The sequence below is a fragment of the Boleophthalmus pectinirostris genome, unplaced genomic scaffold, assembly GCF_026225935.1.
Source record: "Boleophthalmus pectinirostris isolate CB_2022bp ecotype Guang Dong unplaced genomic scaffold, ASM2622593v1 HiC_scaffold_13, whole genome shotgun sequence".
In the NCBI taxonomy this organism is placed as follows: Eukaryota; Metazoa; Chordata; class Actinopteri; order Gobiiformes; family Gobiidae; genus Boleophthalmus; species Boleophthalmus pectinirostris.
Genome location: NW_026571036.1, coordinates 26,326,642 through 26,470,820, shown reverse-complemented (window position 1 = coordinate 26,470,820; position 144,179 = coordinate 26,326,642). Strand labels below are relative to the sequence as shown.

At 39.7% G+C, this 144,179-nt stretch overlaps 2 protein-coding genes across 2 annotated transcripts; one reads left to right on the top strand and one right to left on the bottom strand.

The window, feature by feature from the left end:
• Nucleotides 1-2,608: 2,608 nt before the first annotated feature.
• On the top strand, nt 2,609-4,105 carry LOC129407648 (uncharacterized). Its single transcript, XM_055149288.1, has 2 exons — nt 2,609-3,598; nt 3,696-4,105. The coding sequence occupies exons 1-2, from the start codon at nt 2,635-2,637 to the stop codon at nt 4,103-4,105; spliced, it is 1,374 nt and encodes a 457-aa protein (XP_055005263.1). The 5' UTR covers nt 2,609-2,634.
• Nucleotides 4,106-38,498: 34,393 nt separating this feature from the next.
• Nucleotides 38,499-123,075, bottom strand: opn8a (opsin 8, group member a). The gene is made up of 5 exons (XM_055149287.1): nt 123,003-123,075; nt 91,726-92,019; nt 76,101-76,426; nt 38,731-38,931; nt 38,499-38,675 (listed from the first exon to the last, which is right to left on the bottom strand). Exons 1-5 carry the CDS (start codon nt 123,073-123,075, stop codon nt 38,499-38,501), a joined length of 1,071 nt encoding a protein of 356 aa, XP_055005262.1.
• Nucleotides 123,076-144,179: the final 21,104 nt, after the last annotated feature.

Here is a 144,179-nt window from a genome sequence, read left to right as displayed (position 1 = left end):
ACCATGTATGAAACATGGAACAAAAATGATTTCCCAAATTTCACAGACCTGCAAATCATGTAAATAAATGGATGTATTTCATCTTATCTTGTGTTAATCGATCTTTGAACTGTTGATGAAGGTACATGATTTAAAGAAAAATAAAAAATGTATTTAAAACGATAAAAATTTGCTTGGAAGGACTGACATATTTTATAGAAATAGTTACCTATTATTAAAGTATTCGTTACCATGACCTTTCTTAATAAAAAATCTCATGACTCAAAAAGTAAGAGGTTTTTCAACCTAATCTTGTACCATATGATAGAAAACTATATGAAGCAAATATTCAAACCAGTTTGTTAAGGATATGTAAGTGAGAACCGCTAGTTATCACTGTTTGTATTTATTGCCCAAAAAGTGCTGCATATTTCATTCCCTACGTTACCGACATGAATTTTTACATTTTTTGTCAACAACTTGAAAGAATATCACAGGTTTAACTTGACCCTGTTGGAGTGTAACTCTTTCCTACATTCTGATACTTTACTTATTTCAATAGTCCCTCTAGTTTCTGAATAAGAGACATTTGAATGTCAAAAATCTGCCCGTTTCCCTCCGTTACCACTTGACCGGACCCACATGTAATCAGAGGCTGTGATAGGTGGGGCCACTACAACCCATACATACTAATATATGTATGGGTTGTTCCAAGTAGGCGTCCAAGGGGGAAAGAGTTAAAAAGGTAAACAAATGGTTAATTCATTTGTTATTACAGAGTTAAAATGACAGTTTGATAAATAAATATATTCAGATTGAATTCATTACAAGACTACAATAAGTTAATGTTTAAAAGGCTATATAATAGCTTTATTTGTTATTCAAAACCAGAAAAGGATTATTTTCCTTCAGTTGTAGCACCAGATGTTTTCACCCATAGATGGCGCTGGTTCTCTGTATTCCAAAGGAGGATGATGTTCTTTGAAAACCTCAGCTGAAGAAGTTATAAACAGTTATAAACAAGTTTGCTTGTCAGATAGAACATCACGAGTTGTTAGAGAAATATGAATGATTTGACACTGGCAACATTTTTTCAGTAAAGCCATTTTAAACTGAAGTTATCGCTCGGACATTTTTTTTTCATTGTAGGTGTAGCCGAATCCACAACACAGAGAACAACAGACTGTTAACGTCACATATGAACAGTTCTTCAGATAACTATAGCCTAAACAACAGAACAGAACAAGTTTAACAAACTCTCCATCTCACTCCAAATCACTAAATCCATTCAATTCTTCATCCTCAGTGCCACTTCTGAGCAACTCCACGACCTCCGGAGGTAAACAGAGCGCCGCTTCCTCTTCTGTGTAGCTGTCGTCAGACTAAGCATCAGTTCCAGTTAGAATTATTTCGGTCTTTCTGAATCCCGACAGGATGGTTTCGGTGTCACTGAAGTCCAGGCTTTGTCCATCAATCCAGTGACTTCAGGAAAGTTGCATGAAACTGTTGAAGTTGTGTTCTCCATCCCCGCTTTCCGCCAGTCCCTCACAAGTTTCTTTCTGCTGCTCGATTACCGTTTTCGACTGAATATTTCACTACTTACAGCAGGACAGAGGCTCTTTCTGCAGGAGACATGCGCAGTAGAGTGAAGTGGCAGTGGTACAGGAGGAACAGATACGGACACACAAGACTAGAGCCTGTCGCGGCTTCAGTGTGAAAATTTTAATATAAGTCACACCTGAGTATAAGTCGCAGGAAACGCCCAAACTAAGGCTACGTTCACACTGCAGCCTGAAGTGACACAAATCTGATTTTTTTGGCCCCTGTGTGACCTGTATCTGATCTTTTATTGACAGTCTGAACGACACAGATACGAGTTTTTCAAATGTGACCCAGAACACTTGGATATGTGCTCCTAAAACCGATACATATCCGATTTTTTGACACGCGACTTCAGTCTGAACGGCCAGGTCGCATTCAGCTGACCTACATGCTATCAACAAGCCACAAATGTACACAAACATTCTTCTCTTCATACAAAAATATTTAATGAACTCCGTGTCACTGAAGCGAAGCACATCGCAATCCCACCACTCTTGGCTACATCTCCACATCCACACGTTCCTTTCAACAGACAAGTTGTACATGTTCTGGCTCCGGTACGAGAGGAACTTTAAAATGTATTAAAAACATTTTTTTAATAGAAATAAAGTGGAATAATCACATACGAAAATATGTTTCCAAATACTATACATAAAAAGATCCAGATCTTCGCAGGTGAACTCTCTTTGTGTGGCGTCGGTCATATTGTAAGGTTGGTTGTCCGCACAGAGAAAGCAGGTGGAGACGAAAGACGCTTCAAACACCACAAAAATACATATTTAACCTTTAAAAACACTTTCAAATACATCTGTGATATACTGGAATTCATATGTAACTATGGCAACTATGGAATCACCTTACCTGACCTGATCACATGACAGCACCTGGCAACACCTGGCGTCACCTGGCAACACGTTCCATCCACATTCTATTTCTATTTTATGACATCATAAAGCTTCACTTGTTGATTTATATAAGTATAGCACAAGTTCCAGTGTAAAATCACTTCTATTCAACCTTCGACCGAGACACAGAGACTCACCACAGACAAACATGCCCAAAGACTGGTGCGATTACACGAGTGAGGACGACGAACTCTTGTACAGCCAGGAGTTCAACCTGATGGAGGCGTTGGGATTAACACCTACCAACCCACATCAGGCCTCTGGGCCACCAGAACAGGTGGTCCACACCTTTCAAAATCCTCAAGAGTTTCTAACTCTTGAGGAGTTAGAACGGGAGCAGCTTGGACCTCAACACCACCAGAGGTCCAAGGAGGACGAGGAGAAGGGCATGGCTTTAGTCATGTCTCGACTCCAGGCTGCCTCAGCTGTTCAGGCCAGAGCCAGAGAAGATCTGTTCATCCAACCAGATGAACTGAACAACCAGCCTCAGTCCCGAGATATTGAGGGACTGGAGAAACAGGTCGCTGACCTGACAGCGCTGTTGCAGCAACACGTAGACGATTCCTGCAGAAAATCAGCAGAGTGGGAAACAGAAAAGCAGAGACTCCAGCAGGACTCTGCTGATCTGAATTCCAAACTCCAGGAAAAGTCTTTGGAAAATACTGCTCTGAGAGAACGCAACTCTCACCTGGAGCGTACTCTGGCCCAACTTGAAACAGACAGGTCATCTCTGGAGCTCAGACACCAAAAGGAGGCTGAGCTGAAGGCCCAGAGGCTCCAGGAACTAGAGAACATGCAGACACAGGTCCAAAACATTGTGCAGACCCGTGAGAAGCTGCAGGACTGCCTGAGGAGGTCTCAGGAAGAGCACTCCATCCTCAAAAAAAGGTACGGGGCTCTGAAGAAGGAACTGGTGCAGGAGGTAGAACAGGAGAAAAACATCAGTGCTGAGCTCCAGAAAGAAAATGCCACCATTCTGAAGTCCTGCCAAGTGCTAAGCATAGAGCGCTCCCTGCTGGAGGAGAAGTGCAGTGGACTAGAGGAGCTACTCGAGACCTTCGAGAAAGAGTGCTCCCTGCTAGAGACAAAGACCACTGCCCCTCCAACAGCAGGTCGAGCAGGACAAACTGAACAAAGACGACCTGCTAAATGAAAAGGTCGCCCTGTTGAGGACTTGCGATGAGCTAAAATTACAGCTCTCGGTGCAAGTCGAGGCATGTGATGCGGTGCAGGAAAAACTGAGGAGGTGTGAGGAAAAGAACTTCCTGCTCACTGCAAATCACTGTGCTCTAGAGCAGGAAGTTAAAGAGGAAAAACATGGCAGAGCACAGTTAGAAAATGAGAAGGTTGCCATGTTGAGCACCAGTAAAGACTTCCAGGCAGAGCGCTCCCTGCTGGTGGACAGGTGTGGCGCACTGGACCACGCCCTGACTACAACTCAGGAAGAGCTCTCCCTGCTGACTGTAAAGAACAGGGCTCTACACCAGCAGATAGAGCAGGAACATCAGCTGAAGACTGCTTTAGAAGAAGAGAAATCAGCTCTCGTAAACACCTGTGAGAAGCTGAACACAGAGCTCTCCCTACTGCTCCAAAGATTCAACGTCTCGGAGGAAAAGTAGAGGAGCACAGAAAGACAGTGCTCCCTGCTGGAGGAGGTGAGCACGGCGCTGGAGCAGGAGCTGGAGATGGAACGGAAGAAGAAAAAGAGGAGGTGGTACAGGAGGCTCCTGGGCATGTAGAGCCTCTCTCACCCCCTCACTGTTCTGCACTTGAACAATAAAGCATAACAAAAAAAAAACTTCATGTTGTATTTGTCTTTCTAAACTGTAGTAATAGTAATAGTAATAGTAATAATATTAGTAAACAGACCGATGTCGTTTGCAGGATATATTTTCAAACACATTCCCTTTTCCACATTTTGATTTAAGAATTTTTACATATGCATTGATAAATACATGTATGTGGCTTGTAATCCTTTAGTCCAGGGGTCTCAAACTCAAATTACCTGGGGGCCACATTAGATAAAGTCTGAGTGAGGCTGGGCCGCATTGAGTATTCGATAAATCGCGGTTACATGAAAAAAAAAACGCTGTATGTGCACGTGTACTCATATTAACAGATCCACTTAGACTCGTTGCTTCACAACTGCTGTAAATTGAGTTTTGGGATGTAAGCTGCATTAATAATCTGTTGTTGTGAATCTGTATGGGCACCGATTGCAGCTTCATCTGTCAGTGCGGCCCGCAGTAGGTGGGATTGTGCGTACATCTACCGTGGGTCGCACTGACATTATTCTTTGGAATTAAGTGGAGGGCCGCAAAAAAATTCTTTCGAGGGCCGCAGTTGGCCCCCGGGCCGCGAGTCTGAGACCCCTGGTCTAGAACAACCAAATACACAACAAAACCTGCCCACGTTTCTCCGATGCTACTGAAAGGTTGTATGGAGGATTATTTTTTTTGTTTCAAATTGTCAATGATAGATTATAGAGATGCAGTAGCCTTGTAATTATGATGACCAAAAAAAAGAGAATAAAAATTCATCAACTCTGGACGTGGTGGGGCTAAAAATTTGCCAATAGATAACGACACTGCCTCGTTATCTGTGAGCTGACAGGCTGTCAATCAAACTCCCTACGTTTGTAGCGTAACTGACTTGCCTTGCGCCGCCGGTACGTGGTTTACGTACGACTGTCACACAGTCCACAGACACAAGACGCACAGACGCTGTTTACTCCACCAACGCAACAGTTCTTAGCGGCTTTTTTGACCTATATCTTCCTCGCAGTTAGCACAAAGTTTGTTGCAATGGCGACAAGAATCCAGGAGCAGTTAGCTGCAAAAGAAAGTCTGTTTTTGAGGTCGCTGAAAGAAGAAGACAAGGGGAAAAGCAGCGAAGCCAAACTAAGGTGATTCTTGTAGATTCATTCCAGCGATGGCGCGACTGAAGCAGACGCAGAGTCTAAAGACTGACGCACTGGTCGCCAAATTACTCCTGGACAGGTCACTTCTGCTTATTATGAAAACGTACTTTATTTCCAAGAGTTAGACAAACATTTTTCAGGACATGAATGTGATATCCTATGTCTGAAAACGTAATTTTCAAGGCAAAGAAAGAGTCCGCTTGCTGCTGCGCGTTGTATTAGTAGCTTCATTCGCACGGAATCTCCGCGCAACCTCCTCTCCCCGCTCCTCACTTCTCCGTGCATGGAATCTCCGCACACCGCTCCTCTCTCCTCTCCCCGTTCCGTTCTTCTCCCTGCTCCTCACTTCTCGTCCGTGCACGAAATGTCCGCGCACCCCCTCCCCCCGCTCCTCACTTCTCCGTCTTGCCTAACCAACACTGTACTTAGTTGTTTACAAGTCATGTGCACCGGCTGTAAACAAACCTGTTTCTGGCGTAAGGAGGAGGCGGGAGGAGGCGTTTCTACGTAGGGAGCTGTAGGGGAGGGGGGTGGTTTCACGCATGCGCAACATTTGAAAAAGGACAAACAGTCGCTGGATTTCTCATTCCTTGGAAAATCCTCTATACAACCTTGAAGTCAATGACATAGTGTGCCCTGTGTCATGGCGGTGTAGGTACTGTCGCTATAGTGGTCACGTGACGGTGCAAAGCCTCTATTCTGACAAGTTTAAGTGCTCCACCGTGTTTTTAAACTCCACACACCCTCACTAGAATCATTTGGATGATTTCAACCCTGGAACTGCCAATCTCTACTGAACTAAAGTTAAACGGTTTGGAGATGCAGACAGAGTCATAAATAAAGGGTTACTCAAGCATGTGTGAATGAACCAAAACACAATTCACACAAGGTTTGTTTTTGATGAGGTAACGACATTATAACATGGTTTACAGCACACAAGAGTCAGTGTTGAGTAATAAGGGGCTTTTAAGAACATTCTAGGAAACGCAGTCACGACAAACTCCATTGTTCCCTGTGAATTCCTAATCATTTATGCTTGATTAACTTTCAATACAAGGCGGATTCAGATACGTATTTTGATCGGGTGACTACCAGACTTCCTGTTTACTGAGGTTTGTATTTGACCAACAGGTTCAGGTGATATCACAGAGAAGGTTTCATCTAATTACCTGAACAGCGCTCCAGACTAGGGTTGACAAAAGTATCCAAATCAGATACTAGTTGATACCAAACCTAAATTATTTGAGCAGATACTCATACAAAAAAATGCATTCATGGGACAGAAAAGTCTTTACCATTCCTGAACAGTTTTAGAATGATTTTGAGCTGTATCAGAATAAATACAAGAGCAGATAGACACCTATGGACCACTATGGAACCTACTGGACCACTGAGGATTGCTCACATTTAAGAACACATGGGAATAGAAAAGAAAATACGATGATTTAATCTTGAAAATTACATTCTGCTGTCTAAGTAAAAAGTGTTTTTATCATCAGAATCGGTATTGAGCAGCACTGCTCCAGATTGCTCCACTGGTCAGAAAGCCAGATTCCTTGTGGATTCTTCCCTCAGATCTGCACCTCCCTCGATCCTTCTCAAGCTCTGAGGACAGTGTAACAGCACCAGTGATTTTAATCTCTTACACTCACCCTAGTGATGGGTGATGAAGGCCAGTAATTTCTGCTTTAATCTGATACCAAGCAATACTATAAATGCTACAAAATTGATCTGTTTTGTGTTCAAATGCATTGAAACTCTAATCTTGTACAGCAAGATGAATTCTCGCCATATTTGTGTGTTTACCAACTCACCAGAATCCATCTAGAGATTCTCCTGCAGTACAGTTCAGCGAGCACAAAGCAGCACCGAGGTTTGTGTGGAAGTGAACCAAAACAAAGATGGCGACACCAACAGATGTGCCTCAGCCTATTTTAGCATCAACACAGACAGTTTAGTTTGTATTAAACGTACGAATGTAACAATAACAGAAATACTGTGATAGCGTATCGTCAAAAGTAAGTAAGTCTTTATTTATATAGCACTTTTCACAGACATTTTCTGTCCCCAAAGACACTTCACAGATCATTATTCAGCATTATTCATTCACTCTACACCCTGATGATGGTAAACTACTATTGTAGCCACAGCTGCCCTGGGGCAGACTGACAGAAGCGCGGCTGCCATGCCAATCAGCGCCATCAGTCCCTCTGACCACCAACATCACTCACACACACACCACTTTCATACTAGGCAATGTGGGTGAAGTGTCTTGCCTAAGGACACACAATGATTGAATTGATTGTGTTTAACTGATCTTGACTATCAACTGTTCATGGAGACCTGGAGCAGGTTTTGGGTTGATGGGGGAAACCGGAGCGCCCGGAGGAAATCCATCCAAACAAGGGGAGAAACATGCACACTCCACACAGAAAGGCCCAGGCGACCCGGGGATCAAACCCAGAACCTTCTTGCTGTGAGGCATGAGTGCTAGCCACTCAGCCACTGTGCCGCAAAAGTCTAACAATAATATCATGGGCCATCACAATATATAGAATCTCAAGTCTCATTGTTATGTTGCAGTAATAGCTAAAAACAACAGAGGGAACTACATAGACCATGATCCTTTGCTATTTCAGTGCAGACACATAGACTGTATCAAAAAGTGAACTAAGTGAGTGTGACGTCGCCCATAGCGTTTGGCTCCACTCAAATGAAACTCACGATGCTGATGGTTACAGGGGTGAATTTGGGGACAAGCTCTATGTTAGGAATATTATTTTTATGACGGACAGAATAGAAGAAAAACACCAGGATCATGTAGAGTGGGTTAATACAAACATTTTTTGACCAAAGTGAAGAGAATCATAGCAGCAGTTACAGAACGAGAGAGAGACGACAATATTGCAATGGAAATCACTGGGAACCAGAGTCAGAAGGAGCCGGAAGAGCCGCATGTACACTTCCTGTTTGGAACACAGCGGCTAGAGTGTTAGATATGTCCATTTCTATATACAGTATATGTGCAGACATGAAGAAATAACTGTTATTACGCACTTTTATTATTTCTTATTTATTTATTTGTAGGTGGACAGCACATATTAATGGACATTTGGCTTATATTGGCAGATTATATTGGCAACTCCGACTCCCATTTTATCGGTATTATATCGGCCACAAATAAATCCGGTTGGGCCCTAATATAAACCCTGCTTTATATTAGCAACAATATTAGTTATATATCCATCTATATTCAATCAACCACACCACAAAAGCTCATTAAAAGTACAGTTGTTTCATGCTTTGATTTCAATTAAAGACCATGCTGTGTTTCTTTATAGTGACCTGTCTATTTTCAATCCACAGCAGAGACCTCTCCTCTTTTTTCCCGTCAGCCTCCTGTGACTCACATCCACACAGCAGGACGTGTTCCATTGATGAAACATGTTTGTGATGTGTTGGACATGGACGGGCCCGGTCTCAAGGGACAGAGGTATCTTCTGTCCTCACCAAGGTATTCCCCAGCCTCTTACATAACAGACTCGTCCTACACTCAGGGGCAGGTATGTCTCTTTTTTTTTTCATAAATGTTTGTCAGATATGTCATGTTTTGTTCTCGCTGAAGCGTAATGACCCGCCCAGAAGTAAACAAAAGCGCGGTATTTTCTCCAGGCGTAACTCTCTCGTATTTATGATGCAATGGAAAGATGATTTGAAATTCTTTATTTTGACCAAGCTAAAGGATTCATATTACGCTGTTTTCTGGTCCATGTTATAACGTTGTTTCAGATCTGGAGTTGTGTTTTGTTTCATTCACACATGTTTAACACTAGCGCTGAGTATCATTAAGAAGTTGTCGATACGATACATACCTCGATACATAGACCACGATATGATACATTTTCAATACGGTGCACTTGTTGAGGAAAATAACCCTTTTCCTCGCGTGTTCGTTAGTTTCTACTTAGGCAAAAAATTACACTTGAAACAGAAATAAAGTCAAGATCATTTACTTATTCCAAAGTCATACTTGTACAAGGAGTCTGTGCTGACATTCCCATGCAGAGACTGAATATTTACTCCTATACAATGATTTTTATACACAAACTATAGTGGGAGGCGACAATGGTTTAGACTTAGTGCCTCTTTGTTGGTGCTCAGGTGATCGAGGCCTCTTGGCACGTTGCACAATCTTATCTGATTGTGACAAGGATCCCCTGGATTCATCTCACTCCCCTTACAGGAGCGTCTTGCTGCTCTGATCAGGCTGATGAGTCATGAGTCAGCATATCCCTCAATAAATCCTTGCCTTATTTAGTTCATTGATTAGACATATAGATAGAAATAGGTTCAGGTCATGTAAAAGATATTTTATCTCTGCATCCCTCATCTGTAATCTAGTCCCTGTTTTCTGGGTCATTGTATAGTGAATTATAATAGAACACTAATAAAATATAGCAGTATATCAATACTATATTTAAAACTGTACAGCAGCACATCAGTTCCATCATAGCAGTAGTTATACACCACCTAAGCCTAGTTATTTATCCTAACACACTTTCGATTCAGTACAATTCAATACAATATATTTCAAATCGATTCTATACAGTTCAGTAAAAAACAAAGGCTAAATCAAGACTGTGATACTAAGTCCATTTTACTCAAAACAATGAAAATGTCAACTCAATTGTAGCTCTTACACAAAATAATTGAGTAAAATCTGCCTAAAAATACTCTTGACGATATATTGATACAGCAGCCCATGATATCGATACTGTATCTTTAAATTAAACAATACGATATATTGATTTTTCAATATAGGGGTGGGCGATATCTCGATACTTTAAATATACTGAGATATTTTTTAAACTCGATATGGATTCTGACTAATCGTATATATCAATATAATGTTTATATTCAATTCTGATTTCACCGCTTCACTTGTTTGCCTTCTCTGTCGTCTCCTCCACCTCTCTGAATTTGCCGTGTCTCATTCACTCCTCACTACCGCCGTGAATGCTGAAAGTTGGTGCCAGTGAAAAGCTTCTATCACCACGAACCTTTTCCACCATTTACAGACGAGACCATCAGCAGCACATCCTCTGTCACAGAGAGAACACTCATATTCCACCAAGTCATGTCCTTTAGTCTGAAATACTGAAGCTGAGCTGAGCTGAACTGCATTAGAGGCACAAGGAGAACAGAACATTTTAAGCTTTGGAGATGTAGACAGACAAACACAACTCCAGGTCTGTTTTTGAGGAGGTAACAACATTAGAACATGGCTTAAAACAAGGATCTTCAATGTTTTTCAGGCCAGGGACTCCCAGACTGATGGAGCAGAGACCCCTGACTGTATATATGTCATACAGTTGTGTTTTGTATTAAATTGGGCCTAGTGTTGTGTATAAACAGCTGCTCTGTTATTGTACATTCAGTACTGGGGGGTATTCCTTCGAAGTGGTTTAACAAGTCCAGACTTATCCTAAAATCCTGAGCTGAATCTAACTCCATCTCGGTTTAAGCCTCAACTTGTTCCATGACAGAAATAAGTCTGAGTCTGACCAATGATAATTCAGGCCTGAAGTTTAAGTTGTGCTCTGTGCTCGCGGTGACTCTGAGAAGACCAGAGCAATACAGCAACGACATCACGAAAAATGGGCTCAAAATGTGACTTTTTTTTAATGATCTGGTTAAACGAGAGAGGAACTACAGTGCACGGACGAGAGTTTGATATGGGGCATGGAATATTTTTGGTCATTCTGATCTGAGGAGCGAGAGGAAAGACACAAGTCCCCTCTCCTCTCCTGTTCTTTCCCTTCTCTCCTGTTCACTCCTCTTCTCCTGATCTCCTCCTCCTCTCCTGTTCTTTCCCTTCTCTCCTGTTCACTCCTCTTCTCCTGATCTCCTCCTCCTCTCCTGTTCTCCTTCTCCTCTCTTCTTCTTCTCCTGTTCTCCTCCTCTTCTCCTGATCTCCTCTTCTTCTCCTGATCTCCTCTTCTTCTCCTGTTCTCCTCCTCTCCTGTTCTCCTCCTCCTCTCCTGTTCTCCTCCTCCTCTCCTGATCTCCTCCTCCTCTCCTGTTCTTTCCCTTCTCTCCTGTTCACTCCTCTTCTCCTGATCTCCTCCTCTCCTGTTCTCCTCCTCTCCTGTTTTCCTCCTCCTCTCCTCTTCTTCTCCTGTTCTCCTCCTCTTCTCCTGATCTCCTCATCCTCTCCTGTTCTCCTCACTCCTCTCCTGTTCTCCTCCTCTCCTGTTCTCACCTCCTCTCCTGTTCTCCTCCTCTTCTCCTGTTCTCCTTATCCTCTCCTGTTCTCCTCATCCTCTCCTGTTCTCACCTCCTCTCCTGTTCTCCTCTTCTTCTCCTGTTCACTCTGTGGATAGAGAGAAGACTGGCTGCGGAGTGCGGAGCCTGGTTAACGCGCCCGGGGAATGAAGTTGCCTCACCTCCTCCCAATGCGCGGTAGTACGTGTGCGTAAGAGTGAAGCTGTAACGGAACTCTTCACATGTAGCCTAGAAGAAACGATAAAATCTGGGTCGATGTGTTTGCAGTTTGACAGAGAGCGAGAGATGAAGAGAGAGAGACAAGACGTGATGAAAGAGCGAACAGACAGAACCCACTGAAAAACACTTCAATCAACCAAAGACTTTGTGACCCTCCTGCTTAAAGCTTAAAAACCTTTAAAAACTAAAAATCATATGGTGTTATTGCAGTTATAATTATTTATATAAGAGCTTTCTCGAGTTCGTCCCTCCATGCTCTTCCACATCCAATATCCTTCTTTTTTTCTATAATTTTCCATGGTTAGCCTTTGACACCTCAGGCTGTAGGGTAAGTGGCGAACGCTGGCACCTTTACACCATAACAATTTATATAAGAGTGTTTTATTCATAAATCAGAAGCACTGTTTTACTGCACGCTTGATCCTTTCTGCTTCATTCAGTCGTGTTGTATCCAGATAAACACGTCTCTGTCCACTGGTGTTTTTCTGACTCTCGCAATGCATTATTGTCTAGATCAGGGCTGCTCACACTTTTTCAGCATGTGAGCTACTTACAAAATGACCAAGTCATAATGATCTACCTAATACAAAGTCAAGCAAACTGCACTGAAACACTCTGTGCCCCTTTTTTGGACCCTCACCCACAGTTTGAGAACCCCTTCTTTAAGAGAACTTCCTCTGGCACTTTACACAAAACTGTGAAAAAAGTGAAGGAAGATTTTTAAACCTGTTTTTTAAAGTTCCAAACTGGAGTTTCATTCTTTTCTGGTTTTGCAGTGATATTTACCAGCCTCTGCACGTTTACCAAACCAAACGCACATCATGACAAACACAGATGCATTTGTGCACTTTTGTTAGACAAACTTCAGCCAAATGTGGCAGTAGGTCTGTTCTGTAGATCCGCTCTATGCTGTAGACCTGCTTTGTGCCAACAATGTAACACAAATTTAGACTGGTTTTTGCTTCACGTTTGGTCTTGCTCTTCTAATCAGCCGCACTGTGGGAGGGGCTTGTGTTCGCTGTACGCAGGAAGGAGCGAGAGCGTGAAAAGGCGAGGGGCGGCGTGCTGACGTGAGGCAGATGGACAGGTAGGATGTTTAGGAAGTTGAACCTGCCCTGTGATGCACGCTGGTACACGAGGGCACACGCTGTCGCAGACGAGCCGTGCATAGGGAGCGTGTGTGTTTGTGATGCGCCGTAGAGTCTCCGCGGGTTTCAAATGAGCACACAGGCTGCACTGAGACGCCCCACACTCTCCTGCACCCCGCTACAAGTTTATTACCAACAGCAGCGGCCGTAATGAAATATGATCACACTTGTTGAGTGTCAGACCTTGAGTGAGAGACAAGACCAAACGCGATCGAGTCTGAGATGAGACACGGCGATCTACCCACACGACCTTGGTAATCGACTGGTAGATCGCGATCGACGTATTGAACACCCCTGGTCTAGACTGATTTGTCTAGTGACCGTCGCTGGATACTACTCAAGGTGTACTGTTGGAAATTTTGAGTGCACTGCTTTTTTACTCACTGGACTTTTGTATAGTGATAAAAATGACATAGTCCCTCAGTCAGAGTTAACATTCAGTACTTAAACAAGAGCAGTCAACAAAATACACAAGACACAAACAGTTGAATTAATTCTGCCACTTGCAAGGGGGAGAGGAGGGAGGACTCCACCCATCTGATCGTGTTCCTGCTTACAGCCCCTCTCTCCAACTCTCCCTTGGTGTCAGCTTTTTATTCATTTATCAAACCCACAGTTACACAGTCACATGATATGCATAATCGTATAGGTCAAAAGGGTATGCCCTGTCTAACATTTGTACAGTGTTACCTTTATCTGATCTCGTGGTAGACAGTTGCACTCTTCTCCACAAGATCCTGTATGTTTAACCACAACTGTCCCCTCAGACACCATAGCCCCCTCCACTCTCACTGAATCACACTTCCACATTTACAGTTCCTGTTTTATAGCATAAGCTCTTAATAATAACACTATTGAGCATAACATTTGTTTCAGCTTTGATAACATTAATAGCATATATATGTACATTTTATTTTCACAGTGAACACAGTGGTCACTGTCTTACATTTGATTGATCTACAAGGGAATTGATTTGGACACAGTAGCTCCCACATCACAAGGCAGTGTGTCCCAAAACATTGACATAATTTCACAGGCCAATAATTATATTAATTAATGCAATTGTTCAGCAATTCTTGTTGAAATAACCTAAAAATTTCACAGAATGTATAGAAACAGATCAAGATTATATATTTAATGTTTATTTTTGTTCTGTTTTCAAGTTGAGTCGTTCACTTCCAAAGAGAAGTCATTTTGCATCTTGGCTTCTGCTCACACACACTTACCCAAGACTGTGCAGCTTCAATGCAACATTTGGAAAAAACTTCACCAGATTTGGACTTGGTACTAAAAATGTAAAGAAGAAGGCTGTTCATTAGGGACGGGCATGATTAGTCGATTAATTGATAATTGATCATTAAGAATTTAATCGAATACGTTCATTTTCATTGACAAACCAAATGTAGGCTGCTGTGTGTAGCGTGACCAAACAGGGGACTGTACATGTGTCTCTGCACTCAGAAGGAGCGAAGCACAAACAGTCAGTCAGTCTGCAACATGCCGAAGCGCAAATGCGTATTTAACGATGACTTGTACAAGAAATTCCACACTTTCTGTTCCGGTCGGGACAAGTGGGAGGCCATGTGCACAGTGTATAAAGCAGCACATATGTTTCGTTGTCCAGTGTAAAAAAGTTCACCAGGACACCAAAAACATGAAAAAGTTTTGCCAGGTGAGAGTCGCTCAATGTTGATGACGAGTCCCAACCTCCCACCCCCCGTACGGTGTCCTGGTTTTGACAAACGCAAATATGGTCACACTAACCTGTATTCCATTGAGTCGTGCCCTTTAGTCTGACAGAAGTTGAACGGCGTCAGCGACACAAGAGCTGTTTTTTTTTCCTTTGCTTAGTTTATGCAAATTAGCCATGCAGTTTAAGTTTCGTTTCTGTGAGAGTTGAGCAAAGTTTATCATCTCAAACGGGCTGATGTGGCTCTAGAGTGGTTACAGTTTATATGTCGTAAGGTTGAATTTATTTATGCAGATTAGTAGTGCAGATATAATAATGATGATACATTTTAATATAAAAAACTTGAATGATTAATCGATAATCGATCGTTAATTCTCCCGACAATCGATTAAGAAAATTTAATCGAATGCCCCATCCTTACTGTTCATGCACGACTAAAGGATCTCGTACGATAAACCATCATTCAGGGAATCTAGGCAGGTTAAGACATTGCAAACTTGTTTTCCTTTTGGACTTCTTGGGACTTTGCAAGAGTTTTTCACGAACTTGCTTGAAGTTGATGATGGTCTACCAGATGCAAAATGACTTAACCTGAAAAACAGAACCAAAATAAAACATTAAATAAAAACATCTTGGTGTGTTTCTATACATTCTGTGAAAATTTGAGATTATTTCCACAAGAACTGCCCAAATTATTGGCCTGTGAAATTAGTTTGCATTTTTTGGGACACCCTGTATATACAGTAAGACAAAAAAAAGAGCAAAAATATAAATGGGAATTAAAATAAGTAGCAAAAATAACTGCTGTCAAATAAGGCAAAATGATCCCTAAACCTCAAAGTGTTTTGCCACCTGACGTCGTATTATTTCTAGTTGCTAATGTAAACAGCCTTGAACTCCAATGGAAACCTGCATTAACTGCCCAAATATCAGGATTAAAGTTTAAAGAAAACTGTCAGCTTTCAAAAATGTCAGATTAATAACCCTCTCTTCTCGTTTAAGTCAGTGAAAAGTCATGTAAAAACAATTTGATGGAACCAATATGGAGCAGACCGCCCCGATATCCACGCGTAATCTGCACTCACTCCCTCGCATGATGTTAGTTTGCCAAAAAAAAACAAAAAAAACTTCTGAGCTTTCACATCAGATGGTACAGAGAATGAGAAAAACCTGTCCTCAACAAGCAGGTTAAGACAATGCAGCTTGTTGTGTAGTTCCTCTTCAAAACCTGAAAGGGTGTAGGCCGCATTCCTTCCGTTTAAATTATGAAATCAATCAATTACACAAAGCTTTATTTAGTCCAACACACAGGGTTCAAACCAGGAGACAATGAGGCTCACGACAATGAAGTTCCCACAGATCTCGTCTCATTAACGTCATCCGCGTTTTGTTTTCTACCATCTTCGCTCCAGCGGGTCAAACTCATCTCCGCCGCTGCTAACCGGAGATGCTGTTGCGTTATGATATTCACGCATTATCGACTAATTAGTTTTGACCTTCTTTTTAATGGGGAGCCTCGAGGCATCATGTACCTGCCATGGTGGAGGAGATCAGCAGTATATGTGCTAAAAATTATAATTGGCCTCTATATAGGGTTGGAAAAACATCGTGGTTTGAGGCGAATCCTTCTCTGTGTACGACCTCTCCTCCGTGACGCTCTTATTGACGAGCTTTTCTCACAGGAGGAGTGACTGTGAAATTTGAGTTACCTAACGCCTACGGAGAACAAAAGAGCGTGAAATTCCATAGGGGAAATTATAGGTTGGGTTTTTGTTGTGCAATTTGATGAGTTTATAATTTCAGATGGAGGGCAAGGGTCAATATTTGTCCACTGGTGAACTGTGATTCATCCAAACACGAAATCCACCTTCATGTATCTGTGTTGCGCATGTTCTGGTTCAGTCCTGATTTGAGGTTAGTTAATAGTAGGGCTGGGTATCGTTAAGTAGTTGCCGATACAATACATATCCCGATACAGTGCACTTTTGATTCGATACGATATATTTCAAATCGATTCCATACGGTTCAGTAAAAAATAAAGGCTAAATCTTGACTGTGATACTAAAAGTCTTTGTTAAACCACTTCTTGTGTAAAGTTCATATGAAACACAAACATTTTATTCATCAAAACAGTGAAAATGTCAAATGTGTCATATAAATAAGTTTTCTTCCTCTAAGCAAGCAACAAAACTGTAGCTGTAACAAAATAATTTAGTAAAATATACCAAAAAATACTCTTGGTGATGTATCGCTACAGCAGTCCACGATATCGATACTGTATCATCACTTTAAACGATACGATATATCGATATTTTGATATTTTTGCTCACCCCTAGTTAATAGGCTCACACACTGTTTTTGAACCTTTTTATTTTTTGACCTCAGTTTTTAAGATAATATAATGGGTTTACTGCCATAATTTAAGTTAAAATAAAGTGAAAAAACTTGTGTTTAAAGGTCATTCTACCTCCAGAGTTTGGGTCAGCCAGTGAGGTATGTTTTTTTTTTTGTAATTGTTCATGTCTGTATTTTGTATCTTTTACATTATACTATTCTGGCAGTTGGTTAAATCCCAATTATATAATGTTAAAAAACTAAACGTTTCAAAAACGGCTCAGTGTGTGAGTCAGACAGCCTCAAGAGCAGCCAACCACTCTGTTGCCATGGGATATGACTCAACACTGCACCTATTCTCTGGGAGCCCCATGTAAAATGATACAATCTGAATGACAACAGCAGCACTGACGACTTCAGTGAGTGTGACTGAGGAACCCTTTGCCGAGTATCACCAGTACGAGTACGTCTGAGGTGAATGGAAGCTGTAAAGTGCTTTGTTATGTGAGTATGTAACATGCTTGTTTCAAGTTGGTTTTGCCATTGAAACTAACTGAACTTCAAAGTGAAAGCAGAGCACACCAAGTGGTTCTGAAATGGGCACATGAGAAGTGAGGGGCCTGTGTAACACCACACTGTGTGAAAAATCTATAGTGCAGCTCGTTCCCTAATTGTTCAATCAATAAGAGAATGTAAATGGATGAATGGATGTGACACGAGGTAATGTGCGTCAAACAAAAAGGTGAAGAAACAAGTTTGACAGAGGACATGAAAAGGCTTTAATGGGAGACTGACAGCTCGTCACAGAGCCAGAGGTGCCATGTCCATTTGTGAGTCGTTAGCCCCGGTGACTCAGAGCAGCGCAGGACTATGGACCAGACAGGAACTGTCCAAACATCAGCACTGTAAAGGTGCACTATGGTACTTTTGTGGATGAGGGGCTGCCACACGTTTGTCTCCATGGAGATGTTATTGACTTTGCTAGAATGTTCCACCATACAACATTAAACATATTTAACTCAATGGAAACAAGAATATTTTAAAGGTGCACTATGTAATTTTTCTGTTGGAGCTTGGTCATCTGCTTGTCTTCATTGAGATATTATTGTTTTACGTAATATGTTCCACAGTATGACCCTGAATGCATCTCCATGGAAACACTAGCCACTTTTCTTCCGCTGAAGTTGAAGTAATGGAAGATAGGTCCTCTAGTTGTGAGTTAACCATCCAATTTGGTTCTTCTGACCAAGATTCTGAGTAAATATCTGATGATTCGGTGGAACTGCCAGCTCCTGACAGGTGGACATGAGAGAGACAAAGAGAATGTGATATTGCAGATAACGTTTGGCTGCAGTCAAATGAAGCTCATGATGCCAGTGGTCACAGGAGTGAATTTGGAGTCAAATTCAGTATTAGGAATAGGAATTTATTTATGGACAAAATATCAAAATTAAATCACCAGGATCATGTAGAACGGGTTAATATGAACATTTTAAGACCAAAATGACGAGGCTCACAGCAGCAGATACACAGAGAAATGGGTGACTATGTTTCTTTGTAAACTCAATTGGATTACAGTTAAGAAATTATATTACAAAACATAAGGACTGGGATTACATCAGAAGAGACAGACAGAGTCAATGGAGCCAGAAGCGCCTCCTTGAACACTTCCTACTTGGAACGTGGCAGCTGAAAGTTTGCTATGGCCTTTTATATATACAGTCTATGGAGATGGAGACATCTGATCATCAAATGTTCCCTATGTGGAGAATACAACAACTGCACTTCAGGAAGAAGCCTTAGATTTGGAGGAGCTGATCTTCATCCCAGCCCCTTCACCCTCAGCTGTAAACCACCCAGTGCACGTTGCAGGTCCTGGTTTGATGAAGCCAACAGGACAACATCATCAGCAGACAAAAAATGGACGGACAACTGTCTCCAATAAAAAAAAAACATCTTTAAATCTTTACTGTTGTTTCACAAATGGGCCCTTCACGGAGGACCCCCTGAGGACTGAAACTGCCTTGCTCATAATTCACTCAGACAGATATTCAAACAGGAAAATGGACAGTAATAAATCCATTTGGAACAAGTGCTGCATGAATCAGCTTTTGTAACAGATTTAAGCCAAATAAGGGGCTCACATGAACTCGGGTGAGGTGAGCACAGCTGGAGCTTAAAAAGACTGACTCCAAAACCTGACAAGAACACTCATTCATACAAAACCATGAGAGAAGTGTGTGTTTCCTTTGGACTAAGCAGTCAGTTCAAACTCTGACATGTGCACTGTGTAACTTTTTTGATGGAAGGTCCCCGACTGCTTGACTCAATGGAGAAGTTATTGCTTTAAGAGGAATGGAACGACTTTAAACTTATCTGGTGAGAGGTGATGGAGAGGTGACGTTAACCTGGGTCGCTCCAGACTGATCTGTGTCACTCTGAATTCTTCATATTATCAATCTGCTCTCTGAAAGTGATCAGAAAATGGAGAAATTCATGCCGATTGTTTGAGTCTCAATGGTCGAAACATCACAGCAGCAGAACAAGCCAAAAAATCAAACTTTACTTAAATCCGGTTGAGGGAAAAGCACATGGGTCTGGTCAAGTGGTAACGGAGGGAAACAGGGGCAGATTTTTGACATTCAAATGTCTCTTATTCAGAAACTAGAGGGACTATTGAAATAAGTAAAGTATCAGAATGTAGGAAAGAGTTACACTCCAACAGGGTCAAGTTAAACCTGTGATATTCTTTCAAGTTGTTGACAAAAAATTTAAAAACTCATGTCGCTAACGGAGGGAATGAAATATGCAGCACTTTTTGGGCAATAAATACAAACAGTGATAACTAGTGGTTCTCACTTACATATCCTTAACAAACTGGTTTGAATATTTGCTTCATATAGTTTTCTACCATATGGTACAAGATTAGGTTGAAAAACCTCTTACTTTTTGAGTCATGAGATTTTTTATTAAGAAAGGTCATGGTAACGGATTTGTCAGCTTTTTTCTTCCGAATACTTTAATATTACTTCAAAATGAAAGGAAACTATTTCTATAAAATATGTCAGTCCTTCCAAGCAAATTTTTATCATTTGAAATAATAAAAAAAAAAAAATCATGTGCCTTCATCAACAGTTCAAAGATGGAATAACACAAGATATGATGAAATACATCCATTTATTTACATGATTTGCAGATCTTTGAAATTTGGGAAATAATTTTTGTTCCATGTTTCATACATGGTCTGTTTAAAACATATGGAACTTTAGAACCAAAAATGGTGCAGAAAAAAGGTCAACAGTTTCATAAACTAGAGTACATATGTATCTGTTCAATACATTTTTATATCAGATGCATTAACTTGAATTTTTGTCCTTGCTGTATATTTCTGCTTGACCAGGTCCACAGACATCTCCCCTGTTTACAAATGCACAAAGCTCTTATATTCCGTGCATTTTTTTTCTAGTAGTAGTCGTAGTACCGTATTTTCTGGGCTATTAAGGCGCTCTGGATTATAAGATGCACTGTCATTAAATGGTCTATTTTCGAACTTTTTTCACAAATAAACTGCACCAGACTTTAAAGAAAACACAACAGTTGGATGGGTGAGTGGTTTTGTTTGTTTGTGGCGTTCACGGTGACTCTGGGCTTTGTTCAGTTGTGACTCAGCGTGTAGGGAGGTGCTGTCTGGGACCAACGGATTGTCGGCGTGTTCTCAGTGACTCAGTTGTTCAGTTGTGACTCAGAAAGGTACATTGGACTCACTTTTTCGGTTCGTTCCTCCGTTCCTCCTCGTCGGCGTGGAGTGATGAGTGTGTCTGTGGGTGTGTTTCGCTGTGCAGTCGCTGTCTGCTCCGTGTGTGTTTGCATGTTCTGCGGGTGGTGTGGCTTTATAGTTTTTCTGAAGTCGTGATGGGACACCCGAGTGGATTTGTGTATGGGGCGCTCTGGATTGCGGGGCGCGTGGTCGTTTTTTGATGCGGTTAGAGGCTTAAGACCGCGTCTAATCACCCGGAAAATACGGTAGTTTATTCGGCCATTTTGCAGCACTACAAAACAAAACATAACATAAACTACAACCCCTTGGATCATGACCGAAAGGGTTTAGGCTGAAGTTAAAAGAACTTATACTTCAGGTTCATCTGCTGGCGCCATGTTTGTTTTGGTTCATTTGGGCACCTCACCTTCTGCTTCAGCACAAACTTCAGTGCTGCGACGTGATTGGTCCACCACCTGTCAGGCCCTACAGGCTCTATTCACGCTTACGTCACGAACCAGGAAGACATTTGGAAACATACAATGACAACTTCTGGCGGGAACTTCTTGTAAAAATGAGAAAATGTCCCATTTTTCTTCATCTCTATTAGAGCCCGACCGATATGGATTTTGCTGTGGCCGATATGAAACCGATATAATGGGAGTTGGCGCTGCCGATAGCCGATATAATCGCCGATATATTTAGTGATGTAAAAATTCACTGTAAATGTTGAATTGTTTAAAAAACTTAGGTTTGGCTCTGGTGGATTTTAAATTGGGTTTATTTAGGCAACATTTATTGTTATTCTGCCTCTTTACATCATATTTACAGACAGTAGGTTGGCTTAATGGCATTTTTGCATCACATTCTAGACACTAGTGATGGGTATTCCAGTTCTTTTTAGAGAACCGGCTCTTTTGGCTCGGCTCACTAAAAGCTGCTCGTTCTTTTGGCTCCCAAGTGGCTCTTCAGATTGTTTTGTTGCAAGCAGGACTGAATCAGGACTGAACCAGGTCTAAACCAGGACTGAAAAAGGACTAAACCGGGACTTATTTATTTTATGCTAAACTACAGTCAAATATGCTCGTTTTTTTTGTTGTTTTTTTAATCCTACGTACACGCAAATTTCTCAAAGTTTCGTTTTTAGCCGCTGCCGCTGTCAAACCACGAGTCTGCATGCGGCGTGAAGAGAAAAAAAGTGAGAGAAAGAGAAAACACGGCTCCCAATAAGGATCAGGCTCCCGTCGTTCCCTTCAAAGAGCCGGTTCTAAGAGTCATTTCGTTCGCGACGGACCCATAACTAGTAAAGAAAGTAGCGCTATTAGCCTTTAGCCGTAAATATACGTGCGCGCCGCGGTAATTAATTATATGCGCAAATGTCATAATTCACACGTCTGTTCACAGCTCATTTACATATCAATGCTGGTCCAGTAACAAATATACGGCCAATATAGTCACTTTAGAACAGACCAATAGAAAACAGTCTGTTTATGTGCGGGAGCTACAGCAGCTAACCCATAACAAATGACAAAAACTAGCTTCAGAGTCGACATATTTCCAACACTCACCGCTCATACAGGCTCCTCCTCACATCACAAATCTGCACTAATAAATGTCCTTTTAATCCAAACCGATTGTCCGTAAAAAGAATATAATCTCAGTGTTTGGATCTGTATCTGCAGGTGTAAACAAACACACGTGAGTGACGCGACTCTGTGGTGTGTTCAGGGACAGTACGGACACACACAGACAAAGGACACACACAGACAAATGACTCCGTAGATAAATACTGATGTGGAGCCACATATTAGGACATTTATCTGTCTGTAAATTGGATTAAATGAACAGAATGTAGAGAGTCTAAGCTTTATAACGAGGTATAACATGCCCATGTGAAATATCGGCCCCTATCAGCAAGCATATCGGCCGATAGCCGATATGCCTAAAGTTGCCCATATCAGCCGATAATATCGGCCAACCGATATATCTGTCGGGCTCTAATCTCTATGTCACTGTAGCATTCTGTTATTTATGGGAAATGAACACTTCCAACCATCCCTCAGTTTTCATCATTTCCCCACTGACGCACAACTCCGAGTGCACTGGGTACATGTGATTAGAAGAGATGAGGGGCCAAATTCCAGATGGTTCCACAGCACATACTTCAGTGGGTTTGATCACAGTTGGTCAGCGATGCATACAAACAAAAACAGCACTTTATGAAAGTATACAGTTCACATGAAAATGAAAAGAAATGCATAAAAAACAACAGTGAATGTTCAGTGTCGATAACTACACCAGATTGTTCTTGGTTTATGACGCCAAGATGGATTCTAGTGAATTATCGCTAGAATCGGTCTTGGTGTGCATGGTTAAGGCGACCTCACTCACAGTAAAAAAAAAAAAATAAACAAAAATTCAACAATATAAAAACCTGGACTTGAATACATCCAGCATAGAAGTTTAATACAATATTGTGAAACATTTCAGGCACAGCAATATGTTTCCAAGGAGACAAGCACAAATTTAGGTTATATTGATCTCATTTACAACATTTTCGCCTTGCTTGCTTTTTTCTATCTGCAAATCCAAGCAAAATTCCACCAAACTACATTTAACTCCTCAAATCTTAGACTGCGTTCAGACTGCAGCCTGAAGTGACCCAAATCTGATTTTTTGGCCTCTATGTTCCTGTATCTGATCTTTTAATGACAGTCTGAACGACACAGATCTGATTTTTTCAAATGTGACCCAGGACACTTGGATATGTGCTCCTGAAACCGATACATATCCGATCTTTTGACATGCGACTTCAGTCTGAACGGTCAAAGTGCATTCATCCACCTACACGTTATCAACAAGCCACAAACGTCACTATTCTGCGCTGAAGTCGGCGAAAATTGTTAATGAACTCCATGTCACTGAAGTGAAGCACATCACCACTCACCACTCTTGGCTACGTCTCCACATCCACACGTTCCTTTCAACAGACATCGCTGCCGCTGTCCCACAAAACACCACGGCCAAAAACCTCGTCCTTCTCCTTCTCAATCCCCTCCTTAAAACAAGTTGTTCATGTTCTGGCTCCAGTACGAGAGGAACTTTAAAATCTCCAGGTGCTCAATGCTCCATGTTTGGACAACTTCCGTAAACACAGAGCACGCTCACTGCGGTTGACGTCGTCGTGTCTCCAGTGCACATGCGGGACACTTTTGTGCCGTTTAACATTCACACTGGAGTCACATACAAGTCGCATTTAATTGGAAATATGAACGACCTCGCAAAAACATTGGATGTCACAAAAAAATCGGAATTGATCGTTATGCCCTGCAGTCTGAATGTAGCCTAATAGAAATTGTGAATTCCACTTCAGTGAGTAAGTGTCTGTTTGATCAGTGGACTCTCCCGGGTCACACTCTTCCTTCCTTCTCTCTTCCTTCCCCCATTTATTGATAAAATACACAAAGAGCCTGACCTTTGACCCCAGTTAAAGTAATGGTGAGTGATTACAGCTCACTGCCTTAAACGTGATATGTCAAAGTAAACACATGTTTGGAGATGATTACATAGACCCGTTAGGAGCATTCATCTCAAAGCATTGTCTCATATTGACAGAACAGGTCCATTATCTTTTGACAGGTGAGTAATGTCTGCAGCCTATTAGATTTTTTCACTGTCTTAAAAACATGAAAACCAGAAGAAGTTAATTTTAAAGGTCCTATATAACGCAAAATGTACTTTTGTGAACTTTAAGCCATGTTAGAATGCTGTCACCTCCTAAAAAACACACATGGATTTGTGTTTTGTTTCATTCATGTTCGAGTAAACCTTTAATATTTGTCTGTTTACAGCTCAAAATGCTCTGTTGCACCTTGTGATGTCATGTAGTTATATAATAGCTAACTTTTATCTATAGTTTGGTAGAGATTGGCATTTTCAAGCCTGGGATAATCCAATATGTGTATGGAGTTTAAATACAAAATGGAGCACTTCCTGTATTCCCACATGACATCACAAGGTGGAACAGAGTGTTTTCCGTTTGAGAGAAGAACTCAGCCTAAATCTGCAGGGTTTGTGTGTTAAACGTGAATGAAACAAAACACAACTTCAGGTCTGTTTGTGATGAGGAAACTACATTGAATAGTTTGCAGTGCTCCATAGGTATTCCCTTGGCCAGTCTGGCGCCACCTAGTGCCTCAGCACAATTTAATTTTTCTCCATCAGCTAGGTCAGGAATCAGAATACACTAGATGGTTCAGAAAACCCCGGAAGTGCAAGTTCGGGCACCAGCCAATCAGCGAAGAGCCATATATTCAGCATTGTCAACGATTCCTGAGATCGAGGATTTAAAGCTGGAACAAAGAGAATGTTTGGTGAATTTCATCAAGGGGAAAGACGTTATTGTCTTCCTTCCTATGGGATTTGGGAAAAGCTTAATATATCAGTTAGCCCTGTTAACGGTGCATTACATACGTCACGACCAAATAGCAGCGATTGGTTAAATGATAAAAGGTACCCCCCTACCGTCAAGCAAACAAATTCTAATACTGTGAGGTCAGACAGTTTCTACGAAGTGAAACCGGCTGATGAATCAGGCAAGTATTCCCCATGTTCCGCAAATGTTGAGAGAAATGGTTTCATATATATAATAAAAACAACAACAACAACAACAACAGTTAAATACAAGTTGGCTTTACAATGGATGATTTAACCATTATAAAACACAATCATTTTGGTCATCATTTCACTTTTATTGAAGTAAATCATATATACACGAGTAAAGACCCAGTGGATCTGCTGTACAAAGTTAAAGGTTACAGTGCAGTTTCATCCCGAGTCTGGGTTATTGATTTTATGTCACAGGCTGAAAAAAATAGACATATTAGCACTTCAACATCCATATAAACACATGTAATTACAATGCAGCTTGTATAGTTATTGGGGTAGAATAGATTGTGATAGATTTCGCCTAAAACTAAATGATATAGTGTAGTGGTCATCAGAAGATTTGGACTTGGGGCTGAATGCATCTCTGCCAACACACTGCACCTATCTTTATGTATAAATGACGCTGATGGGAGGAGCCCTGGGGCAGGTCACGGATCTATAATAAGTACTGGCCCCTGTGTTCGCGAGTGAGATCGATTAGTGTCCGCTCCATAGATACTGTAGTTCCCAGGAGCTCTGGCCCAGAAAGAATTCTCCAATGGGGCTCAATGCATTTTTTGTGAAATCAAACTGCCCGTGTTGGGTTCAAGGGCAAACAGATACTTACTTACATTGATATCAGCTTTTCAAAGGGATTAATTTAATGTTGATTCCACCCATATATCAGTATCTGTAAATTCTCATCTCATATTGGACTGATTTATCTAAGGCTGGGGTCCCCAAGCTTTTTCCTACGGTGAGCTCCTTTACAAACCAAAAGTGGCAGAGAGCTACTCATTTTTGCAGCCGCACGAAACTGAGATAAGATAAGAAAGAGGGCAAGCCTTTGAGTATAATTATATGCTTATGAAACCTAAACCATTGATTAGTGCACAAAGTTGGGCTTGAAAATGATACATATACAATGTTAATCAGCATGTAATTAAACACATTTTTGTTATTCAGCACGATGGTATAATTCCGAAATCTCTTGGCGAGCTACTTGGAGGGAGGTGGAGAGCAAATGGTAGCTCCTGATCTAAGGATTTGTCTGAGCAACAAAGTTAAAACATGGTTATATCTTTACACAAAGCATCAAAATAAAAACATCACATTTTTATGATCACAAATCACTTTACAAGGTGAAAAGACAATTTAATAAACTAACCTCACTTCATTTTGTGGGCCTTCTAATAGACCTTAAATACTGGTTATTTAGTGATCGGCCACAACAACAAAAATATGACAGGTAAAGACATAAATTAAAGATATTTATGTTAAAGGTACCAGATATTATATTTTCGAATCTGTTCAAATGTAGTTTACTCGTCACAAACAGACCTGGAGTTGTTTTGTTTCATTCACATTTAACACACAAACCCTGCAGATTAAGGCTACGTTCAGACTGCAGGGCTTAATGCTCAATTCCGATTTTTTTGTGAAATCCGATGTTTTTGCGAGGTCGTTCACATTTCCAATTAAATGTGACTTGTATGTGACTCCAGTGTGAACGGCCTGAAAGTGTCCCGCATGTGCACTGGAGACACGATGACGTCAACCGCAGTGAGCGTGCTCTGTGTTTACGGAAGTTGTCCAAACATGGACGCAGCATCGAGCACCTGGAGATTTTAAAGTTCCTCTCGTACCGGAGCCAGAACATGAACAACTTACTTGTTTTAAGGAGGAGATTGAGAAGGAGAAGGACGAGGTTTTTGGTCGTGGTGTTTTGTGGGGCAGCGGCAGCGACGTCCATTGAAAGGAATGTGTGGATGTGGAGACGTAGAGTGGTGAGTGGTGATGTGCTTCACTTCAGTGACACGAAGTCCATTAACAATTTTCGCCTACTTCAGCGCAGAATAGTGACGTTTGTGGCTTGTTGATAATGTGTAGGTGGATGAATGCACTTTGGCCGTTCACACTGAAGTTGCATGTCAAAAGATCAGATATGTATCAGTTTCAGGACCACATGTCCTGGGTCGCATTTGAAAAAATCTGATCTGTGTCGTTCAGACTGTCATTAAAAGATCAGATACAGGAACATAGGGGGCCAAAAAATCACTTCAGGCTGCAGTCTGAACGCAGCCTTAGACTCTTCTCTCTAAAATGGAAAACACTCTGTTCCACCTTGTGATGTCATGTGGTAATACAGAAAGTGCTCCTCTGTGTTTTTAAACTCCATACACCTTCAGTAGAATCATTTGGATCATTTCAGACCTGGAATTGCTCATCTCTACTGAACTAAAAAATAAAAAGTAGTTAATTTCAAACATACCACTTCATGACATCACAAGGTTGAACAGAACATTTTGGAGATGTAGACAGACTAATAGTAAAGAGTTACTCAAACATGTGAATGAAACAGCACAATTCCAGGTCTGTTTTTGAGAAGGAAACTACTCACAAGAGTCAGTTTATTGTCTTATGGGAGCTTTAAGTGTTGTGATTAAAGGGCAGTTGGTGCAGATTATCAGCCACGCTCGCCTCTTTTTGCCCCAGGGCAGCTCAAGCAGATTTAGATTACCACCCCCTGAGCGTGATGAAAGAGTGAATGAGTAACGGAGCACAGTAAAATGCTTTGAGATAATGGGTGATGTATCTGTGTACTAGTACAGTATTGGTAATGAACAAGAGTGACCGAGACGTCCCTGTTTACCAGGGACAGTCCCAGTTTTGAGCCCTGTGTCCCCTGTCCCAGCAGATTTATACAAAACCACTGATTTGTCCCAGTTTCATACAAGAAATGTCCCAAGTGTCCCTGTTTTGGACCAATTTGATCTAAACCAGGACTACATCAAGTCTAAACCAGGACTAAACTAAGACTAAACCAAGGCTAAGATCATCTCTAAACCAGGACTAAACTAAACTTAAACCAGGACTAAACTAAGATTAAACCAGGACTAAACTAATCTTAAACTAGGACTAGATCAGGTCTAAACCATGACTAAACTAAGATTAAACCAGGACTACATCAGGTCTAAACCAGGACTAGAATAAGACTAAACCAGGACTAGATCAGGTCTAAACCAGGACTAAACTAAGATTAAACCAGGACTATATCTCCTCAAAACCAGGACTAATTCCTGACGTACTGTGAGATATTTTTGATGGTTTCACTCAGCCCCAGCTCAAACTGTGCGACCAAATCAGAGGGTTTAAAAGTTCACAGCTAATGGAACGACTTCACAGAGTGAAACCCTCTCGAGAGGCGACTGAATTTCAAACAGGTTTGATATTCTTGCGACATACAACTGGCGACTGGGAGCTGGTCATGAGGTATTAATCGCTTCTCGTTTCCCCCTGTTTACTACACGAAGCACGACACAAAATGAAGCCAAAACTCGTCCCGATCCCAAAAACTGTTGCACAAGTGAAAAATCGTCTTAAAAAATTCAAACAAATTGCACAATGTATGCCCATCTTAAAACAGGACTATCACAGTTTTTAACTAATCTGATCCTGCCAACAGTAAAGAGAAGCATAAATTGTCATTTCCATCCATCCATTTTCTTGCGCTTATCTGGGGCCAGGTCGCGGGGGCAAATTGTCATTTGTTTTGCCAAAATACAGAAATCCATGTTTGTGAATGTCCAAAAAGCAAAAAAAAAAAAAATTTTTTTAATGCAGCTCCAAAATTCCGTCATGACTGACACGAAAAAAAATTTATACCAACCAACTCGAGTGTGTTCAGGTTTAGAATTTAAAAAAAATCTGCTCACCCTATAATGGACAAAATTTTCATATACTTGTATTTATCGAATATTGAGAAAATTTGAAACTGAAAAATGACATTCCCAGTTTCTCCTCAGTGCATCATGTGGCTTTTTAAACACACAGTGACATCAAATGGAACAAAAATGAAGCTACAAATGTGACTATATCATCACACAATCATTTAAAATAGTACAACAAATTCTTCCCATAGAAATAGATAGCACACTGTTGGCCTCAGAGCATAATTAACATAGTGTAAAGTCATTTCTCAAGGTTATAGCTGTGGTTATTTGCATATTTGCCAAGTAAAAGTCTTCCTGATTGGCCGAGGAATGAGCCAATGACATTTACAGATGCAGCAAAGTCTGGAGAGAAGATCAGGACAGGAAACTATGATTTAAAGGGATAGTTTTTTTTTTTTTTTTTTTTTTACATGAATCTGTATGGCATCCCCGTGAGCAGTGTCGTGCATCAACACTGACTAACCCCGACAGCGTCCGGTGAGCCGAGATACTGGCCGTTTTCAGTGCTGAGGAAAGTAGTCCGGCAAGTTGGCTGGGGACTGTATAATAAAGCGTTTTTCTTCTCAAAACAATCTGTGTTCAAAAGAGTGATACATTTGCATCACAAAACCATTGTCCTCCAAAGAGTCAGATGTCATAATCGCTTGGCACTATTTTCTCTCCGTTCATATCACTGCGCGCTGCCGCCAGGTGACAGCCGTGCACAGATCCATCACTTTCTGCAGTTGTTCGACAGTGTTTACGTGCTCAGACCACCGCGACGTGAGAGAGCTAACGTGAGAGCTAGAGTCATAATTATATAAGCTTGTATAAGATACATAAGAATATATCTAAAAAATGGTGCAAACTCTTGATTACCCAGGCTGTAACAACAAAAATCAGTTTGAATCTCCACGCACATGTCACCGTTTTCCTGTCACGGACTTTGCGCTGAGGAAACTTTGGCTTCTTGCGTTAGGCTTCAATGTGGAAACCAAAGAGAAAAAAGCTTTGTGTGTGTAGTGTGCAATTCAGTGACGAAAATTATTCCTTCATGCCCAGAACAGAGGAAGAAATCTGCACCCCAGGTAAGAACAAAGAAGTGCCGCTATATTTAAAAGCAGACAGAATCAGAATCAGCTGTAACGCTGTGTGCAGTAAATCACTCAGTGTCATATCACCAGTGAAGCTTCTACAAAATGTAACTTCATAAGTCGACTGTTATTACTATTGTAAATGTCACGTACACTATTGGCAACAGCTACATGGACGTGTGGATAATTCCATGTTTCTATTAGTCGTCCATACTTCAGTCACAGTGTAGGCTCTATGTTCGCTGTATACGAGTTTGCAAATGACGTGATGGTGATTGTCGCTCACTCGGTCTCTCACGGCTCCAGCTGTAGCTCCAGCTTCAACTTGTACCACTTCTCTGTCTCTCTTCTCTCTCTCTGCCCGTTCTAACTCCATCTGGCATCAGTATATTCGGGTTCATAAAGATCTCCTCTTGGCTTTGTGGTAAAGGCAATGTCTTTATAGTCGGTGTCATTGTCAGACATGTTGTCACTAACATTCCGAGCAGTAAACAAAGTGAACCAGGCGCGGCTGTCACCTGGCGACAGCGCACAGTGATACGAACGGAGAGAAAATAGGATGATGAGGTCTGACTTTTTGGAGGACGATGGTTTTGTGATGCAAATGTATCACTCTTTTTTTGAACACATTGTTTTGAGAACAAAAATGCTTTATTTTAATGTCACCAGCCAACTTGCCGGACTACTTTCGTCAGCACAGAAAACGGCCAGTATCTGGGCTCAACGGACGCTTGTCGGGGGTAAGTCAGTGTTGATGCACGACACTGCTCACAGGGATGTCATACAGATTCATGTCAAAAAACCCAAACTATCCCTTTAAGCCCTTTTCACACAGGAAAAGTACAACCTGAGGACGTCTGATAATTTGCAAATTACCGCCCCGCCTGTGTTTTCCAGCACATTCGCACAGGAAAAGCAAAGTCCGTAAATGAGTCTTTTTTTTACTGACATTACGACCAGATATGTCATAGTGCAATATAGGGCCATTTTATAATTTGCCCCTTAAAAGCTGTCAGAACTGTCAAATGTCAAATCAAAATTTCTACCGCAGCCTCCATTACTCAATCCGGAAAGAGATAAAAAAAAAAGTGCCCAATTACAAGAGAGGGAAGAGATTGAAAAGAGAAAGAACGACGTGCAATTACAACAACAAACACTGAGATGCAGATTCGCACGGTACTATTAATATCACTGGATGTCTGTGTTTGGCCAAATATAGTAGGTCATTTGCAGCGGAATCTCTTTTCACACGGGATTAGTTTGACCTGTGGACCTTTAGTGATTTGTTATAATTGTGGAAGAGCCTGAGATCTTAATCCTGTGTGAATGCGCCATGTTTGTAATTTGTAAAGTAAAAATTCCACCACAAATGACCTACTGTATTTCACCAAACACAAACGTCTGGTGATAACACTAGTCCTGTGTGAATCTGCACTTCAGTGTTTGTTGTTGTAATTGATCTTTTTCACAACAGTGGGAAGTGCCGTGATGTAGGGTTTTCTTTGGCAAAATATCTGTATAAATGTGTGTCGTATTCTCCAGCAGCTTCATAAATCTGCCCCATCACCAAATCTTCAACCAACAATGTCCATGAAGAATTTATCCACAACTATCAAGGGAAGAAAGACGAAAGCTTAAAGGAGAACAACGACAATGCATTAGTGACGCACTGAACAAAACTAACATTATGGTTATAAATAAAATAGGAGGAACTTGTGAAGTCAGACTGATTTGTGCAGTTTAAATGCTACAGATGTTGACAGATTACATTTCTAACATTTAAACTGCACAAATCTCTCTGTCTATGCAAGTACCTACATCATGAAATAGATTTTTAGTTTTAATTGCAGAATCAGTCTGAGTGAACAAGTTACTTCTGTTTTATTCATGAGTGTTAGTTTAGTTCAGCGTGTTACTAATGCGTCGTCGTTGTTCTAATTTAAGTTTTCGTCTTTTTTCTCTTGATAGTTGTGGATAAATTCTTCATGCTAGAACGTTTATCCTTTGTGGAGCTTGTTTGTTGACGATTTGGTGATGGGGCAGATTTATGAAGCTGCTGGAGAATATGACACACATTTACACAAATATTTTGCCATAAAAAAACTGGAAGGTATGTTTACCCTACATCACGGCACTTCGGCTGTTGTGAAAAAGGTTTGTTGAACGCCTTTTCTATCTCTTCCTTTTCTTTCCGCGTTCTTTTCTCTTTCCATCTCAGTGTCACTAAAATATCGGACTTTGCTTAGTAAGTAACGCAGAGGTGGGGTGCTAATTTGCAAAGGCACCCAGGTTGTACTCCGGTGCGAATAGGGCCTTAGGCAATTATGCTATGAAGCCAGTAAAACATTGGCTACAGTCGTTGGCATAGACTGTAGGTAGCCCTCGAATCTTCATGTCCCAAACAGGAAGTGAGCATGGGAGTTCTTCTGGCTCCATCGACTCAGTTTGTATTGGAAAAAATGTTACTCCTCTCTTTGTAATTGCTGCTGTGAACCTCGTTAAAATGTTCGTATTGAAGGTGCATGGTGTAACTTTTCTGGTGGAGGGTCCTTCAGATACTTTTCTGCATGAAGATGTTTTTCATTTATTTTTCAGTTTTAAAATCACCTGTAATTGAATAAATGTAAAGTAGAGCTGTTTAATGTCACACTGTGACACTAGTTACAACTACTTCATTCATTCGACATCGTCCTACACCAACCAAGAACTGAAAAGCTACACGGAGTTAAAAGCATATAGATACTTTGTAGCGGGATGCATGAGATCTTTGTTGATCTTAATTTTAACTAGAAAAGCAGTCAGAGAGCGCAGACCTCCGCCAAGGACTACCCCCATTTTTTATATAGATCAGATCCGGATCAGCCTTTGGAATATGAAAGAGGATCCCATTGTCCATCCCTGAGTCAAATTTCATGGGGTTTGGTCAATAATTAACCGAGATATTGAGAAACAAAATTTTTGGCCCCATTTACCACAATGTTAACTAAAATTTCAAAGTGATCCAGAATCCAGGATTTCTTCCGGATCACCCTCAAAATGAAATCAGTTCTTCTTTTCACACATTTCCAACAAATCCTGAAAATTTCATCAAAATTGGTCCATAACTTTTTGAGTTATGTTGCTAACAGACAAACAAACAGACAAACAAACAAACAAACAAACAAAACAACAAACAAACAGACAAACAACACAACAAACAACAAACAAACAACAGACAAACAAACAAACAGACAAACAGACAAACAAACAAACAAACAACAAACAGACAAACAAACAGACAAACGCCGGCAAAAACATAACCTCCTTGGCGGAGGTAATAATTTTATTGGTTTTAAATATGGATGTTTTATCTATAAAGTTTTGCATGGACTTGCCCCTCCTCTGTTACAGGATTTTATTAAAGTAAAGACTGTCAGTGGGATGAGAACTAGGGCCACAGCCCGGGGGAACTGTGAGGTCCACACAGACACTCCACATTCGGACAATGTGTGTCTCAGTCAGAGGCCCAAAATTTTGGAACAGTCTGTCTCTATCAACAAGAGAAACTCCAACACTTGCCACTTTCAAGTCCTACTTGAAACAGTGGCTAAAGGAAAAACAGACTTGTGGACACTTTTAGTGTACATCTGTTACTGGTTTTTGTTTTTTCTGTTAAATTTGTGGTGTCACCTGCCGAGGGACTACAGATGGAAATGAGCATTCCTGCTATAATCTGGCATATTTACACTGCAATGTTGTAGATCTTAATTAATATGCACTGTCCCTATTAAATAAATAAATAAGCCATCACAGATATCTGTTCCTAATAACAGCCAGGGGAAGTAGAATGGGGCTCAAAATCAGAGCTGGAGCTGCCCACATGAGGCCGGGGGGGTGGATTCTGTGCAGGTACACCGGTGAGAAAATACTTTTGGTATATATCATTTCATTTACTGTAAATCCCTTCTTCGTTTATGTCCTTCACCAGAAATGAAATGTTGACAGCACAGACGACTGAACTCAGTGGGCTCCATCCCTCCCTTTTATGTCCGCTATCCACCTCTGTCTCGATCTTTATCAGCCGGGATCCGATAGAAAGATACTGTGGTCTCCTTCTTTAGCAGATTGACTCCGGACAGAACATCCAGCAGAAACGCAGGTCAAACCATTGTTATTCAATTCAAATTTTATCACACACCAATACTACACGTTTGTCCAGATGGATAGTTTGAGTCCAATATGGCGGCATCAACGCCAGGTCACGTGGTTTTGTGATGTAGATGCAAAACCTTAATAGCGCAAATAGTCCCTGCGCACACTCTGACAATGAGAGCGCCACTGCCAACTACTGTAGTGGATGTGCAATTACACTTTATTCTAGTACACCAAAACAAAAAAAAGGCACACCCCATAAGCAGGTGAACCCCAACCAAAAAAGTTACACAGTGCACCTTCAACCCGCTCTACATGATCCTGGTGTTTTTATTTCGCTATGTTGTCCGTAAATCATTCCTGTTCCTAAACTAGAACTCAACTCCAAGTTTGCTCGTGTAACTGCTACACTCGGTGAGCTTCATTTGACTGGAGCTGAACGCTGTGGTGTTGTCCGCTTCTTCGTACGGTCTACGGGAGCGAGTCAAAAGTCAGGGATCAGTATCAGTGTGGAAAATCCCTGTTGTTGTCGTGGTGATGTTCTCTCTTGTGTCCAGTGACCTTCATCGTGTGAAGAGGAGGCTTTCAGATCACAGAGAGAGAAAGAAAGAAAGAGAGAGAGGAGAGAGGAGAGCTGTGCATGATTCTGGACCAGGTGAGATGCTGGTGGCTCGCTCCAGGCTTTATCTGACTGGACTCTTCAATAGACTCTGTACGGGAACATAAGGGCACTCTGCATATATAGATAATTTACTCACAAACTAGACATATAATATTAGACAAGAAATCATCTCTATGAAAAATATTGATACTTTGCAGGTGATATCGTCAACGTCGCTTGGGGGTGTGAAGGAACTGAAAGCACTGAAGCTCTGTTACTCAAGTTAGGCATAAGTAAAGGTGCATTGTGTAACTTTTCTGGTGCAGGGTCCGTCAAATGTTTTTCTTCATGGAGATGTTATTGCTTTGTCTGGAATATTTCACAGTAAGGTATTAAAATTTTCTATCTTCACAGGGACCAAACCAGACAAAGTTACAGGTTAGATCTGTGGAGAGGCGACCTCATTCACAGTTAGAATGTCTAGGTATTTTTGAGCTATAAAACCCCCTGTAACTGAATAAATGTCAGATCAGTGACATCTCCAGAGAGAAAAGCATCTGACGGACCCTCCACCAGAAATGTTACATAGTACACCTTTAATCTGAGCTTTATTTTAACACAATCGCACCAGAGAGAGCTGACTTGTGCACACCTCCCCCAGCTCTTTGGGGAACCCCAAGGTGTTCCCAGGCCAGCCCAGAGACATAGGCTGCGTTCAGACTGCAGCCTGAAGTGACCCAGATCAGATTTTTTGGCCCCTATGTTCCTGTATCTGATCTTTTAATGACAGTCTGAACCACACAGATCAGATTTTTTCAAATGTGACCCAGGACACTTGGATATGTGCTCCTAAAACTGATACATATCTGATCTTTTGACATGCGACTTCAGTCTGAACGGCCAAAGCGCATTCATCCACCTACACGTTATCAACAAGCCACAAACGTCACTATTCTGCGCTGAAGTAGGCGAAAATTGTTAATGAACTCCGTGTCACTGAAGTGAAGCACATCACCACTCACCACTCTTTGCTACGTCTCCACATCCACACGTTCCTTTCAATGGACATTGCTGCCGCTGTCCCACAAAACGCCACGACCAAAAACCTCGTCCTTCTCCTTCTCAGTCTCCTCCTTAAAACAAATAAGTTGTTCATGTTCTGGTTCCGGTACGAGAGGAACTTTAAAATCTCCAGGTGCTCAATGCTCGTGTCCATGTTTGGACAACTTCTGTAAACACAGAGCACGCTCGCTGCGGTTGACGTCATCGTGTCTCCAGTGCACATGCAGGACACTTTCAGGCTGTTTACTGTTCACACTGGAGTCACACACAAGTCACATTTAATTAGAAATGTGAACGACCTCGCAAAAACATCGGATTTCACAAAAAAATCAGAATTGAGCGTTAAGCCCTGCTGTCTGAACGTAGCCTTAGTGCCTCCAGTGTGTCCTGGGTCTTACCTGGAGCCTGATCCCTGTGGGACGTGCCTGGAACACCTGCCCAGGGAGACGTCTGGTTTGGGGACCACAGGATCATCTCTGCTGTTCACAGATGATGTTCTCCTGATGTCTCCATTGAACCAGGACCTTCAACATGCACTGGGGCGGTTTGCAGCCGAAAGTGAAGTGGCTGGGATGATCAGTTCCTCCAAATCCGAGGCCGTGGTTCTCAACCAGAAAAACGTGGCTTGCCCTCTTCATGTGGTTGGGGAATCTCTGCCTCAAGCGGAAGAGTTCTAGTATCTCGAGCCTCCTGAAAATGTGTTGTGTAAATGCATTTTGTATTTTTTGTAGTTTTCATCTTAAAACTTTTTGGGCTGTTACCCTGGTAACTACTGAACATTCCACCAACAGAGATACACATAGAAAACCCCCAGCGTGATGTCACCGCAAAGTATCAATAAACATAACATGTACATTGTTGAGGAATTGGTTGTTTTTTAACCGCCGGTGTCAGTGAGCTTCATTTGACTGAAGCAGAATGCTGAGTGACGTCACACTCTCTCTGTCCACTTCTTCACACAGTCTATATTTCAACACATAATAATACTGCATAATAGAGTCATTACACTTTATGGCTTGTAGTCGTTGAAAACATGTTTGTGTACACCAGGTTTACATCATTTATCAGCTTAACGTCAGGAAATAACCTTTTTCCAACATTATCATGGGTGCGCTACCTACTTGTCTCCATGGAGATGTGACTTACTTTGCCTGGAATGTTCCGTGATATAACTTTAAACACATCCATCTAGCATTTGGGTCTGGTCAAGTGGTAACGGAGGGAAACAGGGGCAGATTTTTGACATTCAAATGTCTCTTATTCAGAAACTAGAGGGACTATTGAAATAAGTAAAGTATCAGAATGTAGGAAAGAGTTACACTCCAACAGGGTCAAGTTAAACCTGTGATATTCTTTCAAGTTGTTGACAAAAAAAAACAAAAAAAAACTCATGTCGATAATGAAGGGAATGAAATATGCAGCACTTTTTGGGCAATAAATCCAAACAGTGATAACTCTTGGTTCTCACTTACATATCCTTAACAAACTGGTTTGAATATTTGCTTCATATAGTTTTCTACCATATGGTACAAGATTAGGTTGAAAAACCTCTTACTTTTTGAGTCATGAGATTTTTTATTAAGAAAGGTCAATGGTAACGGAGGGAAAAGTAACGGAGGGAAAATTGTACAAACAAGTAAAAGGTGCAGGATTTTGCATCATTTGTCAACTTTTTTCTTCTGAATACTTTAATATTACTTCAAAGTGAAAGGAAACTATTTCTATAAAATATGTCAGTCCTTCCAAGCTAATTTTTATCATTTGAAATAATTTTTTTTGAAAAATCATGTACCTTCATCAACAGTTCAAAGATGGAATAACACAAGATATGATGAAATACATCCATTTATTTACATGATTTGCAGGTCTTTGAAATTTGGGAAATAATTTTTGTTCCATGTTTCATACATGGTCTGTTTAAAACGTATGTAACTTTAGAACCAAAAATGGTACAGAAAAAAGGTCAACAGTTTCATAAACTAGAGTACATATGTATCTGTTCAATACATTTTTATATCAGACGCATTAACTTGAATTTTTGGCCTTGTGTTTACTTCTGCTTGACCGGGCCCATTTATTTATTATTTATTACATTTTCTATCACTTAGATAATACAATTTGTGCATGTGTTTATGTGTGTGTGCTTTTGTGAGTGCATGAGTGCTTTTTAAATTTTTTTTTTTCTTTTTTGTCTATTTTTTCTTATAATGTGAAAATTAAAAGAAATAAAGTAAATAAATAATTAAAAATAGTTCCTTCTGTGACTGTAATGTAGCGCAGTGCTGTAACCTCCCTATAGTGGAACATTCAAGACAAAGCAACAACATTTCTATGGACACAAGCAAGCGACGGACCCTCCACGGGAAATGTTCCGCAGTGCCCCTTTAACACGGCGACGCGCGAGCTTCATTTTACGCTATTGTCACGATCTCTTTCCCGGTTTGGACCTTGGAGCAGCCCGTCAAGCCCACCATGGTCTCATCGGTGCCGTTCCCGTTACAATCTGTGATGATTTTACTTTCCCTCATCCTTCCATTCCTGTTTTTCCTCTCCGAATAGCCACCGCCGTCCTCCTCCTCCTCCTCTTCCTCCCCCACAGCAGAAGCAGAAGCAGCAGCCCTGGTTCTGCTTCCTGGCGCCGACCGGCTCTCTTCTGGTGGAGCGCTGGAAGATGAAGTAGATGAAGGGGTTGTAGGCAGTGGAGCTCTTGGCGAAAAGGCAGGGCAGCAGGGTGACGAAGGGGCTGAGGAGGTGCTGGGAGCGAGCGTGGTGCATGCTCCAGTAGCTCACGGCGACGTAGGGGGTCCACGCGATCAAGAAGCCCAAAGAGATCATCACAGCCATCTTAAGACAAGGATGAAAGGGACAGAGAAGAAAGGAAGACAGAAAGGAAGGAGGGGGGTTAGAAAAAATGTGTGTGTAGCCTTGAGGTCCTGTATATGCTCTTATATAATAGAACCTGCTAATGTGTGATTACTGTCATTAAGGTCACAACAGGGCTACAATAAAAGGGCCCATATCACGCTATCCTCTGATCTCTGTTCTAATTCTCACCTACCCCGTCATGATTTTCTGAAAAAAAGTTTTAATAAGTACACATTTTGCAACAGTGAAATAGAAACTGTTAAACATTTGTTTTTTTATTGTTGTCATATTAGAATGTTTTGGGATTTCAAATGTGGATGTGGAATATGATACAGATTTACCTCATGTCTCCTATCAGGATGTAAAATATGGAGTCATTTTGCAAGACAACAAAAAAGAGATTTTCTCTAATTGATTCATAAATGCAAATTCTCAAATATTAAACCCTTGTTCAAAATCTTAATGATTTTTTGGAATTTAAGAGCTTTGTGCCAAATCCAAACAAGCTGTTATAATGAACAATGTTATGCTGTCAGATGTATAAGATCTCTTACATTGTATTTGTATTGTTTTAATAAATTGTATTATTGTAAAAAAAAAAAAAAAAAAAAAACTGAGTCAAAAAATGTGCACTTTTGACATTGTTGAACAATGTATTTTAATTAATTAATTAATTAATCATTGCATTTATATAGCGCCTTTCAAAATATCCATTGTTCATTGACTCAACACTCAGTGGTGGTAAATTACTACTGTAGCCACAGATGCCCTGGGGCAGACTGACAGAAGCGAGGCTGCCAATCTTTCATACTAGGCAATGAAGTGTCTTGCCTAAAGACACAATGATGGTTTTTGCCACTGGCGCCCCCCTGTGGCACCTGGAATTCCCAGTGGTCTCCCATCCAAGTACTGAGGTACCAGCACTGATTTATAATGAAGAGAAAAAGAAAAAAGAAAAAGCTGTTTCTTTGTCACAAACAGACCTGGAGTTGTGTTTTGTTTCACTCACACATGTTTAACACACAAACCTGCACATTTAGACTGAGTTCTTCTCTCAAACTGAAAACTTCTGTCCACTTTGTGATGTCATGTGGAAATACAGGAAGTGATCCACTGTGTTTTTAAACTCCACCCACCTTCACTAGAATCATTTCATCCCTGAAATTGCCAGTCGATAATAAAAACTGAATAAGGCATTCCCCCTGTGTCCTGGCTCAAGACTGACTACTGGCTGCTCTGATTGGTCCAAACGCTCCACGCCGTGCATGTTACAGACATCACCCGTACTGAGGAAGTAAATGAGGAAGAGAAAATTATTTTTGGGCCCATGTGCCAATGAGCACAGGACATTGAAAACAACACGACGACATCTTAGGGTCACCTTCAAGATTTTTATGATAGTTCTGTCATCTCTACTGAGCAAAACGTTTACAGAAGATGTTAACTTAAAAACAGAGAACTGGAACAGAGCATTTAGAGCTTTGGAGATGTAGACAGACTAATAATAAAGAATTACTCAAACATGAGTCCATGTCTGTTTTTGATTTGTTCATTTTGTTTAATAGGACCTTTGAAGAATATTTAGGATTTCACAGTGGTTTGGTTATGGTTTCATTATTTGTTAAATTGTATAATTCAGAAAGAATGAATAGAAAAAAAAAAAAAAAAGACTTGGTAAAAAAAAAACAAAAAAAAAAAAAACATCACTTTTTTTTTTTTTATTCATTAGGAAGTTAAGATATTCTCCCTTTCCTATACAGCTGTTGTTATTGCAGTATTGTCACAGTATAATCACAGTTGTCACAGTTCTTCTGAAAATACTTTCTCACTTACACACTACACGAGTCCATAAGCTCCCATAATGTCCCAGAGCATTACTTTACATTCTTGGACATGAATGGATGTATTGTGTTGGTAACATGTCTGGAGTCTTTTATAACAGCGCCGGAGTCATAACAGTGGGTTACCATGGCGATACACCTTGGTCCCAGCAGGTCATTGTTCTGCTTTAATGCCTTACTGCGTCCGGCGCGGAGGTTCAGGTGGAGCGTCGTGTCGGCTTTTGTTTATCTCATGACCTCACCCCCCCCCAGCGCTTTATCTGTGTTCTGTTTTATTTAGTGAATGTTTCAGTTCAGAGGCTTCGTAAACAACAAGTCGTTTCTATTACAGAACGACTCAAGGATGTACTTAAAGGTCTAAATGTACTCTCTGATAATACTCCCTACAACTATACAAATCACCCTTATGTAACAGATAATACTCCCTACAGCTGTACAACAACTCACCCTTATGTAACAGATAATACTCCCTACAACTGTACAACAACTCACCCTTATGTAACAGATAATACTCCCTACAACTGTACAACAACTCACCCTTATGTAACAGATAATACTCCCTACAACTGTACAACAACTCACCCTTATGTAACAGATAATACTCCTACAACTGTACAACTCACCTTTATGTAACAGATAATACTCCCTACAACACACTCACCTTATGTAACAGATAATACTCCCAGCTGTACAACAACTCACCTTTATGTAACAGATAATACTCCTACAACTGTACAACAACTCACCCTTATGTAACAGATAATACTCCCTACAACTGTACAACAACTCACCCTTATGTAACAGATAATACTCCCTACAACTGTACAACTCACCTTTATGTAACAGATAATACTCCCTACAACTGTACAACAACTCACCCTTATGTAACAGATAATACTCCCTACAACTGTACAACTCACCTTTATGTAACAGATAATACTCCCTAAAACTGTAAAACAGCTCACTCTCATGTAACAGATAATACTCCCTACAACTGTACAACAACTCACCCTTATGGAACAGATAATACTCCCTACAACTGTAAAACAACTCACCCTCATGCAACAGATAATACTCCCTACAACTGTACAACAACTCACCTTTATGTAATAGATAATACTCCCTACAACTGTACAACAACTCACCCTTATGTAACTGTGTGGCTCAATAAGGTTTGTCTAAGTCTAAATAAAAAATAAAAAAAGTGTTTTAATTGCACAGATAAACCTGTGTCCTTACTGTGAGCGTGCTTGCATCTCCACAAACCTGACTCTTATTTGGCCTGTAGGGCCTTCTCCTGCTTGTTTAAAAAGAAATGTTTCTTTGACTATAATATTCCAGAGTATATTTATCTCCTTGAAGAATGTTCCCAAGTATGGTTTTAACTTTCTGTTTCCATGGAGCCGTGAGCCAGGTTACATACTGTAGCTTTAAAAGAGACATATTAAGCAAAATCTACTTTACAATTGGGTTAAAGTTGTCCCCCCCCAATTGTATTTATGCTGTGTAAATTAACATATTTATTTATTGGCTTTATTACACATAAAGCAGTGCTGTAAACAGACTGAAAGATGTATTCTGTAACTTTTCTGGTGAAGGCTCCATTAAATGCTTTTCTCCATGGTGATGTTATTGCTTTGTCTGGAATGTTTCACAGTATGGCATTAAACCTTTCTATCTCCTTGGGAACCAAACCAGAGCAAGTTACAGGTCAGATCTGTGGAGAGGCGACCCCACTCACAGTCAGAATGTCTGTTTTTCTGTTTTTTGTAGTTGTTGTTGTTGTTGTTTTTTGACCTGTAAAACCACCTGTAATTGAATAAATGTAAAGTAAAGCGGTTTAATGTCACACTTTGGAATATTCCAGGCAGAGCTATGACATCTCTGTAGAAACAAAAAAGTGGCCCCCAACCAAAAAGTTACACAATATACCTTTAAGCCAATTATTTACCAAATCTTTAAAACTGTAAAACAGAATATAAGACATTTCACAAGCACGGAACACTTTGCTTCTCTAACTCACACAGAAAAACCCTGTAAAAAGTTTGTTGAATCTTGTAAAGAAAATGTTTGTTTTAGTTACAGTTTTTTTTTTGACGGGTGTTGGCGGGCGTTGGAGGGCGTTGGAGGGCGTTCTAATGTTCTGAACAGCAATTGGACAATAACAAACTGTTTACTTCATCTGAGGACGCATACAAGTCAGAGTTAAAAGTGCACCGTGGAACTTTTTTGGTAAAGAGTTATTTGATATGATCTCGCGGGGCAAATATAATTATATTGCGGGCCAAATTTGACCCCTGGGCCTGAGTCTGACAGGTCTGATCTAACAACTTACAGGGTTCCCGCTCTTTTTCACTGACAAAATTTCAAAACTTTTCCACTACTTTTTCATGAGCTAAAGTGAATTTTCCACGACTTTACGACACCTCCATGTGTAGAACTGATCAGACTTTTAGGGCTAAATATGAAATGTGAACTCTTTTCACTCACCTTATGGTTTGGGATTATAGTTTTGGAACATTCAAAATCCTGCATTTACAGTGGTCCCTCGTTTAGTGCAGGGGTTACCTTTTAAAAAATAACCTGTGATAGGTGAAATCAGTGAAGTAGTCAACTTTATATTTTATAATCACCACACACTTTATACACTTTTCTCAGACGTATTGCTGCTGTCGTCCTTTTGTCATTTTCCTCCGTCTTTATGTAACGAACCAATGATTCATTAATTCCGTAAGGGAGCCTACAGTGCAGAGACCCACACGGATCCATTTTTAGGGACTCGCACCCGCGCAGGACAGTACAGCACCGCACCCGCCCGCACCTGCCCGCACCCGCCTGTTCACCCGAGATAATATCAAACTGTGGCACTGCATACGCCATGGACTAAACCAGTGCTTCTCAATTATTTTCTGTCATGCCCCCCTAAGAAGAATAAAACATCTCGCGCCCCCCCCCCCGCGTGACTATAAATAGTATCATTTGTCTATAAAACTGTTATAAGTACACCTCTGCATAACACTGTATCCTTATTAACGTATAAGAGAATAAAAGTACTGAAGTAGCAGTCACAAGCGGGATGATTGTCGGCAATATTCGGCACGTTTTCGCTGAAAAAATCTCAAGCGGCTTTATCAGAGTGATTGGGGTGTAATGTATTTAAGTGACGCCTTAATTTATTGGGCTTCATGCTGTCGGCTGCCAACATTTTTAGACGCAGTAAGCACACCGGTCTTTCCTCGTCTCCCACCGTAGTCACAGTGAAGCCAAGCGCTACATACGCTTCGTCATATTTCCTCGTCTTAGCTTTCGGGAGATTTTCGTTTGTCTCTTTATCTCCGTTTCTCTCCGTCTGTCTTCTCATCCCTGTTAAATATTTTTTCATGGTGTCACTTGAGGGTCTGCTACACTTCGTGTCTACACTTCATACTCAAACTCTGTGCTGTGTGCAAAGCGCGCATGCTCAGTGCAAACAAAACTCCTACACCACCGAGCGAATGCTCCCTGCGCACACTCTGCCAATGAGAGCGCCACTGCCCCCTAATGTAGTGGAAGTGCAATTGCACTTTATTCTAGGACAGTAAAAAAAAATCAAAATAAAAAATAAAAAAAGCATGTTCCCCGAGGTCAAACGCGCCCCCTTGACGGAGCCTCGCGCGCCCCCCAGGGGGGCCCGCCCCACTATTTGAGAAGCACTGGACTAAACCAAGACTAAATCAGGACTAACCTAGGACTGAAGAGGAGGACTAAACCAGGACTGAACTAGGACTAAAACAGGAGTAAACCAGCAGTAAACCAGGACTAAACCAGAACTGAAACAGGACTCAATGTCGGGACATACTCTAAGGTGACCGCAGGAGAAAGGACCAGCTCAACTCTGCACCTCCCGAAATGGGCTCCTCCTATGGATACTCTGCATATCCCACAAAAGAGCAACAGATCAAAAAAAAAACAAAACAAAACGTACCAGGTGGACTATGTAACGCTGCTGAATCCTGGGCATATCAAAGGTGCAGTAAATACATTTTCTTGTGGAGGTTGTCTCGAGATGGGGTCAATCCTGGGCCCCCTGTTGTTCAATCTCTACATGCTGCCATTACGCCAGTTAATAAGCAGCAATAACGTGTCCTACCACAATTATGCAGACGACACTCAGATCTATGTCTCTCTGGCAGCAGGAGACTATGGACCAGTGGACTCACTTGGTCACTGCATCCAACAGATCAGTGTGTGGATGCAAAACAACTTTCTCCAGCTAAACTCTGACAAGACTGAAGTCATAGTGTTTGGTCCACAGAAACAAAGGGACAGTGTCAGCAGTCACCTCCAGTCTCTCTCTCTAAAACCTTCTAATCAGGCAAGAAATCTAGGGGTAATAATGGACTCAGACTTGAACTTTAACAGCCACATCAAATCAATAACATCTGCAGCCTTTTACCATCTAAAAAAACATAGCAAAAATCAAAGGTTTACTGTCTAAATCTGACTTGGAGAAACTTATCCATGCGTTTGTCTCCAGTAGGTTAGATACTGTAATGTTCTGCTCACTGGTCTCTCCAAATGAGCTGTGAGACGCTGCAGAACATCCAGAACGCTGCAGCTCGGGTCCTTACTCGAACTAGGAAGTACGAGCACATGTGTCCTGGTCTCAGGTCTCTGCTCTGGCTCCTGTGCCTCAGAGACTTTAAAGCAGCTCTGCTTGTACAAGTCTCTCCATGGCCGAGCACCAAAGTCCATCTGTGACATGTTAGTGTCATATGAACCATCTCACACTCTGAGGAGTCAGGGACCGGCCTCCTGCTGGTGCCCAGAGTCACGACTAAACAAGGGGAGTCAGAGTTTCAGGTTCATGCAGCTAAAACCTGGAACAGTCTGAACATGTGAGACAGACTCTTCTGTGACGCTGTTTAAATCCAGGCTCAAACATTTCTGTTTAACTGTGCAAATAACTGAAAGGTTTTCATTCCGCACTCTTCTCTCCAATTTATGTCTCTCTTTTTTCATTTTAATCTTCATGATTATTTACGTTTTGATTTGTTTTTATTAATGATTTTAATGTATTTCTTATTCTGTAAAGCACTTTGAATTACTTTGTGTACGAATTGTGCTAGACAAATAAACTTGCCTTGCCTTGCCTATATTACTTTACATGAAATGTTCCACAATATGGCATTTAACATACAGTATCTCTCTACTCCATGATCACAGGTGTGTTTGTTGCTAAAAACCTTGAAAAAAACTTGCATTCTTACTTGACTCTCCACAGACCTGATGCGTAATTTTGGTAGTTTGGTAGTTTTAAATACTTACCCATGAATAGACATGTTTAATGCCATGCTGTGGGACATTCCAGACAACGCTATCTACATGGAAACAAGCAAGTGGTGTCAGAAAAGTGACATAGTTCATCTTTAATGAAATAAAATTGGAGAATAAAGTAGAGAGCAGTGGGCGCGTGCCGGTGAAGAGGTTGAAAATAAGCGATTAAATATGAATTAATCATGCACAAATCACTCCAAATACAACTAAATGAGAAGAGGAAACAACTAAAACAAGATTAAAAGTTCTAAAAAGTCAATTTTGTGTAATAGGTCTGCCTTAAACTCACCACAATTCACAATGACTAAAGGAATTTCCATCAGATGAAGTAAAAAAAAATAAAAAATTAAATCAGCACTCAGATCTCACTACAGTGTCACCATGTCCACATTAACAATCACTCTTTGACAAATTCATCAGGTAATTTCCCTCAGGGTTGCCAGATTGAACTGTCATTATTCAGCAAAAATGATCTACAGTCTCTATTTCAATATCAAAAAACTGCAAATGAATTGAGGATTAGATTTGACTCATCCAGTATTGATGATTTCTATTCAGACTGTGATGGTTTGACTGATTCTTGATGAAATTATTTTATTCAACTTTTTACAGAGTGGGAGGGCTTCCGACTTTTTAAAATACATGATCTGGGTTTTCATGTTATATAACTCAAAATATCTACAGTATGTGTCTTTCATCGAATTGTTGTGGCTCCCTGTGACTTTGGAAAATAAATAATGAGTATTTAATCACAGTGAATCCGTGTAAATTCGTGTATCATTCGTGCTTTCGTTTTTCAGTATAAAACCAAAAATAAGAAAACGAAAAAACAACAGTTTTCTTCGTTATTTGTCTCCAAAACCAAAATTTTAAATGGATAATGATTCGTTTTTTCAGTTTTTGATTTTGTGTTTAAATGAAGAATGGAAAAAACGGATAACGACCCTTTCCCGTTTACGTGACGTCCGTGACTGTGATGCTGGACTTTTGCACCGCATACGGACTGAACCAGGACTGATCCAGGTCCGGGACCAGACCGGGACCAGAGTGGGACTGAGACCGGGACCAGACCGGGACCAGACCGGGACCAGACCGGGACCTGACCGGAACTAAGACCAGCGGTCCGAGCGGTTCCATGTCATCGTCTGCGCGCTGGTTCCGTGCGGGGAAAGCGAGAATGTGCTGTGGACTACAGGTCCGGACGGGCTGCTCCGGTCCTCCACGCTCAAGATCCAGTTGACACTTTCACATCACCGAAAACGAACCGAACTAAGAGCTTTTGGTTCAAATGGACCAGGTCCGGGACCAGACCGGGACCAGAGCGCTACTGAGACTGGGACCAGACCGGGACCAGAGCGGGCCTGAGACCGAGACAAGACCGAGACAAGACCAGGACCAGACCGGGACCAGACCGGAGGCTCAGAGCCCACGGCAGGGCCAGAGCTCGAAGCTGAGGCTCGGAGTCCAAGCTCTGAGTCCGCCCTAGTCCCGCTCTGGTCCCAGTCTGTCCCAGTCTCAGTCCAGCTCTGGTCCCGGTCTGGTCTCGAACCTGGATCAGTCCTGGTTCAGTCAAAAGTCGGTGCAAAAGTCCGGCATCACAGTCACGGAAGTCACGTAAACAGGAAACAGTCATTATCCGTTTTTTCCATTCTTCATTTAAACACAAAATTGAAAATAATTGTTTTCTTCACTATTTGTCTCCAAAACCAAAATGAAAAAAACAATAAAAATTAATTTTTTTCAGTTTTTCGATTTTGGTGATATATCGATACAGCAGCCCACGATATTGATACGTATCATCACATTAAACGATATGATATATCGATATTTCAATATTTTTGCACACCCCTATCGTACACACAGACCGTATATATGAACATACATATATTCTCTAGTATTTTATTGATTTCATAAATGCAACACGGTATAGTCTTTTATACAGAGCACACAGGTTAAAAAAAAAAAAAGATCTGCAGTGTTCTCCTCATTTTAGAGTCAAAAGGGTTTTGTGGCTCCATGTGTTTTCTTTTCTGTTGCTTAACACAGCTCTACTTACATTTACATTTATTCAATTACAAGCCGTTTTATAGCTCAAAAATACACAGACATTCTGACTATGAGCGCCTCTCCACAGGCCTGACCTGTATCTTGGTCTGGTTTTCCATGGAGACAGAAAGGTTTACCGCATTTTCCGCACTATTAGGCGCTCTGGATTATAAGACGCACTGTCACTGAATGGTCTATTTTCGAACTTTTTTCACAAATAAACCACACTGTACTTTAAATGTAACACAACAGTGTGATGGGTGAGTGGTTTTGTTTGTTTGTGGCGTTCACGGTGACTCTGGGCTTTGTTCAGTTGTGGCGTGTAGAGGAGGTGCTGTCTGGGACCAACGGATTGTCGGCGTGTTCGCAGTGACTCAGTTGTTCAGTTGTGTCTAGAAGTGGCACATTGCACTCGCTTTTTCGGTTCGTTCCTCCGTTCCATTCCTCGTCAGCGTGGAGTGATGAGTGTGTCTGTGGGTGTTTTTCACTGTGCGGTCGCTGTCTGCTCTGTGTGTGTTTGTGTGTTCTGTGGGTGGTGCGGCTTTGTAGTTTACTGAAGTCGTGCTGGGACACCTGAGTGGATTCGTGTAGAGGGTGCTCTGGATTACAGGGCGTGCAGTTGTTTTTTGATAGGGTTAGAGCCAAGTGCGGCCCTTGGAAGGAATATTTTGCAGCCCTCCACTTTATATTAATAATAATAATGTCAGTGCGGCCCGCGGTAGATGTACGCACAATCCCACCCCCCTACCGTGAGCGTAGCCAGGTTTCAACCAGCAAGGAGTAGGCAAAAGAAGAAGAGTAGAGATATTAGTTTAAACCTACGTTCTGAATACATTTTCATGGTCTGAACTGTTATTAAAGATTAAGAAAGAGTGTTGCGTGTTGTTCTCTCTCTCTCTTTCCTTCCGTGCAACCGCTATTTATTGAATACTCAATGTGGCCCAGCCTCACTCAGACTTTATCTAATGTGGCCCCCAGGTAATTTGAGGTTGAGACCCCTGGGTTAGAGGCTTAAGAGTGCGCCCTATAGTGTGAAAAATACGGTAATGCTTACTGTGAAACATTCCACATAAAGCAATAACAGAAAAGCATTTGACAGACCCTAAAACAGAAAAGTTACACAATGCACCTTTAAATAATAACATATGATATAACTTTTCCAATTATTGTCCTATATATTTAATGCATATGTATATGTTTTAAATAGATTATCTTAAAAAAAACAAACAAAAAAACAGTTAATCAACATGCAATTAAAGGCGCTATAAGTAACTTTTCTTGTGGAGATGGGATTGCTTTGTCTGTATGTTCCACTCAGTTGCATCTAACTCATCTGTCTCCATGGAAACAAGCAAATGAAAGTGGAGACCAGGCTCTCAGTGCATGTATGTATTGTAATTCAAGGTATTTTTAGCAACTACATTCTTATGCAGTTTCACAAATGGAAGATAGATATGTTCACGCTGCATTCACGTGGTCCTCGGGTTAAAAAATGCAAATAAAAAGTTACTTATAATGCTAAGAACTAAAAAACAAAAAAAAAAAAAAAACAAATAGCCGATGCCATGGCTGCCTCCACCCTCTGGAACTCTCTCCCTCTTCACATCAGAAACTCAGACTCACTAAACACCTTCGAAAAACTGCTCAAAACACATCGTTTCCTCAGAGCCCACACACATGACCGCTCCTCTTTACTGTTTTGTGCGTCCTGTCCTTGTTTTAGTGTGTGATTTATTGTGAGTCAGCTGCTGTGTGTTGTAAATACATGATAAATCATCTATAAATGGGACACTGTTCTCCTGTGAATACTCCACTGTCACTTCACTCTACTGCACATGTCTCCTGCAGAAAGAGCCTCTGTCCTGTCTGTATCATGTCAGTCCATTACTTCTGTACCACTGAAAATTCAAAATTTAAGTGACTTCAGTAACAACTGAAACCAACCATCCTGTCGGGATTCAGGAACTGAATTGGGACTGGTGCTGAGTCTGACGACAGCGACACAGAAGAGGAAGCGGCGCTCTGTTTACCTCCGGAGGTCGAGGCCCAAGTTATTCAGAAGTGACACTGAAGAATTGAATGAATGATTTTAGTGATTTGGAGATGAGAGAGTTTGTTAAACTTGTTCTGTTCTGTTGTTTATGTTATAGTTTATCTGAAGAACTGTTCATATGTGACGTTAACAGTCTGTTGTTCTCTCTTCTATTGTTATTACTAGAACTTGACTTTACACAGGAAATGTTGGTTCCTGGTCTCAGATTTTATCAAATACATTTCCCCCAAAAAATGCGACTTATAGTCCGATGTGACTTATATATGTTTTTTCTTCTTCTACTGCACTTAGTCTGGCTGATGTGCCCCTGCTGTATTCTCACATGACTCCACATAATCACTATATCAAATCTATATCAATATATGAAAGCTTTAGGGCTCAATACTGGTGCACAGTTTCTTCGAAACAGTGGGGACTTATAGTTATAGTTTTGCTGTTTTTATGTAATTCTAAGATTTGAGCTGTAGAATAAAAAACTTGTGGTTCATTCAGCTTTTTAGATGTAGAAGCTCATGCCTTTTAATGGTCCTGTCTATTTAAACATGTGTTTACTGAGATTTTCCTGCTTTGTATCACTGCGGTAAAGTAGTTTCTATATAATAATTGATTCCAATATTTCTCTGTAGTGATATGTTGTTCTTTTAATGTGAAATGTCGGTATCTGGTTTCTGATTTTATAAAATAAATTATCCCCAAATAGTCTTATAGTCCGGTACAATGTTTTCTTCTTCTTTATTACACAGTTTTGGCTGGGGTGACCTATACTCCGGAGCGACTTATAGTCCAAAAAACACAGTAGTGTTGTCATGATACTAAAATTTCTTGATTTTCAATACTCATTACTAGGGGTGTTTCGATCACATTTTTTTGCCCCCGAGTCCGAGTCATTTGATTTTGAGTATCTGCCGATACCGAGTTACAATCCAATACTTCTGTAAAACATTATAAAATGAACTAAGAGCAAAGAATAAGATCCAGGATGTGTGTGGGATCAGATTGTGTTGATTTCATGTGTAGTATTTGAGCTGAACTTAGTGTGACAAATCAAATGTCCAAAACTTTAATTTGATTAACTTTTCTAACCATGAACCATCATTGTTGAAAATCTTGACTTTTCTCAGTCTGGTCTTGGAATGTGTAACTTTGTAAACTTAATGAACTGAACAAAACAGGAACCAGACCAGAATCAGATCAGACCTGAGACTCGACTCTGCACAATCTACACTTTGTATATTTGATATTATATGGAAGCACGTGCTTTATATTTAAAATATTTAGGCTCATCTGTAATATCCAAATAATATAAAATCTTACCAAATAAAAATGAGATGACAGAAGCCCCACAGCCTCTCTCCCCTGACCACCCCCACCCCCCACATCACCACATCCACAAACCCACAGCAGAACGCACTGCAACATCAGTCCCACCACTCAATAGACATTTCACTGTTCCCACCCTCACCTCCAAAAGCGCCAACTCCACTGCACAACCGCGCTGTTTGTTTCGCTTGCAACAAACAGCACCGTGCGATGACGCCATCGGCTGCACAGGTGTGAATACAGGCCACAGAACCACAGGTAACAGTGCCCGAGTACAGCACGGCCCAAAAGTCCCAGTGTGAGTGTGTCTCTAGTACAACAGGCGCTGGGACAGACAGTCACGCTGACTGGACGTCCCTGAGCAAATCCCGCGCCTCAGAAAAACTGTTGTGTGCCGTGTGTGCTGTGTGTTATATAGGTATATTATTTATCCGATACCTGATCAGCACATAACGTCCAAGTCTGGATCGAGTCCGCAGTCACATGACGGCACTGATTTCTGATCACGTGATTGGATTGGGACCCTACTCATTACCAATTCTGACACCACAATGAAAGTTTAAAAACACTTTTTAGACAATAGAATGTGATTTTCAACATTAAATTGTAGTATTTTCTTTTCTTTTCTATTCCCATGTGTCTTATATGTGTGTAATCCGTCAGTGGTGCAGTAGGTTCCATAGTGTCCATGTGTGTATACTCGTCTGTGTGCTCTTATACTTGTTCTGATCCAGCTCAACATCATTCTAAACACATTCAAAAGGTTCATTTCTGTCTGTCAATATCTCCTTAAGAGTATCTAGTTTGGATATTAGTTTAGTATCGATTAGTATCCTGTTTGTGAAACTGCTGATGTCCCTTACAGCCTGTATATTACATTTAAAAACATGCTGTCAGCTGCCATAAAGCTTCTAGCGTGAATGAGCCACAGGAGCCGCACCACTGTAGACTTATTTACCCTGTAATTTATTCCAGATACCTGTGGTGGTTTAGGAAAGAAAAGCAATGAAAAGAAATGCCACTTGACACTATTACAATGAATTCAAATTTCCGGTTCAGAACTTATTGAAGCTGAATAATAATTTTGCACTTTCAGACTCTGCTAAGGCTTTCGAACACAGGGCCCACAGTAAAAACACTTCTATTCTTACTATACTGTCTTGATTTACATTACGTACAGTATATTATATTTACTTTACTTACTAAGGCATGGATTTTTTGGAAGAGTCCTGGAAATTGACTCATTTTGCATTTTTTAGTAACTTTATGAAGTTTCTAAGTAATGTTTATGCAAGTTTAAGTTTGTGTTTACAGAATAAAATGACAAATTATTCAAATACGGCTTATTTATTTGGTTCACTATGTTATAGTAAAGGTCAATTTCCAAATGTCTTGAGCAACTTCTAAATATTAACAGGACAGTTTGGAATTTTGGACACAGGACCTCATTTCCTGGTGAGCCAGAGTGTTGGAGACGTGTGGAGATACTTTTTGAAATATTCCATCCAGTCCTTGTATTTGCAGAGGTCGCTGGTGCTAGACTGGTGCATGTCAATGGTCATAGTTACAATACTCCTGCCGCTAAAAACAGTCTCACCCACTCCAGAAAACACCCCAAACAAATCTATTATTACACCAGACTGTCCATGTGAATGTCTGTGTCGATAGAATAATGTTTGAAATAAAACTAACCTTGTATCCCATGAATCGTCACATGTTGAGGGACTATTTTCTCATATATCAGTCCGCCGCTGCCAAGCTTTCTATCAGGAAGTACAATTCACTGCTGCTGCTCAGACATAAATCTTTCAAATGCAAGGTTCATTCACATTCACATGGACAGTCTGGTATAATAATAGATTTGTTTTGGGTGTTTTGTGGAGTGGGTAAGACTGTTTTTAGTGGCAGGAGAAATATGACCATTGACATGCACTAGTCTAGCACCAGAGACCTCTGCAAATACAAGGACTGGATGGAATATTTCAAAAAGTGTCTCCACACGTCTCCAACACTCTGATTCACTAGGAAATGAGGTCCTATGTCCAAAATTCCAAACTGTCCATTTAATTAATTTGCATACAATTTTCACCCAAATATTTTGACCAGATATGGAACGAATAATAACAATCTAAACAAAACAAAACAAAAAATCTTGGAACATCCTAGAGCCCATGTTACTCTATTTTCTGATCTATGTTATAATGTTGTTTCCTCATCATACAAAAAGACCTGGAGTTGTGTTTTGTTTCATTCACACATGTTTAAAACACAAACCCTGCACATTTAGGCTGAGTTCTTCTCTCAAACAGAAAACACTCCACCTTGTGATGTCATGTGGTGACAGAGAAAGTGTTCAAGTGTGTTTTTAAACTCCTAACACGTTCACTAGAATTGCCGTATTTTCTGGGCTATTAGGCGCTCTGGATTATAAGACGCACTGTCATTAAATGGTCTATTTTTGAACTTTTTTCACAAATAAACCGCACCGGACTTTAAATGAAACACAACAGTGTGATGGGTGAGTGGTTTTGTTTGTTTGTGGCGTTCACGGTGACTCTGGGCTTTGTTCAGTTGTGGCGTGTAGGGAGGGTGCTGTCTGGGACCAACGGATTGTCGGCGTGTTCGCAGTGACTCAGTTGTTCAGTTGTGTCTAGAAGTGGCACATTGCGCTCGCTTTTTCGGTTCGTTCCTCCATTCCGTTCCTCGTCAGCGTGGAGTGATGAGTGTGTCTGTGGGTGTTTTTGGCTGTGCGGTCGCTGTGTGTTTGTGTGTTCTGCGGGTGGTGCGGCTTTGTAGTTTACTGAAGTCGTGCTGGGACACCCGAGTGGATTCGTGTATAGGGCGCTCTGGATTGTGGGGCGTGCGTTCGTTTTTTGATGGGGTTGGAGGCTTATGAGCCAGTCTAATAGCCCGAAAAATACGTTTTTGGGTAATTTCATCCTGGGAATCTCCAATCTCTACTAAGGTAAAGGTAAAACGTGTCTGTTAACATGACATCACAAGGTGGAGCTGAGCATTTTGAGGTTTGGAGATGTAGACAGACTAATAATAAAGGAAAACTCAAACACGTGTGAATGAAACAAAACACAACTCCAGGAGGGAGCAACATTAGAACATGACTTAAAGCTCACAAGAGTCAATTTCATGTAATCTAGGACCTTTTAACTCTGACTCCGTCCATGCCCTCCACAAACAAACACACAGTGCTGCCCATGATGCCGTGGGGCTTTGGCTGCGTCTCAGTTGAAGCTGTTGAATTCACACAGACTCAGATGTGATAATCGCCAGAGGCTTGACCAGCCCCTGACCTCGCCGCTCGGTCAAACCCGCACTCTCGATCACACTTTAAACATGACGCTGTCCTTGTGAATACAGAGACACGCCTATGAAATACACGTGTTAATGGATTATTTATAGCAATCAGCTACATCTACAGGCAAATCAATCAAAAAAAAAAATTACCTGTTTGCTATGGCAACTGTGTCGAGAAGTGGGTAAACCAAAAAGGGTAATGCTCTTTTCATGATTATGGAGCTTTGAAGACATTAAAGCTACTGTTTGTACGTAGTCTGGCTGATGTGCTCCTGCTGTATTCTCACATGACTCCTGATAATCACTACATCAACTCTATATCAACATATGAAAGCTTTGGGGCTCAGTACTTATCATGTACACAGTTTCTTCGAAACGGTGGGGACAGTGGGGTTTTGCTGTTTTTATTTAATTATGTAAGATTTGAGCTGTAGAAGGTAAAATAAACTTGTGGCTCATTCTGCTTTTTAGATGTAGAAGCCCATGCCTTTTAATGGTCCTGTCTATTTAAAAATGTCTTTACTGAGATTATCCTGCTTTGTATCAGTGGGGTAAAGTAGTTTCAATATAATCGTTTATCTCAATAGTTCTCTGTAGCGATATATCGTACTTCAAAATTTGTTATGGTAAAATGGTAAGAGGTAAAAGGTATAGCTATGCACACATCACTAGTGCAAGGCTACTGCAGTGAACACAAAGTGAGATAAAGCTGCACACTTACTCCTAAACTGCTTTTAATGAATGACAACATGACCTGACCTGAGGAACATCCACTGATCCAGTGTTGTCATTCATGAAAAGCAGTTGGAGAATAAGTGTGCAGCTTTGTCTTTCTAAAATGGTAAGTGGACAGATTTTTATTTAGTGCTTTCCCACCTTCAAGGGAAGCGCTTAACATCAAGAAATCACTCACCCATTCTCACACACACACACACACACACACACACACACACACACACACACACACACACACACACACACACACACACACACTAGTGTACGCAGACACTAGGGGTGAGGTGTGTTAAGTGTCTTGTCCAAGGACAGCTGTGGGAGCTGGAATCACACCTGCCAACTCTCTTACCAACTGTGCCACTGTCCCCCGTGACAGACCTAGTGTTGGGAAGTACTGTAGTTTTGTGAGTGTAAGGCGCACTTAAAATCTTTGAATTTTCTCAAAATCGACAGTGCACCTATAATCCACTGCACCTTTTGTATTAATTCTGGTTGTGTTTACTGACCTCAAACCGAGGTTTGCGCTACACGGCTCTCAAAAATCTGTCAAAATGTTTTAGTACGACTTTGGTAAACTATGAAGATACACCGTTTGATGGACTGTCGTGTCATTTAGTCAGACAGAAGCTCACCACACCAGCAGCAAAATGAGTGAGCTGTTTTTTTCAGCGCTTATAGTTTATGCAAATGAGCCATGTGGTTTTAAATTTCGTTTCTGTCAAACAAAAACAAATGCGGCAAAGCTGCATTAAACACATATTACTCAATGTAAGGATCAAAGGATCAGTCTCAAGTGTCGCCCGTTTGTTTCGCTTAATGCACCATATGTATGAAAATAGACGAGAGAATTCAACATTATTGATATTGTGCCTTATAATCTGGTGCACCTTATAGTCTGAAAAATATGATAACTGAATAGAGTTACTGAAAATATGTCCCAATCCAATTCAGTTAATTTCTATAGCACATTTTATAAGCAAAGACAGTTTCCACACAGAAAAATAATAATAATAATAATAATAATAATCTGTGTATTCAGACTACTAATTTTGAGTACATGTATTACAGTACAGTTACTTTTTCATTGAATGATATTCAGAACAGAGTTACTTAATTCAAAGGAATACTGTACTTGGTGGTACTTGATCACACAAACTGCAGAGTGTTCAAGAGAAACACAGAAAACACTGCTCTTGAGGTATTTCCTTCACCTATTAGAGATAAATAATGCATAACAAATGGTCCTAAAGCTGTATTTAATCCTATGTTGTGTGTGTCTATGTGGTGCTTGTTCACTTATAGTTTCAGTTGTTTCAGGATGTTGCAGCTTCCTCAGATTTGAACAATAAAAAACAGCCTTTAAGGATAGCCTTTTTGGTTATGTTTTTTTTTTTTTTACCTTGCACTGTACCGAAAATGTACCAAACCGTAGGGTCTGAACCGAGGTACATACCGAACCATGACTTTTGTGTACCATGCCACCCCTACTAAATACTAAGGCTGGGTATCATTAAGAAGTTGCTGATACCATACATACCTCGATACATGGGCCATGATATGATACATATCCTGATACAGTGAACTTTTAATATGATACGATTCAATACGCTATATTTCAAATTGATATGGTACAATTCTATAAAAAAATCAAGGCTAAATCATGGCTGTGATATTAAAAGTCTTTGTTAAGCCACTTTTTGTGTAAAGTTAATATAAAATACATCCATTTTAATCATCAAAACAGTGAAAGTGTCAAATGTGTTGCATAAACAAGGTTCCTTCCTCTGAACAAGCAACAAAACTGTAGCGCTGTAACAAAATAACTTAGTAAATATACCAAAAAATACTCTTGGCGATATATCGATACAGCAGCCCATGATATCGATACTGTATCAGCACATTAAGCAATACGATATATCGATATTTTGATATTTTTGTACACCCCTACTAAATACGCTACTTTTCTGTCATAATCAAAATATTTAAGATTTCAAAGAGCTTAGTAACAGTTATTTCATCATGCGGGTGGCGCTGAAACAGAGCAAAGGATCATGGTCTTTGTAGTTTTCTCAGTTTTTTGGAGGTTCTTGCACCATCACAATGTATTTCAGCAAAGAAACTTGTAATTCGATATATTGTGATGGCCCACGAAATTACTGAGAGACTTTTGACGATACAATATCACGATATTTTGGTTCTACATCCTTAGTTAGAGTCTCTTCTGGATTTGAACAGAGTGTAGAAAGGCCATGAGCAGGTCAGGCAAGGTTTCCTCCATCACCCCATGACGTCTAATCCTGCCGCTAGGAAACACTCACAAAGATACTGGTTTAAGATCTGAAGATAAGCCCCCGGTGGTGCTTTGGTCGCCCGGGGTTACTTTGAAGTTTAAGTACAGGTCAGATTTTAAAGGAACGGTGCGACCCAAGGGAAATAAAGACAACACAAACTCACTCCTGTGTTAGTCTGAGTAATTGTCCTCTGAAATAATCAATGACTTGATAATGTTTTAATCGTTAACGAAAACCAAAATCAATCCTGGGTGAAGAGTTAAAACCAAATCGATGGCTGTATTAAAAAGATTAGTAGAAGGGTTATAGGAATATAAGGACACAGGGCTCACAAAATTAAACCAAATCTCATACTTTGAATAACTTTATCCATTCAAGGAGATGAATTTGATATATAGTGCATCTGTTTGGCAATATGTTCATAAAGGTGCACTATGTAACTTTCCTGATGCTTGTCAAGCAGGGGGCAGCACCAGGACACGTGACAGATCAGATCTATAAGAATGCATGACTGAAAGGATTTTTTAGCAATAAAAACACGAGTAATTGAATAAATGTAAGATGGATTAGTTTAAAGGGTTATTCCACATCAATTCACCCCCAAAAATTGCAATTTGAATGTTCACATTGTCCAGTTGCAATTGTATGAGTAAGTCATAGCCAAGAAAGCCAAAATCTCAAATTTTAGCATGATTGGAGCAACAGTTGCTGAGATATTGCAATTTCATTTTTCCACTTTTTTGCGTTGTCGCCGGATTTCAAATTGCATTTACTCAGCAACTACTGGCCTGATATCAAAAACCAAGGTATCAAATTATTTTGGAAACAGTTGGGCCGATCAAACTAAAATCTGAAATTTTGGCTTTTCTGGCTATGATTTCCGTATATACCAAAATCAAAATTTGACAAAGTAGGTTTTAACTCATTGGGTGAAATGAGGTGGACTGACCCTAAAGCAAAAACAGCTCTGTGAAGATGAGCAGGTGACAGACCTCTCACCAGAAAGTTATATAATACACCTTTAAAGGTCCTACACTATATTACACAAAAGAAACTCTTATGAGCTTTAAGTCATGTTCATCTTCATTAACAATCAGACAGAGACACTGGACAAATATCTTGGAGTCACACTTAAGGCCAATTTACGGTCCAGCATCAAATCGTCTGCGTCGACGCCTACCCCCTACACAGAGTCTCTGCGTCGACCGACGTGCACCTCCGAAATTTTCTAACTGCACATCAAAACGACGCAGACGATAAGAGCTGTGATTGGTCCTCCCTGCCACTGCTCTACAGACATTTCCTGTTCGCTTTTCTTTCAGTAAATATTGAGAAATAATGTGTTTCATGCAGCTTTGCACATATGTGTTTACGTTTTACAGAAACGAAACTTAAAACCACATGGCTAACTTACATAAACAAAGCAGTCATAAAACAGCTCGCTCCTGGTACACGGTCAGCTTCTCTCTGACTTAAAAAGGACACGACTCAGTGGAATATGAGTGTTCTCTCTGTGACAGAGTCACATTGGACTAATGGTGAGTCTGTTCTGTGCTTTTGTCGCGTTAGAGATGGTTCATGTTAAACTTTTCAGAGATTATACGTCTACGGGTCATACACACAGACTGTGTATATGAATGGACAGATATCGTCGCCCCCTAGCGTTTTGGCAGTGAATTACTTCGCGGTGCACAGACCTCGACGCGGATCCATAAATCAAAAACAACGGCGACAAGGCGACGGCGGCAGTGCGCATTGAGTCGACGCAGAACTATACTTCACCCTTTACATTTGAACAGCATATTACCAACATTTACAAAAGAAGCCATCGATTGTCAATAATCAGAAAACTCAAAGGATTCTATGTTTCTCCGCTTCTGTTATTACTGTTGTACAATTCCATCATTCAGCCCATTATCCTGCTTTTTCAATATGTTCACTGTTAAAAAAATGCTCTCCTCACAAAGGCAACACACACACAGCTGCTAAAATCATAGGACTCCCCACACCCAACCTGTAGATCTTAACAACAGGACCACTGGACGCACTGCACTCTCCACAGAACAGGACTCCACTCACCCACTACAGGAACCCCTCACCCCTCTGCGCTCACGACGGAGGTACAGGGCTCTTAGGTGCACTTTTCTGAACACCAAGCCCCCCGCTGAGTGAGCTGTAATGTCTACTGTAATGTGTGTGTTGAGTTGTGTTGTTGCTGTATGTGCCAAACGAGCTCTGTGTGCGTGGAAATTAATTTCACCTTGGGGAAAATAAAAGTCAAAAGTTTAAAGCAGGGGTCTCCAACCTTTTTCCTCCAGTGAGCTACCTTTACAAATCAAATATGTCAGAGAGCTACTCATTTTAGCGGCTGCAAGAAATTAAGACGATTATAAGAAAGACTGCCTTTGGGTATAATTAAAAGCCTATAAAACACAAACCACTGTCTATTTATTAGTCCACAAAGTTGGGAATCATTTAAAATTTTTTTTTGTTATTACAGTAGAATTGTGTAATCCCTTGGCAAGGCATTTAATTAAGCATTTTTTTTGTTATTCAGCACAACAGAATATAATTAGAATGTAATCCAATAAAAACACTTGGCAAAGCTGTCTTGAAAAGCAGGGAGTGAGAGAGACTGTTACTGGTAGCTCCTGAGTTACAGGTTGAAGACTCCTGGTCTAAAGTCTAATGTAAGTCTAAAGTTATAATGTAGTTTCCACATCTAAAACAGAGCTGGACTTGTGTTTTGTTTCATTCACAGGCAAGGCAAGGCAAGTTTATTTGTCTAGCACAATTCGTACACAAAGTAATTCAAAGTGCTTTACAGAATAAGAAATACATTAAAATCATAATAAAAACAAATCAAAACATAAATAATCATGAAGATTAAAATGAAAAAAGAGAGACATAAATTGGAGAGAAGAGTGCGGAATGAAAACCTTTCAGTTATTTGCACAGTCAAAACAGAAATGTTTTGAGCCTGGATTTAAACAGCGTCACAGAAGAGTCTGTCTCACATGTTCAGACTGTTCCAGGTTTTAGCTGCATGAACCTGAAACGCTGACTCCCCTTGTTTAGTCGTGACTCTGGGCACCAGCAGGAGGCCGGTCCCTGAGCTCCTCAGAGTGTGAGATGGTTCATATGACACTAACATGTCACAGATGGACTTTGGTGCTCGGCCATGGAGAGACTTGTACAAGCAGAGCTGCTTTAAAGTCTCTGAGGCACAGGAGCCAGTGCAGAGACCTGAGACCAGGACTTATGTGCTCGTACTTCCGAGTTCGAGGAAGGACCTGAGCTGCAGCGTTCTGATGTTCTGGATGTTCTGATGTTCTGCAGCGTCTCACAGCTCGTTTGGAGAGACCAGTGAGCAGAACATTACAGTATCTAACCTACTGGAGACAAAAACGCATGGATAAGTTTCTCCAAGTCTGATTTAGACAGTAAACCTTTGATTTTTGCTATGTTTTTTAGATGGTAAAAGGCTGCAGATGTTATTGATTTGATGTGGCTGTCAAAGTTCAAGTCTGAGTCCATTATTACCCCGAGATTTCTTGCCTGATTGGAAGGTTTTAGAGAGAGAGACTGGAGGTGACTGCTGACACTGTCCCTTTGTTTCATTCATAAATTGTAATCCTTTATTATTAGTTTTTCTACATTGCCAAAGCTCAATATTATCTGTTCCACCTTGTGATGTCATGTGGTAATACAGGAAAAGCTCCACTGAGTTTTTAAACTCCATACACCTTCACTAGAATCATTTGGATCATTTCAGCCCTGGAATTTCCAATCTTTACTGAACTAAAGATAAAACGTAATTCCTCATCACTCATATGGAACAGAGCAGGTTGAGCTTTGATGTAAGATTACTCAACATGTGCAGATGAAACAAAGCACAACTTCAGGTGTGTTTTTGATGAGGTAAAAACATTAAACATATGTAACCGGGTGATTAGTAGGGACCCATATGTTCCTACTGTCAAGCATCCGCCTGTGCGTCGCCGTGCGTGGAGCTCACAGCATCACTGATCACCAGTGTTGGGAAGGTGACTTTTAAAATGTATTCCCCTACAGATTACAGATTACATACCCCAAAATGTAGTTTGTAACGTAGACCATTAAATTACTTAAGGTGAGTAACGTAATCTGAATAGTTTGGATTACTTGATTTGCTGTAGAGAAACAAAGACGAGGAAATCGTAACATAAGAAGCCCAGACTTTACTAAACCGTATTAAAAATATTATTGATAGAAGAGAAGGAGACACGATCCGCGCAGCATGATTTAGTCCTGTTTTAGTCCTGTTTTTAGTCCTGGTTTAGACCTGGTTTAGACCTGGTTTAGACCTTGTAGTTCTGGTTTAGACCTGGTTTAGACCTAGTTTAGCCCAAAATGTGAAAACAGGAAAATACCACCATGTAATCCATTTATTTCAGCAAAGTAACTGTAATCCAATTACCACTCACTGAAACAGTAACTGTAACTGAATACAGTTACTCGTGTAATCTGTTACTCCCCAACACTGCTTATCACTGATTAGAAAAGAGTGCAGACGCTGGAGACAGTGTGGGTTTTCGGGGACTAGTGGCAGCGTCTGTAAGTAGCGGGAGCTGTTTCTCTCAGTGTTTTAAGAAGCTGTCTTTAAAGGTGTTATCTGGAGCAGGCGGTGGTGACAGCGCGACAGACCCCATGTAGGGAACCCCCCTTCTAGAATCCAGGTAAAGGCTCTTGGTGGTGTGGATTTTACACATATAGTAACTTGTGTATTTTTGTGTGGCAGATTACGCCGCTGCTGTTACTCCCATTCTCAAATTCTCTCTTTTTAAAGTTGTGTTGTAAATGTTTAGAATGAACTTTTAAATATCACTGTTCATTAAATAAAGAATTGTATTTTACATATATACATTACATATATCTCTTAGTTGTTGACCCTGGAAGCCTACCCACTCTGCTACAAATAGATTAGAAAAAAGCGTAATATGGACCCTTTAAGGCAGGGGTGTCAAACATACGGCCCGGGGCCCGGATCCGACCCTCCAAGACCTTTAATCTGGCCCTCGGCTGATTTTCTACTAAAATATTTTAATTATATTGTATAACCTGAAGACAGAATTTGCAATTTTTCGCACACCATTCACAGTCAAAGCCTCTGATGTGCCGCAGACATGCAACTAGAAATAACAGATCTACAGTTACTACCTTTGTGAGCAGGTTTTCTCAGTAATGAACATTAATAAAACAAAGCTAAACACACAAACACTTGAATGACATTGTGAAGACAGCAGCTGCTTAGAACATGTTGCCTGGTATTGATGCATTTTTGCAAGATAAAAGATGCCAAGTTTCAGGAGCAAACAGAAAACATGACTAAATTCTATGAAATGCATGCAAGTTAATGTTAAAACATTGTCTTGAAATTGCATTTGTCTTAAAGTTTCAGGTTGTTCATAATATTATAATATTTTGGTAATAGATTTGTTTTTCTCTGCACAAATATTTGAACTTATTGTTATTTTTGGGGTTTATATGCTGTGAGTTTTCTGATTCGGCCCCTTTGAGATCAAAGTCGGTTGGATACGGCCGCCGGACCAAAATGAGTTTGACACCCCTGCTTTAAGGTAAGGCTTAGCTGATTGGTAATCGAAAAAGCTACAGTATAAGATCACAGATAACCTCGTCAACTCAGACCATTCATCTTTTTATTTCTCTTGTGAAATGCTCCATCATGTCTGGTATCAAAAGAGGGCAGTGGATATGAATAAAATATACTGTAGATCATTTAAATTTTAAATCACAAAATGACTAACCAGTACCACATAATATAATCCACCAGCCTGTATCACAGCCTCAGCCCTTTTCTTCTGACAGTATAGATTTCCCTGTTGGATCATATATACGAGCTAATCCCCAAGGTTTCCAATAACATGGAGTAATTATGTATGACTGACACTGGGATCCCAGCGGCCCTCACTGTCCATACTGTGGAAATCATGTACAGTATATACACATACTATATCGAATCTATGATTTGGTACCTCCTCTTCCTCTCCACGTCAGGTCAACAATATGGAATTCAGCGTTTCCCATAGGTTTTGATCAACTTGAAAGTGAATACAAGTTATTTTTATTACAATTATTTAATCAAATTTAGTTTGAGGAGTATAAATTTCACTTGCTGCCTACATTTAATGTTAATGTTTTTTTGTATAAGTGCATAATATAAAGAGAAACAAACTCTGATTTTGTTATGCCAATATAGTACAGGTTGCTTTTAGAACATTGGGGGGCCACCACAGTCCCTTGTATTAAAGAAAGACACTGGAATTAGTGATGGCAAATAGTGGTTTTCAGAATCTAGAAGGTGATATGATGACTAAAGGTCTATTCATACAAGAACATCAGAACTTTGTTCTTGTGGTGATAAGAACAAGAACAAAGTTTGTTTGGGCTCTGATATTTCATACTTCATAAGATGTTTTGCAGCCTAACTCTCTCTCTGCCCCCAACCCCTCACTCTGCCCCGCCCCTCGCTCTGCCACATCCCCTCACTCTGCCACACCCCCTCGCTCTGCCCCCAACCCCTTGCTCTGCCCCGCCCCTCTCACTCTGCCCCCAACCCCTCGCTCTGCCACCCCCTCACTCTGCCCCCCCCAACCCCTCGCTCTGCCTACACCCCCTCGCTCTGCCCCCAACCCCTTGCTCTGCCACACCCCCCTCGCTCTGCCACACCCCCTCGCTCTGCCCCACCCCTTCGCTCTGCCACACCCCCTCGCTCTGCCCCCACCCCCTCTCTCTGCCCCGCCATCTGTGACTCAAAACCATCCATTTTTTTGCACCAGCAACGAAGCAGATAAGCCACGCCCACATAAATAACCAATCAGCTGTCAGACAGCGCTGATGAAGTAAGGGCCTATTTACAGGAGAACGCTTAAAATGACAAAATATTGTGTTGAAGTGCCTTTTGTTTAGATGGTGACGGCGTTTTTGGGGCTTAAAAACGCAAAAATCTGAAACCACCCTCCAGAGCGGAAAAGTTGAATACACTCCGGAGTACCGTTTCCGTCTACACTGCCCAGGACGCAAAACTCTGGTCAGATCTGCTCACATCGCGTACGCGTTTACGTCACATACATACAGGACATTACACAGAAACCTGGCACGCATACCCAGTCGAATTCCACACACTTTTGAGTCACCGTATGCACTCAGATTTCCTCCCGAAAACGCTCGTCTAAACGCAGAATAAAAAGTGAAGTCGCAACGCTACTTTTGTATCTTCTGTTCAGACCGTCACCATATAAACATAGCCTAAGTTCTGCTCAGCTGAGGTAAAAAAAAAAAAGGTAACTAAGGTAGCTAATTAACTTTAAAACAAACAAACAAAAAAACTGCAACTTAATGACATCACAAGGTAGAACAGAACATTTTGAGCTTTGGAGATGTAGAGGAACTAATAAACAACTAAGATTATGCTGGATGCGAATGCACCATAATGTCAGTACGAGGCTGTGTGTAGTCATGATGTAACAGTGAATTCACAAATGTCAAATCTGATCTTTTTTATTAGCAACTAGACCCATGAAAGCAACATTACAACAAAAAAAAACATCTGTATTAAATATTACGGTCCTGTAAAATGTTGTGATGTCGTTTCAAACCCAGGAACACAAATCGCCTTGAGGATCTATCTGAGCAAAATCTTTATTGACGAAACTGGAAACCGTAATGACATCTCCCTTCTGTGCACACGTTTTTTTCTTAAGCGCTGTCATGTAATCCTTTATAGCCACATAAGACGCATTTTACAGATCTGGCGTGGCTCATATTCCCGGGTGAACTACAATTCATGATTTTGACAAGAAGTCTTCATGAAAACCTTAGAAAAAGCTGTCACACAGATTCGTAGAAATGTATTCCCCACATCTCCGAGAATGTCACTCTGCTATTACTGTATATTTACCCCGTGCAAAATACATACAAGCCATGTCCGTGTATCAAAGAGCGAGTATAAAAGAAGATTTTTCAGTCGAGCTGCTGTGACATGTAGACCGTTTGCTTTATACTGCGTCTCATTTGAACTACAGCTGCATAAAAACAAGTCTGTAATCTTTCTGATGTCATCTCAGCTTTGACTAATAAGAGCTTGGATTTGCATTCTTGGCTCATTTTGGCAGTAAATGTCCATGTTTAATTCATGTTTCAGGATTTCAAAATGACATCTCCACAGGTTTCGTTTTGCTCGCGGTTTAAGGGTGGTTAAAATATCTAGTCATAGGGTTCAGTTTCCTCTTCTACTGTATTGTGAGGATTATTCCCATTCAACAGACTAGAATATTTTGCACTGTTGTAATCAATCAGTCTTTATCATCCTGGAACTCATGGATACACAAATACCACATTTTCTGCACTATAGGATGCTCTGGATTATAAGACGCATTGAATGGTCTATTTTTGAGCTTTTTTCACAAATAAACTGCACTGGACTATAAGGTGCATTAAAGGAAAGACAACAGTTGGATTGGTCAGTGGGACTTTGTTTGGGTTACACCCTTATCATCAGAAGGCCCCCTAGTCAGAAAGCCCACTAGTCAGAAGGCCCTGTAGTGAGAAGGCCCACTAGTCAGAAAATCATTCCCTCTTCTATTGGTTTGTCAGCAACATATCTCTTGAACAATTGAATGTATATTTGATGAAAGCAACAGGGAATAATCCCTGGATATCAGGGAAGAATTAGTAAACTTGGATGTATCCCAATTAAAAATGGATGCAACGTCAACATTTTTTGAAATATTGACAGGAAAACGCATAACAGCATTAGCTAAGGACAGCATTACTTAATTTATTGGTTTACAAACCCACCAATGCTATAAATTAATAATTAAAAGAAAAAGATTTAAAATAAAATTGAAATGAAGGCTGTAGAGCTCGAATTACTGAACATTTTGCAAGTTGTTGCCTGAAACTCAACAATTATTAACCCTGTTACACTTAAGACTTAAGCCATTTCCACCCAAATCATTATTTCCTCAAACATTTTTGCTGTATTTTAAGGGTTTAATATATTTATTACTTTTAATATTTACTTTTAAAAATATTTAAAACTTGAAATACAATTTCATTTGTAACACTACCTGAACATGGATTTTCTGACTAGAGGGTCTTCTGATGATAAGGCTAACCCCCTTTGTTTGTTGCGTTCACGGTGACTCTGGGCTTTGTTCAGTTGTGGCGTGTAGGGAGGGTGTGTCTGGGACCAACGGATTGTCGGCGTGTTCGCAGTGACTCAGTTGTTCAGTTGTGTCTAGAAGTGGCACATTGCACTCGCTTTTTCGGTTCGTTCCTCCGTTCCGTTCCTCGTCGGCGTGGAGTGATGAGTGTGTCTGTGGGTGTTTTTTGCAGTGCGGTCGCTGTCTGCTCTGTGTGTGTTTGTGTGTTCTGTGGGTGGTGCGGCTTTGAAGTTTACTGAAGTCGTGCTGGGACACCCGAGTGGATTCGTGTATAGGATGCTCTGGATTGTGGGGTGCAGTTCGTTTTTTGATGGGGTTAGAGGCTTATGAGTGTACCCTATAGTGCAGAAAATACAGTACTAGGACTGGGATGAGACAGAATTCTCACAAGACTAGACATAAAATAAGGTCCATGAGATTGGGACAAGGTCAGATTTTGATATAAATTATAACAAATAAATTGAAGTTCAGTTCACAGTTTTGGTATTTACATTTTCTTATATATTTTATGAAGTATATTTGCCGTCATTTTTGGAGTGATTTTTGGAACTACGGCTTCTCAGAATGTGAACTCACCAGTGTTCAGCCCTTTTTTGTCCAATCCAAAGACAAACACATGAGGGAAAAAATGTCACGAGATCATTTTCCTCACGTGTGTGCAATCTTGTGGCAACTTGATCTTGCGAGATCTTGTGGTATGAGATCCTGTCCCTTCCCTACCGAATACTAATCGATTCTAAAACTAGATTGTCATTAGAAAATGAAGTGATGTTGCTGTGACATGTCCGGTCATCTGATTTAAACAGGTTTGGAGGCAGGACGACAATGTTGGGACAGAGGACAACAAACATTGTTGATGGAAACATGGAAACATGTCCCCGGGACTATAAACCGGGACAAGGGGCTTTTTTACTCTCACACACCTGTGGGACACTGTTCTGAGGAAGTTGGACTGCAGGTGGCGCTGTCGTCCTGCTTCCACATGTACCTCAGACATCACAGCAATATGACATAACTACTCTGAGGAAGAGCGCGAGGAGCAGAACAAACTGTCAGGTCTGAAAACAAACTCTTGGTCTGAAAAAAGAACCTAATAACATAAATTATGTTATTATTTAGTTTCCACAATTTTGGGAATGTTTTTTTCTTAGAGTTGTGTTATCAAAAGAGACATGTACCACAGAGAGCGCTTTTAGAGTCTAATAATACCTAACCCAGATGTGGTTTTGATGAGGTACCATTATAACATGGCTGAAAGCTCAGAGCATAATTTTAGCATCATATAACTGGCATCCTAGTGTTTCACTTCAATAATAATGATGCATTAGTGTTATATAATAGTTTTCCAGATGCTCAAAGTCTACAGAGTAAGAAATATTCATGTGAATAGAATAGAAATCTGCTAATCTGCATATTTAGCTGTAGTTGAGCATAAAATAAATATTCTTAAAGTCTCGAATGAGTCCAGTCGGACATAAAATGTGTTGTGTGCATTTTATCCATCAGAATATGAACTGAAAAGTTACAACATCAAGAATTGCAATCACGAAATGAAAATTTGCGATTACGCTTTGTTCAGCACTAATACAAATTCACAAACGCAACTTTTCTGTCAAAATGACATCATCACTTCACAGGCTTTATTTATTAAGCAGAAGAAACATCACTTGAGATATACACATATTTCTTAGCCACGCTGGCGCCACCTAGTGCCTCCACTCAATGTCATTTCTCTCCAGTGACTAGTTCAGGAATCGGAATACACTAGACTGTTTGCAAGAACCCTGGAAGTTGTAGACCGCGCACCGGCCAATCAGTGAAGAGCTGTGAAGCCATGACTGGGTCCCTTTTATAGAACAGCACAACAGTAAACAAAGCATCGAGATGGATGTAGACGAAGACAGACATTCTGTGTTAACAGTGATTCCCGAGATCGAGAATTTAAAGCTGGAACAAAGAGAATGTTTGGAGATTTTTATCAAGGGAAAAGACGTTATTGTCCTTCTTCCTACAGGATTTGGTGCATTAAATACGTCACGACCAAACAGCAACAACTGGTTAAATTAAAAGAGTACCCACCTTCCGTCGAGCGAACGACTCCTAATGCTGCGAGGTCCGTCTGATAAAACAGGCTATGGATTTCTATCCTATGCACACGAATATTTCTGAAAGCTTTCTTACTGCATAGACTTTGTCCATCTGGAAAAGTGCTGTATAACACTAATGCATTCATGTAAAAGTGAAACACTAAGTCGCTTTACAATTTCACTCTTTATACATTCCTTAGCCAGTGGTGGAAAAATACTTTTACTACTGGAAGAAATCAGGCTGCCAATCTGCACCATCAGCCCCTCCGACTACCACTTTCATACAAAGCACTGTAGGTGAAGAGTCTTGCCCAAGAACACTACAACAGTTTTTTTTTTTTCCACTGGCGCCCCACTGTGGCTCCTGATTTTCCAAGAACTCTCCCATCCAAGTAGTGAACATGTCGGGCCCTGCTCAGCTTCTGAGATCTGATAAGATCAGACGAGATCAGCCTCCAGTGTGACTAATTACAATATCAAATTTTGTAATTACGTTTTAGTTTGTTGATTCTAAAATACATTTTTATTAAACTCGATACTTTGGGATAAGTAATGCTGCCAGGCCAAATCGCAGGAAACATCTGCAGAGAGGTGTTTTCGTTCACAGTATTATAAGGCATGTTTTTCAAAGTGTGGTTGAATAAATATAATTGAATGCATTAAAGCAAGCAGGTGGTGGAACTTCTAAGAAAAAGAAGTTATGAAAAGTTGCTTCTTTAAACACTCAGAAAGAGGTCGAGAAGAATCCGTGTATCATTCGTTCATTCGTTTTTCAGTATAAAATTAAAAACAAGAAAACGAAAAAACAACAGTTTTCTTCATTATTTGTCTCCAAAACCAAAATGAAAAAAACGGATAACGATTGTTTTTTTCAGTTTTCAATTTTGTGGTTAAATGAAGAATGGAAAAAACGAATAACGGCCGTTTCCCGTTTACGTGACTTCCGTGACTGCGATGCCGGACTTTTGCACCGCGTACGGACTGAACCAGGACTGATCGAGGTCCGGGACCAGACCGGGCCCAGACCGGGACAAGAGCCGAACTGAGACTGAGACCAGCGGTCCAAGCGGTTCCATGTCATCGTCTGTGCGCTGGTTCCATGCGGGGAAAGCGAGTATGTTAGTGGACTACAGGTCCGGACGGGCTGCTCTGGTCCCGCCCTGGTCCCGGTCTCAGTCCCGCCCTGGTCCCGGTCTGGTCCCGGACCTGGATCAATGCTGGTTCAGTCCGTACGCGGTGCAAAAGTTCGGCATCGCAGTCACGGAAGTCACGTGAACTGGAAACAGTCGTTATCCTTTTTTTCCATTCTTCATTTAAATACAAAATCGAAAACTGAAAAAACTGAAACGTTATCCATTTTTTCATTTTGGTTTTGGAGACAAATAGTGAAGAAAACAATTATTTTTTTGTTTTCTTATTTTTGGTTTTATATTGAAAGAAGAATGAACGAATGATACACGATTGAGAAGTACGGTAATAACTTGAAGAACATTCTGTCCACAGCGTCTCACTTTATTGTATCAAATAAGTGTCGGCATGTACATTTTGAAAGCCTGCTCCAATCAAACATCAAATCCCACCGTGCTACAGAACGCCCTTGTTACCAGCAAACGATGTACATGAAAGTGGACAAAATGCCTTTCTAAACTGCAATTTCCATTCACTCCATATTTTATTCTGATTGAGCAATCCAATGTACACAATATATACAATCTGTGTTTTCAGACGCACATCAGTGTAATGAAAAAAAAACACACACAACAGTCGAGATGTACTTCCTCGAATAACAAGAAATATGTTTGCACAAATTACTATTAATTTTACTGGTGCATTGTGAAACTTTCTGGTGGAGAGTCCATCAAATACTTTTCTTCGTGGAAATGTTATTACTTTGTCTGGAATGTTCCACAGTATGACAAATGCTCTACTTTATATTTACGCAATTACAGGTGGTTTTACGGCTCAAAAATACCTGGAAAAACAGACATTCTGACTGTGACTGTGTGCAGATCTGACCTGTAACTTAGTCTGGTTTGGTCTCCATGAAGATAGAAAGGTTTAATGCCATACTGTGGAACATTCCAGACAAAGCAATAACATTTTCACGGAGAAAAGCAGTTTCCACATAAAAAAAAAAAATAAAATAAAATAAAAAGTTGTGTTTTGTTTCATTCACATGTTTAACACACAAACTTTGCATATTTAGGCTGAGTTCTTCTCCCAAACAGAAAATACTGTTCCACTTTTTGATGTCATGTGCTAATACAGGAAGTGCTCCACTGTGTTTTTAAACTCTACACACACTTTCATTCGAATCATTTGGATAATTTCAGCTCTGAAATGTCAAATCTCTACAGAACTAAAGACAAAATGTTCCTGTTAACACAAAGTGGAGCAGAGCATTTTGAGGTTTGGAGATGTAGACAGACTTATAAACCAGGATTACCATATTTTTCGGGCTATTAGATGCTCTCTTAAGCCTCTAACCCCATCAAAAAATGGCCACGCGCCCCACAATCCAGAGCACCCTTTACACGAATCCACTCGGGTGTCCCAGCACGACTTCAGTAAACTACAAAGCCACACCACCCACAGCGCACGCAAACACACACGGAGCAGACAACGATGCTACAGTATAAAAGATGCACCAATATTTCTTAAAAATGTTGGGTAGTGAGGAGTATTGTATGACGTTAGTGGTGACTTTTGGGGACTTTTGGCATTTGTTTCATTTTCGATGGCATCTACAAGTGGAAAAAAGTGATCCATGGTTTGGGATCACTTTGATCTAATTCCACATAACAAGGTAACACCTCTTTTCTTATTTACAGCTGTTATTTATGTTGATCTTTACATATTATTTTAAATCATCATGATTATTGTTGTTGTTGGTACGGTGTCGCTCTGCACACAACTATTGTCTTACACTAACAATACTTCATCGATGCTGAGACAAATACGTGCCAATGGTTAAATTTGTCCACTAGAGGTCAGTGTTTCTCCAAGGCCTCAGACACGTCGAACCATTTGAGACAATTTTGTGACTGAGGTGTCCATTCGCCCATCACTAACACTCATCACTCCACGCCGACGAGGAACGGAACGGAGGAACGAACCGAAAAAGCGAGTGCAATGTGCCACTTCTAGACACAACTGAACAACTGAGTCACTGCGAACACGCCGACAATCCGTTGGTCCCAGACAAGCACCCTCCCTACACGCCACAACTGAACAAAGCCCAGAGTCACCGTGAACGAACAAACAAACAAAACCACTCACCCATCCAACTGTTGGGTTTCATTTAAAGTCCTGTGCGGTTTATTTGTGAAAAAAGTTCAAAAATAGACCATTTAATGACAGTGCGACTTATAATCCAGAGCGCCTAATAGCCCAGAAAATACGGTATTCAAACATGTGAATGAAACAAAACACAACTCCAGCTACTGTATGTTTTTGAGGAGGTAACAACATTATAACATAGATAAAAGCTCACAAGAGTCAGTTTTGTGTAATATATGACCTTCAATAGAAACCATCTGCTCACAAGTTTGCAATAAACAAGTTAAAGAACTGTATATCTGACCTTTTTTTTACATAACTTACATTGTGTTGTTTTCATGCCTCTCTTTGTGCAAACCTGAGGGAGTATTTGTTATTGAGGCTGCTGAAAATTCCTTTTTACTGTCATAGAGATGTGTTTTCAGGTCGTTAATTTTAAGTCAGTGTGAGGTTAAAGGTCCTATATTACACAAAATGGACTCTTGTGAGCTTTGAGCCATGTCATAATGTTGTAACCTCCTCAAAAATAGACCTGGAGTTGTGTTTGTTTCATTCACACGTCTTTCTGTTCCACCTTGTGATGTCACGAGCTGTACTGCCCTGCAAAGGCAAAAGAGCTGAACTTACCAAAGGGAGAAAAATGAGTTCAAAGTTTCAGTTTTGTCCAGATAAAAGTATAATAGGCAGGACTCCCAAAATTTGACGCCTAATTGCTATAATGAATAAATATTTGTATGTGAAAAATGTTAAGCTCAAAATTGACCTTTGACCTTATTTGTCAGTTCCTGTTCTCTGCCTTTGTATCATGAGCCAAAACAAAGGAGTTGTGCAAAGACAAAAGGCAGAAACCGGCATGATCATTATTATTTGTTTGATTTTGCCCAGGCTTTCATCTTATATATATATATATATATATATATATATATATATATATATATATATATATATATATATATATATATAAACACACACATCACCAAGCTCCAGTCATCATGTGTTTGTTTGAAATGATGTAGAAGAGTTTTGGATTTCCTGTTTAGTGCTGATCAGGATCTTGCGGCGACACTTCCACAGTGAAACAGTTTGACACGAGTGACTTTGCAGTTTAATGTGTACAGTATGAAGAAATACTTTCATATTAAAGATCATTGAAGTAGAATTGAACACAAAGGTATATTTATTGAATGTGTTAAGACTAGGGTTGTCCCGATCCGATCACGTGATCGGAAATCGGCGTCGATCATGTGACTGCGGACTCCATCCGGACTCAGACGTTATGTTCCGATCAGGTATTGGATAAATAATATACGTATATAACACACAGGACACACAGCACACAAGAGTTTTTCTGAGACACGGGATTTGCTCAGGGACGTCCAGTCAGCACAACTGTTGTACTTATGCTGGGACTTTTGGGCCATGCTGTACTCGGGCGCTGTTACCTGTGGTTCTGTGGCCCGATGGCGTCATTGCACGGTGCTATTTGTTGCAAACAAAACAAACAGTGCTGTTGTGTAGCAGAGCTGGTGCTCTTGACCGTGAGGGTCCGTCCAGCGGCATGAAGTGTCTATTGAGCAGTGGGACCGATGTGGCGGTGCGCTCCACTGTGGGTTTGTGGATGTGGTGGTGGTGTGGTGGTGTGGGGGGGTGGGGGTGGCCGGGGGAGAGAGGCTGTGGGGCTTCTGTCATNTGTGTGTGGTTCCTTGGTTCCTTGTTGTAAAAGTGCTTTGAGTGCCTTTGTTGTGTGCCTGTGTGTGTGTGTGTGTGTGTGTGTGGTTCCTTGTTGTAAAGTGCTTTGAGTGCCTTGTGTGTGTTGTGTTGATGTGTGTGTGTGTGTGTGTGTGTGTGCCTGTGTGTGTGTGTGTGTGTGTGTGTGTGTGTGTGTGTGTGTGTGTGTGTGTGTGTGTGTGTGTGTGTGTGTGTGTGTGTGTGTGTGTGTGTGGTTCCTTGTTGTAAAGTGCTTTGAGTGCCTTGAAGGTGGAAAAAAGAAAAATGTGACCTTGGCCAAAGCAAAAAGAAAGAGGTGAGAGGTTGAATCTGAAAATAAAATATATTTATGAACTAAATCACAAACAAAACATACACAGTTTCTGCCTTTTGTATTTGCACAACTCATTATATTTGGCTCATGAAACAAAGACAGAGAACAGGAACTGACAAATAAAAGGGTCAAAGGTCAATTTTGAGCTCAATATTTTTCACTATATTTATTCACATGATAAAGGAGCTCTTAAATACAAATAAAATGACTTGAATTCATTTTGGACCAAACAATGTTTGCGTTTTGCTTTTGTAAAGCACAGTAAAGTAAAGCACTTCCTGTATTGCTAGGGTGACCTTATTTCCATTTGTGAAAACCCGGACACCTTGCGGGGGGCTCACCTTTTTGCAGATTTTTTTTTTTTTTACAGCGTATGAGAGCGTATTGTGTATTACAGGCGGGTAGTAATTACATACGGATAAGTCAGGAGTAAACCAGGTCTAAACCAGGACTAATCTTGGACTTAAGAGAGAGAACGCCGAGCAGTTTGGCCGCAAATCGAGATCGGGAAATTGCCGCGTTTACCTCCGTGAGGTGCGGAGCTGAGTCAGTCCTTTCTCCTGCGTCACCTCCAAGCCCGTCCCGACGGTGAGTCCTGTTTCAGTTCAGGTTTAGTCCTGGTTTAGTCCTGTTTTAGTCCTATTTCAGTCATGGATTAGTCCTCCTCTTCAGTCTTGGAATCAGTCCTGGGTTAGTCCTGGTTTAGTCTTGGTTCAGTCCATGGTGTAGGCAGCGCAAAAGTTTGATATAATCTCGGGTTAACGGGCAGGTGCAGTATTGTGCTGGGTGTCTCCAAAAATGGACCCTTGCAGGACTCTGCGCTGTTGGGTCCATTACGGAATAAATGAATCTTCAGTTCATTACATAAAGGAGGAGGAAAATAACAAAAGAACGACAGCAGAAATAAGTTTTAAGAAGGATGTAACGAGGGTTGCACCTGTCCTGTGTGAGAAAAGTGTATAAAGTTTTTGCTGAGGGGTTTTACAGACTTAAAACAGATATAATATTTATAAAATATAAAGTTGAGTTGACTACTTCGTGGATTTCACCTATCGCCTGTTATTTTTAGAACGTAACCCCCGCGATAAACGAGGGACCACTGTACTCTCACTGTACTCTACAACCTGTGCACATGACCTCCCACTTGTCCCGACAGGGATGGAAAACGGAGAATTTCTTGTACAAGTCATTGTTAAATGCGCTTTTGCATTTCGGTATCTTGCAGGCTGACCAACTGTTTGTGTCTCGCTCCTTCGGAGTCACAGACACTACGAGAGACGCTCAGTTTAATGAACGGTACTGAAAACCCGGACATTTGCATCACTTTACAAAAAAAAAAACCCGGATGCCCAGGACAGGACGCAAAACACGGACATGTCCAGGGAAAAACGGAAGTTTGGTCACCCTATGTATTGCCAAATGACATCACAAGGTGGAGCAGAGTGTTTTCAGTTTGAGAGAAGAACTCTCTCTAAATCTGCAGGGTTTGTGTGTTAGACTTGTGTGAATGAAACAAAACACAACTCCAGGTCTGTTTTTGAGGATTAAAGCTCACGAGAGTCAGTTTTGTGCAATACAGGACCTTTACTAAAATACTTACAAGAGTGATTTTCTTCTCGATGTTGCCGTACTGGAAGTCTTGTGTCTGGATGGACTGGTAGGCCCTGTGCAGCTTCCATGCAATGCCGAAGTACGTGAAGAGGATGAGGAGGCAGGGGAGGAAGGTGCAGAGGACGGAAAGCACCAGGATGAAGGTGGAGTGGTTCAGCGATTCTCCGTAGCCGGTCCAGTCCACGGAGCAGGCCAGTCCGAACGGCTCCGGACCGTAACTGCCCCAGCCCACCAGGGGGAGCACTGCCCACAGACCTGCGTACAGCCAGATGCCGCTGATCACCATGCGGATGGTGTGTCTCTGGAACTTTACACCTGAACACAGAGAAAGAGAAAGGCAGTAAAAGTGAGTAAAAGTGCTCAGGAAAATGCTGCGTTTAAAGTGTTTGGAAGACATATTGTATTTTTCAGACTATAAATCGTATGTTTTTCATGGTTTGGGTGTTTCCTGCGACTTATATATTAAAATGTTCACACTGACACCCAGGAGAGGCTCTATGCAGAGTGTCAGTATCTGCTGCTCCTGTTCCTCCTGCACCACTGTCACTTCACTCTACTGCACATGTCTCCTGCAGAAAGAGCCTCTGTCCTGTCTGTATCATGTCAGTCGATCACACCATTACTTCTGAACCAATTTAAACAAACTTATAAAGACGACTGAGAAGACTGAACACAAATGCCCCAAAAATAAAATCTGATTTTGCATATTACAAACTGCAAGTCATGAAATCTGCATTTGAAAACGGTAATCGAGCAGACAGTGTTGGGGAGTAACAGATTACATGTACTGGAGTTACGTAATCAGAGTACAAATTATGAGTAACTGTATTCAGTTACAGTTACTGTTTCAGTGAGTGGTAATTGGATTACAGTTACTTTGTTGAAATAAATGGATTACACGGCGGTATTTTCCTGTTTTCACATTTTGGGCTATTCCCTTTTTTTTTTTTTTTTTTTTTTTTGGTATATTCCACGCATTGCCAGACATTAAACCAGGGCTAAAACCAGGACTAAACCAGGTCTAAAACAGGATTTAACAGGACTAAAGCAGGACTAAAACCAGGTCTAAACCAGTTCTAAACCTGGTCTAAATCAGGTCTAAACCAGGTCTAAAACAGGAGTTAACAGGACTAAATCATGCTGCGTGCACGTGTCTCCTTCTCTTCTATCAATAATATTTTTAATTTGGTTCAGTAAAGTCTGGGCTTTTCATTTTCTTTTAGCAGACAAAACTTCTTATGTGAAGATATCCGAGTCTTTGCTTCTCTACAGCAAATCAAGTAATCCAAAGTATTCAGATTACGTTACTCACTTTAAGTAATTTAATGGAGTACGTTACAAACTACATTTTGGGGTATGTAATCTGTAATCTGTAGGGGAATACATTTTAAAAGTCACCTTCCCAACACTTCGAGCAGCAGAAAGAAAGTTTGGAGTGAGAGAGAAACTTGTGAGATTTGGAAGATGCACCATGAAACTTCCCTGAAGTCACTGGATGGATGGACAAAGCCTGGACTTCAGTGACACCAAAACCATCCTGTCGGGAATCAGAAAGGCCCGAATAATTCTAACTGGAACTGATGCTGAGTCTGACGACAGCGACACAGAAGAGGAAGCGGCGCTCTGTTCAGAAGTGACACCGAGGATGAAGAATTGAATGGATTTAGTGATTTGGAGTGAGATGGAGAGTTTGGTTAAACTTGTTCTATTGTTTATGTTATAGTTTATCTGAAGAACTGTTCATATGTGACGTTAACAGTCTGTTGTTCTCTCTTCTATTGTTATTACTACAACTTGACTTTACACAGGAAATATCGGTTCCTGCTCTCTGATTTTATAAAATAAATTTCCCCCAAAAAGTGTGACTTATATGTTTTTTTCTTCTTCATTATGCATTTTTTGGCTGGTGCGACTTCTAATCCAGTAGACAACTATTTAGAGGTTCTATATTACGCAAAGTTGAGTCTTGTGAGTTTAAAGCCATGTTAGAAAGTTTTCCTCATAACTGGAGTTGTGTTTTGTTCCACACACGTTTGAGTAACTCTTTATTTTTAGTCTGTCTACATCTCCAAAGCTCAAAATGCTCTTTTCCACCTTGTGATGTCATGTAGTTGTAGTTTCAAGTTTAACAGCTCCTTTTCCCTTTAGTTCAGTAGAGATCGGCCATTCCAGATCTGAAATTGTCCAAATGATTCTAGTGAAGGTGTATGGAGTTTAAAAACACAGTCAAGCACTTCTGTATTACCACTTCATGACATCACAAGGTGGAACAGAGTGTTTTCTGTTTGAGAGAAGAACTCAGCCTAAACATGCAGGATTTGTGTGTTAAATGTGTGTGAATGAAACAAAATACAACCTCACATACAGTGTTGGGAAGGTGACTTTTAAAATGTATTCCCCTACAGATTACAGATTACATACGCCAAAATGTAGTTTATAACGGAATCCATTCAATTACTTAACGTGAGTAATGTAATCTGAATACTTTTGATTACTTGATATTGTCATGCTTTTTAAAACTACATGAATGTAACAACCACATCCTGAAAATTCATGTTTGTTCTCTTCAAATTGTCTGTTGAGCCCAAGTCTCCATGACCAGACTTTTGTTTTACTGTAGAGAAACAAAGACTAGAATCGTAACATAAGAGGTTTTGTCTGCTAAAAGAAAATAAAAAGTCCAGTCTTTACTTAAACATATTAAAAATATTATTGATAGAGAAATTATTTCTATATGAGATCACTGCTGCTTTAAATCATGTCCACCTACTGTTAGGTGTCATATTGTTTAGACCTGGTTTAGTCCTAGTTTAGTCCTGGGTTTAGACCTGGTTTTATCCTGGGTTTAGACTTGGTTTTATTCCTGGTTTAGTCCTGGTTTAGTCCTAGTTTAGTCCTGGGTTTAGACCTGGTTTAGTCCTAGTTTAGATCTGGTTTTAGACCTGCTTTAGACCTGGTTTTAGTCCTGGTTTTAGTCCTAGTTTAGTCCTGGGTTTAGACCTGGTTTAGTCCTGGTTTAGTCCTAGTTTAGATCTGGTTTTAGACCTGCTTTAGACCTGGTTTTAGTCCTGGTTTTAGACCTGGTTTAGTCCTGGGTTTAGTCCTGGTTTAGTCCGAGTTTAGTCCTGGTTTAGTCCTGGTTTAGTCCTGGTTTAGTCCTGGGTTTAGACCTGGTTTAGTCCTGGTTTAGTCCTAGTTTAGATCTGGTTTTAGACCTGCTTTAGACCTGCTTTAGACCTGGTTTTAGTCCTGTTTTAGACCTGGTTTAGTCCTGGGTTTAGTCCTGGTTTAGTCCGAGTTTAGTCCTGGTTTAGACCTGGTTTAGTCCTGGTTTAGTCCTGGTTTTAGTCCTGGTTTAGCCCAAATTGGAAAACAGGAAAATACCTCTGTGTAATCCATTTATTTCAACAAAGTAAATGTAATCCAATTACCACTCACTGAAACAGTAACTGCAACTGAATACAGTTACTCATAATTTGTACTCTGATTACGTAACTCCGGTACATGTAATCTGTTACTCCCCAACACTGCTCACATATATTTTTGATGAGAACACAACATTATAACATGGATCAGTATAGTCCTAATATGGACTATACTTAATATGGACCCTTTAAATTCCAATAAAAAATGATGTGCCAAAGTTTGAAATTTTAAGTATCATGAAAACCTAGATCTTGTCTGTTTATTTATTTATATTTCAGTTCAGTACATCTATTAACAAATCCACTTTATAAGCGTCTGACTCAGGCTGTTTTCATTTGTAACCGAGGCTCTTTGTGCAGGTGTAATTCCTCTCAGATTGATTTGTACTGGTCTTGGTCACTGTGAGGCGCTGCAGCTCCTTCAAACCCGCGAGGAGCTCAAGGAGGGAGCATTTGCATTACTGACTCATGTCTCTTGAAACGGTGAAGCCGCCACTCACCTCATACTGTGCGTCTAAATAAGCCCATGAAGAGGAATGTTTACAATTATTGATAGCGTACGCAGAGACGAGCTTTGTTATTTTATCTGTATACATGTCTATGGTCTGTTGTCTGTGCGGCACTCGGTTGTTTTCAAATGTGATGTAAATTTGAATTGACAATGCATTGGTGTCAGCGTGTATTCTCCATCCGCATTTAGACGCTGTGTTTTCCAGGCTCTGGGCAGTGTTAGGAAGTAACTGAATACAGCTTTTATACAAACACCTCCCAGGCACTCAGAGCCTTTACATTAACCATCCACTCACACATTCATACAACAGTTTTCAAGTGTAAACAGACACTGAGGGCCAGGTAGGTGAAATGTCTTGCCCGAGGACACAACAGCTGCAATCATCTTCATGGGAGCTGGAACCGCCAAAATTCAGATCATTCCAACTGAGCTACTGTCGCCCATGTACTGAAAATACGTGTTCTGAATTGTCATTTTGAGTAATGGTATTCAAGTACAGTTACTTTTGAATTTGGTAGTTTTCAGAATACAGATACTTTAGAAAGTTAAAAAGAAAATGGTCACATTTTTATACAGCACTTTTTCACCTTCAAGGCACTTTACAATAAGGAACCACTCACACATTCACACACACACACACACACACACACTGTGAATGTGTGCTTGTGTGTGTGCCCATGGACACAAACAGTTACTTATAAATTTAGTAATTTTCAGAATATAGGTCATTTAATTAAATTAGCAAATTAGAAAATGGTCACATTTATATACACTTTTCCACCGTCAAGGCGCAGTCACAGACATTTGGGCCAAGGTGGGTGAAGTGTCTTACCCAAGGACACAACAGCAGCATTCATCTGTGGGAACTGGAATCACACCACCAACCTGTAGGTCAGTGGATCTGACTGCTCAACCACTTTTTTTTATATTGAGAGTGGGATTTTAACCTTCGGATTAGTGGACAAACGCTTTTACCAGCTGTATTCAGGTACAGTTTCTTATGAATTTGGTAGTTTTCAGAATACAGGTCATTTAGTAAATTTAAATTGTCACACATTCACTTTTCCACCTTCAAGGCACAGTCACAGACACTTGGGCCAAGGTGGGTTAAGTGCCTTTCCCAAGGACACAATGGCAGCATTTATCTGTGGGAACTGGAGTTACACTGCCAGTCTGTGGTTCAATGGATCTAACAGCTGAACCAGTGATGTCTTTATGTGGAGAGCAGGATTCAAACCGCCAACCTTCAGATCAGTGGACAAACGCTCTTACCAGCTGAGCTACTGTCGCCCGTGTGCTGAAAACACGTGTTCTGAATATTCATTTGGAGTAACTGTATTCAGGTACAGTCATTATGAATTTGGGAGTATCCAGAATACAGATAGTTAGTAAATTAAAAAGAAAATGGTCACATTTTAATACAGCGCTTTTCTAAAACCTTCAAGGATTCAATACACTTTACAGCAAGGAAACACTCACACATTCACACACACAAGTCCTCAAGGTGGGCTAAGTATGTTGCCCAAGTACACAACAACAGCACAAATAACGAAGCTACTGTCGTCCTCTGAGCAATTCCATGTCATTGTCATGTCATTTTGGCTACAGCTCCAGAGCTCAAAGTGCTCTTTTAGTTTTGAATAATTTTCCAGTTAACAGCTAATTTAGTTCAGTAGAGATTGTCAATTCCAGGGCTGAAATTATCCAAATGATTCAAGTGAACGTGTAGAGAGTTTAAAAACACAGTGACATTGTTAGGATAAATAACTAGGCTTACGATGTAACTGATGTGCTGCTATACAGTTATTGATGTACTGCTACATTTTATTATTATACTATTATAATCAGTGTTGTGGAGTAACAGATTACATGTACCGGAGTTACGTAATCAGAGTACAAATTATGAGTAACTGTATTCTGTTACAGTTACTGTTTCAGTGAGTGGTAATTGGATTACAGTTCCTTTGTTAAAATAAATGGATTACATGGCGGTATTTTCCTGTTTTCACATTTTGGGCTATATCTCTTTTTTTTTCTTTAATTCCACTCATTGCTGGACACTAAACCAGGTCTTAAACCAGGTCCTAAACCAGGTCCAAACCAGGTCTAAAACCAGGTCTAAACCAGGACTAAAACCAGGTCTAAACCAGGACTAAAACCAGGTCTTAAACCAGGACTAAACCCAATCTAAAACCAGGTCTAAACCAGGACTAAACCAGGTCTAAAACAGGATTTAACAGGACTAAAGTGAACATTTTGCATGACTTTTACAGGTAATGTGCATGATCAACTACATTTTCTTTGTATGTTCCATACAATGTTTGTATTCTTTAATTATATGTTGCAGAATAAACAGTTAGAGTCTGAAGGGGGATTCAAACCCAGGTCACCATGTGAAAGTCCAGTGACTTATTAATCGAACTAACCAGCTGCTGATTCCAGAGGGAACAATAGCAGATATTGAGGACAATTACAAGTACCTTGGTATTTGTAACTGATATGACGTCTTGTCAGTTGAGGCATGTGAAAAAACATAAGTGTGTAGCTGCTTTTTGGAATATTACAAGTCAATATACTGTGGTTTGTAATAATTAGGATTTTGCAGAGTAAAAATATTTTTACAGCCTGATGTATGTTCACTGTGAGATCAGTGGAAGATGTTTTTTAAGATTGTAATGCAATATTTACATTTTTGTGTTTACCCCCATACTGCCCAACACACACACACACGCACACACACACAAAATACGCACGGCACAACAGAACCCACAACCCCCACACACAAACACACACAGACACGCATGCACACACACACCCTCACACGCACACCCCCACATGCACCCCACACACAAATACACACGCACACACACACACACACACACACACTTGTGATAATTTTCTTTCTCACTCTCACTTACACACACACACACACAACACAGCAGTCAAGTTTAAGGAAACAATCATCATTTCACTTGTTTTTCTATTAAATAAATGACCTTTGTCCAACACTTGTGAGGACATTGTGTGTGAGATTAGTGTCATGGGCCTTGCAGGATACAAAGTTTTATGTGTTTCATGACATGAACATATTTACCAAAGATCTTGTAATGTTTTCACTGTCAATACAAAATCTTTTAGGGATTCATATGAAACATGTTAAAGTGGTGTATGATTTGTCATGACCTTTTCCAGGGGATCCTTGTCACAATCAGATAAGATTGTGCAACGTGCCAAGGGGCCTGGATCACCTGAGCACCAACGAAGAGGCACTAAGTCTAAACCATCTTCGCCTCCCACTATAGTTTGTGTATAAAAATCATTGTATCAGCATAAATATTCAGTCTCTGCATGGGAATGTCAGCACAGACTCCTTGTACAAGTATGACTTTTCCAATGTTGGAATAAGTAAATTATCTGGATTTTATTTCTGTTTCAATTGTAATTTTTTGTCTAAGCAGAAACTAACGAACACACGAGGAAAAGGTTATTTTCCTCAACGACATATAAACTTCTTATATACCACATGACATCACAAGGTGGAACAAAGTGTTTTCAGTTTGAGAGAAGAAATCTGCAGGTTTGTGTGTTAAACATGTGTGAATGAAACAAAACACAACTCCAGGTCTGTTTGTGATGAGGAAACAACATTAGAACATACTGTAGACCAGAAAATAAGGTAATAAAGACCTTTGAAAAACTAGAGAAAAATCTGAAAATACAATTATGTTAAGGATGTGTGTCCACTTTAACATAGTAATGCTTTTAAAAGGGCTTCAGTTTTGGACGAGGGCACAAAGAGATGAAGAGGAAGGAGTGTACTCATCTTCATTCACTAAACGTACTTTAATCAATGGACTCTATAGGGCCCTTATTTTCACACTCACTTCAATCCAAATTACACACAAGTACACGGACTCATATTAATCACACAAATTTATTTAACATGCTTCTCACATAAAATATAAAAAGAACGGACTGGATGATTCAGAGTTTTTGGTATAGATCATTTAACAGGCTCAAGCTGAAAAACTCTGTTCCACCTTGTGATGTCATGTGGTGATACACGAAGCGCTTCACTGTGTTTTTAAACTCCACACACCTTCGCTAAAATCATTTGGATCATTTCAGCCCTGGAATTGTCGATCTCAACTGAACTAAAAGTAAAAGGAGGTGTTCATTTGAAAACTACCACTGCGTGACATCACAAGGCAGAACAGAGCATTTTGATCTTTGGAGATGTAGACAGAGTGATAATAAAGGTCTACTCAATTACAGATGTGTGTGAATGAAACAAAACACAACTCCAAGTCCGTTTTTGAGAAAGTACCAACATTCTAATGTGACATAAAGCTCATAATTTTGCTTAAAATATAGGACCTTTTTTTTCCTGTATCAACTTGCATGTCCTTTTTATCGCTATACACTACACAAATGAAAAAAACAAACAAAAACAAAACATGATAATAAAATAAAAAAAAATCAGAATAGAGAGAATGGCACATTAGGAGCTGGTGTCTCTAGCGTCACATGGAGTAAACAGAAGTCCCATGAGACTGAACACTGGAGGTGATGGTTTCTTTGAACACATTATCCACACTACAGCAGCTAATTAACTGTGCAAACAAAGTGCAAGGCTGCTCTTTGAGTCAATGTTCCTCTGTATCTTTGGCACAGCACGCACTAAGGGGCCCTTCATGTAGGCCCCTGCTGATACTGAGCTCCACCACGCCACGCCACACACCAGGCTCAGGTCTGATTGTTGTGGAATAAAGAAGATGCATTTCCTCTTCACTGTTTATTCACAAGATCAGTCTCCAAATGTCAGGTTCTATAGTCTATAGGCTGTATACAAGCCTGTCGGTTCATTTGTGTAAAATGGCAAAGGAGAAATTCAGTTTGTCGACTGGACACAGCTCTGAGCCTGCTGCGGTTACCACTATTGTTTTCTTTCTAGTGATGGCTGAGTCCGGCTTAGAGGTGTGAAAGCACCCAGGAGCCTGAATGATTCGGTGAATATGACTCAGGCACAGTCCACACTGGCTGCAGTTCAATAGGCTGAGCTAACAAACACAAACTGTAAACAAGTGTGTGTGTAAGTTTCAGAGGAGTTTCAGTGTAGTTAGCTCCTCCCTGCAGACAGATATAAGACATTGTCCACCAACATCTGACTACAACTGAAGAAGCAGCTTGGATGAGCTGAGAAACATATTCAATCAAAAAAAAACTTTTGTCCAGTAACAGAACAGAATTTTTCATTTTCCATGGATTCTACCTGGACCACTGAGGATTACACAAACATCTGTGTAAAATGTCCAATTTTCATGTGTCACACTGATTCTCTGGAGACTTTAAATCAACCCTATATTCGGTGTTGAACTTATTTGCTGTACATATCGTACTATACAAAAAATACAACCTGAATCACAATGGAGCCGCCCATGGCAACTTCAGGAATAAGGTGAATTGTCTTTATAAAGAACCCAAGTTCATGTACATAAGATGACAAAATGAAGGTTTTTGGATGAAGATGAAATCACACAAACCTCAAGTGGAGCACTTTTACTTGATCACCATTTCACAGATCTTACTCGTGACCTGGTCATACTGTGGATTCTAGGCAAAGCAGTAAGATCTCCATGGAGACAAGTAGGTGGCGGACTTTTCTCCAGAAAATCCTATACTACAGGTATATAATAAATATAAATAAATCTATAATAATAAATAAATCTATAATAATAAAAGAAAGTGCTATGATTTTCATGTTGAAAATGAGTCTTTTATTATCATTGTGCTATTGAGTTTATTCCTTAGCATTCGGAATTGTGTTTAAGAATGATCTGATACTTGATCAAAGGATCACCACCCAGAACAGGCACAAGACTCGGAGGTCATAAATAACCAAATAGTGTTCATATTATTTATTGTTCTTGCAACTTACAGAGTCCATATTATACTGTTCTCTGATCTCTGTTCTAATGTAGTTTCCTCATCACAAACAGAGCTGGAGTTGTGTTTTGTTTCGTTCACACATGTTTAACACTAAAATTCTGCACATTTAGGCTGAGTTCTTCTCTGGAACAGAAAACAGCCCTCTTTTCCACCTTGTGATGTCATGTGGTAATATAGAGAGCATGTTTTTAAACTTCATACTTGTAAACTAGAATCATCTGGATGATTTCAGAACTAGAAGTGCCCATTTCTAACCAACAAATGGTAAAAGGTTGCATTAATAGACAAGTAGAGAAGATTACATATTGTGGTATAAGTGTTATGTGGCATGAAGTTAATCTAACAACATCAGCAATCAGTGCATCTTCTGGCCCACTGGAAAGTGAAGCGGTTGTCAAGCTAAAACATCTGCATCAATTTTGAGGCCTGACATGAGCTGTTATCATCCACACTTTGTCCTTCTTTATGTTTTTAATGTACACACATGTTTACGAGACTAGTTAGTCAGAAGTCTTAACTATTCTGATGAAGATATATCTACTATAATAAATATATATGTATTTGTATAACATAGAAAGACAAAGTGCTGATTTAGAACAGTGAAGGTCATGCATGTGAAGTCCATCCATCCATTTAAATTATGCAGCATTACTCAAACCTGCACCCATAAACAAGAAATGAAAGACACATCATTTTAATGAGGACACAGAAATAGTTGCTCATTCATATTTAGATATTGTGAAGAGGAAACATGAATTTAGCTTTCTGCATTCATTTACCATTAGACTAATTGGAAATTCTATTCGGTATGATGACACTATTGTTAGCTCTGGACCAAGAAATGCCAGAAGGTGAGAGCTACTCCAGCACTTTATGAAAGTACATTGGATTTATATAATGCCCCTGCAGACACCCAAGGCTCTTTACATTTCATTATTTATTCACTCCTATACTTATATTCATACTTGTTCGAGCTCCTATTGTAGCTGCAGCTGCCCCTTAAATGACCGACTTGCAATTTATGCAGCAATACATTTTGAATTATTCATGTTTTCTAGTCAAATATAATTAAACTAGAGATCGACCGATATATGAGTTGGTGGATATATCGGGTCGATATTTGGACTTTTTAACATATTGGCTATCGGCCTTAAATCTCCAGTACAGGTCGATATTTTGTTTTGATCAAGCTGCTGCACAGTTCCATTATGGGTTTGTGGTAAAAAAAAAAAAAAAAAAAAAAAAGGGCTGTGAGTGAGTTTGTAGTGAATTTAAATTACATCACTTAAGGAAAATAATCAAAATTGGCTCAAAAATACTGGCAGAGTTTATGAGCTACTGGCTGCTCTGGATTCTAAACAATCAATACATGCATCACGAATTTCGGCGAAAGCGATGGGCAGTATTGATACTCAGGAAGGATGAAAAAGGAAACCTTTGACTGCCTGAATCATCCCGAGTTTGCGGCAAACATTTTGTATGTGGAGCTCCATCAAAGCAAAATCCCATTTGTTAAGCGAGAGGTGCAGAAGACAGACAGGCTGAGCTGCACTTTCTTGTTCTTGTGGCTTTACAACAACGTCATGTCTTTGTCTCTTTGCAGTGGAAGGTGTTTCTTGGTGAACAGCTGGTGCCTTTCGATTTGGCGTTGACTTGTGAAATTCGTAACCAGAGTTGAGCGCTCCATATACAAAATGATCGCTGCAAACTCGGGATGATTTAGGCAGTCAAAGGTTTCCTTTTTCGTCCTTCCTGTGGATCAATCCTGCCCATCGCCTTCACTTTCACTATTTTTCAATTCCGCTGGGAAGAGAAACAATTTAAACAGGTTTGCAGTCACACACATCTGATTCCCTTTTGCAGTTATGGAGTTCGCAAACTTTCCGAAGCCCATTTCTCGAGCCATTTTCTGCTGTTAGGATCCAACAACCACACAATTAACGATGTCCGAATCCCAAAACTAAAATATGACAATATCAGAACCAGAAACAAAAGTGATATGGTTCAAAAGACTAGAAAAGATCAACTTTGCACTGGGAAAACAAACACGGCGGTTTGATGCTCACTTTTTCGAAAAATCCTTCCCAGTATGCATTGCGCAATGACTGGAAGTCTGAAATTCAGGATGCATGTATATCTGCACTGGTCTTGAAAATACCCATATCAACTTAGACTTAGACTTGAATTTAATTAATTAATTTTTTTGAGCTTTAATGTATGTTCTAATGCTGTTACCTCCTTAAAATATACCCAGAGTTGTTTTGTTTCATTCACATGTGAAAATGGTCTGTTCCACTTTGTGATATCATGAAGCAATAGTTTTCAGGTTACCTTTTGCCTTTTCTTCAGTAGGGATTGGCAGTTCCAGGGCTGAAATTATCCTTATGAAATCTTAGTTTTTTTCAATATAATAAGTTAACTTTTGTTAAGTGAGAGGTACAGAAGACAAACAGGCTGAGCTCACACTTTCTTGTTCTTGTAGTTTTACAGCAACATTAAGTCTTGGTCTCTTTGCAGTGGAAGGTGTTTCTTGGCGAACAGCTGGTGCCTTTCACTTTGGTGTTGACTTTTTAAATTCGTAACCAAGGCTGACTGAGGAATCGGAGTTTTGCTTTGATGGTGCTCCACATACAAAATGTTCACTGCAAACTCGGGATGATTTAGGCAGACAAAGGTTTCCTTTTTCATCCTTCCTGAGTATCAATCCTGCCCATCGCCTTCAACTTTCACTATTTTTCAATTTCCGTTGGGAAGGGAAACAGTTTGAACGGAGGTTTGCAGTCACACACATCTGATTCCCTTTTGTATTTATGGAGTTCGCAAACAAATTTCTCGAGCCGTTTTCCGCTGTTAGGATCCAACAACCACAAAATTAAGATGTCTGAATCCCAAAACTAAAATATGACAATATCAGAATCAAAAACAAAAGTGATATGGGTTAAAAGACTTTGGTCGACTTTGTCAGTAGATGCATCCCACTGGGAAAACAAACGTGGCGGTTTGATGCTCACTTTTTCGGAAAATCACAGTATGCATTGCGCAGTGACCGGAAGTCTGAGATTCTTGATGTGTCTATTGGACAATACACTTTTGGAGACAGAACAAGTTGGACAGTGGATAGAGGAAACACTCTGCTTCAGTCTCTGGAGAAGGTAAGAGGCTTGTTTTCATTCATTTTGGGGCAAATCTGAGGACGGCGTCTCACAGGTAAATAGTGCGTAAATGAGCTGGTGGTGAGCTGCTCTGGTTGTTCTGCCGTGCGCTGTAGGAGCAACACTGACGCCGTGTGTTTGTGTTGTTGACCGTAGCCTCTAATCTTATTGTAGTTTTGAGGTCATTTTTGGTGCTGGGTGTGAGCGCCGTGTTACCATGTGTAGTTCAGCCAATAGTGACCAAAATGTCTGTCTGTTTCTGGCATTCGTTATAACACTATATAGCCTATATATAATACATCAATTCATAATATATATTTATAATTTTGGCCTTGGCGCCCCTCAAAAAATTATACCACCAACCGCCCCTGGATAATACTCCCTACAACTGTACAACAAGTCACCCTTATGGAGCAGATAACACAGATAACCTCAGTGAGAGTCGGGGGAGCGATGAGCACATGAATAATTAAAGGCGTTTTGTAGGATGTCAGGGACCGGGGTCACGGGAGAGTGACACATCGACTGTCTGTGAAATTGTACGTGTAAAACGAAGGACCACAGCAAAAGCGTCACTGGTCTTATGTAGTTTCCTGTTTGAAGGTCACATCGTTTGTTCAGTCTTCCTATTCCTGTTGGTTAATGTTTAAAAAGAACTATATTACACTACTTTCTGAGTATTTCTCTCAAAACGCTGTGTTTTAAACTCTATACACCTTCTCTAGATTCATTTGGATAATTTCAGCCCTGGAATTGCCAAGCTCTACTGAAGGTAAATGGAGCTGTTAACCTGAAAACTATTAAATCGTGACATCATCACAAGGTGGAACAGACTTATTGGTGATAGATATGATATAGGATAGATGGAACAATCATTTTTGGAGATCAGTATTTGTTGTGGGGACTACTTATTTATACCTTTTTCTTGGACATTTTTCTGTAGTATGATCAGATTTGAGCTGTAGAAAGAGTCATATTTTCTATGACTCATTATAGATACAAACTACTTTAATTAATTACTAAAGTGTTTTATTCTGTTATTTATTTATTGCAGTTGTTTTTTTGTTTTGTTTTTTTTTGGTTTAGTCCTGGTTTTAGACTTGGTTTAGAACAGATTTTTGTCCTGGTTTTAGTTCTGGTTTTCGTCCTGGTTTAAGTTCTGGTTTAGTCCTGGTTTTAGTTCTGGTTTAGTCCAAGTTTAGTCCTGGTTTTAATTCTGGAAAATATGGGAGGAGGCATGGTCTGTGCTGCATATGAGAAGGGGGTTCGCAGTTTTGTGGACCGGTACCAAAACAACCCAATGCACCAGTCCATTGTTTTAACACCATAAAAACTCCCAAATTCTCTGTTTAACTGGAAGTACCACCACACAAACATGCGGTTAAGGAGCGTTTAGAGACAAAAGTGAGCGGGGTGGAATACGGTGGATACAGTAGGAGGTGTATTTACCTTGCTGATATCTTTCATCATTTGGACAGTTCTGAAGATGGCTGTCAACAAGGTTAAGACACGTCCTACTGTATTGTCTTGTGTGAAAAATGAAAGTGAAGTAAAGATTACCAAAAAAATGACAGACAAAACACCTACACTGAAAGATTGGGAAGACCTCGTTAAAGACATATCCAAAATGGACAGACTCAATTTTACGATGAGAATGGAACACGACAAACACGAGACAAGCTGGAAACCATGGACAGATTTCATTCACAAAGAGAACTTGTAATGACACCATTTTTTTTTTTTTTGGCTCCTCCATTGTTCTTTTACAGTGATCTTATTTTATATTACTGTATTTTCTGGGCTATTAGGCGCTCTGGATTATAAGGCGCACTGTCATTAAATGGTCTATTTTCGAACTTTTTTCACAAATAAACCGCACCGGACTTTAAAGGAAACACAACAGTTGGATGGGTGAGTGGTTTTGTTTGTTTGTGGCGTTCACGGTGACTCTGGGCTTTGTTCAGTTGTGGCGTGTAGGGAGGGTGCTGTCTGGGACCAACGGATTGTCGGCGTGTTCACAGTGACTCAGTTGTTCAGTTGTGTCTAGAAGTGGCACATTGCACTCGCTTTTTTGGTTCGTTCCTCCGTTCCGTTCCTCGTCGGCGTGGAGAGATGAGTCTGTGTCTGTGGGTGTTTTTCGCTGTGCGGTCGCTGTCTGCTCCGTGTGTGTTTGCGTGCGCTGCAGCTTTGTAGTTTACTGAAGTCGTGCTGGGACACCCGAGTGGATTCGTGTATAGGGCGCTCTGGATTGTGGGGCGTGCAGTCATTTTTTGATGGAGTTGGAGGCTTACAAGCGCATCTAATAGCCTGGAAAATAAAGGACTTCTTGTCTATTTGTTTAAAAAAAAAAAAAAAAAGAAAAAAAGATTTACAATTAGAAAACTAGAGGAGATGTATACAGAAGCAAAACCAATGTTGTGGTGGTTTGGTGGGAAAAAAATTAACAAACAATGTAAATATGCTTGATAACTTGCAAAGTGTAACTGTCACTTCTCCACTGAAAAGTCAATCAAAGTTTGAATTAAAAGATAAATAAAAAGAACCCAAGAAGTTAAAACACCAGTCTTGTTCTTGTACCTGTTTTGGGTGGCGTCCCCGTGACCAGGTACCGGATCATCCCCATCACGGCGAGGGTCATGATGCTGGTGACGCTGAAGAGCATCCCCATGACGCCGTAGTACAGGCAGGTGGAGTCTCCTCCCAGCCAGGCGTGGTTAAAGGCCGAGGAGATGGAGAGCGGGTACATGGTCAGGGCCATCCCGATGTCCGTCACGGCCAGATTCACCGTCAGGAGCTCCGGAGCTTTGAGGAGACTGAACCGCCGACAAGCGCTCACGAGCACAGCGGCGTTACCCACGATGGACATGATGGCTGTGAAAAAAAAAAAGAAAGAAAACATCAAGAAATAAGGAGGATTCATGCGTTTGATTTGGTAACACATTTAAAGGTCCTATATGACACAAAAACTCTTGTGAGCTTTTACGCAGGTTAAGCCCTGGTCACACTGGAGAAGTACAACCTCGGGATAAGGCTGTGCAGGGAATCGAATTGTGATCGCGATTTTAGATTGGGATTTTTTTTTTATATATAAATAATTATTTTATTTTTTTAATATAGAGATTGTAGAACAGCTGGATATATAGTTTATTTTGGATATATTTATGTTTTTTTTAATTATAAATCACCAACGATCCAAAAGTAATCCTTGGTGAATAGGGCTTTAGAATGTTGTTTCCTTCTCAAAAACAGACCTAGAGTTGTGTTTTGTTTCATTCACACGTTTGAATAACTCTTTATTATTATTAGTCTGTTTACCTCTCCAAAGCTCAAAATGCTCTGTTCCACTTTGTGATGTCACATAGTGGTAGTTTAGTTAACAGCTCCTTTTACTTTTCTTCAGTACAGATTTGGATAATTTCAGCTCTGGACTTGCCAATGATTCTAGTGAAGGTGTGTGGAGTTTAAAAACACAGTGGAGCACTTCCTGTATTACCACATGACATCACAAGGTGGAACAGAGTGTTTTCAGCTTGAGGCGAGAACTAAGCCTAAATGTGTAGGGTTTGTGTGTTAAACATGTGAATGACACAAAACAACTCCAGGTCTGTTTGTGATGATGGTCTCTTTAATACATAACCTCAGCTTTGTTTGGAAAAAACATTCCTTTATGGTTTCATCTCATGCAGAATGTTCTATTTTCAAGGTGTCTCCTTCTTTGTTTCAAATATGTCAAGTTTTGATTTTGTATGCTGAGAAATTTCAAGTATTCAAATAATTAAATAAAACTACCGATTACAATTACAGGGTTTTCAAGGTTTCCAACTTCTTGACATCACAAGGTGGAACAGAACATTTGGAGCTTTGGAGATGTAAACAGACTAATAATAAAGAGTTACTCAAACATGTGTGAATGAAACAAAACAACTCCAGGTCTGTTTTTGAGGAGGAAACTACTAGGGGTATAAGAAAAAATTAATTCAGTGATATATCGCGACTGGGGATGGGCCTGATTAGTGGATTAAGAATTATGGATCATTAAGAATTTCATCGATTATGTTAATTTTAATCGACAAACAGAATGTAGGTTGTTGTGCGTAGCCTGACCAAACAGGGGTCTGTACATGCGTCTCTCTGCACTCAGAAGGAGCGAGCAAACAAACAGTGGGTCAGCCTGCAATGTCCCGAAGCACAAATGTGTATTTAACGATGATTTGTACAAGAAATTCCACGCTTTCCGTTCCGGTCGGGACAAGTGTGAGGCCATGTGCACAGTGTATAAAGCAGCACATATGTTTCGGTGTCCAGTAGGGGTGTGCTAAAATATCGATACACCGATACGTATCGATATTTTTCAAATCGATACAGTATCGATTCTTCGTTTTCTAGTATCGATATTCCCCTTAGGATGTTAGGGGGGCAGTATAGCCGCGCTTCCACGTCTTTACTGGAGAAGAGAAGTGCGCAAGAGAAGCGAAAATAGAAAAATGGTAAGAAAGATTTTTAAACCGCCTTCTACTCTAAAAGCAGACGTATGGGCGCATTATGGTTTTAAAGCCCAAGAAAATGGTCAGGGGGTGGACAAGACCAGCGCCATATGTATGCATTGCCAAACTGCTATCAAATATTCAGGTAATACGACCAACCTCCGAGTTCACATGCAGATAAACTAGCCTTGCCGCCCTCAAAGAAAAGCATGGACCCAAAACAACCCACTTTGGAGAGCCAGATAAGTAAACCATCCTCCAACTCTCCGCGTGCACTTAAGATCACAGACATTATCGTGCATTATATCTGCCCGTACAGTGTTGTGGAGAACCCAGGCTTTCGTCTCATAGTAAACACATTAAACACAACGTTGTATGATTCTCACACGTAAACATTTGACGGAGGTGGCGGTGCCGCGAATGTACCAGAGGGTGAAAGACGCAGTTAAAACCAGTCTAAGTGCAGCTCCGAGAGTGGCCCTTACCTGTGATGGGTGGATGTCCCGCGCCACGGAATCGTACGTAACCATTACAAGCCATTTTGTCAACGAACACTGGGAGCTAATTTCACATGTTTACAAACTAGAGCCATGCATCAAAGTCACACAGGGACCAACACTGCGGAGCTACTCAGCGCAGCTCTTGAGGAATGGGACATCGCTAGAAAAGACCCGACTATCGTGACAGACAACGCCACTAATATGAGCATCACGGTGGAGCTCACGGGCATGTTACATTTACGTTGAACCTGGCGTCACAGTGCGCTTTGAAACTACCTGTAGTCGCGCGTCTATTGGGTCGCGTGAGACGCATTTCAAACTTTTTCAGGCGCAGCGCCACAGCCAGCCACGTACTCCACTAGAAGCAAAAGCTGCTGCGGTTACCGCAGCACACATTGATAGTAGACGTTGTGACCAGGTGGAACAGTGCGCACGTCGTGCTCCAACGATTTCTTGAGCAGCAACAAGCGAAATCTGCTGCTCTTTCGTCAAGTGAGGTGAGAAAGACAGAGAAAGAAGTGCGCACCCTCAGTGAGTCAGACTAACAGCTGCAGAGAATATCCTTTAGATCAGTTAAACTACACGTGCCATTTTTCAAATTATTGTTAAGCTCATAAAAGCTATGAATGATGATGACCAATGCAAATGTAGGTTACAGGTTTTTGAAGTTGTATGTATTGTTCTAGTTAGAAACATGCATTAAACAAAAAGCACTTTATTTTCTTTAATCTTCAATAAATGGAAGGTAAATGCACCATTAATGTTAATTTTTTTTGTAAAAATTGTGTTGATCATTAAGTAAGAGGCTGAAAGCCATTATTTTTTTCTGAATCGTATCGAATCGTTTTGCAATATATCGTATCGAATCGTATCGAAAGTGCACTGTATCGAGATACGTATCGTATCGGGGCCTGCGTATCGAGGTACGTATCGTATCGGCAACTTCTTGGTGATACCCAGCCCTAGTGTCCAGTGGAAAAAAGTTGCCAGGTGAGAGTCGCTCAATGTCGATGACGAGTCCCCACCTCCCTCCCCCCGTACAATGTCTTGGTTTTGACGCAAATATGGTCACACTAACCTGCATTCCACTGAGTCATGTCTTTTAATCTGACAGAAGTTGAACCGCATCAGCGACACAAGAGCTGTAGTTTTATCTTTGGTTAGTTTATGCAAATTAGCAATGCGGTTTTAAGTTTCTGTGAGACTTGTGCAAAACTGAATTAAACGCATTATAATCTCAAACAGCTGATGTGGCTCTATAGTGGTTACGGTTTATATGTCGTAAAGTTGAATTTATTTATATAGATTAGTAGTGCAGATAGTAATAATAATGATGATCATTTTAATAGAAAAACGTTAATGACTAATCGATAGTTAATTTTTCCAACGATCGATTAAGAAAATTTCATTGAAGGCCCATCCCTAACGCGACACTACATTACACAGTTCTTCAATAAATTCAAAATGTGTTTGAATCAATTCAAAATGTGTTTGATTTGATTCATTACATTTACTGTTCTCATGATTTAAAAATAAATACATTAATATAATACAGTTTTGTGCTTGTGAATGTGGACATGACTACTACATGATTATTAGAAGTAATTATTGATAAATCTAAGTGTATTGTCTCTTGTTTTAGTGTTGGACAAACTCATGGCCGTGCACACCCTAGTAACATCATTATACCATGTCTTAAAGATCAGAGTCTGTTTTGCATTATATAGAACCTTTATTTTAATCAGCTAACTGTGGGCTGTGAAAAATCTCATTAAACGTTTTCTTTCAGTACCTCTTCATCAGAAAGTGTCGCACTTACCACAACAAAACACAACTTGTGATTCATCTCTGCCACTTGATTCTGCGCATTCATTTTCTGTGTTTTGAATAAGGTTATATTATTCTTATTGTAGACATGTTTCTTATATTAAAGCAATCAAAGTACTGAGCAAGGTCTTTTTAGTCACGGTGCAAATAAAGAGTGACAATTCACACGACTTTTCAAATCTAAAATTTCTTATAGTCAGTTAAAGGCTCCATATGACACTATTTTCTAATCTGTGTTCTAATGTCGTTTTCTCATCACAATTAGACCTGGAGTTGTGTTTTGTTTCATTCACACATGTTTAACACACAAACCCTGTAGATTTAGACTGAGTTTTTGAGCTTTGGAGATGTGTGAATGAAACAAAACACAACTCCATGTATGTTTTTGAGGACGTAACAGCATTATATAATGTACATAATATAGGACCTTTTCTTGGTTGACTAAAGATATGCCCTGTGTATCGATTAAATGGGGGTGCGGTATGGCAAAAATAAATCCAAATTATTCTTAAGAATTCCACCAAAAACAACTGTATACAGAGAAGGAGGATCTACATAAGTGAAAAGTCAGATTAAACCCATGGTAGAAGAAGTGCTCAAGTACAAGTACTGAAAAAAAAAAAAAAAAAAAAAAGTCCTTTGCTCTTAGTTTATTTCATACTCAGATACTCAAAATCAAAGAATAAGATCCAGGATGTGTGACTGTATTGATTTCAATGTTTAGTATTTGGGCTGAACTTTTTTATTCACTTTTCTAATCATGAACCTTCATTGTTGAAAATCTTGACTTTTCACAGTTTGGTCTTGGAATGTGTAACTTAGTAAACTTAATGAACTGGACAAAACAGGAACCAGACCAGAACCAGATCAGACCTGAGATTACACTCTGCACAATCTACACTTTGTATATTTGATATTATATGTTTGCATGTGCATTATATTAAAAACATTTCGGCTCGTCTATGAAATCCAAATAATACAAAATCTTACCAAATAAAAATTAGAAGCCCCACAGCCTCTCTCCCCCGACCACCCCCACTCCCCCACACCGCCACCACATCCACAAATCCACAGCAGAACGCACCGCAACATCAGTCCCTCAATAGACACTTCATGCAGCTGGATGGATCCTCACCGCCAAAAGCACCAACTCTGCTACACAACAGCACTGTTTGATTTGTTTGCAACAAACAGCACTGTGTGATGACGCCATCGGCCGTGAAGGTGTGAACACGGACCACAGAACCACAGGTAACAGCGCCCGAGTACAGCATGGCCCAAAAGTCCCAGCATAAGTACAACAGGCGCTGGGACAGACAGTCGCGCTGACTAGACGTCCCTGAGCAAATCCCGCGCCTCAGAAAAACTGTTGTGTTCTGTGTGTTATATACTAGTGGTGTCAAATTATCGCATTAATTGCGATTAATCAATTACAGTCATATTTAGTGAGTTATATTTTTAATCGCGTTAATCTTATTTTTAATCTCTAACTTTACTGTTTCTGTATGTGAGTTGCCTTATTATAAAATCTGTTTTTATGTGTTGTTGGGACAACAACACATCGCTCCCGCAAAGAACTGTAATTTTCATTCCTGTTCTCGCCCACATCTGTGATGAACCTGCGATCTTTGAAAACATTGTGACAAACACAGAACACACTCACCTTCACCATCGACATCCCTCTGTCACAGAGAGAACACTCATATTCCACTGAGTCAAGTCCTTTAGTAGAAGCTGAACCGCATCAGCGCACAAGTGTTTTTTTTTTTTTTTCCTCTCATCTTAGTTTATGCAAATGAGCCATGCGATTTTAAGTTTAGTTTCTGTGAGACTTGCACAAAGCTGCATTAAACACATTCTAATGTCAAACGGGCTGATGTGGCTCTAGAGTGGTTATTGTTTATATGTTGTAAAGTTGAGTTTATTTATGCAGATTAGTAATAATAATAATGATGATACTGTGGAATGTAAGTGACTGCATCTGTTAAAGTTTGTTAAACAATAAATGACTTTATAAAGTCTTTGTTCTATATCAGTCTTTTGATCTGCCACAATAATGTAATAATGAATTTAAATGAAAATACCTCAAGTTGAAGCGTTTCTCAGCAATTTTTAGGTGAGATTAAAAAGAGATTAGATTAATTAATTACAGATCATAATTAATTAATCACTCAATTTTTTAAATCACTTGACAGCACTATTATATACATATATTATTTATCCCATACCTGATCGGCACATAACATCCGAGTCCGGATCGAGTCTGCAGTCACGTGATAAAAAAATCAGCGCTGATCACGTGACTGCGGACTCCATCGGGACAACCCTACCTCCAAGAGCCAGCCCAACAGCAACGGAACTACACCCCACCAATCAGGAGCCAGATACCACACAGCATATGCAAATACAGAAGGCTCAAGCGATAAAACAAACAGGGAGCACCTTCTCTAATGAACAAAAGGTTAAAAAAGCCGTTAACTTGGAAACTACCACTACATGACATCACGAGGTGGAACAGAACATTTTGAGCTTTGGAGATGTAGACAGACTAATAATACAAGATTATTCGAACATGTGAATGAAACAAAACACAACTCCAGGTCTGTTTTTAGAAGGAAACAACATTAGAACTAGAGGTGTGCAAAAATATCAAAATATCGATATATCGTATCATTTAATGTGCCGTTACAGTATCGATATTGTGGGCTGCTGTATCGATATATCACCAAGAGTATTTTTGGTATATTTCACTAAATTATTTTGTTACAGCTACAGTTTTGTTGCTTGTTTAGAGGAAGGAAACTTGTTTATGTGACACAGTTGACATTTTCACTGTTTTGATGAATAAAATATTTGTGTTTCATATGAACTTTGCACAAGAAGACCAGTAATAAAGAGTTACTCAAATGTGTGAATGAAACAAAACAGAACTCCAGCTCTGTTTTTGAGGATGAGACAATATTCTTACATGACTTAAAGCTCACAAGAGTCAATTTTGCAGAATACAGCAGTAATAAGGAGTATTTCAAAAACAAGAAACACCGAGGAAATACTGAAACCAAAGAACCCTACAACCCCAACATAAATGATTCAACAAAGTGTATTTAACATGAAAACTGGTTTTGAAGAAGAAAGCAATAACAGATTAAAAAGTCATGAATAATAAAAGAAAGGAATAGTTAATTATACTTTTGATAAGCTTAAAACACAAAAGCAAGTTGATTTATAGATTTAGTTGTTCTTGCTCAGCGTCTGATGTTCAGCAGCATTAAATGTGTCTGTCTCCATGGCGACAAACGGTGCAAAATTACATGTCACATCTATGGAGAGGCAACCTCGCTCACAATAAAAATGTAAACCTCACCAGAACACAAACAGAAAAAACAGAGCAGGAAAACTTCAATCCTTCATATCAAGAAGTAACAACAGCTGACCACGCCCACAGGAAGTAACAGCATCTGAACACGCCCACAGGAACAGCTGATATGACATGTCAAGATAAATACATTTTACTGTAATGAACCCAAGAAATTAAAAATAAAAACAATAACAGTGTGTTTATCAGGCGACGTCCACACGACAACACTCCTGGATTTTTTTTGCGGGTTGAAAAAAAATTTCCGTCCACACACGGTCAGTGAGAACTGAGTGAAAATGATGTAATACATCTATCACACCTGTATGTGGCACTGTTAACAATGATAATATTTAATAATGCAAATGATTCCCAGAAATATAGCTGTTTTGTTTTGCAAAAGTTAAACATAAGTCACAGAAATAACCTACATATTGCACTGAGTCATGTCCTTTAGTCTGACAGAAGCTGAACTGCATCAGCGCACAATAGTGAGCTGTTTTTTGAGTGCTTAGTTTGTGCAAATGAGCCATGTGGTTTTAAGTTTTGTTTTTGTAAAACGTAAACAAATATGCTCAAAGCTGTGTGGAGAGGGAAGACTTGCGGACACAGAAACGACATGTCTGGACGCAGATCATTTCTGATACAGTGTTACGATGATATGCGGATTCATTTCAGTGTAAATGTAGTCTTATTATTGATCCGTGTGCGTAATCTGTGGTGCGTGTTGTTAGTATTGGCGCTAGCAGCGTGTCTTGTTTGCTGGGTGATGGGAGAGGCTCCATGGGTTACACCTGTCTCATTTTGGCAACACTCTTGTGGTCAGCGGAGGCCAGTTCGAGGGCTGCAGGCTTCGCTGCATCAGAGGACCCTGGCGGGATCGCGACATCATCATTTTCCAAAAGCTGCGGTTTGCTCGTCCACACGGCAACGCAATTCCGGCGTTCTCACATTTCTCCACTCTGGAACTCGTTCTCAAAAAACTCAGTTTTTGCCCACCCAAAACGCTGGCTCCATGTGAACGAAAGATCAAAACTAATACAAACTTCGTTTTGACCAAAAAAACATTGTCGTGTGGACGGCCCCTCAGTGTACTTTTGAGCAATAAAAACACCTGTGACAATGACATAAATGCAAAAGAAATTAAATAAGCAATAACAAGGTAGCGGACCTCCCACAAAAGTTACACATTGCACCTTTAAAAGGCTCATATTACACTATTTTCTGATCTATGTTACTGTATAATATAATTTCCTCATTACAAACAGACCTGGAGTTGTGTTTTGTTTCATTCACACATGTTTAACACACAAACCCTGCACATTGAGGCTGAGTGTGATGCCATGTGGTAATACAGGAAGTGCTCCACTGTGTTTTTAAACTCCACACATTTTCACTAGAATCATCTGGATGATTTCAGTCCTGGAATTGCCAATCTCTACTGAACAAAAGATAAAAAGGAGATGTTCAGTTGAAAACTACTAGATCACAAGGTGGAACTGAGCATTTTAACCTTTGGAGATGTAGACAGACTAATAAAGGATTACTCAAACATGTATGAATGAAACAAAACATAACTCCAGGTCTGTTTTTGAGGCGGTAACGACATTCTAACATGACTTAAAGCTCACGAGAGTCAATTTTGCGTAATACAAGACCTTTAACCAAGCAAAATCCTCGACTTCTATCACACTGAGGGAGACTGTGGGGGAGGCAGGTGGACGCAGGTGTTTAATTGACTGTATTATTGCATTACAGATAGCAGCTGCTCTGATAAGCCTCTAATAAAAATACAATTAAAACACCATATAATTAAACTGTTCATTGACGCAAATGTGCCGAGATAAAGCAAAACAAATCGAGGAGTAATTATCAAATCTTTTCAGCCAATCAGCTCGTTTAATTGTCTCATTTTGTCTTAACTGATCAAAATCTTGCAATACTTAAAGTATGAACCCAACATCAGAGTGAGCCACAACAACAAAGGGCTCATATTACGCCGTTTTCTGATCTATGTACCTGGACTTGTGTTTTGTTTCATTCACACATGTTTAACACACAAAGCCTGCGCATTTAGATTTAGATTGATTCTCAAACACAAACACCACTTTGTGATGTCATGTGGTAATACAAGAATTACTGTGTTTTTAAACTCCATCCACCTTCACCAGAATCATTTGGATTATTTCAGTCCTGGAATTGCCAATCTCTACTGTCTGAACTAAAGATAAAAAGTAGCAGTTAACTTCAAAACTACCACTATATGACATCACAAGGTGGGACAGAGCATTTTGAGCTTTGGAGATGTAGACAGACTAATAATACAAGATTATTCGAATATGTGAATGAAACAAAACACAACTCCAGGTCTGTTTTTAGAAGGAAACAACATTAGAACTAGAGGTGTGCAAAAACATCAAAATATCGATATATCCTATCATTTAATGTGCCGTTACAGTATCGATATTGTGGGCTGCTGTATCGATATATCACCAAGAGTATTTTTGGTATATTTCACTAAATTATTTTGTTACAGCTACAGTTTTGTTGCTTGTTTAGAGGAAGGAAACTTGTTTATGTGACACAGTTGACATTTTCACTGTTTTGATGAATAAAATATTTGTGTTTCATATGAACTTTGCACAAGAAGTGGTTTAACAAAGACTTTCAGTATCACAACCATGATTTAGCCTTTATTTTCATGGAATCGATTTGAAATATATTGTATCGAGGTACGCATCGTGGCCTATGTATCGAGGTACGCATTGTATCGTGGCCTATGTATCGAGGTACGCATCGTGGCCTATGTATCGAGGTACGTATCGTATCGTGGCCTGTGTATCGAGGTACGTAGCGTATCGTGGCCTGTGTATCGAGGTACGTAGCGTATCGTGGCCTGTGTATCGAGGTACGTAGCGTATCGTGGCCTGTGTATCGAGGTACGTAGCGTATCGTGGCCTATGTATCGAGGTACGTAGCGTATACGTGGCCTGTGTATCGAGGTACGTAGCGTATCGTGGCCTGTGTATCGAGGTACGTAGCGTATCGTGGCCTGTGTATCGAGGTACGTAGCGTATCGTGGCCTGTGTATCGAGGTACGTAGCGTATCGTGGCCTGTGTATCGAGGTACGAAGCGTATCGTGGCCTGTGTATCGAGGTACGTAGCGTATCGTGGCCTGTGTATCGAGGTACGAAGCGTATCGTGGCCTGTGTATCGAGGTACGTAGCGTATCGTGGCCTGTGTATATGTATCAAATTGTGGCCTGTACAGTTCAAAAATGTAGTGGTGTAAAAAGTAAAGACGCTGCTCTCAAATGTAGTGGAGTAAAAGTAAACAGTACCTACTTTAAAAAGTACAAATCATAAAAATGTACACTTGAGTACAGTACTTGACTACTTTTACTTTGGTAAGTTCCACCACTACATCCCAGGCAGAGCAAAAACTTCTCTATGGAGAAAAGAAGGTGGCAAGAAAAGTCCCATAGTGCATTTTTAACTACTGCCACTTTTCCTAACTCTGCGTGAGCTGTGACTATAGAGGCGTCTTACTAATGCTCTGTTTGTGTTGGTTTAGTCCTGCTGAAGACTTGGTTTGGTCCTGTTCTAGTCCCGGTTTAGTCTTTGTCTACTCTTGTCTAGGTGACACTAGCCACCTTACGAGTGAGATCTGTGGAAAGTACGAATGCATGTTTTTCAGATTTTCTTTAGCAATGAAAATAATTGAAACAGTTCAGCCATGGTGGATGAAGTACTTTTAATGTTTGTCATTTTAATACAGATTTGTGCTGAATTTTGTTCAACAGAAACAACTGAATCAATTGTTTTTCTAGCTGTTTTTATTTGTATATTTTAGTTTGCTCAAATTATGAACTTGATAAAAAATAACCTCTCAGCCTTTTCTATTTCAAACAATAGTACAAAATACTTTTTACTTTACAGTCCAGTTCAAAATGTAGTGAAGTAAAAAGTACAGATACCTGCTTTCAAATGTAGTGGAGTAAAACTAAACAGTATCCACTTTAAAAAGTACAAATAATAAAAATGTATACTTAAGTACAGCACTTGACTACTTTTACTTTGGCAAGTTCCACCACTACATTCCAGGCAGAGCAAAAACTTCTTTATGGAGAAAAGGTGGTGGCCAGAAAAGTCCCACAGTGCATCTTTAACTACTGTCACTTTTCCTAATTGTGTGTGAGCTGTGACTATAGAGGCGTCTTACTAATGCTCCGTTTGTGTTGGTTTAGTCCTGCTGGAGACTTTGTTTGGTCCTGTTCTAGTCCCGGTTTAGTCCTGGTCTAGACTCTTGCCAAGGTTTAAGTCCAAGTTTAGTCCCAGTTGTAAATGTGATTTTTGATCCTACCTAAAAATACTCGACTCCACTGTAATCATCATTATGGGATGTAAAACTATTGAAATGAGCTCGGGGCTTTGCGTTAATTAAAACGTACAGTTTCCTCTGCATTAGGAGATTGACGGGTCCAAAATGAACAACCTTTACATAACTCTCACTTACATAAGGTTTTTATTTAGAACTGATTGAAAAATGCTGAAAATGTTCTGTATTAATCAAATATACTGTAGGTGCCAGACAGGATCTTTTCTAATGAAGGCTCCAACACTCGCTTCTCTATAGGAAATGACATTGTTCCAGCTTGAATGTTCCACTATAAAACTCATCTGTGTTTCCATGCAGACAACAGGTAACACCGTTGCAACGTGGTCCTGTGGTGTTCCTTGGGGATGCATGCTAAAAAAAAAAAAAAAAAAAATCACACCCTTTATTCTATTTTGAACAAAGCAGAAAGCTCTGGTACGGTTTCTGAATGATATAAACTAATTGTTAAGTGCACACAAAAAATTCTACCTGTCAAGCAGCTTTGGAAAACTGAATTGAGGGATCACGGAGTGGGATTGGAACCAGATTTAGTCCAACATTTTGCTTTCATCAAGGAATCCCAATCACCAGCATAATGATTCATTACAAAATTATTCATAGAGCTTATTTATACCCTAGACCACTGGTGTCAAACATAAGGCCTGGGGACCGGATCTGGCCCTCCAAGACCTTTAATCTGGCCCTCGGTTGATTTTCTACTAAAATATTTGAATTATATTTTCTATTAAAATATTGTTAATTTTCTGCGGTGCTGAGCAGAGCAGCATCTCCAGCGTCTCCGTGCGTGGCCCCTCCCACCAGAGCAGCACAAATGAAGACTTGTCTCCATCCAAGGCTACATTCAGACTGCAGCCTGAAGTGACCCAAATCCGATTTTTTGGCCTCTGTGACCTGTATCTGATCTTTTAATGACAGTTTGAACGACACAGATCAGATTTTTTCAAATGTGACTCAGGACACTTGGATATGTGGTCCTGAAACCAATACATATCTGATCTTTTGACATGCGACTTCAGTCTGAACGGTCAAAGCCGCATTCATCCACCTACACATTATCAACAAGCCACAAACGTCACTATTCTGCACTGAAGTCGGCGAAAATTGTTAATGAACTCAGTGTCACTGAAGTGAAGCACATCACCACTCACGGCTACGTCTCCATATCCACACGTTCCTTTCAGCTGCCACTGTCCCACAAAACACCACGGCCAAAAAACTCATCCTTCTCAATCTCCTCCTTAAAACAAGTAAGTTGTTCATGTTCTGGCTCCGGTACGAGAGGAACTTTAAAATCTCCAGGTGCTCAATGCTCGCGTCCATGTTTGGACAACTTCCGTAATCACAGAGCACGCTCGCTGCGGTTGACGTCATCGTGTCTCCAGTGCACATGCAGGACACTTTCGGGCTGTTTTCGGTTCACACTGGAGTCACACACAAGTCACATTTAATTGGAAATGTGAACGACCTCGCAAAAACATCGGATTTCACAAAAAAATTGGAATTGAGCATTAAGCCCAAATGCTCTTAAAGGACGATCGTGTTGACTGTTGACCGTGACACCCTCATCAACAAAATGTCCAAAATGAGAAAAGTGGAGTCGAGTGCAGGATTTAAAAAAAAAAAAAAAAAGAACTTATTCCTATTTGCATACAAGTTCATGTTCAAACATTGTGTTGAAATTTCTTCAAGTTTCAGGTTGTTCATAATATTATAATACTTTGTAAAAGAAAGAGTTCATCAATTAAAACAGATTTCTGTAATAGATTTGTGTTTCTCTGCACAAATATTTGAATTTATTGTTATTTTTGGGGTTTATATGACATGAGTTTTCTGATCCAGTCCCTCTGGGATCAAAGTAGGTTGGATACAGCCCCTGGACCAAAATGAGTTTGACACCCCTGCACTAGAAGATTGCACCCAATGAAAATAAGACAATCCACACTGCGATTTTTGCAGAGAAAAAACTGTGGGCACTTTTGTACATATGATATGGCAGTGCTCTGAGGTGGCTCAATTTTGGGAAAACGTCACAAAGACAATGTCTAAATTAATAGGAATAACCACACCTTGCACTCAGTTTCTTTTGTTATACAACATGTCCAAGTAAATCTGACAGTTAACGTTCGTCACATATTACTAGCAGGTCTAAAAAAAAGTAATATGCTGGTGGAAATCAGTTCGACCTCTGACTGAGAGAGACTGGCTCCTATCTTTCTGAGAAATCGTTCAGCTGAAGCTTTCTGCTGCTCGAATGCACGGAGCAAAAACCAAAAACATTTCTTGCTGGTCCAATCTATTGGTCAAACTGAGATCTGAATCTATTATACAGTTGTTACCTGGAGATTTTTCATTATATGTTCTTAGAATGTACACAACATGTATACTCTCAGTCAACTTTCTATGTATGGTACATAATAAGTATGTATAACGCAATTTCTGCTGATGTCTTTTGACAGAGGAAATTTGCCTGTGTTTTGTATAGAGGGAATATAAACCTGGATATGCTTTTTTTTTGATAGTTTTTTGTTTTTTGTGTGTGAATGTGTATATACATGTACTGTATTTTCCGGGCTATCAGATGCGCTCTTAAGCCTCTAACCCCATCAAAAAATGATTGTGCGCCCCACAATCCAGAGCACCCTATACACGAATCCACTCGGGTGTCCCAGTACGACTTCAGTAAACTACAGTGTTGGAGTGTAATGGATTACATGTACCAGAGTTACGTAATCAGAGTACAAATTATGAGTAACTGTATTCAGTTACAGTTACTGTTTCAATGAGTGGTAACCGGATTAGTTACTTTGTTGAAATAAATGGCTTACACGGCGGTATTTTCCCGTTTTCACATTTTGGGCTATATCCTTTTTTTTTTTTTTCTCAGTAATTCCACTCATTGCCGGACACTACACCAGGTCTAACACCAGGTCTAACACCAGGTCTAACACCAGGTCTAACACCAGGTCTAACACCAGGTCTAACACCAGGTCTAACAAGCGTTTGCTTATTACTTAGGTAATAAAAGTAGTGTAACGAATGTGTAATAATTGTAACTGTAATAACGTGTTATGACCACTATCTGTAATTAGCGGAGTTGAATATCAGAAGATCCAAGGTAAGGCTACAGGAGGGCAGGGGCAGTAAATTGAGACAACGGGTTAGTTGAAAAAATGAATAAAGTGTATTATACAGAGAAAAAGTGAGATAACAAAATATACAGCAGCTGCAGCAACCAAAAAAAAACCAAGCAATTCAATCAATTCAACGTCCTTGTGAACCGGGTCTGTTTGCCCAGGGTGGAAAATGGAGTCCAAGCTACTTCAGAGTCCAGTATTAATTATTTTGAGGGGGTATGATGTCCATTAAGCGCAGTCGATTGTACAGTTAAGTAGTGGAGGTAGGTGGGAGAGTAGCCTCCTACCAGACCGAAGCTCTCTCAAAAGGACAGTTCCTCGCTCGCCATCAAATTAAACCCAAGTTTGGGCACCTGGCCTGTGTGCACATCCAAAAAGGCCTCTTAGAACATAATGTTGGACAGTTAGCATTACCATTAACATTAACATTACAAGAGTTCATAAGTCACAATCTGTCACAAGATTAGATTAGCATGCTAGCTGTTAGCATGCTAATGCTAAGCTAACTAGCATTGGCATATGCTACATGGAGCAGGACATAGGGCCCAGACACAATGGCTGACCTTAGCATTAGCATGCTAGCCCTAGCATTAGCACCAGCATGAAAAGCTAACTAGAACAAAAGCCGTCAAATCAATCAATAAATGGGGTTCAGTTCTAACTTACCAGTTCAGTACTGTTTCAATGTATTGGAAGGACACATAACAATGTCGCACAACAGGTCTGGTTCTAAAAAGGTGTGAATGGTGAAGTTAAAAATGGGAAACATGAGAATTTGAAATGAAAACATGTAGATGTACTGACCTTCAAGCTCTGTCCCCTGATTCTCTCCCACACAAGTCAGGGGACCTTATATACTCTGACTGGCGACGTGTGATTGGATAATGGGTGAAATGGGTGGTGTGATGGGCGGTGACAAGGGTGGTGACAAGTCATGTGGAGTGGGGGAAAACCTGGGTTGGATCTGGATAATGGGACTGAATTCTACCCTGGTTACATAGGTCTAAACCAGGTCTAAACCAGGTCTAAACCAGGTCTAAACCAGGAAACTAAAACAGGACTAAAACAGAACTAAAACAGGACTAAACCAGGACTAAACCAGGTCTAAAATAGGAATGAACTGAAAAACGAGTGCAATGTGCCACTTCTAGACACAACTGAACAACTGAGTCACTGCGAACACGCCGACAATCCGTTGGTCCCAGACAGCACCCTCCCTACACGCCACAACTGAACAAAGCCCAGAGTCACCGTGAACGCCACAAACAAACAAAACCACTCACCCATCCAACTGTTGTGTTTCCTTTAAAGTACAGTGTGGTTTATTTGTGAAAAAAGTTAGAAAATAGACCATTTAATGACAAAATACGGAAAATACGGTACTACAATATGTGTGTATGGGTATGTGTTTTTATATAGATGCTGTATATCTGTATTATATATGTATATGTGTGTATTCTGTAAATGTATTTATGTGTGTGTATGTGTGTGTACATATATTTTCTGTAGATGCCCATCAACAGGGAGTTTAAGGGTGGGGGGTTTAAAAGGGAGAAAAATGCAATGCTAACTGGACTATGCATAACTGCAAATAATAATAACACTTGAATAAAAATCACACAAAAAACTGGTAACACCGTGATAGGCCAAGTTACACGCCACATCTGTGGAGAGGCAGCACCATTTCCACAAGAACACTTTTTCTAAGTTTTTTTTAGCAATATATATATGTATAAAAATCTGTACCTTAGTATTGCAATACACAAATATGTCATGCTTTGTAATATAATAATAAATGTTGATTACACTTTTGGCTTTTATATAGGATCCATATCTTTTGGACTGGTTCATGTTAAAGAGCCGTTTAAAAGACTCTCTTTATATTTAATGATATGACCAGAGCTCATTTTATCTACACTACAGACCTCTTCAAAGTCTGTAAACATTGTGACGTTTTCTCCAGGGCGCGGCTGAAACGGAGGCCAAAGAGGAGCTGTGTGTGAACAAGTGTAAGTGTTCATTTTGTTGATTTTAACCATCCTATCTCTTCTTTAAGATATATTGGCATTGAACATGTGGAGCTGCCCCCTAGAGGTGGGAATCTAGAAATGCTCCTGTCAAAAAGAGAACACTTCTGGATTCACCAAGTGTAAGACTCTTGCTCCTCACGGACTGAATGTGGAGTTTGATCAAAGCTGTTTTTTTGTGATAGACTTAAACTATTTCTGTATTTTATAAAATGTTTTTTATGTACATGTCTAAACTGTTGTTTCTTGTTGTAGAGTGGGCTGAACTCACTGGGTGACCTCACTTTGGGACCTCACATTCATTGGGCTGGCAATCATTTTGTGTGCTGTGGTCCAGGACAGAAAAAATATCTGATGAAGGCTTTTTATTTTTTGCTGAAATGTTATTTTGTTAATAAAAAAGCTTTTGGACATCGGCCAACTGAGTGTGCTATGCATTTTTTCACCTTTAAACAAGTGTAAACCAGCTTGTCTTAGGAACATTTTTTTCTTTGTTAAACATAGATGATGCAGAAGAAATGACAGGTTTGGATGAATTTGATCTTGGAACTGTGGGTCTGTACAGTCACTGACTCAGGGGGGGCGTTACAGATACTTTGGTAAATGCTGATAGTGGCAGGCTGACTGACCCATACCCCACACGAGAGTGACCTGGAGACCTGATGGAGCTGTAGAGGACCCAGTGACCGAGTGTTTAGCCGAGTAAAGCGACACACACAACTCAGTGATGCCTCATAACCATAACTATGTATAAGCATCACTTCCCTAAGAAATAGTCTACTAAAACTTTGTGGTTAAGTCTCTTTTTTAATCCAATAAACATAAATATTTTGAAATAAGGCCACTGGTCTGAAAGAACAAAGGAGCACTGACCTGATAAGCCTCTTACAGTAGAATAAACATGTGTAGGCAAACATTCACCTAAATGTCAAGTGAACAATGCACACGTGAAATGGAAACATACCTTACTTTCACATTTCTGTATTGTTCAAATAATAATCAAATGGACAGCAGAGTGACGACAGTGAGGGCAGCAAAGTTTGTTGAGGTATTGGGATTCTGGTTACATTTGTATATACACAGTCAGTGTTGGGGAGTAACAGATTACATGTACTGGAGTTACGTAATCAGAGTACAAATTATGAATAACTGTATTCAGTTACAGTTACTGTTTCAATGAGAGGTAATTGGATTACAGTTACTTTGTTGAAATAAATGGATTACATGGTGGGATTTTCCTATTTTCACATTTTGGGCTAAACTGGGACTAAACCAGGTCTAAACTAGGACCAAACCAGGACTAAACCAGGTCTAAACCAGGAGTAAAACCAGGTCTAAACAATATGACAGCTAACAGTAGGGTGGACATAATTTAAGACAGCAGTGACCTCATATAGAAATCATTCATATCTATCAATAATATTCATCTGGTTAAGTAAAGTCTGGGCTTTTTATTTTCTTTAAGCAGACAAAACATCTCATGTTCACAGATCCTCGTCTTTGCTTCTCTACAGTAAATCTGTTTATGGAGACTTGGGCTCAACAGACAATTTGAAGAGAACAAAGAAGAATTTTCAGGATGTTTTGCTATATTCATGTAGTTTTAAAATACATGTCAATATCAAGTAATCCTAAAGTATTCAGATTACATTACTCACTTTAAGTAATTTAATGGATCACGTTACAAACTATATTTTGGGGTATGTAATCTGTAATCTGTAGGGGAATACATTTTAAAAGTCACCTTCCCAACACTGCACACAGTATTATACTATATAATACACAGTATTATACTACAGAATACACAGTATTATACTTATAATACACAGTATTATACTGGGTTTCTTTAACACACTTTGGACAGAGTTGTCTGGTAGTATTTCAGTTGGTTCCTCTCTTCTTTAAGTGCATAATAGTCTGTCCTTGAGTTTCCAAAGTCACTGTTATAAGATGTTTGTTCTTCACAATGTTCGATAATGCTTCTGTGACCATGAACATCCTCTTCCTCTTGACCATGAAGCATCTCTGGCTCCTCTTCAACTATGTGGTAAAAAAGAAGTATCAAAATTCAAGGTTGGGTGAAGAAATACAACACACAGATATACATATTGTAGATTTGACATAACAAAAGGTTTTCTAGCACAGAGTTGTAGAAAAAGGCATTTGAAGGGACCCTGCAAACAACTTACATCTCCACCTTTTGACCTGCCAGACCCTCCTGCTGCTACAGAAACACAGAGGCGACGAGCTCTGGACTTCAGCGTCCACTGAAGCTTCTCCTGTTTTTCAGTTCCCTGAAAAACAAATAAATGTGTGAGGTGGAGAACATTACAGTAGAAGACATCCACCTTCCCCCCGCTGTAGTCTTAATCCTGCTATTACTTGAATTATTATTGACTTTTGAATGACTTGAGATTTTTTTAAGATATCATTTTTCCAAGATTGGATAACTAGAACTACAAGTGATCTTAACGCTCACTAGTGCACTAAATGTTAGCAATATTTGTCTTAATGTGCAGAAACTTGCTGATTTGTACTGAATAAAACATATAAACATCTTTTCTTTTACCTGATATGAAGCACTGTTTCGTCTTTGTTTGTCTGTTCGTCGTGTTGGATTCAGTCAGAATTCTTTGTTTATTCTGTGAAGGAATGTCTGCAGGTAATTATGCGCTAAGACTTTTAGTTTTGCGCCACAAGTGCAGTTCCTCTTGTTCTGACACCAAAAAACACAGCAAGTAAACATTAAAGTCTGAAAAACTTTACGCATTTACAGGACGCAGTCTTTTACAGACTCACAGGAACATACGACCAAGACTCAAATGTGTTTAAAATGGTTCAAAGTAACAGTGGGAGTGTAAACCATATGAAATGATCAAAGTCTAAATAAAATGTACAGTATGAATAATCCTAAAAAACATAACTTATTATTACAATGCCAAATATGTTTTTTTGTGCACAAAGTGGTTCTGATTTTGGTCTTGGTTCAGCATAAATCAATCTAAAAATGCATGACAAAAAAGATTCAGTTCTTTTAAAAAAATCAAATCAAATGTATTTGTGTAGCACATTTAAAACACCCAAAGTTTACCAAAGTGCTGAACAACATTTTCAGTGAAATAAAACATACAAAAAATCAAGCAGAATAATAATCATAAAATAATAATAACAGCAAGAAGGTGCCAGGGTGTCTCTTCCAAACTCTGGACAAATGTCAAGGAGAAAAGGTGCATTTTGAGTAAGGATTTAAAGTGCTCCAGTGACTGTGCAGTTCTGATGTGCAAAGGTAAATGTTCCACAGTCATGGAGCGACCACAGAGAAGGTTCCATCTCCTCTGGTCCTCAGTCTGGTTCTGGAGACAGCAGGAGGTGCTGGTCAGAAGAGCACAGACCTCTGGATGGAACATGGGGCTGAAGGAGTTCAAAAATAGGAAGGTGCCATTAAGATTCTTCAAAACAATCATTACAATTTTAAAATGGAGTCTAAAATGTACAGGGAGCCAGTGCAGGGATTTAAGAACAGGAGTGATGTGCTCCCTCTGCTTCTCAAGTCTCCAATCAGACTTGGACAGACTTATTCATGTGTTTGTCTCCAGTAGGTTAGATACTGTAATGTTCTGTTCACTGGTATCACCAAACGAGCTGTGAGACGCTGCAGAACATCCAGAACACTGCAGCTCGGGTCCTGACTCGAACTAGGAAGTACGAGCACATGTGTCCTGTGCTCAGGTCTCTGCACTGACTTCCTGTGGCTCAGAGACCTTTAAAGCAGCTCTGCTTGTACAAGTCTCTCCATGGCTGAACACCAAAGTCCATCTGTGACATGTTAGTGCCATCTGAACCGTCTCACACTCTGAGGAGCTCAGGGACCGGCCTCCTGCTGGTGCCCAGAGTCACGACTAAACAAGGGGAGTCAGAGTTTCAGGTTCACGCAGCTAAAATCTGGAACAGTCTGAACATGTGAGACAGACTCGACTTTGACTGTTTAAATCCAGGCTCAAAACGGTTCTGTTTCACTGTGCACATGACTGAAAGGTTTTCATTCCGCACTCTTCATAATTAATGTCTCTCCTGTTTTTTTTATTTTAATCTTTAATTTTATGATGATTATTTATGTTTTGAGTTGTTTTTATTGTGATTTTAATGTATTTCTTATTCTGTAAAGCACAGTGAATAACTTTGTGTACAAATTGTGCTGTACAAATAAACTTGCTTTGCTTTGGCCTTCTTTCCAGTTTAAAGGAGCTGCTGCGTTCTGGAGCCTGCAGGCGCCTGAGCTGTACCTCGTCACTGCAGCACACACAGAGTTACAGCAATCGAGCCGTGAAGTCACAAATACATGAATGGCCTTTTCAAAATGCAGACGTGGAATGTACGATTTGATTAAAAAAGATCCGGTTCCATCCATTCACATTAAGGAACTGTTGAAAACGACAAACGTTACATCTCTGATTCTGAAGTTTAGTTTTCCTGTTCCACGTTTTATGGTCCTGGTTGAGTTTACACTACTCATATGAAACTTAACTGATTAAAGTTCAAACCCCAATTGTCCAAAAACCTATTTAGCGTTCTGAGAGTCTGCAGTGAAGTATCAATACACTGTCAATATTCTTACTACTACAGCGTGCTTCACCTCTTCAAAGAAGGGTAAAAAAACATACTAAGCTCTGAGACTTGCGTCATTTATCGTATGGATGAATAAATAGGTTATAAAAATTGTACCTTACGCATTTCGTGCAGTCTGATGTGTTTCTTTTATTAGCTGACCCGCTCTCACCTTCGTATTATTCAAGAGTATACAGCGCCATGTAAAGCAGGTTACATTATGCATAACACGTCTCTCCTGATTCGGGTATGACTCAATATTTGTGGAACATATTAAGGAGATATAGGCTATCTGTTGGCTGTAGGGCTAAGGTAATGAAACGGGCTGTCTCCATATGAACGCCGAAGCTTTAAGGTCGTGATCTTCTGATATTTTCTTTAGTTGTAGCTTCGTGGCAGTTTAGACGAGCCACAGAATCGAAGAACGAAACGATTCAGTTCAGTGAACAAAAGTCCTTGTTTTGGTTCTTTTTTAGTTTCAGGTTGAGACATTTAATTTAATAGATAGATTTTGAATACAGTTTATATTCTTTGTGCCACATTTAATGACAGATTTTAATCAGCTGTGATCATATTTAAAGTACAGAAGTCGAGAGGGGTCACAACAAACGCAAACGCCGCAGCAAACACAAATGCGACAACACAAACGCAAATGCCGCAACACGTTAAAAAGTCACAACACATCAAAAAGCCACAATGGAAATGACCGCGGGACTCTATTTTCCGACGGACTGATGTGAAGTGAAGAAGAAGAACTACAACGTGAAACAAATAATGATAAAACAATAAATTACTTTTACTTACGTTTCCAACTTCTCCGTTCCTTTACTTTTCACGTTGTAGTTCTTCTTCTTCACTTGCCGCTTGATCGGTCTGTCGGAAAATAGAGTCCTGCGGTCACTTCCGTTGTGGCTTTTTGATGTGTTGCGGCATTTACGTTTGTGTTGTGGCGTTTGTATTTGTTGCTGCTTTTTCATTAAAATACAGTCCCGCGGTCATTTCCGTTGTGGCTTTTTGTTGTGTTGTCGCATTTGTATTTGTTGCGGCGTTTGCGTTTGTTGTGACCCCTCTCGGCTTCCGTATTAAAGGGCCCATCTCATGCAAAATCAACTTTTCAGAGCTTTCTACCTTCTAAGAGTGATGTGTGGGCCTTTTATTTGTCGGCAAAGTGGTTTTTAGATTGGTTCGGTGTTTTTTTAACAAATTGCAGCGTATTTCTGCCACCCTCCCACGTGACAACGAACTAAAGCTGCTACAATGAGGACGCGGCAGATACACCTATGACGCGTTTGACGTAGTAGAAAGCTCTTCACACCCGCCCCCCTCCCATCGCCCCCAGGCATTAGCTGACAATTCCCACATGAACACTTAAACTAAAGCGACAGCATAAGCTCATTTTTCCACACTGCAGTGAACATGATATAATAAGTTTATCTACTACTGTTTATTAATACTTTACCAATCAGTAATGTTCAGCTGATGTTGACGCGGTGCTTGAGCTTCGTGCTCCTCAAAGTCCGATTCTGGGTCCAACACATGCGGCTGAATGCGCTGTATCACCGTGATGAATAAAAGTTTATTCCTACCACTATCAGGGTTCGTCCTTCCTGTAGATCAATCCTGCCCATCGCCTTCACCTTTCACTATTTTTCAATTCCATTGGGAAGAGAAACAGTTTAAACAGAGGTTTGCAGTCACACACATCTAATTCCCTTTTGCAGTTATGGAGTTTGCAAACCAATTTCTCGAGCCGTTTTCTGCTGTTAGGATCCAACAACCACACAATTACGATGTCCGAATCCCAAAACTAAAATATGACAATATCAGAACCTGAAACAAAAGTGATATGAAAACTTGAAAAGATCGACTTTGACAACAGACACATCCCACTGGGAAAACAAACATGGTGGTTTGATGCTCACTTTTTCGGAAAATCCTTCCCAGTATGCATTGCGCAATGATCGGAAGTCCGAGATTCTTGATGTGTCAATAGTCGGCCTTTCATAGTTCCTGGTCTGTGCCTCCAAGAAATCAGTAAGATTTCAGAACTATTGTGCAATGGATGTTCCAAAACCCAAATTGTGCTTGTTTATGTGCAGAAGATACAATGTGAAAAGAGTTATTTTGCATGAGATGGACCCTTTAAAGGTCCTAGATTAAACGAAATTGATTTGTGTGACATTTAAACCATGTTATAATGCTGTTACCTCCTCAAAAACATACTGGAGTTGTGTTTTGTTTCATTCACACATGTTGGAGTAACCCTTTATTATGAGTCTGTCTACATCTCCAAAGCTCAAAATGCTCTGTTCCAAATTGTGATGTCATCAAGTGGTAGTTTTCAACTGAACAGCTCCTTTTACCTTTTGTTCAGTAGAGATTGGCAATTCCACGACTATGATTTCAGTCGTGGAATTGCCAATCTCTGTTGACGATTCTTGTGAACATGTGTGGAGTTTAAAAATACAATGGATAATTTTTCCTTATTACCACATGACATCACAAGGTGGAACAGAGTGTTTTCAATTTGAGAGAAGAACCCAGGCTGTTCACTTTGTGTTTGTCCATTAAAAATGTGAATAAAACAAAACACAACTCCAGGTCTTTTTTGTGATGAGGAAACAACATTATGAGCCCTTTAAAGAAATTGTTTGGGTTTTTTGACATGAATCTGGGTGGCATCCCCGTCAACAGAGTCATGCATCAACACTGACTTACCCCCCGACATCATCCGCTGAGCTCGTCCGGTTTTGGTGCTGATGAACCTCTGGCAAGTTGGCTGGGGTCACGAAAAGAAAGCGATTTTCTTCTCAAAACAATATGTGTTCAAAAAAGTGATACAGTTGAATCCTTGTATCATTTGTTCATGTTTTTTCAGTGTAAAACCAAAAATAAGAAAATTAAAAAACAACTGTTTTCTTCTTTATTTGTCTCCAAAACCAAAATGAAAAAACAGATAACGATTACATTTTTTCAGTTTTGTGTTTAAATGAATAATGGAAAAAATGGATAATGACCGTTTCCCGTTTCCATGACTTAAACTGCAATGCCGGACTTTTGCGCTGCACACGGACTGAACCAGGACTAAAACAGGACTAAACCGTGTTCAGTCCTCATCTGGTCCCAGTCTCAGTCCTAGTCTCAGTCCTGGTCTGGTCCCAGAGCTGGTTCAGTCCTGGTTCAGTCCGCCATCGCAGTTTAAGTCACGAAAACGTGAAACGGCCGTGATCTGTTTTTTCCATTATTCATTTAAACACAAAATCAAAAACTGAAAACAGTTTTTTTTTCATTTTGGTTTTGGAGACAAATATTGAAGAAAAGTGTTGTTTTTTTTTTCTTATTTTTGGTTTTATATTGAAAAACGAATGATACACAGATTCATTTGCATCACAAACTGTTGTCCATGAAAAAGTCAGACCTCATAATCACTTGGCACTATTTTGTCTCCGTTCGTATCACTGCACTCTGCCTCCAGCTCACAGCCGCGCCTGTTTCACTCTGTTTACTGCTTGGAAAGTTAACAACACCGTCATGCATTATTTAACTTTTCTGGTGGGGAAGGCAAACACCTGTTTGTCTCCATGGACATGTTGTTTGCTTTGCCTAGAATATGGAATCAAACTTCTGCATCTCATGTTTATTCAGTTACACATGTTTGTATCGCTGAAAAACACCTTAAAAATGTATTTTACTAAGAGTGGGTTCACCTCTCCATAGATCTGAACTGTAACGCCACCTGCTTGCCTCCTTGGAAGTAAAGAGGTCATTTTAATGCCACACTGTGGAACCTCCTCCAGAAAAGTTTCACACTGCACATACAACTAAATATTTTTGTTATTTAGCCCAACACCACTTAAACTTTTCACACCAAGCACTAACAAGTACCAGATCTAAACCAGGTCTAAAACAGGACTATTCCCGGTCTCATCTAGGACTAATGGGTGAAGTATAGTTCTGCGTTTTTGGTTTATGGATCTGCGTCGAGGTCTATGCACCGCAAAGTAATTCACCACCAGAACACTAGGGGGCGAGGATATATGTCCATTCATATATACAGTCTATGCGTGTGACCTGCAGATGTATAATGTCTGAAAAGTTTAACATGAACCATCTCTAACGTGATAAAAGCACAGAACAGACTCACCATTAGTACAATATCCCTCTGTCAAAGAAAGTACTCATATTCCACTGAGTCGTGTCCTTTTTAAGTCCGACAGAAACTGAACCACATCAGCTCACAAGGAGCAATCTGTTTTTTGAGCGCATAGTTTATGCAAGTTAGCCATGTGGTTTTAAGTTTCATTTCTGTAAAACGTAAACACATATGCTCAAAGCTGCATTAAACACATTATTTCTCAGCGTATACTGAAAGAAAGGAAAGCTGAGTATAGGAAATGTCTGTAGAATGGTGGACCAATCACAGCTCTTATTGTCTGCGTCACTTCCCCTGCTGTCTGCGTCGTTTCAACACGTAGTTAGAAAATTTCGGAGGTGCACGTCGGTCGATGCAGAGACTCTATGGACGGGGTGCTCGTAGACGCAGACTCTCTGCGTAAATGCAGACTCTCTGCATCATGACGCAGACAATTTGACTTATCTAGGACTAAACCAGGTCTAAAAGTGGACTACATCATTACCACTGTAGTTCAAAACAAGAAAATATCCAAATGACGACAAAACAATGGATAAATTAATGCAAAAGTATGCAAACCCACAAACTGAAAAGCTGTCCATGAACCACGTGAAGGATCATTTGAGAAACACAATACACAATCTCCTGTATTTTTCCATTTACCAAGTTTACCTTTATAGTTGCTGTCTTATCTGTCTAATGTACACTACAATTCTATGGGCACATTGTTGTTTAGCCTTGTGTGGGTTTGTAAATCCATAAATATGACACATGTCTTCTGTTTTCTTACGGTGAGTCCCGATGGGGAATGGATGAAGCTGACTGTGAAGATAATGGTGATGGTACACAAGCACAAACATGCATTATATTTGCTTCTGAGAAAAAAAACATATTGATAAAACCTTAAACTAATCTTTGTAGATGTAATGAATTCTCGTTTTCTGTAAAAGTAACTGAGAGCAGACAACCCCCTCACAACAAACAATTGGTATTGAACATTACAAGGTCCTATATAACGCAAAATCGACTCTTGTGTTATAATGCAGTTACCTCCTCAAAAACAGACCTGGAGTTGTGTTTTGTTTCATTCACACATGTTACAGTGTTAGAGTCAAGTTATTATCAGTCTGTCTGCATCTCCAACGCTCAGAATGTTCTGTTCCACATTTGAGATTGGCAATTCCGGGGCTGAAAGTAGTATGGAGTTTGAAGTGTGTGAAGCGCTCCTCGTCTTATCACATGACTTCACAGTTTGGAACAGAGTGTTTTCAGTTTGAGAGAAAAACTCAGCCTATATTTGCAGGGTGTGTGAGTTAAATGTAATGTAATATGTGAATTAGGGACGGGCATGATTAGTCGATTAATCGATAATTGATCATTAAGAATTTCATCGATTACGTTCATTTTAATCAACAAACCGAATGCAGTTTGCTGTGCGTAGTGTGACCAAACAGGGGTCTGTACATGTGTCTCTCTGCACTCAGAAGGAGCCAGCAAATGCAAACATTCGGTCAGTCTGCAACGTACCGAAGCACAAATGTGTATTTAACGATGATTTGTACAAGAAATTCCACACTTTCCGTTGTGTTCGGGACAAGTGTGAGTCCATGTGCACAGTGTATAAAGCAGCACATATGTTTCTGTGTCCAGTGGGAAAAGGTTTTGCCAGGTGAGAGTCGCACAATGTCGATGACGAGTCCCCACCTCCCTCCCCCCGTACGGTGTCCTGGTTTTGACAAACACAATATGGTCACACTAACCTGTATTTCACTGAGTCATGTCTTTTAATCCGACAGAAGTTGAACCGCATCAGCGCAAAAGAGCTATATTTTTATCTTTGCTTAGTTTATGCAAATTAGCAATGCGGTTTTAAGTTTTGTTTCTGTGAGAGTTGCGCAAAACTGAAATAAAAAGTAACCACTCTAGAGCCACATCAGCCGTTTGACATTATAATGTGTTTAAATGTCGTAAAGTTGAATTTATTTATGCAGATTAGTTGTGCAGATAGTAATAATAATGATGATCATTTTAATATAAAAACGTTAATGATTAATCGATAATTGATCGTTAATTCTTCCGACGATCGATTAAGAAAATTTCATCGAATGCCCATCCCTAGTGTGAATGAAACAAAACACAACTGAAACAAATTAACATTGATCAGAAAATAGCATTAATATGAGTCACATTTTCTCTTAAATACTGTTGATTTTTTGAGTCAAAAATTGTATCTGTCACATGATTATGAAAGAGGATAGAAAAGACATACGCTGCTCCATAGTATAATGTCTATTTCTGTCTAAAAAAAAAGCTGAACAAAACACAGGTCTACACAATTAACCTTTTTCTTATTGTATTATCATGAACAAAAACAAATGTCAAATTGATTCTTGCCTCTAAAGTTGTTATTGTCATGCTAATCCAAATAAAACCACCGTAAAATCCGGACTATTGCGCGTACTTGAATATAAGCTGCATCAACTAAATTTTAACAAAATTTTTTAATTGTATATAAGAGTCCGCACCTGAATATAAACCACAGGTGTCCACGTCTTCAAGAACATTTTCAAGATCAGGCCGTCCGCTTTTATCGCTTTTATCTTTTTGCATTGAGTCAGTTCGTCACGCTGCCCTCGCCAAAATCTCACCATCGACTCACTGATGTCGAGTTCACGTGCAGCAGCTCTGTTTACTTTTTCTACAGCCACATCAGTCGCCTTGAACTTAAAAGCTGCATCATCTGCATTTCTTTGTGTGTTTTCCATGAGGAGGGTGTGTGTATGAAGCACAAAATAACTGTTCAAAACAAAATCAAATGAGCATCTTCCTCGGCACTTCACCCCCGTCTCTCCTACTGCGCATGTCTCCTGCAGAAAGAGTCTCTTCCTGTCTGGATCATGTCAGTGTCTTGGAGGATTTCAGCAGATTTCAGACTCTCTCGGGGGCGGGGCTAAGTGTATCAATCAGGTATGAGTGGATGTTCGGCTACTGAAGTTTGAAACGATTTTTCCCGTCAGTTACGCACACGGGTAAGACGTATCCCCCTCACTAATGTTCATTTAACATCATAACTTATTTTATCACACGGCGATAAACTCTTTGAATGCACTGACAATATCACGAGCAAGTGCAGCAACTTCATGTGAACCCTAGATCCATGTGTGAGCCACACAGACAGCGATGTTTTCTGCACTCAGGCTGCATGTATCCACTGTGTTGCCAAACCACAGACCTTAAATAAGAATGGACACTGTGCCAAACAAAAATTCCGTCCATATATTCACCGCATCGTTTTATTTGTCGCAGGGTTCAAAGTGTGAGAAAAAAGTAGCGGCTTATAGTCCAGAATTTACGGTACCCAATTCTACCTAAGCAGTAAACACTAAAGCCAAATGTTAATGCTTATATAAAAAGTTGAAAACATTTCATTTCAAAAAGAGCATTTAGGCTTTGTTCAAATTTACTAACCCAACAATTCTGCTTTCTTTCTACTTTCAGAAAACTGCTGTTTTGAAGAAGCAAAAATCAAGCCAAATTTACTCACAATCACCAAGTAAACTCCTGCGCAAGAATCAACACTAAGTGACGATTTAGATGTGAATTTCTCTTCCATGTTTAAGTCCATCTTGTGCTACTAATTCAATAATTCTGCTTATAGTGTTTGCAATGTCTCTTTTTTTTTTTTTTTACTTTCAAATTTTACTTTTTACTTTCAGAAAACTGCTGTTTCGAAGAAGCAAAACTTAACGACAATCACCGAAATCAACAGTAGGTGACAATTTGGATTTGTGTTTCTCTTCCATGTGTAAGTTCTTCTTGTAGGAATCTTCTTTGCACTACTAATTCAACAATCGTGCCTTTTTCTTTCTACTTTCAGAAAACTACAATGCAAAGAAGCAAAAATCAACTTACCAAGAATCACTAAATACAGTCCTGCTCAAAAATCAACAGGAGGAGATTTAATTCTTTCTCTCTCTTTTTTCTTTTTACTTCCAGAAAACTGTAATTTCGAAGAAGGAAAAATCAAGCCAAACTTACCGACAATCACCAACTACACTCCTGCCCGGAAATCAACAGCATGTGACTATATAGATGTGGATTTCTCTTCCATATTTAAGCACTTTTTGTGCTACTAATTCAAGAATGCTGCTAATTTTGATTTCTATGTCTCGCTTTCTTTTTTTCCTTTCTACTTTCAGAAAACTGCAATTTCGAAGAAGCAAAAATCAAGCCAAACATACCGACAATCCTCAAGTAAACTAAACAGTCGGTGACAATTTGGATGTGAATTTCTCTTCCATGTTTAAGTCCATCTTGTGCTACTGATTCAATATTCTGTCTATACTGTTTGCAATGTCTCTTTTTCTTTTCTACTTTCAGAAAACTGCTGTTTCAAAGAAGCAAAAATCAAGCCACAACTTAACAACAATCAGCAAAAATACTCCTGCCCAGAAATCAACAGTCGGTGACAATTTGAATGTGTATTTCTCTTCCATGTTTAAGTTCTTCTTGTGGAAATCTTCTCCTATTCCTTATTCTACCAGTTCTACAATTACTAAATTCTACTAAAATATTGTTTGCAATGTCTCATTTTCTTTTCTACTTTCAGAAAACTGCAGTTTGAACAATCACTCCTGCCCAAAAATCAACAGTATGTGACAATTTGGATGTGGATTTAGATTCTCTTCCATATTTAAGTACTTTTTGTCCTACTAATTCAAGAATTCTGCTAATGTTGATTGCTGTCTCTCTCTTTTTTTTTTTTTCTTTCTACTTTCAGAAAACTGCAATTTCGAAGAAGCGATAATCAAGCCAAACTTACCGACAATCACCAAGTAAACTCTTACCTAGAAATCAACAGTCGGTGACAATTTGGATCTGTATTTCTCTTCCATGTTTAAGTCCTTCTTGTGGAAATCTTCTGGCATTCCTTATTCTACCAGTTCTACATTTACTAAATTCTACTAAAATATTGTTTGCAATGTCTCTTTTTGTTTTCTACTTCCAGAAAACTGCAATTTCGAAGAAGCAAAAATCAACTTACCAACAATCACCAACTACACTCCTGCCCAAAAACTCAACAGTCGGTGACAATTTGGATGTGAATTTCTCTTCCATGTTTAAGTCCATCTTGTGCTACTGATTCAATATTCTGTCTATATTGTTTGCAATGTCTCTTTTTCTTTTCTACTTTCAGAAAACTGCTGTTTCAAAGAAGCAAAAATCAAGCCACAACTTAACAACAATCAGCAAAAATACTCCTGCCCAGAAAATCAACAGTCGGTGACAATTTGGATGTAAATAAATTCTACTAAAATATTGTTTGCAATGTCTCTTTTTCTTTTCTACTTCCAGAAAACTGCAAATTCCAAGAAGCAAAAATCAACTTACCAATAATCACCAAGTACACTCCTGCCCAGAAATCAACCGTAGGTGACAATTTGGACGTGTACTTCTCTTCCATCTTTAAGTCTTTGTTGTGAAAATCTTCTAGCGTTCCGTGCACTTGAGAGTTAAGAGGAAAACAGTCCTACACGCACCTACACGCTTCAGTTTTCCCAACATGCTGTTTCCTGGCAATACCGAGAGCTGTCATAACCAAACGGAGTGAGACGCTGCCTCTGCTGACACCTGTTATAAAAGCATGAAACCCCCACCGCATGGACAATTTACTCCAGAGCGCGGCACACGGCCCCTACGTCTATCCCCCCCCTTCCCCGCCACTTCCTCTACGGCTGCGCGCTAATCTACAAATAACAACACCGCTACATCCAGATTGTAATTACTCTTAGCCTCGTATAGAAAATCCCCCTAGGGTGTGGCCAAATCATAGCTTTGACAGGGAATGTACATGGAGACAGATCAGTAATTATCGTCTAAAGAAACTATCAAAACTATCAAACGCTATTTTATCTGTTTTTTAATCCTCGTAATTTGGTTTTAGTCTTTGTAGAAACACAACAGGTGACATTGTTTAGATTAAATTGACAAGAGAAAGGGATTATTATCTTCCAGGGATTAACCGTGCACAGCAGGGCATGTCTTTCTATGAATATAAAACAAGTGAATCAATTAAAGCGTATCAGCATAGGTGCACTGTGTGACTTTCTCGAAGTTTAGTTTGGCGTGTGCAGGGCAGCGTGACATTAAAGCGGACCTGTTTTGCAAACTCGACTTTTTTGAGTTTTTATCCAGGCTTTTTCTTCTATTTAGTGTTGTTATGCATGTTTGAGCACTAGATTTTTTGGACTATAAGTAGCTCTGGCGTAAGTCGCAACAGCCAAAAAATGAGTAATGAAGAAGAAAAAAAACATATAAGTCGAGGATTATAAGTCGCAGTTTGGGGGAAATGTATTTTATAAAATCAGAGACCAGGAACCGACATTTCCTGTGTAAAGTCAAGTTGTAGTAATAACAATAGAAGAGAGAACAACAGACTGTTAACGTCACATATGAACAGTTCTTCAGATAAACTATAACATAAACAACAGAACAAGTTTACCAAACTCTCCATCTCACTCCAAATCACTAAATCCATTCAATTCTTCATCCTCGGTGTCACTTCTGAACAACTCAGCCTCGACCTCCGGAGGTAAACAGAGCGTCGCTTCCTCTTCTGTGTCGCTGTCGTCAGACTCAACCTCAGTTCCAGTTAGAATTATTCGGGGCTTTCTGAATCCTGACAGGATGGTTTCCAGGCTTTGCCCATCCATCCAGTGACTTCAGAAAAGTTTCATGGTGCATCCTCCAAATGTCACAAGTTTCTCTCTCACTCGAAACTTTCTTTCTGCTGCTCGATTTCCATTTTCAGCTGCAGATTTCACAACTTTCATCTTGTATTCTACAAAATCAGATTTTCTTTTTGGGGGCATTTGTGTTCAGTGTTCTCTGTCATCTTTATAAGTTTGTTTAAATTGTTCAGAAGTAATGGTGTGATCGACTGACATGATACAGACAGGACAGAGGCTCTTTCTGCAGGAGACATGTGCAGTAGAGTGAAGTGACAGTGGTACAGGAGGAACAGGAGCAGCAGATACTCACACTCAAGACTAAAGCCTCTCACCACTTCACTGTCAACATTTGAATATATAATATATATACACCGGAGTATAAATCGCAGGAAACACCCAAACCATGAAAAAAAAGTGCCACTTATAGTCCGAAAAATACGGTAAACATTGTTCTCCTGTATTTAAGATCAATCCCCACTTCTCTTTACTTCTCCAGTATATTTTCATAATTGGTGATACATCGGCAGCATTGTGTAGTTATTCTGGTACAAATGAAAAACTTCTATCTAGTGTGATCTGTGGCCGTCCATCACAGGCGCTGACAGCTGTGTGGCTTTTTGTTGAGATTATGTTTACAGCGACGTCAGCTCCCAGTGAGCACTGCAGTTTTCTAACACAGCAGTCAGAGGACAGTGCATGATGTAACTTTTTGGTTGGGGGTCCGTCACCTGCTTGTTTCTATGGGTATATCACTGCTCTGCCTGGAATGTTCCACAGTGTGACATTAAACAGTTCTACCTTGCAAGTATTAAATTGCATGTGGTTTTACAGCTCAAAACTTCATAGAAAAAACAGACATTCTGACTGTGACTGGAGTCGCCTCTCCACAGATCTGACCTGTAACTTGCTCTAGTTTGGTCTCCGTGGAGATAGAAAGGTTTAATACATTTGAAACATTCCAGACATAGTAATAACATCTCCACGGAGACAAGCATTTGACAAACCCTCCACCGGAAAAGTTACACAATGCAGCTTTAAGTGGTTTTAGATGAATATTGCGATTTAAAATTTGCAAATGAAAACACAGTGATCCACAGGTATCGTTGATTATAACTGTTTAAATTTATGAATCTCCATCACCTATTTGCATCCATGTAGACAGCAGGACATTTTACAGGTTAGAGCTGCGGAGAGGCGATCCAACTCACAATAAAAAATTGGAGCTGAACAATTTGCAGTGTGGGGAGTAACAGATTACATGTGCCGGAGTTACATAATCAGAGTACAAATTATGAGTAACTGTATTCAGTTACAGTTACTGTTTCAATTAGTGGTAATTGGATTACAGTTACTTTGTTGAAATAAATGGATTACACAGTGGTATTTTCCTGTTTTCACATTTTGGGCTAAACCAGGACTAAAACCAGGACTAAACCAGTACTAAACCAAGACAAAAAAAAAAACAAAAAAAAACAGGACTAAATCAGGACTAAAAACAAGTCTAAAACCAGAACTAAACCAGGACTAAAATAACAAGGACTAAACCAGGACTAAACCAAGACAAAAAAAAACAAAAAAAACAGGACTAAATCAGGACTAAAAATAAGTCTAAAACCAGAACTAACCCAGGACTAAACCAGGACTAAACCAGGACTAAAACCAGGATTAAAATCAGGACTAAAAACAGGACTTAAACCAGGACTAAAACCAGGACTAAATCAGGACTAAACCAGGATTAAATTCAGGACTAAAAACAGGACTAAAACCAGGACTAAAATTAGGAAACTATCAAGTAATCCAGGATTATGTTACTCACTTTAAGTAACTTAATGGATTCCGTTACAAACTACATTTTGGGGTCTGTAATCTGTAGGGGAATACATTTTAAAAGTAACCTTCCCAACACTGACAATTTGGGATATGTAATTACAATTTTACTGCGATCAGATGTGAAATTTATGCTTTAATAATCTGATTCTGTTCAAAGTTCACATTTCAAACACGTCCAGAAAAACTGAAAACAAAAAAAAAACAAAAACACTGAAATATGAAATAATACAAGAACCATAGATTTTTGAAGATCTGAACTACAATATTAACAGTTTTTATGCAGAATAAGATGAGATGAAATGAACCTTGCAGCTTTAGTAAGAATGTGCATTTTCAAAGTTTTTAGCAATAAAATAACTGTAATTGAATAAATGCAAAATAGATCAGTTAAAGTCAAACTGTAGAACGTTTCAAGCAAAGCGTCACAATCTCCTTGGACACAAACACGTACTCCCCACTAGAAAGGTTCCACGGTGCGCCTTTAAGTGGAGAATTCTTTGATAACAGTGTGATCATCTGTAGTAAGGGACAGCTATTTTCATGATCTTGTTTACGCCGATCATTGAAGAGGGCTGTTTAATTCAATGATGCTTGATGTTTTCTCTTTGTTCGTAAGCCCATGGCCGCGTCTAATGTAGCCTGGAGCATGTGTCTGTGTTTAACACCCTCTTCACTTTTGTCCCAGAGATCTTTGCACCTCTTTACGTGTGAAAACTGGCAGTAAAAACATCAAATACACCAACAAGGAATAAAACGGAAGCTACAATACGCCCCAGTGCTCTGACTTACGTTGAGAAATTGGATTGGTGGTTTTCGGATGTTAGAAGGGGATACTAAGTGTACTTTGTCATTAAAGGTCCTATATTTTTCAAAAGTGGCTAATGTGAGTTTCAAGTTGTGTTATAATACTGTTTCCTCATCAAAAAAAAAAAAAACTGTGCGGGGCTGGACACATTTTGAATGCTCACTGCGATGATAAACTGCAGTCCCACAAACTAAATATGAGTGTAAAGTAAAATATACAAATAATGAATGTAAACATAGCATGCATAATTTGTGCTGGGTATTTTATTTGGCATTAATAAAAACATTTTAAGCAGCAGACCGTCCCCCCTCCCGTACGCCGAGCAGACAGTCCCTCCTTCCATATGTCACGTGGGTTTCAAACATAACCAGGACTAAACCAGGTCTAAAACCAGGATTAAAACAGGACTAAAACAGGATTTAGCCAGGACTTAACCATGCCGCTGGACCGCCCACCGCGCCTCCTCCCATACGCAGCCCAAATCCTTTCGCTTCTCCGTGTCTGATAGAGCTTAAGAAAGCAAAGGTTCCCATCCTGCGGGACTTGCAGGTGGAAGAGGGACAAAATATTGCAAATGCGGAAGGAAGCGGGACTGAAAATTACAATTCTTTGCGGGAGCGGGACTGCACACTGCAGGAACAGGACTGAAAATTCACATTTTGAAAGCTCATTGCGGGAGTGGGCGGTAGCAGGACTGCATGATGCTGGAGCGGGCGGGTGGGATGATAAACTGCAGTCCCACAAACTAAATATGAGTGTAAAGTAAAATATACAAATGATTAATGTTTGTCTATCATACATCATTTGTGCTGGATATTTTATTTGGCATTAATTAAAACATTATAAGCAGCCTAAATCTGTGGATTTGGTCTAATCTTGTAGACAGACTGGCACCACCTAGTGCCTCCACTCAGTTTAATTTCTCTCCAGTGACTAGGTCAGTAATTAAAATACAGTAGACGGTTTGCAAAAACTCCAGAAGTGCAAGTTCGGGCACCAGCCACAATCGGGGTCAGCCTTATCATCAGAAGACCCTCTAGTCAGAAAATCCATGTTCAGGTAGTGTTTTCAGTAGACCACAGATCTTGTAGGGTATTTTCCAAATTTTCACCTCAAAGTTCATAAAGACATTAATTTCTATATGAACTTCCAATTGTGTGAACAAATTGAAAATAAGAGGCCTTGCTATTTTTAGCTCAGCTCAAAGTATATGTACTATTTAGGCATGTCATAAAAATGCTCCTGTTCTGGGTATCCCGCCTGGTCGTATTGAAAAGGGCCAACTGTAAGGCATTTTTAGCTCAGCTTGTGAACTGTAAACTCAAGCTGAGGTTATGCGATCACCCATTGTCCGGCGTCCGTCCGTCCGTCTGTCTGTCCGTAAACCATGGCTGGACTGGGCTAGACTGTTTGACGTACAGAGTCCATATGAATGTCTTTAGATACCTTAGGGTAATAGCTCTTTCCAATTCTTGAATGTCACAGTGACCTACTTTGTGGATCTTATAGGGCAAAGTTCACTTTTCCAATGCATTTCAATGGGAACTAGATTTGTTTATAATATGAAGGATTTTTACAACAAGATCCTTTTCACTATGCCAAATTATTATCCCTACCATGACCTTTGTCCCATACCAGCCATTTGACCTTGATCCATTTTCCAAGGTCACAGCAGCCATTTCAAACCAATAGAAGAGGTAATGATTTTCTGACTAGTGGGCCTTCTGATTAAAGGGCCTTCTGACTAGCTTAAGCTGATCTTAAGAAAGCGAACGTCCCCATCTTGCAGAATTTTTTGGTTGGGAGTTGGACAAAGTATTGCAGATATCGCAGGAATGACAGTTACAATTCTTTGTAGGTGCTGGAGGGAGCGGGACTGAACATTCTGAGCCCGCGCAGACCTCTACTTCAATGCACTCAAAGCGCTTTACATCAAGGAACCACTCACCCATTCAACGCACGACACAACGAGAGTATTCATCTGTAGGAGCTGGAATACTCCACACTCCAACCTCCAAATGCTCTACTGAACTAAAGGTAAGAGGAAGCCAAAAATGACCACTACATGACATCACAAGGTGGAACAAACTAATAATAAAGGATTATTCAAACATGTGAATGAAACAAAACACAACTCCAGTTTTTGAGGAGATAACAACATTATAAGATAACTTTTTGGCTGGGCGTCCGTCACGTTTGCTGTCCTGTTACATTGTTCTCCTTGGAATGTTCCACAGTATGACATTAACAGTGTTGGAGAGTAACGGATTACATGTACCAGCATTATGTAATCAGAGTACAAATTATGAGTAACTGTATTTGGTTACAGGTACTGTTTCAGTGAGTGGTAATTAGATTACACTTATTTGTTGAAATAAATAGATAACCTGTTTTCACATTTTGGCCTATATTCCATTTTTTCTTTTTTGTTTCAGTAATTCCACTCATTGCCAGAAACCCAAACAGAACGCGCACAATAAACTGTGTAAACGTCTTGTGAACGATGGCGGCGTCGGTCACACAATGGACGAGGTAGGCAGCCAACAGTGCACGGGTAGAAACGCATTTATGTCTTGGAAATTCTCTTCTCCAGATGTGAGATATGCAAAAATAACACATATAAAATCATCGGAGCTACTGGCACTTCTGAAAACAACCTGCACTGGCTCATGATATCTGCAGTACATTGATGTAGTTTTAAAAATCATGACAATATCAAGTAATCAACCCAAAGTATTCTACATAGGTCTCTATGAACAGTTGATAGTCAAGGTCAGTTAAATATCAATCAATTCAATCATTGTGTGTCCTTAGGCAAGACACTTCCCCCACATTGCCTAGTATGAAAGTGGTGTGTGTGTGTGAGTGATGGTGGTGGTCGGAGGGACCGATGGCGCCGATTGGCATGGCAGCCGCGCTTCTGTCAGTCTGCCCCAGGGCAGCTGTGGCTACAATAGTGGTTTACCATCACCAGGTATAGAGTGAATGAATAATGCTGAATAATGCTCTGTAAAGCATCTTTGGGGACAAAAAAATGTCTGTGAAAAAGCGCTATAGAAATAAATAAAAGACTTAATCTAAAGTATTCAGATTAAGTTACTAACCTTTAGTAATTTAATGGATTCCGCTACAAACTACATTTTGAGGTATGTCATCTGTAATCTGTAGGGGAATACATTTTAAAAGTCACCTTCCCAACACTGGACATTAAACAGCTCTAGTCTGCATTTATTACAGGTGGTTTTCTAGCTCAAAAATATCCAAAAAACAGACATTCTGACCTCTCCACAGATCTGACCTGTAACTTGGTCTGGTTTGGTCTCCGTGATGTTAGAAAAGTTTAATGTCATAGTAATAACATCTCCATGAAAAAAAAAGTATTTGACGGACCTTCCACCAGAAAAATTACACAATGCACCTTTTAAATTTAGCCTGTAGAGTGTCGTGTCCTCACCTGAAACCCAACCATTGTGTTTCCATTAGAAGGCGATGCAAATGTATGTATGCATGAGACTCTACATTACAAAACAGGACATTATAAAACCGTATCATTTGCATGTGATTATTCTCTATTATAACCTCAAAGATCCTTAAATGAACTGATTAGATGTGGATGTGCTCCTGCGATGTAAGAGGCACTAGAGCCACTTATAGTATGGACAGAGTGGCCACTAATTTAATACAATAACAATTACTCCATACAGCTCATGCACCTTTGTAATGGATTTGATTTAGACATAAATTGGACATCACCATATATTATAACAGCAAAAATATACATGTTAAAAATGATAAGAGACTGGGGTTAAATAAGGTATAGTTATATAGATATGTACAAATAAAAATAAAATATAGAAATATCGTATGACAAATATTGTAAATACAGTTGTATTTGTATTGTATTTCACCATAAGGCTTTACTATTAGGGACAGTATTTTTACGGACCAGCGGCGTATGGGAGGAGGCACAGTCCATGTGGCGTACACAAGTACCAGTGCGGTTTGCGTGGCATGGTTTAGTCCTGGTTTAGTCCTGGTTTTAGACCTGGTTTAGACTTGGTTTAGTCCTGGTTTTAGACCTGGTTTAGACCTGGTTTCGACCTGGTTTTAGTTCTGGTTTAGAGGCAAGCCCCATGCGGCGTACAGGAGGAGGCACGCTCTACACAGCGTATACAAGAAGACACGGTTCACACAGTGTACGGGAGGAGACGTGGTCCACATGCCACATGGGAGGGGGCTGGGGACTGGCGCATTCGTGGTCCAGTACCAAACAACCCACGGCCCAGTACTGGTCCACAGCCTGGGGGTTGGGGACCCCTGTCTTAAAGACACTGTTGGAGTTCCAGTTCATATTGAAATCTCCCATGAGAAAGATTTGATTTTGACTGTCACATACATTGTCTGTCAGAGCACATAATGTATGTAAGTAGTGAGAATTTGCATTGGGTGGACGGTAACAACAGCAAACCAGCACTGGTTTTAAATTTGTATTTGAAACTTATACTTGAAACTACAATCCTTTAATATTAGATACAGTAATATCAAATCCATTCTCATCTGAACTGGTATAAGCTCTTGTACATAAACTGCAACCCCAGTGCCCCTTGCATTTCTGTCTTCACTCTACGTGCTACATCCTTGTATATTTAATGAAGAATCTTCAAATGTGGACTCCAAATGAGTCTCTGTGGTACCTAGAATATGTAAATTACTTTCCAACAGAATGTTTCAGATGTCAGTTTATTTCTTCCTGCATACTCTGCAAATGTTCAAATGTCCCAATTTGAGCCTTTAGTAGTCTTTAGTAGATTAGCAAAAGTAACCATCCTGTAACCATCCAACTAGACCCAGACATTGTACAACCATCACACACATACACACACACACTTAACACACACAACACACACATAACACACACATAACACACACACAACACACACATAACACACACATAACACACACATAACACACACTTAACACACACATAACACACACTTAACACACACATAACACAAGGTACATGACAAGGAGAAACAGTACACAGATGAAATAATGACTGACAAGACATAGGATTATCTGTTCCATAAGGGTGAGTAGTTGTACAGTTGTAGGGAGTATTATCTGTTACATAAAGGTGAGTTGTTGTACAGTTGTAGGGAGTATTATCTGTTCCATAAGGGTGAGTTGTACAGTTGTAGGGAGTATTATCTGTTACATAAGGGTGAGTAGTTGTACAGTTGTAGGGAGTATTATCTGTTACATAAGGGTGAGTAGTTGTACAGTTGTAGGGAGTATTATCTGTTACATAAGGTGAGTTGTACAGTTGTAGGAGTATTATCTGTACATAAAGGTAGTTGTACAGTTGTAGGGAGTATTATCTGTTACATAAGGGTGAGTAGTTGTACAGTTGTAGGGAGTATTATCTGTTACATGAGGGTGAGTAGTTGTACAGTTGTAGGGAGTATTATCTGTTACATAAAGGTGAGTTGTTGTACAGTTGTAGGGAGTATTATCTGTTACATAAGGGTGAGTTGTACAGTTGTAGGGAGTATTATCTGTTACATGAGGGGGTGTACAGTTGTTGTATTACTGTTGTAGTTGTAGTAGGAGTATTATCTGTTACATAAGGGTGAGTTGTACAGTTGTAGGGAGTATTATCTGTTACATAAGGGTGAGTTGTACAGTTGTAGGGAGTATTATCTGTTACATAAGGGTGAGTTGTACAGTTGTAGGGAGTATTATCTGTTACATAAGGGTGAGTTGTACAGTTGTAGGGAGTATTGTATGAATGTAAACCTGCCAAATATTCCAGGATTACTCGAACACGTGTGAATGAAACAAAACACAACTCCAGGTCTGTTCTTGAGGCTTAAAGCTCACAAGAGTAAATATTTCATAATATAAGATGTTTAACATAGAGAAAAAAGAGATCAAGGATAAAACGTCTGTCACACTTCATATGTGTACTTGTACACTGTATCCTTGGCATCACAGTACTTCATTGAATTACTGTATATGTACTCTTCAAGGTGTACTAAACAACATCTATCCAGCAAACAAAAACCTTTCACAGACAAGGAACTCAAAGTGTAAAGTCAGTACAACAATATTGCACTCTGTTCCACCTTGTGATGTCATGTGGTAATACAGGAAGTGCTCCACTGTATTTTTTAACTCCACACACCTTCACAAAAATCATTTGGATATTTTCAGCCCTGGAGCTGCCGACAAAATCTCTACAAAAGTAAAAGTAGCTGTTATTGTACTTTATATTTTATTTTGCCTATATATCCCCTCAAACTGAGGGGATATATAGGCATACGCAATACACAATACACTGAAACAAATCACTGTATCACTGTGTCACCGTGTTAGAAACAATTTGCAGCCAGACACATTGTTTCTGTGTCCGATCCCTTTCCACACAGTAACGTGAAACCTGCCTGAAACGCTAGTCATGTGGGGTGGTAAAAACAAGGAAGTGAAGCACCATGTCTGAAGCTGCAGGAGCCGATTTCGAGCTGAGGACGATGGCAAGCATGAAAGTAGTAAGTAGTTTTAGATAGAGTCACATGACCTGATGTCACGAACCCAGCAAATCAGGAAGGCGCAAGTCGCAGTGACATGGTCCGATAAGAACACAGCTAGAGCTCCTACATCAGAGTATCAACGTTTTTCACACAGTGCCGGATCAGATCTGTACTCAGATGAATTTGTGGGAGCTGGAGGCACCAGATCGTTGGGTCTCTGGAGCCGTTTTCAGTTGGATTAGTGTGAACGAACACTGCATCCACAACAAAAACAACTCGAATATGTACTGGTGTGGACGGGGCCAAATTTAAACTCAGGAATTTAAATTAATGATATGAAATTGCTAAATGAATATGAGAATGAAATAATAATAATAATAGACAATGAAAGACTTAAAAATGATGTATGATCAAAAGAAAGAAAAGGAGGGCAAGAAATTATAGGCAAAATAGGTAACACGTTATAATAACTACACCTTACTTAGCCTTAATAAAGCATGAACAAAGACTTAATTAATAATGAACAAAGACTTAATGAATAATGATTCACGCTTAGTAAATTCTTAATAAAGCATAATTAGTCTTCACTTTAGAAAAGCTCTCAAAAAGACTTAACTAACAGATAACAGCTGCCTGAATGATCATTGCATTGTATTATTAGTAAATCATTCTCTCATAGTTTACTAATGATTAATAAATGCTCAAATGGTTAGTTCATGAGTAATTAAGTATGAAATAATTATGAGTAGCTATTTACAGCACAGGCAAATTAAGTGCAAGTGCTAATTAAGGTAGTAATTAAGTAGTTACTAAGCATGAATCATTAATTAAATCTTTGTTCATTATTAATTAAGCCTTTATTCATGCTTTATTAAGGCTAAATAAGGTGTAGTTATTATAAAGTGTTACCACAAAATAGAATATTTTGAGAAAGAACAGTACATATATGGACATGTGGTAGTACTATGAAAACATGTACACTTATTTTTCAGTTATTATTATATACACTTGGTCACCTTAAGAAACTTGAAAAGTACCACTTAATGACATCACGAGGTGAAACAGAGCATTTTGAGATGTACACAGACTAATAATACAGTGTTACTCAAACATGTGAATGAAACAAAACACAGGTCCAGGTCAGAATGGTCAGTTTTATATAATGTAGGACATTTTAAACTATAGTGAATTTCAATCGTGTGACGTAAATGTGCGATTGGTCCAGTTCTGTTGTTGTTTTGATGGATGTTTTTAAGCTTAAGGTCTCCCAGGTCATTTAAAAGCCGCAATGACCTGACTGCTACTGCCGCTATAAGAACTAGGTTTCACCGGCTTCTCCATAAATCAGTGTTTTTGAAGGGAAGCTGTAAATGTAACTGTCCGTCATGTCGGACTGATTCTTGGGGTGGAATTCAAATCAGAAGGAGCCAGACTTAATGGGGACATGATAAGAAACTGCACGACAGCTACAGTATAGAGAGATCTGAGTCTGGGCCAACACCAGCAGGGAAACAGTCCATGATATTCCACTGATAGGAGAAATATTACTTTTATCTTCAGAAAAATTAGGACACTCAGTATGCCACAGTTTGGTAAGTTCAATGGTCAATATGTGTGTTTTATATTTTATTTTTGGATTCAATAAAGTGACATTTTTCTGGCCTCTGTACAGTTATATTGTAGACAGGAGAACAATGATTGAGTTTTTATCATTCGCAAACCAGGAAGTAAAGCTGGTGCGCTGTTAGCATGCTATTTGTTGTTAGCGTTAGTAGGGATGTAACAAAAATAATAGAATAGTAGTTCTCTGCATGTTTAGATTAAAACATTCACGGCTACAGCCAGAGCGAGCATCAGTCAATCTTAACTTTCATCTCAGCTGTATTTGAAATGTCAAGCCAATGAAATGTTACACATTACAGTTTACAGCTTCCAGCATCAACTAATGGTCGTGTTTACAGGCAACACCTTGGTATGTACACAGTATTTACTGGTAAGTATAACGTCACCGTGTCGTGGCGTGGATGGATTTGCTAGTTCATTATAATTCATAATAACTCATATATAACCCATTGTCTATAACCAGGACAGTTTGATAGTGTTTGGTACAGAAGCCGAGAGGGGTCACAATAAAAGCAAATGCTGCAACAAATACAAATGCGACAACACAACAAAAAGGCCACAACACACCTAAAAAAGCCACAACGGAAATGACCGCGGGACTCTGTTTTAATGCAAATGTCGCAACAAATACAAATGCCACAACACAAACGCAAATGCCACAACACATTAAAATGCCACAACACATTAAAAAGCCACAACAGAAGTGACCGCGGGACTCTATTTTCCGATGGACCGATCAAGCGGCAAGTGAAGAAGAAGAACTACAACGTAAAAAGTAAAGGAATTGAGTTGTAAATGTAAGTAAAAGTAATTTATTGTTTTATCATTATTCGTTTCACATTGTAGTTCTTCTTCTTCACTTGCCACTTTCCGTTGTGGCTTTTTGATGTATTGTGGCTTTTTAATGTGTTGCAGCATTTGCATTTGTGTTGTGGCGTTTGTATTTGTTGCAGCGTTTGCATTAAAATACAGTCCCGCGGTCATTTCCGTTGTGACTTTTTGTTGTGTTGTCGCATTTGTATTTGTTGCGGCGTTTGCGTTTGTTGTGACCCCTCTCGGCTTCCGTAGTTTGGTGTAAACTGGGACGTTTCAGCGTCCCGAGGAACTTCTGGTCACATTTCATGTGAGAAATGCAGCTGAGATGAAGGTTAAGACTGACTGATGCTCGCTGTGGCTGTAGGCGTGAATGTTTTAACCTAAACATGCAGAGAATCCTGATATTTGCTAATTAGCCCTGGGATAACGTTACGTCTGATGTTCGTCAACTGGCTCCACTATGTTATCTACTAAGATATAGGGGAGAGGAGGTATTTCTAGACAATATCACACAGCAGTGTTTGGTTCCCGAATTCAATGTGGGAAGACAAGACATTTTTACAATAAATTTGAATGAACTCACTTGTTGGTCGCTGTTGTAGGTCCTTGTTATGCCATTTGTTTTTACCCTCTGCTATAACTTAAACATGCACAGTCTTGATCTTGATCGATGTTTCTTCTGCTTGATAAATAATGTCTGTGAAGTGATGATGTATTTTTGACAGTAAAGTCCCATCTGTGAATTTGTATTCATATTGGTGAAAACGTAATCGTCCATTTTAATTTCGTGATTGTAATTCTTGATGTTGTAACATTTCAATTCGTATTCTGATGGATAAAATACACACAATTTATTTTATGTACGACTGGACTCATTTGAGAGTTTACAAATATTTATTTTATGCTCAACTATAGACAAATATGCACGGATTTTACAAATACGCACAGATTTCTATTCTATACACACAAATATTTCTGAAAGCTTTCTTACTCCATACACGTCTTAATTATTTGTATTATAAGAGTACCAAAAGATTTTCAAGGTATTTTGAAAGGAAAATAGCATATTTTGATTTTGGTTAGTCTCTACAAAATATCACAGTAAATATTGTATCGTGAGATGCATATAATGAAAATATCATATCGAGAGATTTGAATATTGTTCCATCCCTGAGCATTAGCTATCTGCAAACAACTGACCTAGGATTGTACTGATCCAGTTTGTTATTGTTCTGATACTGATATTTTGGCTTTAAGCATCTGGGTCCGGTCAAGTGGTAACGGAGGGAAACGGGCAGATTTTTGACATTCAAATGTCTCTTATTCAGAAACTAGAGGGACTATTGAAATAAGTAAAGTATCAGAATGTAGGAAAGAGTTACACTCCAACAGGGTCAAGTTAAACCTGCGATATTCTTTCAAGTTGTTGATAAAAAATGGGGGAAAAAGGAATGAAATATGCAGCACTTTTTGGGCAATAAATACAAACAGTGATAACTAGCGGTTCTCACTTACATATCCTTAACAAACTGGTTTGAATATTTGCTTCATATAGTTTTCTACCATATGGTACAAGATTAAGTTGAAAAACCTCTTACTTTTTGAGTAATGAGATTTTTTTTTATTAAGAAAGGTCATGGTAACGGAGGGAAAAATAACGGAGGGAAAAATGTGCAAGCAAGTAGAAGGTGCATGATTTTACATTATTTACATTACATAATTTGTCAACTTTTTTCTTCTGAATACTTTAATATTACTTCAAAATGAAAGGAAACTATTTCTATAAAATATAAAATATCAGTCCTTCCAATCAAATTTTTATCATTTTAAATACATAAAAAAAAAAAAAAATCATGTACCTTCATCAACAGTTCAAAGATCAAATAACACAAGATATGATGAAATACATCCATTTATTTACATGATTTGCAGGTCTTTGAAATTTGGGAAATAATTTTTGTTCCATGTTTCATACATGGTCTGTTTAAAATGTATGGAACTTTAGAACCAAAAAATGGTACAGAAAAAAGGTCAACAGTTTCATAAACTAGAGTACATATGTATCTGTTGAATACATTTTATATCAGATGCATTAACTTGAATTTTTGGCCTTGTGTTTACTTCTGCTTGACCGGGCCCATCTACTGATAACTGATATCAACTGATAACAGAGCAGAGCTGAGATTAAATCCAAGCAGATGTTGATGTGTATTTTGTAGAGCTTCATCCATGGTTTGTTTTTACTTTAGGTCATGTGAATTTTCCCTCTGTGGCACGTCTGGTTTCATATGAGGCCCATCTGAACTAAAGCAGAGCTCTTCATAAAGCACATTTGGTCATGTAGTTACTACAGTGTTTCTTTTCAAGCTTTGACTCTCTTTTACCTTTAACGAGGACAACACATAATGCATCCAGTTTACATTTGTTCTGTATGTACATGAAAGAGCACATCGAGCTGCTTTGTGTTGGACCATTCACAGCTCCTGTATGTGCCACAGCAGCACATGACCACATCTCAGAACAGTTATCTAACTGTGAAAGTACAAGTGTTTTTATGACATCTGCAAACATGTTCAAAGATAATAAATGTTGTTTTGATGGATGTTTTGAAGCTTAAGGTCTCCCAGGTCAGTTTCATGATAAAAGACGCAATGATCTGAAGAACCAGGTTTCACCGGCTTCTCCATAAATCAGTGTTTCTGAAGGGAAGCTGTAAATGTAACTGTCCGTCATGTCGGACTGATTCTTGGGGTGGAATTCAAATCAGCAGTAGCCAGACTTAATGGGGACATGATAAGAAACTGCACGACAGCTACAGTATAGAGAGATCTGAGTCTGGGCCAACACCAGCAGGGAAACAGTCCATGATATTCCACTGATAGGAGAAATATTACTTTTATCTACAGAAAAATTAAAACATTCAATATGCTACAGTTTGGTAAGTTCAATGGTCAATGTGTGTGCTGTGTGTGTGTGTGTGTGTGTGTGTGTGTGTGCGTGTTGTTTTATATTTTACTTTTGGATTCAATAAAGAAGACATTTTCTGTCCCGGTACAGTTATGCTGTAAACAGGAGACCAATGTGTGCATCTAAATATTGAGTTTCATTCGCAAACCAAGAAGTAAAGGTGGTGCGGTGTTAGCATGCCAGTTGTTTTTATCATGATCTACTGATACAGAGCAGAGAGTGAAAAAAAAATCCTTTAAAGGTGCATTGTGTAACTTTTCTGGTGGAGGGTCCGTGGAGGTGTTATTATTACTTTCTCTCTATTGTTTCACAGTATAATATTAAATCTTTCTATCTTCATAGAGACCAAACCAGATCAAGTTACAGGTCAGATCTGTGGAAAGGCGACCCCACTCACAGTCAGAATTTTTCTAGATATTTTTGAGCTATAAAACCACTTGTAATTTGAAAAATCTAAGGTAAAGCTGTATGTAGACATGTCCATAGAAACAAGCAGGTAACAGACCCCCAACCAAACACCATTAAACACAAACGACGTATGGTTAAAAATACATGTATACATATATACAGATGTGTTTTGTAACTTTTTATAATTCTTCAGAACAGTTTGCCCTGACGAAGACCATCTTGTTGGTCATGTAATAAAGGACTTTTGATATATTCAGTCGAAGTGCCTCGGGTTTATACCTTACACATTTGTACATTTTCCTGTAAGGGTAATTTTCTGTTCTAAGGTCACTGTCTTAACCCTCATACAGAACCTGTCCTGTTGTTTTTTACTCTTTTAAGACCCAGTGAAGCGCTCTACCTCTCTTGCTTTATCTAAACTTCCAGTGTTGGGAAGGTGACTTTTAAAATGTATTCCCTTACAGATTACAGATTACATACTCCAAAATGTAGTTTGTAACATAATCCATTAAGATACTTAAAGTGAGTAATGTAATCTGAATACTTTGAATTACTTGATTTGCTGTAGAGAAGCAAAGACTTGGAAATCTTCACATAAGATGTTTTGTCTGATAAAAGAAAATAAAAAGTCCAGACTTTACTGAACCAAATTAAAAATATTATTGATAGAAGAGGAAGAGACACGGTCCACGCGGCATGATTTAGTCTTGTTAAATCCTGGTTTAGTCCTGGTTTAATCCTGGTTTGGACCTATTTTAGACCTGGTTTTAGTTTTGGTTTAGACCTGATTTTAATCCTGCTTTAGTCCTGGTTTATTCCTGGTTTAGTCCTGGTTTAGACCTAGTTTAGACCTGGTTTTAGACCTGGTTTAGACCAGGTTTAGAACTGGTTTGGACCTGGGTTTAGATCTGGTTTAGACCTGGTTTAGTGTGAGAATTAGAGTGGAATTACCAAACAAAACAAAAAAACAAAAAAAATGGAATAGCCCAAAATGTGAAAACAGGAAAATACCACCATGTAATCCATTTATATCAACAAAGTAACTGTAATCCAATTACCACTCACTGAAACAGTAACTGTAACTGAATACAGTTACTCATAATTTGTACTCTGATTACGTAACTCCGGTACAATGAATCTGTTACTCCCCAACACTGCTAACTTCAGAACAGTTTTGAAGGAGGTGCTGGAGGAGTTTTGGGCAAACACTGTCAAGTAAAAGGTCTAATTACACCAATTTATAAACCAAAATGAGATATCTGAGCCACCAATTTCACTAGTTCTAATATCCAATATTATATCCAATATCCAATATAAAATAGTATCGGTGTGTCCCTAAAATCAAATAGTTCTGTTTTTCACATTTTTAAGAGTATTTTAAAAATGTGTTTTTCTGTGATCAGCGGACCTCTCAACTGAGTGAACAGAACAACCAGAAGCTATGAGTAGTGCATTGTTTATCAAAAGCCTTATCTCTTCAGTGTCTTGCTTAGTGGCACAACAGCAGTGTGATTTTTAAAATAAGTGTTTAAAGGCCCTAAATTACTCAAGCTTTAATACATGTTATAAAGTTGTTACCTCCAAACAGACCTGGAGTTGTGTTTTGTTTCATTCACATGTTTGAGTAACTCTTTATGATGAGTCTGTCAACATCTCCAAACCTCAAAATCACTCTGCTCAACCTAGTTTTCAGGTGAACAGCTCCTTTTACCTTTAGTTCAGTGGAGATTTGCATTTCCAGATCTGAAATCATCCAAATGAATCTACTGAAGGTGTATGAATTTCAGCCTAAATCTGCAGGGTTTGTGTGTTAAACAAAAACACAACTCCAAGTACGTTTGTGATGAGGAAACTACATTAGAACATAGATCATAAATAGTGTAATATGGATCTATCTATACCGGAAGTAAACAGGGCTAAACTGGGACAAAACACAATATTCACTCTATAAATAAGGATAAAACAACAATCAGATGAAGTGATCTGGGTTTGTGCTGCTGGATCAGTGAGATGCCGTTTCCTGCCTTCATCTTATTGTTTTTATAGGTCAACCAAAAAAATCACTTGTGTTGTATTGATCAGCACCGGAAGCCAAGTATCCTGTAAAACCACTCACCCTGCTCCCTTTGAACGCACAAGGAACAGAAAACGATAAATGTAATGAACAATTTATTTCTTTGTAAGTTGAGCTAAGGTTTCAAAATGCCAATCATGCGCTGCGCTGTTGTTGTGTCCTTGAGCCTCCCCGCAGATGACTGAGACGAGGTGATGGTGACCTGACTGGTGCGGACAGGCAGCCATGTCTCTATCAGCTTGCCCCTGGGCAGCTGTGGCTTCAGTAGTATCTTACCGCAAAGTTACTGGTCACATCTGTGGAGAGGAAGAATGTATGTTGTTCAGTATTTTTGCTCAATATAAAAACCTTAAATTTATTTATGTGGTAACACTTTATAATAACTACACCTTATTTAGCCTTAATAAATTATGAACAAAGGCTTAATTAATAATGATTCACACTTAGTAACTACTTAATTACTACCTTAATTAGCACTTGCACTTTATTTACCTGTGCTGTAAATAGTTACTCATAATTATTTCATACTTAATTACTCATGAACTAACCATTTGAGCATTTATTAATCATTAGTAAACTATGAGAGAATGATTTACTAATAATACAATGTAATGATAATTCAGGCAGATGTTATCTGTTAGTTAAGTCTTTTTAAGAGCTTTTCTAAAGTGAAGACTAATTATCCTTTATTAAGCATTTACTAAGTGTGAATCATTATTAATTAAGTCTTTGTTCATTATTAATTAAGTCTTTGTTCATGCTTTATTAAGGCTAAATAATGTGTAGTTATTATAAAGTGTTACCATTTATGTTGTTCTGTATCGTGGAACATTCCATTCAAAGCAAAAGCATCTCCATGGAAACGAGCAGGTGGAAGATGCTCACCGGAAAAAGTTACACTGTGCACCTTTAAATAATACATCAATCATCAGCTGGAATAGTGAATGTTTGTGAAACAGAGGGAAATAAATGTGAATCATACACTGCACTGCACTGCTGTTGGGTCCTTGAGCAAGATACTACCTCCCACATATGAATGAGATGAGTGGATGGGGGTCAGATTGGACGGCTGGCAGAGGTGGGGACTTGCAAGTCGTGATTTGGACTCGAAGGTCATTGACTTGGGACTTGAAAAGACTTGATGCTTCTCCTAAAAATATGTTTTTAGAAAAGACTTTTCTCTGTACAGCTGGTAAATGCAACGCTCTATTTTACAGGAACAAACTGGAACATGTCCCTCCTACTTCTGTTTGTCACTGTGGATGTAACTCAAGAACTGTCAGATGGTATCATCACATGTACTACAGTAATATACAGTACAATAGAGTAAAACAAGGAACTACAAAAACATGATCCTTCCATTTCAGTGCAGACTACCTGTTAAAATAACTGTTATTTAGCACTTTTAAATCTGAATCATTCCTCTTGTGACTGTAATGATTCACACTTAGATCTTGTCAAGACTTTTAAAAAGAAAAAAATTGCATTTGTTCAACTCTTATATAAATACTCATATATAAATATACCATGACTTTTTAAGTACAAATTAGTTTAAAATTCATATAAATCCCCAAAATCTTATACTTTGGTTTAAAGACTTGAAATGACTTGAAGCTTAAAGCAGACGACTTGGACTTGTCTGGGCTTGCCTGCACTTGCCTGTATTTGACTTAGGACTTGACTCAGACTTGAAACTTACAAAACAATGACTCTGCTGCTTGGTGAAGACAGGCAGATTGCCCTGGGGCAGCTGTGGCTTCAATAGTATCTTACCAGCCCTGCGTGAAAGAATAATGAGTAAGTAGTTAAGTATTGTAAAGCATGTTTGAGTGCTGTGAGAGCTCATTATAAATCCAACCCAGTGAATCAGCTGCAGTCATATGACACCACAACATGAACAACTTTAAAATGAAAATGTAAATAGGTCCATGGTGGAATTTGCTGCTTTAATACAGATGTTTTGTCCTGATTTAAGGTTAAAAGCTATTATTACTGGGCCTATTCACGTGGAACAAAAAGTGTCTTCAAACTTCAAAAGTCTTCTCTGTCTGTGTAAATAAACCAAACTGAAAAAAAATGTTTTCACTCTAGCTTCAGAAATTGGTGGCTTTATTACTCCAAAGACATGATTGTTGTCAGCTGAAAGGATTTTAACTCATAAGATGTATGTGTCAAGTTTGTGGAAACAAGCCCTAACACATAATGAGAACATTTGTGGCTCATAAATTTGGTTATTGCTGGTTTCAGATGACATCACAGTGTTCTATAGGACAATATTAATGAATACAGATGTGGGGCATCTAAAATTAAAATACTTAAAATGCTCATTTCTGTTGTAATACAGTGAATTCTTGGGTTTAGTCACTAATTGAAAATACCAGGTTCACATTTGCGATTTACTTTATGGATTTTTCATGGTAAAGTACAATGTAAACAATAGGGAAATCTGGCCCCATTCACACTTTCCGGAAGACGTTTAGAAACTTCTGGTGTAGTTGCACTGGCTGCTGCTGCTTCTGCTGCTGCTGCTGCTGCTGCTTCTGCTGCTGCTGCTGCTGCTGCTTCTGCTGCTGCTGCTGCTGCTGCTGCTGCTGCTGCTGCTGCCTGCTGCTGCCGTTGCTGCTGCTGCTGCTTCTGCTGCGCCTGGTCATCTCCACTGGTCCATGCTGTGCACCAGTTACTCCAGTGGCAGCTTGGCCTTGGGCGTGGGGTAGCACCACAGTCCTGTGTCGCACCTCTGCGTGTACAACCCGCTCGGGGAAACACCAGCGGCAAATTTTGCAT

Coding starts and splice junctions, on each gene's coding strand:
- LOC129407648 (XM_055149288.1), top strand. CDS start 2,635: ATGCCCAAAGACTGGTGCGATTACACGAGTGAGGACGACGAACTCTTG. Junction 3,599..3,695: donor CACTGCCCCTCCAACAGCAG/GTCGAGCAGGAC, acceptor TCTCGGTGCAAG/TCGAGGCATGTGATGCGGTG.
- opn8a (XM_055149287.1), bottom strand. CDS start 123,075: ATGGAAGAGAAGTACACGTCCAAATTGTCACCTACGGTTGATTTCTGG. Junction 92,020..123,002: donor AGTGTACTTGGTGATTATTG/GTAAGTTGATTT, acceptor TTTTTTTCACAG/CCATCATGTCCATCGTGGGT. Junction 38,676..38,730: donor GCTCCACCAGAAGAGAGCCG/GTCGGCGCCAGG, acceptor GCTGTGGGGGAG/GAAGAGGAGGAGGAGGAGGA.